The sequence below is a fragment of the Hypanus sabinus genome, chromosome 15, assembly GCF_030144855.1.
Source record: "Hypanus sabinus isolate sHypSab1 chromosome 15, sHypSab1.hap1, whole genome shotgun sequence".
In the NCBI taxonomy this organism is placed as follows: Eukaryota; Metazoa; Chordata; class Chondrichthyes; order Myliobatiformes; family Dasyatidae; genus Hypanus; species Hypanus sabinus.
This window is the reverse complement of record NC_082720.1, coordinates 10151975-10296153: the sequence shown is the minus strand read 5'-3', so window position 1 is coordinate 10296153 and position 144179 is coordinate 10151975. Positions and strand designations below refer to the sequence as shown.

Sequence of the window (144179 nt, the reverse complement as noted above, 5' to 3'; positions counted from 1 at the left end):
ACTACCCATGGTTTTGCATCCTCATGCTATTTAGAGTACATTATCACAGGCTTGAGGTATTGAGTTAATATCCCAAGTTCCGGATCGTTGATCCAGAGAAATGAGTTCTGGTCCCAGTGTAGCAGCTGGGGAATGGAAATTCAAGTAATTAAATAAATCATGAATTAAAACTAGCCTTGATTACAGAAACCAGGAAACTAGGCTAAAGTCCTTTAGAGATGGAAACATACCATTCCTACCCAATTTGATACACACTCAGTGGCAACTTAATTAGGTACAGGAATAGAACCCGAAATGGTCTTCTGTTGCTGTAGCCCTTCCACTTCATGGTTCGACTGGCTTTGTTTTCAGAGATGCTCTTCGGCACACCACTGTTATAATGTATGGTTATTTGAATCTCCCATCAGCTTGAACCAGTCTGACCATTCTCCTCTGACATCTGTCATTAAGAAGGTGTTTTTGCCCACAGGATTAATGATCACTGAATGTTTTTTGTTTCTTGCACCATTTTCAGTAAATTCTGGAGATCTGTGTGAACATCTCAGGAGATCAGCAGTTTCTGAGATACACAAGCTGCCTGGTCTGGCACCAACAAACATATCACTTAGATTAGTCAAAGTCACTTAGATCACATTTCTTCCCCATTCTGATGTTTGGTTTGAACAATAACTGAACCTCTTGACCATGTCTGCATAATTTTATGTATTGGGTTGCTGGCACAATAGAGCTGATTAGATATTTGCATTAATGAGCAGGTGTATGGCTATACCAAATAAAGTGGCCTCAGAGTGTGTTTGCCTCCCTTGCAGAACGGTTACCATTTAAAATGTAGGATAGGAAAATGGGTGGAATATGATCAACTGGCCACTGACAATCTGGGAGATCAGCAGGACAAAGAAGTGTTCCTGTTACTGATTGGAAGACAAATTGCAGATGTTGTTGCAAATCTAACCAATTCCTACTGAATGCAAACACTCACAAAGAGAAAGCAAAGCAAGAGAATACATTTCTGGTCAAGGAGTTCTCTGTTTTCTTTCTTTTGTATCTGTAGCATTTTTGTGTGCAATGTTTCCAGATTTATATTGGTTCAAGAGCTTGGTTTTCCTGAGTTTCTGTGAATGCACAGAGGAGGATTTACTGAACAGGAACTAACACTTGTCATCTGTCACAGCTTTTTTACAGTAGTGTTGGTTCAGTTCTCATCAGTGTCCCCCTGTTCAATGGTTCTCAGCCCATGGGAAACATTAGTCTCTACAAACCTTAAGGGAGGTGCTCATGACTTCCCTTGTATCTTACACCTCACATGCCACCATTTGAATGGTATGGTTATGGGGAGAAAGCAGGAGAATGGAGATGGAAAAAAGTCATGATTGAATGGCAGAGTCAATCTAATAGTCCAATTGGCCTAATTGTGCTTCTATGTTTTATGGTCATACGGTTTAACTCAAGATGTGAAAGGAGACTCAAAAAGCAGACTGAGGTTGGTTAAACAGACCATTAAACTAAGAGTGCTTCCAAGGAACTTTGCATACACTAACAATCACCCCTTTCTTTCTCCCCCTCTTTTAAAGACCTGCAACATAGAAATAGAGGGAAATAACATTAGAATTAGGTCAATGAGTCCTTTAAGTCCATTCTATCATTCAGTAGAATCATGGTTGTTCATCCAACTTAGTGCCATATTCCTTCTCTTACCTCAAACTCCTTTTGTTTCTAGAAGCTCTAAATAAATTCTTCTGAAATATACTCAGCAGTTTGTCTCCATTATCCTCTGTAATAGCAAAGTTCATAGATCAACCATCCTCTGTGTTGAGAAACTGCTCTTCATCTTTGTCCTAAATGTCTTATTTTGTATCCTAAAACTGTGACCTTTGATTTTCACTCTCCTGCTAAAGGAAACTTTCCACCTGCATCTGACCTGTAAACCCCTGACAGAATCTTGTATAGTTCAATGAAATTCCCTTCTCAGTCTTCTAAACACTAGTGAATACAGACTTGATAGACCTAATCACTGCTCATGCAGCTATCCAGCCAACCTTGCAATCAATGTAGTGAATCGAGGTTAGGAAGCCAAAACTGCACACGCTTTTCCAGATGGTACCTGACCAAAGCCCTGAGTAATAATGGAAATACATTCTTGTTCAGAGTTACTTAAGTGACACGCCAAACCAGCCAAATACTACATCTCATCATTATTTCCCAGTGTATTGAAATAAGAGTCTGTTGTTCTGTTTTTTTCTACCTTTCATCATTCATCAGATCAACTCCACTGTGCTCCAACACTCAGTCTGGCATTTCAGTACAGTTTGTTTTATTTATTCACTTACATGATGTGGCTTATTTTGCATCTCTAATTGCTCTGGAATTAGGAAACAGGAAACTACATTGGTAGCTCTGGACCAACATATACACTCAGAGGCTTCTTTATTAGGTACACGCTCATTAATGCAAATATCTAGTCAGCAAGTCATATGGCCGTTTCGCAATGCATAGAAACATGTTGACATGGTCAAGAGGTTCAGTTGCTCAGACCAAACATCAAAATGGGGAAGAAATGTGATCTAAGTGACTTTGACTATGGAATGATTGTTGAGTGGGAAACTCAGATGGGTAGTTTGAGTCTCTCAGAAACAGCTTAACAGGAGATACCTAACAATGTGGCCATAGTATAGATAGGCTGTTTTGTATGTGTTATTACTTTAAAACACAGCACAAATAGAACTTTTCTTTCTCACACACAACACTGCTGGCTCCCTTTGAGAAACCATGTAGGCAGTAAGTTCCAGGACCGATACAGATTTGATATTTTCAAACTAACACAAAACCAATTCTGACCTTGAGCAAAAGCCTAAAAAGGTAAGGTACATTGCTGTGGTGGCACATGATTAATTTGAAACAAAAGAAAAAATTTCAATAACCTACATGTATTCATCAGGGACAAACCATTGCAAGACACTGAACACTGACATTATGTAAGTCAGAGACAAATGAAGATAACTGTTCTGCATCCAGCTATAAGGAACAACTGTCTCTTTGCTGCATTAGAAGGTCATACAACCATTTCATATTCAAATTACTAATGCTGGGTGGAGGCTATACTTGCAGTTATAAGGAGGTGATAACATCTTGGAGATGGGTTGCTTCTGGAAGTGGATTGTATGTAGTGATATGGGTCCCTCTTGGGGAATGAATTCTTTGATCCCCCCCAAAAGTGGATCCATTCTCTCATCGGGAAGAGTCCTACTCAGGTATAGGTCCCTCGTACAGGTCTAGTTTTTCAGCTCATACTTTCAACAAGAGTCCAAGTAATCTTCTCCAGTACATGCACAAGGTCATTTGAAAGAGAAGAAGATAAGTATTCTCTGCATATCTTATCCAGTATATGCCCTCCAGAAATCCGACTACAGCAAACTATCTGAGTATGAACTCTTGAGTTTAGAAGAATGGTGAATGACATTATTGAAATGTAATATTACAAATCAGAGATGTTGAAATGTTTCTACAAGTGGGAGAATCTTAAATGAGGCAACCAAGTTACTATAATAGGAAATGGTCAGGTAAAATTAAAGTGCATATGAATTTTTGGATTCCTTTCCCCCAGCAGAATGCTAAGGCTAGATCTATGGTTCCCAAATGTTTTTGGGTTACCACCCACTTGGCTTGCAGACCACATCACCCATTCCCCTACTTACTTTTCAGATCATTACATAAAAACAATAAATAATTTTGATTTATTATGCACAGTGAAAGAAAATAGGAACTACAAAGTCAAAACAGGGACAAATAATTACAAAAATTATTCAAATCTATTTAAAGCTACCCATAAAATTATTTCAAGCAGCATGCACATAATGCGGGAGGAAATCAGCAGAGCAGGCAGCATCTATGGAAAAGAGCAAACAGTTGACACTTCAGGCTGAGACACTTCATCAGAATGAGAAAAATAGAGAAATCAGAGTAAGAAGGTGGGGGAGGGCAAGAAGAAATACAAGATAGTAGGTGATAGGTGAAACCAGGTTGGCGGGGGTGAAGTAAAGAGCTGAAAGTTGATTGGTGAAAGAGATAAAGAGCTGGAGAAGGGAGAATCTGAAAGGAGAGGACAGAAAGCCATGAAAGAAGAGGAAGGGGGTGGAGCACCAAAGGGAGGTGATAGGTATTACTGGAAGTTTGAGAAATCGATGTTCATGCCATCAGGTTGTAAGCTACCCAGATGTAATATAAGGTGTTGCTCCTCCAACCTGAGTGTGGCCTCACCATGGCAGTAGAGGAGTCCATGGACTGACACAATAATTTAGTAGTCTAACTCTTCACTACTTCACTGCATTTTCACCTTTCAATGAAATGGATGGGCCAGGTGAAGTGTTACCAGCTTCTCAACATCAGGCTGAATGTCACCCAGAAGGAGTCTCAGATCCCCACATTCAGTAATTTGCAGTCTGTTTTGTTGCTTTGAACGAAGTTGGACAACTGCACTGAAACTACGCTCCACTAAATACGATGTTGGAAAGGCAATAAAGAACATCTTGACCTTTTTTCACAGTGCAGATAGCATACAGAGATTACTTACTGCAATCAAAGAACTTGATATCATTTTTTGAGCCTTGGGTTCGGCTCAAAGTCACTTTGTAGTGAGATCAGTTCTTCCTCCAACCTCCCTGTTAATTCCTCAATACAAGTGTTCAGGAATGGATTTATTACCCAGTCTGGACTTTGAATTGATAGAGGATCCTGAAATCTCTCTAGCATGTCTTTACGCAACTCACACAGATGATCACAGTATACTTGCAGATTATCATATAGTGTACTTTCTTCCTTTTCCAATTCAGAGAGGCTCGGAAATCGAAAAAGGTTGTGATGGCCAATATTTGACTTTATTTATTTATTGATTGGCATACAGTGCAGATGCAATAGTCCGTCTGGCCCCTTGAGCCACACTGTCCGCAATCCCACTGCATAATCCTTACCTAATCGTGGTACAATTTACAATGAGTAACTAACCTACTAACTGATACATCTTTGGACTGTGGAGGATACTGGAGCACCTGGAGGAAACTGACGTGGACATGGGGAGGCCGTACAAACTCCTTACCTTGAACCTGGGACATCTGTACTGTAAAGTGTTGTGCTAACCACTACACTACCATACCGCCCCAACCTCAAATAGGGTTAACTTTGACAGAAACATGGAAATGACTGCTTTGACTTTGAATGATTCACATCATTCCCTTTCAATTGAAGATTGATTTCATTAAACTTTGTGAATAATTCTGACAAATAATGTCATGGCTAATATTCCTGAGTTGATTACAGAATGAAGCATTTGAGTCTTTAAAGAATTTTATCACAGTTTCAAAAAGCACATAAAAGCATCTCAGGCAATTTCCTTTTGAGAGCCATCTAACTTCTATTTGCAACAACAAGTGTTCAAACTGCTCATAATTCTCAATACAAAGCTCTCGAAATAGTTGCAGATTGAGAGCACAAGACTTGACTTTATTTATCACTGTAACAATACTTAATGATTTGTGCAGGCAAACAGTTAGGATTTTAGTGATAAGATGTTGTTTGTGAATTATGCAGTGAATGGTAAGTATGTTAGGGACAGGTTTTTTTCAAGGAAGTAATAACCCCATGCTAGCATGCTCTCTTTGAATGTGCCACATCTGTTCCATAAGCAAAAATGATCCTTCTTTTTGAAAAATTGCTCAACAACATGACTCTGCCTTTGTATCTGTTTCTAGTTCCCTTAGAAATAACAACTCTTGAACCATACTTCGATCTTTTATGAATCAAACATAACCAAGAAGCAAAGATTTGTTGCCTGGCAAAGTTGACCTATTTAATTGCAGAGCAAATTCTGTTGTCCTAAATATGTTGTGTAAGTCTTCCATGTTCTCAGGCATTTCATCTATTTATCTTTGAACAGAGTTGTCACTGAGCAGAATCATTTTAATTATTTAGTCTGGTGACTTATGCAAATCCGTACTCAAAACCTCCCTTATTGCAGGCAGAATCAGTTCTTCTCCAATTGAATTTTTTTTCAGATTTACAATTAAATATATGACCAACGCAAAGCATTACTGTTTTGTTGTAAAGTGCTGGCAAAAATGTTTTGAACTATTTTCTGTTTCTGAAAGTTTTCACTAAGTGACTGAAAATAAGCCAAGGTCTTGTTTGCTTTGAACAGTTTCTTTATCTCACTTGAAAAGAAACAACTTTTCTGCACAACATTCCTGCTGTTGGTTGCTTGGTTCTGGTATTAACCTTATTTCAGTCACAGCACACTATACTGTCCAGACTTCTTTTTCATTTGGTCTACTTCTGCCATTTTCCTTATGGATTAACAACATGGTTAATCATCTATTGCTTAAGTCTAACCTCAAGCGCTACATCAATAAAGGGGAAAGTCATGAAGTCATCATTGCTCAGGGAAAACCTTGCTATGCCTGAAGGTACATACATTTTAGCAGTGTTACTTTGTCTGGCTACAGGTTAGAGAAATGTGGGCAACACCATTCAAAAGGTCAGATTCTGAATTTTACCCCACTGAATGTCATTACCTAATTAACAAGAATTGTTAATTACTGGGAATCACTGGGTATCTGGGAATTACTGGGAATTACTGGGAATTACTGGGAATTACTGGGTATCACTGGGAATTATACTACTGTAGTGGTGTGCTACACGCAGCGCTGCAATAACGACATGGAGTCAGTGAGCTGCAGTTACAAAAGAGGTTTATTCAAACTTCTCGGCCTCGCTTTAAAGCTTTCCTGATCCCGCCCTCCCCGGGCGTATTCACAGTCCCGTCCCGTGCGCGGGCTTTTCCCCTTGCTGGTGAAGCAGGCTCGGTGCCCTCTTTGGGACCGGCCTCAATGCTGGCTTGCGTCACTTCGTGAGCCGGTTTGAGTGCGCTGGGAAGTGGGACGCCACATAACATCCGCCCCCCAGAACTGGCGATACACGCCCCAATGTCCACAGTCTGGGTCGGACTCTGTTTGGGAGGTCTGCCTCTGCCCCGCGGTGCCTGAATCTCGACCGGCTGTGCCAAGTCCACATGGGCTGGTTTGAGTCGGTCCACCATGAAAACCTCCTCTTTCCCCCCCAATGTCCAGAACGTACATGGACCCATTGTTTCTGATCACCGTAAATGGCCCCTCGTAGGACCGCTGTAGCGGTGCCTGATCTCTGCCCCGTCATACAAAAATGAACTTACAGTTTTGCAGGTTTTTGGGTACGCAGGTCGGGTTCTGCCCGTGCTGTGAAGTGGGTATGGGCCAGGTTACCGAGCCTCTCGTGTAGTTTGCCCAGGACTGCTGCGGGTTCTTCCTCTTGCCCCCTTGGGGCTGGTATGAACTCTTCTGGGATGACTAGGGGTGCGCCGTACACCAACTCAGCCGACGAGGTGTGCAGATCCTCTTTGGGCGCCGTGTGGATTCCGAGCAGGACCCAGGGAAGCTCGTTCACCCAGTTAGGCCCTGTGAGGCGGGCCATGAGAGCTGACTTCAGGTGACAGTGGAAATGTTCCACTAGTCCATTCGACTGTGGGTGGTAAGCAGTTGTGTGGTGCAGCTGTGTCCCCAAAAGGCTGGCCATAGCTGACCACAGGCTGGAGGTGAACTGGGCGCCTCTGTCAGAGGTAATGTGGGCCGGTACACCAAAGCGAGATACCCAGGTGGCAATCAGTGCCCGGGCGCAAGATTCAGAGGTGGTGTCAGTGAGTGGGATCGCCTCTGGCTGTCTTGTGAACCGGTCTACGATAATTAGGAGGTGCCGCGCTCCTCGTGACACTGGCAGGGGGCCCATGATATCCACGTGAATGTGGTCAAAACGCCGGTGGGTGGGGTGGAACTGCTACGGCAGAGCTTTGGTGTGCCGCTGCACATTAGCTATTTGGCAGTGCATGCACGTTTTGGCCCATTCACTGACCTGCTTGCGGAGTCCGTGTCAAACGAACCTGTTGGAGACCATCCAGACGGTTGTCCTGATGGAGGGGTGCGCTAAGTTGTGAATGGAGTCGAAAACATGCCGCCGCCAGGGGGCCGGAACGACGGGACGGGGTTGGCCAGTGGGTACGTCACAGAGTAGGGTCCTCTCACCTGGGCCTAAGGGGAGGTCCTGGAGCTGCAGACCGGAGACTGCAGTCCTGTAACTAGGGATCTCCTCGTCTGCCTGCTGCGCCTCTGCCAGTGCTTCATAGTTTACCCCCTGGGACAGGGCTTGGATGTTAGGGCGGGAGAGGGCGTCCGCCACGACATTGTCCTTTCCCGAGACATGCCAGACATCCATCGTGCATTCGGAGATGTAGGACAGATGTCGCTGCTGGCAGGACGACCAGGGGTCGGATGCTTTCGTAAACACAAAGTTAAGTGGTTTGTGGTCCATGAACGCGGTGAAGGGCCTACCTTCTAGGAAGTACCTGAAATGTCGGATCGCCAGGTATAGTGCCAACAGTTCCCGGTCGAAAGCACTGTATTTGAGTTCAGGTGGTCATAGGTGTTTGCTGAAAAACGCCAGGGGTTGCCAGCGACCCTCGATGAGTTGTTCCAGCACTCCACCGACTGCCGTGTTGGATGTGTCCACTGTGAGGGCGGTAGGGAAGTCCGTTCTGGGGTGCACTAGCATCGTGGCGTCTCAGGGTGAACAGGGGGTGCATGATTCGGGCAGCTGAAGGGAGGAGGCGGTGGTAGAAATTCACCATACCCACGAATTCCTGAAGGCCTTGATTGTGTTGGGTCGGGGGAAATGGCGGACCGTGTCTACCTTGGCGGGCAGAGGGGTTGTCCCGTCTTTAGTAATCCTGTGGCCCAGGTGTCGAGCCCGAACTGGCATTTAGCCAGGTTGATTGTCAGGCCGTATTCACTCAGTCCGGTGTAGAGTTGACAGAGGTGGGACAGATGCTCCTGTCGACTGCTGCTGGCTATGAGGATGTCGTTCAAATAGATGAAAGCAAAGTCCAGGTCGCGTCCCACCGTGTCCATTAACTGCTGAAATGTTTGTGCGGCATTTGCAAAAAATCTGCTCCCAGGAGCGGTTGGGCTATGGCGGCCAGTGTGAAGTCCCACGTGAACCGGCTGGAGCTGAACTGTAGCCGCACCGTACAGGTGCCGTAGGTCCTTACTGTGCTGCCGTTCGTGGCCCTCAGGGTGGGACCTGGTTCTCTGTGGCGGGTGTCGTAACGCGTCGGAGGTAAGATGCTGATCTCGGCGCCGGTGTCGACTAAAATGCGGCGTCCTGACTGTTTGTCCCAGACATACAGGAGGCTATCCCGACGGCCAGCTGCCATAGCCATCAGCAGCGGCTGGCCCTGGCGTTTCCCGGGAACTTGCAGGGCGGGCTACAGCGGCGGGCTTCTGCGTCCCACTGCTGGTGGTAGAAGCACCATTGTTCGTTGGTCTCCTCACCCCTGCCTCTGGGGTTAGCGGGCTCTGCGGCCAGGCCTTGTCTGGTTTGCTGCTGGGAGCATGGCCTGGTGATCTGTGTGACGGACGCCCCACTCTCCTTCTTGGCTTTCCACAGCACGTCCGCCCGGGCCGTCATCTTCCAGGGGTTGCTGAAATCCGCATCGGACAGCAGCAGGCGTATGTCCTCGGGCAGCTGCTCCAAGAATGCCTGCTTAAACATGAGGCAGGGCTTGTGACCTCCAGCCAGGGAGAGCATCTCGTTCATCAAAGCCGACGGTGGCCTGTCCCCCAAACCATCCAGGTGCAGTAAGTGGGCAGCTCTCTCGCTCCATGAGAGTCTGAACTTCCTATGAGCAAGACTTTGAATTCTGTGTATTTGTCGTCCGCTGGGGGCGATTGTATGAACTCCTCAACCTGAGCGGCTGTCTCCTGGTCGAGGGAGCTCACCACGTAGTAGTAACGTGTGGCATCCGAGGTTATCTGCCGAATGTGGAATTGGGCTTCTGCTTGCTGGAACCATAGGTGAGGTCGCAGCATCCAGAAGCTTGGCAGTTTTAATGAAACTGTATGAACAGATGCGGCGTCGTTCATCTCCAGTCCAAATATCGTTCGGGCCGTCGGGGTCACCAACTGTAGCGGTGAGCTACACGCAGCGCTGCAATAACGACACGGAGTTGGTGAGCTGCAGTTACAAAAGATGTTTATTCAAACTTCGCGGCCTCGCTTTAAAGCCTTCCTGATCCCGCCCTCCCTGGGTGGAAATGCTGTATTCACAGTCCCGTCCCGCACGCGGGCTTTTCCCCTTGCTGGTGAAGCAGGCTTGGCGCCCTCTTTGGGACCGGCCTCAATGCCGGCGCGCGCCGCTTTGTGAGCCGGTTTGAGTGCACTGGGAAGTGGGTCGCCACACTAGCTAACACCGTACTACAGTAGTGAATAACAATAATGGGCCCAGATGTAACACAATTTCTTCAGCCCAGATTTCTCATGAAATGCCAAATACAGAAGTCACACTATTCTACAGCTGTAATGCAAAGTCTAAAAGAAAGGTGGGTTAGCAAGAGATGAGGTGATTTCATGCTCTTTGCATTCATTTAGAAGGCCCTGAGGATCAAATGTTTATAATAAACAATTACTTTCTTAAATTATGCTTGTAAACCCTCAGCTGCTCCTTTGCTATCGAGCACCCTGTCCCCCCACCACCTCTTTATCTTAGAAACCCCCCACCCCTAGAGGGGTGATATCAACCACTTTGGCTAGATCGATGATATTGAATGAGAAAGGGGATATTAAATCATTCAATGATATTGAAATTGAGGGCGGTGGAGAAAAGGCACAGAAGACATTTGAGATGGATCTGTCATGTGAGTGGCAGGCAAGCCCGAGGGGCTGAGTAGTCTGCTCTGTTCTCATTTTACTTTATTCTGGTCTCTTTCCAGTTTGTGACAATCCAGCATGTGATCAGGGATCAAAGGAGATGCACTTATTTAGCACTTTATTAGGTACTTCCTGCACCTAACAAAGTGGCCACTGAGTGTATGTTCACGGCCTTCTGCTACTGTAACCCTCCCACTTCAAGGTTTGACAGTGTTGTGCATTCAATCATGCTCTGCTGCACACAGCCGTTGTAACACGTGATTGTTTGAGTTACTGTCACAACTCTCTCTCATTAACAAGGTATTTTTGACCACAGAATTGCCACTTACTGTATTTTACATTTTTGTTCTCTACATCATTCTCTGTAAACTCTAGAGATAGTTGTGCATAAAAAACCCAGGAGATTAACAGGTTCTGAGATATTCAAACCATCCTCTCTGGTGCCAACATGGTCAAAGTCACATTTCTTCTCCATTCTGATATTTGATCTGACCAACAACTGAAACTCTTGACCGTGGTTGCATGCTTTTTGACATTGAGTTGCTGTCAATGACTATCTGATTCGATATTTGCATAAATAAGCAAGTGTACAAAGTGTCCACTGAGTATTTGCTTGTAACTCAAATCACATCACTTAATGTTGGAGGGATTCTCTTCATTAAACCTATAAATGCTACACATACAGCTGACCCAAGCAGCATGGAAGAAAAGCAGATACAACATTTCAGACCAGTAACGTTTTGTCCTCACAAGTCTATCTATTTCTATTTGTAAACAAGGGTACTATCTACACAATGTTGCAGAGTGCTGAAGTAGTCAGAGTTACTGCCCCAAAGCTCTGGCAATCTAGGTTCGATCCTGACTGTAGCATGTTTTCTATCTGCTTTGTATTCTGTGTGCGCTTTTATTGTTTATTATAGTAACTAGTCACGTGAGTGGGGACAGGGTGAAAGCAAAGTGAATTCTTGCTTATTACATGGCAGTTTATAGCTTGGGACCGGCACAGGTCATACCTTTCGTCAACTGCTGAGATAATGCTGAATAATGCTCAATTGTGTGTTTGCTAATTGCTAATAAAGGGTTCGACTTTTGATGCAATCACTGGAGCTGTAGGCATGTCACACAAGTATAATAGTCTGTACAGTTGCAGGCAAGTGGCAAGTGATTTGTTTTGATTTTGGATGAGTTATTGGTGCTGCACTAACCTTGGGAACTCTCTGTGTGAATTTGCACCTCCTCCCTGTAATGGTTTGGGTCCCCCCCCCCCCCACCCGCCCCAGGTGCTTTTACTTCTTTCTACATTGCAAAGACATGTAGGTTCATTCGTTCAGTGGCCAATTGAAATTGCCCCTGGTGAGTATGTAGATAACTGGTAGGACCTAGTGTTTGTTGATCAGAATGTTGGGAGAATTAAATGGGAGCGGCTTGGAAGAAGGGCACCTTAGGGGTGTGGCCTAGTGTAGCTCTGTAGAGCCGATTTCTTGCCAGTGTCATGAAATGAAGTGTCGCGGTGACACAGAACATTAAGACAGCGAGGCATTAAGAGGCTGTCAGAGGCCTCTATACTTGGGTGATCACTATGTCTCTCGCGAGTTTGCTGCCAATTCTCGAGTCAGGGGAATTCTAAGTAAAAGCACTGCTACAGGCAGACTGTAACATTGAAACAGAGATGTTACGAATGTGGAGCAACTCTGAGGGGCCGAAGGGTGCAAAGTCACCCCCTCCTTTTTGAGAATCGCAAGATCGCTATTATTTCGGGTCTGAGACCCAGGAAATGAGAGAGATACACATCATGTCAGTAATGAGAGAGAGAGAGAGAGAGAGAGAGAGAGAGAGAGGGAGAGGGAGAGAGACGCAGGATCACAGCAAAGGCAGTTGTTATAGACAACGCAGAATATACAAGGTCATGGAATGCCTCCTAACAAAAGCGGAATGGAACCACTGATTACTGCTATTATCACTTGGAGAAGGAATTGTGCATTGAGTACTGTACTATTCATTGAAACCCCGCAGGGGAACAACCAGAGTGGTCTGGTTGAGGGATTGCATCATCCCAACCTGATTGACATCTGAGACCCTGTGAGTAAGGATAAGAGTCGGGTCTGGGGAACACCCCTCAGACACATCAGGAGAGATGTACGAGACCGGTGGGTTGTGTGTGCATCCATCCTTCCCTGGGTGGCGAGTCCTCCACGGAACGGTCTAGCTAAAGGATGGATATGGATCAAGACCGTACCAAGGAAAGTCAGCAAGTTATTCTTCTATTTCTCTCTCTCTCTCTCCAACAATTGCAACACAGCGGCAAACAAACAACGGCTGCAGCCTGTATGAACTTGAACTTTAGATGTTTGAGACGCACGCTAGTCTTGTGTTTAGAACATAGAACAGTACAGCACAGTACAGGCCCTTCGGCCCACAATGTTGTGCTGACCCTTAAACCCTCCCTCCCATATAACCCCACACCTTAAATTCCTCCATATACCTGTCTAGTAGTCTCTTAAATTTCACTAGTGTATCTGCTTCCACCATTCCACTCTCTGAGTAAAAAACTTCCTCTAATATCCCCTTTGAACTTCCCACCCCTTACCTTAAAGCCATGTCCTCTTGTACTGAGCAGTGGTACCCTGGGAGAGAGGTGCTGGCTGTCCACTCTATCTATTCCTTTTAATATTTTGTATACCTCTATCATGTCTCCTCTCATCCTCCTTCTCTCCAAAGAGTAAAGCCCTAGCTCCCTTAATCTCTGACCATAATGCATATTCTCTAAACCAGGCAGAATCCTGGTAAATCTCCTCTGTACCCTTTCCAATGCTTCCACATCCTTCCTATAGTGAGGCAACCAGAACTGGACACAGTGCTCCAAGTGTGGCCTAACAAGAGATTTATAGAGCTGCACCATCACCCCGCGACTCTTAAACTCTATCCCTCGACTTATGAAAGCTAACACTCCATAAGCTTTCTTAATTACCCTATCTACCTGTGAGGCAATTTTCAGGGATCTGTGGACATGCACCCCCAGATCCCTCTGCTCCTCCACACTCCCAAGTATCCTGCCAGTTACTTTGTACTCTGCCTTGGAGTTTGTCCTTCCAAAGTGTACCACCTCACACTTCTCCGGGTTGAACTCCATCTGCCACTTCTCAGCCCACTTCTGTATCCTATCAATGTCTCCCTGCAATCTTCGACAATCCTCAACACTATCCACAACACCACTAACCTTTGTGTCGTCTGCAAACTTGCCAACCCACCCTTCTACCCCCACATCCAGATCGTTAATAAAAATCACGAAAAGTAGAGGTCCCAGAACAGATCCCTGTGGGACACTAGTCACAACCCTCCAATCTGAATTTACTCCCTCCACCACGACCCTCTGCTTTCTGCAGGCAAGCCAATTCTGAATCCACCTGGCCAAACTTCCCTGGATCCCATGCCTTCTGACTTTCTGAATAAGCCTATTGTACAGTACCTTGTCATATGCCTTACTAAAATCCATGTAGATCACATCCACTGCACTACCCTCATCTATTTGCCTGGTCACCTCCTCTTCAAATGCATCAGTGGCCATTTCATTCTGTTTCATCAATGCACTTCAAGAAAGATTGATGAACAGATCAAATAAGTACATGAAGATCATATTTTGATCATACCTAGTTAATGGTTTTGTACGGTTATACATTAGATAAATATAACTAATATATCTAATATATAGTTAAGTATTATTTAAATCTAATAGAAGGGCTAGTGCCTGTATTGCTGACAGGATTTTAGGTAGAATCCTCAACAGTAAACGATGCAAAAACCCACACACAGGAATCAAGATGCATTTCTATCAGGAAAACAAACACCAGATTAGCAAATGTTGGCATATATATTAATGACCTGAGCTACCTCGAGGAAAATCCCAAGGGTACTCAAAGTGAGAAAGAGTTAAAGGTGAAGAGATGCTATGCTGTGTTGTGGTTGTGAGGGATGTAGTACTGATGAGGTGGGGGGTGAGAGTAAACCCACCCAGAAGAATAAAGCAAAGACGTGAGATTGGACACGTTTCAGGATTTTCTATGAACATCTGCACTGTTGGGGTATTTTAATTTAATTTTATTGAGATACGGCATGGTACAGGCCCTTCCTGCCCTTCGAGTCGTGCTGCACAGCAACCCCCAATTTAACTTCAGCCTAATCATGGGACAATTTCCAATGACTAATTAACCTATCAACCAGTATGTCTTTGAACTGTGGAAGGTAACCAGAAGAAACCCATGCAGTCACAGGGAGAATGTGCTGACCACTATACTGCCATTGGTAAGTGAGGGTCACAGTGATACAGGAGAAGGGGTATTAAGGAAGTACCTATCAATCTTTCTTGCCTCCTTTTTAGCATACTTCCCAATATGACCAACGTTTTAATCTGCTATCATATGTTCAATAATCATGACTAGTCATTTGTTTTGGTGAGGCAGAGCAAGGTTTGAAAAGAGTTCCGGACCTTTCAGAACTTTTCATCAGTCTTCAATCTTTGTGAGCATTTTTTTGTTTTGGTGAGGTGGCGCAAGATTTAAAAAGAGTTCAGGGCCTTTCGGGACTTTTCAGCAGCCTTCATAAATAGTGAAGTGAGATTGGGACTAGGGTCGGTGATGAGTTCTTCACGTGAGATGTGAGAACTCTGGGAATCCCCCAGACTACCTGCTAACTACACCTGCACAAAGTGTGTATTGCTGCAGCTTCTTTCAAACTATGTTAGCGAACTGAAGTTGCAGGAGGATGAACTTCGACTCGTGGGATACGGAGGAGGTGATAGATAAGAGCTACAGGGAGGTAGTCATACCTAAATTGCAGGAGGTAGGTACTGGTGATGGTCAGGAGAAGGTTAGTGAATAGGCAGCCAGTGCAGAGTAACCCTGTGATTGTTCCTCAATCTGGATATTGTGATGGAGGGGGAGACACCTATCAAGGAAAAGCTGCAGCAATCAAGACTCTGGCTCTGCGGCTTCAGAAGGGAAGGGAAGGGAAGGGAGCAGAAGAGGGAATGTAGTATGATAGGGGATTCCTTAGTTAGAGGGGTAGATAGGAGAGTCTGTGGATGTGAAAGAAACACCCAGATGGTATGTTGCCTCCCATGTGCCAGGGTCAAGGTGTCTCAGATTGGGTCCACAGCATTCTAAAAGAGGAGGATGAACAGCTAGAATTAAGTACATATTGGTACCAATACCAGAGGTAGGAAAAGAGAATACAGGGAGTAGGTAGAAAGCTAAAAAGCAGGACCTCAAGGTTAGAAATCTCTGGATTGCTGCCTGTGCTATGTGCCGTTGAGGGTATGGCAGATGAATGTGTGGTTGAGTAATTCATGCAAGGGACAGGGTTTCAGATTTCTGCATATTGGGATCTCTTCTGGGGAAGGTATGAGCTGTACAAAAAGTATGGATTACAACTAAATTTGAAAGGGACCAATTTCCTGTAGGCAGGTTTGCTAGAGTTGTTGGGGAGTGCTTAAACTAAATTGGCAGGGGGATGGGAATCAGGTTAATAGGGATGAAATGGGGAGGTTGGCATATGAATAGATGCAGTATGTATGAGACTGTGAAGAAGGGTGGGCCACTGACAGGACAAAATTGCAGTCGGTGCGATGGTTTGAAGAGTGTCTTTAAATGACAGTTGATCCAACAGTAGGAATACAGTAAAAGAGAAGGAGGGTGAAAAAGAGATTAAGAATAAACAAAACCACAAAAAATTTAGAAAGGGATGAAAGTTTGACTTCCACTGACTTAGGGGAAAATTGAAAAGGGTGAAAATACACTGAAGGTGTTATATTTGAATGCACACAGTATACGGAATAAGGTAAATGATCTTGTAGCACAGTTAGAAATAGTCAATTATGACACAATGAGCATCATTGAGTCGAGGCTGAAAGAAGATCATAGTTGGGAGGATGCACATTGTATCAAAAGGACAACCAGGTAGGCAGAGGGGATGGGGTAGCTCTAATGGTTGTCAATGAAATCAGATCCTAAGAAAGAGGTGACATAGGATGGGAGAATACAGAATCCTTGAGGATACAGTTGAACTGGAAGGTTAGAAAGACCTGTGGCTGATAAGGGAAGTCAAAAACAGCATAAACACAAAAGCGATAGCATAAAGTATTCAAAAATGTTACTGGGAAGCTTTTAAAAAACACCTGATGGAAACTAAAAAAATAATGAGAGAAAAGATGAGATATGAAGTTAAGCTAGTAAGTAATATAAATGAGAATAGCAAAAGGTTTTTCAGATATACAAAGAGTAAACAAGAGGTGAGAGTAGATATTGAACTACTGAAAATTGTCACTGAAGAGATTGTAATGGAGTTAGTAATTTGTATGCAGTTCCGATGGGAAACATCCAATACTCCCATTTAGGACTACTGCAGCTGAGTCCACAGTCATAGCCATGAGTATTTCAGTAAGCAGCATTGTTTTAAGATGTTTAAAAATATCTATCAATACTCAAAATTGACAAATCTCCGATGCCATACTTGGGTTACAAGAGCAGTTCCCCTTTAAGAAAATGGAAGCAGGAATGCCATGCCATCTCCAGGTACAACTGAAATGCAGAGGCCTTAGACTTCCACTCCTGACTACACTGCTAGCAAATGTCCGGTCTGGAAAATAAAATTGAAGACCTCGGGACCTGATTGCTATACCAGTGGGACATCAGGGACTGCTGTGTACTCTGCTTTACTGAAACGTGGCTCACATCAGCAATTTCAGATGCAGTGCTGCAGCAAGAGGGCTTCACCATTCTCCACAAAAACAGGACAGCTCAGTCTCTTAAAGGCAGAGGAGTCGGAATATGTTTTCTGATGAATTCATCGTGGTGCACAAATGCACTGTTTCTGTTTCAGATGTAGAACATCTAATGGTCAAACGTTGCTCATTTATCTGCCATGGTAGTTTTCTACCATCATCATTGTAGCAGCGCACATTGCACCTCAGGCCACATCAGACAGGCATAGGAGGAACTGAGCAATGTAATCAACAGGCAAGAAACTGTGCACTCCAATGCTTCCTCTATCATTGTAGAGATTTCAACCAGGTCATCGCAAAGAAGTCTCTCAATAACTAGCACCAACAGAACGTACAATATGTAAAAGCACAGGAGCAAATACACTTGAGAGAACCATCCCACATCCATACTTTGGAAGTCTGTTCTTCTACTCCCAGTATATAGGCAGAGACTAACAATTGCAGCAATAGCAGTGAGGACCAAGAAGTGATCATCAAGGGAGGTGGAGATGGCTTTGAGTCAGTGAACTGGACAGTATTCTGGGATGACAGGTGTATGGAGGGATATGAGCCAGGTGCAGGTCAGTGGGACTAGTCAGAAAAATGGTTTGGCACAACTAAAAAGGGCCAAAAGGCCTGTTCCTGTGCTGTAATGTTTTATGGTTCTATGGTTTTATTCATCTTTGAGTATGAATGAATATGCCACTGTTGTCATCAAGACTTGTGTGGATGAGTGAGCATCTTTGAAAGCATAATGGACATATCCAAGCTAAAAGCCATGGCTAAACCAGGAGATTCATAGTCTTCTGAGGGCTAGATCTGAGGCATTCAAGACCAGTGATCCAGAACTGTACAAGATGTCAATTTACAACCCATGGAAGGCTATCTTAAGAGCAACAAACAATTCAGATTCATGCAGAGAAGGAATCAGATGCACATCAGTTCTGGCAAGATTTGTAGGCCATCACCTCCTACAAAGCAGAATCTAACAACATGAAAGGCAGTGATGTTTCACTACCAGCTGAGCTCAAAGCCTTTTATTCATGCTTTAAGAGGGAGAATAAAACTGAACCTGGGTGAATGCCTGCAGCATCTGATGACCCTGTGATCTCTGTCTCAGAGGCCAGCATCAGAATATCTTTCAACCTGTGCAAGCTGTTAGGCTCTGATGTGTGCCTGGCAGGGCTCTGAAAACCCATGCCACCAACTGTAGGGAACCTTCAAGGGCATCTTCAATCTCTCACTGCTGCTGATGGAGATTCCCACTTGCTTCAACAGAATGACAATCATATCAGTGCCCAAGAAGAGCAGGGTGAGCTGCCCCAAAGACTACCATGCACTACTGTGATCACATCTACTGTGATGATGTGCTTTGAGAGATTGGTCATGGTTAGCATCAACACTTGTCTAAGTAAGGACCTGGACCCAATATGCCTATATCCACAATAGGTCTACAGTGGATGCAACCTCACTAGTTCTCCACTTATCCTTGGATCACCTGGACAAAGGAATACCTACATCAGGCTGCTATTTATTGAATACAGCTCAGCATTCAACACCATTATGCCCTCATTTCTAATCAACAAGCACCAAAACCTGGGCCTCTGTTCCTCCCTCTGCAACTACATCCTTGACATCTTTGCCAGGAGACTAAAATTTGTGTGGATTGGATGTAACATCTCCTTCTCTCTCACAATCAACACTGGCACATTTCAAGGATGTGTGCTTAGCCCATTGCTCTACTGTCTTTACAACCTATGATTGTATGGCTAGACATAGCTCAAACACCATCTAGAAATTTGACAACAACACAGCTACTGTTGGCAGCATTTCAGATGACAACGAGGAGGCGTACTCAAGCGAAATAGACCAACTAGTTGAGAGGTGTTGCAACAACAACTTTGCATAGAACATCAGTGAGACCCAGGAATTGATTGTGGATATCAAGAATGGAAAGTTGGGGGAACACATACCAGTTCACATTGAGGGAACAGTAGTGGAAAGTGTGAGTAGTTTCAAATTCTTGGGTGTCAATATTTCTGAAGATCTATCCTCAGCCCTATATGTTGATGCAATTACAAAGAAGGTACAACAGCGGCTATGTTTAATTAAGTGTTTCAGGAGACTTGGTATGTCAGCAAAGACACCTGCAAATTTCTGTAGTTGTATTGTGGAGAGCTCTGTAGCTGGTTGCATCATCGTTGGTGGTGATTGCCCATCATGTCTAATGATGAATGGAAACCTGGGTGGGAGAGGTTTTAAAAGTGGAAAAGCCGTCCCACTCTCTTGACTTCAGAAGTCCAGGTCCAGTGATACAAACATGTGTCACAAACTAGGGTCTTCCTTGGTTGCAGTGGATTACTATGACGTCTTCTATGCCTTGTTATGCCCTTCACTCTCTATGGAGTGTTGCAGTACCACCTTCTCAGCCCTTGGATCTCACTGTAGATCACATTCACCCAGTCCCCTGGAGCTGACTTTGCATGCTAGGACAGGCTCACTATGTCACTGGAGTATAAGGCCACCAGCTACCCTTACCTCGTTTAGCCAAAGTGGTTTACCATGGTGTGACCGCTGCCACACGCAAACATCAACTTGGAGCCACAGGTGAGTGCTGAGTGGGGAACAAAAGTGAATGAACTGCCCCGGAGAAGTCATGATAAGCCTCTTCACCAGAGGAGCTACCTCTCCCTGAACTTCCCATACAGCCCTATATTGTCTGTGTGGTGGAAAAAAACTGCACACAATCAGAAAAGTTGCAGAAAGTTACAAATTCAACTATTCCACCACGGGCATAGCCTCCCCAGCATCCAGGATACCTTCGAAAGGCAGTACCTCAAAAAGAAGGCATCAATAATTCAGAACCCTCATCAGCCAGGACATTCCCTCTTCTCATTGCTACCATCAAGTAGGAGGTACAGGAACAGCTTTGTCACCTCCGTCATATCTGAATGTCCGAATATCTGAATGGACAATGAGTCCATGAACACTTCATATATATAATTTTGAGTGGATGAAAATATAATCAGAATCAGTTTTAATATCACTGGCACAGTGATAAACGTCAGCTTAGGTAGACTGGAAAGGCAGGGTGCCAGAACTGGAGGCAAGGGTCAGGTCAATTTTGCTTGCTCTGCTGTAGCGCTGAGTCTGTGAGTCTGCTCCCACTGCGGGCAAAACATTGGGCTCCCTGCAACCCAGAAGATTCAAGAGGGGACACAAGAAACTCCAGCTGCTGAAATCCTGAGCAACGGACGGAACAGTGGAGGAACTCAGAAGGTTAAGTAGCATCTATGGAGGGAAATAGAGGTCAATATTTCAAATCAGAAGATCAAATCATTGAGTGTACTTGATGTGAGTGAGAATGCGACCTTTTAAAATTAAATATCCTTTGATACTTTAATATCCAATGCACCTTTATGTTCTTCAGCAAATCAAACTTGCTTTAAAATACACTTCACAGACTTCTGAAACTGAGTGAGCACTATAAGAGCACAAAAGATGGCTTTGAGCAGACCACAGGCCTTCTGGAGGAATCTTCCTCAGTTGAATAAAATTAATAGTGACAATAATATATTATACTCTATCTTGGTAATATTTTATTCATTGGATATTCAGCCAAGTATTTTTGGTGAATTGATTTCCCCCTCATACTTTACATTCACTTTTGAAACTTTGACAGAGAATTTGACACAATTAATTCAGACAAGTGAGTAGGTTACAAGCAGAGCTAATATCACAGTCTGAAATCTTCGTTACAGAAATGTTTCATTGCTGAATTATAATTATATCAGCATAAATAAAACTTTAATGACAGTATGTTTGAATTCAATTTTCAGTTTTATTCTCTTTTCTTATTCCTCAAAAGTCACAGTGAGTGGATAATTTTCAAGCTCATATATAATTGTATTTCTGTAGAAGATAAGATTGAAAATTAATAATAAAAATGTAACATTTTGGGCTAAGATTTGATTACTGAATGCCTGGAGGCTTTTTACCTTGCAGAGGAATACAAGGCATCAGTTGCTTTCTCTACATGCATTGTATATGGTCATCTTTGAATAATGTTATGTCTTAATTCTTGTATTGAGTCTCTCTGTAAAGTCAACAGATACTGATCAACATTAACTTGTAGAATGTGAATTCTAAATTATGATAATGCTGAAGTGTTTAGCCCTTCAAATGGTGTAGATCACCTCATTCATTTTGCCATTTCTCAGCTCAGGATATTGTTTTCTTCCACACCATTCGTTTCTATCTAGTTTAGAAATTGCTAAGCATCCAGTCTTTAAAGCTGTTAGCATCAAAAATTAATTAAACAGAACATTTAAAAGGCAGGTCTAACAGCTCCAATGAAACTGCACGGAACAGTGGAGGCAGCGCAGCACATCTTGGAAATTAATGTCCCCTCCATGAACTCTCTCTGTATATTTCTCACTGCCCTAGTAGAGCAGGAGCACGAACAAAGACTCCACTGTCACAGTGAGTGCTGACAGCGACTGAACCCAGGTGTGCTGGATCGGCAGACACTATCACAGTAAGTGCTGGCAATAACTGAACCCACGTGCAGAGGAATGATAGACTCTGTCATGGTGGATGCTGGCAATGACTGAATTCAGGTGTCGAGAATTGGTAGACTCTGTCACAGTGAATGCTGGCCACGACAGAACGCAGGTGTGGAAGAACACTAGACTCCCATATAGAGATGGAAACAAGAGGTTCTGCATAGGATCAGCAACAGAACATTGGTGGCAGGAGACAAATCATGCTCAACCAAAAGATGTTGCCATTAGTGCTAATCAGGAGTCCACTTTAATAATAACAGAATGCTGGAAACCTGTGCCAGAAACAACTGACAAGATTTAACTACTCTAGTTAAGACAACAATTAGTAAATATTGGTGCTCATGAAACCTAAAGCCCAATGACACCCCCTCCACCCATGACATTCTCTCTTCTCCCCTCTTCATCAGGCAGAAGATATGTAATCAGGATATGTTTGAATAATATGTTGATAATATGTTGAATAATATGTTTGAATAATATGTTGAATAACAATAATAAAATAATATGTTTGAAGGCATACACACCAGGCTCAAGAAAAGCTTCTACCCTTGAGGAAAAGTACAAGGCATCAGTTGCTTTCTCTACATGAATTGTATGTGGTCATCTTTGAATAATATTATACCTTAATTTTTGTATTGAGTCTCTTATTGTGTTGTATTGTATTGGATTCCACGGCAACTCTGGCAGGGTGTGCAAGACATTACTTCCTATAAAGTGAAACCCAACAGCATGAATGGCAGTGATGTTTCACTACCAGATGAACTCAACACCTTCTATGCGCACTTTGAAAGAGAGAGACACAACTACAGCTGTGAAGATCCCTGTTGCACCTGATGACCCTGTGATTTTTGTCTCAGAGGCCGATGTCTTTAAAGAGAAGTGAACCCTCACAAGGCAGAGGGTCCTGATGGAGAAACTGGTAAGGCTCAGAAAACTTGTGCCAACCATCTAGCAGGAGTATTCAAGGACATTTTCAACCTCTCACTGCTAAGGGTGGAAGTTCCCACTTGCTTCAAAAAGGCAACCATTATACCAGTGCCTAAGCACTCACATTGACAGTGATGAAATGCTTTCAGAGTTTGGTCATGACTAGACTGAACTCCTGCAAGGACCTGGACCTATTGTAATTTGCCTATCACCACAATAGGTCAATGGTAGATGCAATCTCAATGGCTCTCCATGCAACTTTAGACCACCTGGACAATACAAACACCTACGTCAGGATGCTGTTCATCGACTATAGCTGAGCATTTAACTCCATCATTTCCACAATCCTGATTGAGAAGTTGCAGAACCTGGGCCTCTGTACCTCCCTCAATTGGATCCTCGACTTCCTAAAAGGAAGACCACAATCTGTGCGGACTGGTGATAACATACCCTCTTCATTGACAATCAACACTGGAACACCTCAGGGGTGTGTGCTCAGAGCAGTGGGCTAAGCACACATGACTGTGTAGCTAGGCATAGCTCAAATACCATCTATAAATTTGCTGATGATACAACCATTGTTGGCAGAATATCAGGTGGTGACGAGAGGGCGTAAAGGAGTGAGATATGTCAACTAGTGGAGTGGTGCCACAGTATCAACCTGGCACTCAATGTCAGTAAGACGTAAGAGCTGATTGTGGACTTCAGGAAGGGTAGGACGAAGGAACACATACCAATCCTCATAGAGGGGTCAGAAGTGGAGAGAATGAGTAGCTTCAAGTTCCTGGGTGTCAAGATCTTTGAGGATCTAACCTGGTCCCAACATATCAATATAAAGAAGGCAAGACAGTAGCTATAGTTTATTAGGAGCTTGAAGAGATTTGGCATGTCAACAAATACACTCAAAAACTTTGATAGTTGTACTGTGGAGAGCATTCTGACAGGCTGCATCACTGTCTGGTATGGAGGGGCTACTGCACAGGACCAAAAGAAGCTACAGAGGGTTGTAAATTTAGTTAGCACCATCTTGGGTACTAGCTTACAAAGTACCCAGGACATCTTCAGGGAATGTGTCTCAGAAAGGCAGCGTCCATTATTAAGGACCTCTAGCACCCATGGCATGCCCTTTTCTCACTGTTACCATCAGGTAATAGGTACAGAAGCCTGAACATACACAGCAATTCAGGAACAGCCTCTTCCTCTCTGCCTATCTAATTCTTATACTGGCATTGAATCTTTGGATACTACCCTATTTTTTTAATATACAGAATGACTTGACTTCTGTGTTTTGCACTTTTTAAAATCTATTCAATATATGTTATTGATTTGTTTCTTTATTATTTTTGTTTTATTTATTATATTTTTTTCTCTTCTAGATTATGTATTGCATTGAACTGCTGCTGCTAAGTTAACAAATTTCACATCACATGCCGGTGATAATAAACCTGATTCTGATTCTGTAAAGTTTGCTCAATGCCTTTTATGTTCACTTTGACCACCAGAACAGGGAGGAACCATCACCCATCACAGTGTCTCCCAATGATCCTTTGGTCTTAGTATCTGAAGATGACATTTCCCATCATTTATAATATGATTATGAAAATACAGCCAGGAGTATCAGAAAAAAATTAAGAAGGAATGGGAAAAAGAACTTCTCTGTCTTATACCCACTGAGCAGTGGGAGAAAATTTTACAATTAGTCTATTCTTCTTCTATTTGTGCTAAACATGCCCTAATACAATTTAAGGTTTTACATAGGGCTCATATGTCCACGGATAAACTTGCTCGATTTTATTCTTTTGTTAATCCAACCTGTGACAAATGTCATTCTGAAGTTGCTTCATTAACCCACGTTTTGGTCTTGCCCTTGCTTGCAAAATTATTGGAAAGATATTTTCGGTACTATTTCAACAGTTCTGAATATTAAATTGCAACCACATCCTATTATTGCAATTTTCGGTTTACCAGTGGTGGATAATAGTTGTTTATCTCCCTCAGCCTGGCGGATGATTGCATTTGTTACATTAATGGCTAGAAGATCTATCCTATTGAACTGGAAAGAAATTAATCCTCCAACTATATTTCAGTGGTTTTCTCAAACTATTTCTTGTTTGAGTTCAGAAAAAGTTAGAAGTGTTGTCTTTGACCCTTCAGTTAAATTTGAAGAATCTTGGAGTCCATTTATTCAACATTTTCATATGAGCTAAACTGACTTTTTCTAAATCTTACTTTTATTACCCTTAATTATTTGGATGGAGGTGTGGAGTTATTGATGCTACTGTGTATACTTGACATAATGCCCATGTCAGTTAGGTTTTTTTTCTTATTTTTTGCATTTTTTTTTCTTATTTACACCATTTTTCATAATTACTATGAGTTTGGGAGGTTATTATATATGGATTATCATCTATTTGTATTTATACCTTAACCTATTAATTACGTACTCTCAGCTCCCTGTATTCATGTTTCATTTATGTTTGTTTAAAATTAATAAAAAGATTTAAAAAGAAAGAAAAGACATTTGGGCTGCCTTCAAGAGAGTAAATCCAAGGAAAGTATCTGGAGAGGAAAGAATACCTGGCCCAGTACTGAAGACCTGTGCTGACCAACTGGCTGGTGGTGTGTTCACGAATATCTTCAATCATACTGGTGCCCAACAAGAGCATGGTAATCTGCCTCAATATCTATCACCCAGTAGCATTTAGATCCACAGTGATGAAGTGTTTTGAAAACCTGGTGTTGAAACACATCAGCTGCTGTCTGAGTGGCAATTTGGATCTGCTCCAATTTGCCTATTGAAGCAACAGGTCTACAGCAGATACCATGTCATTGGCTCTTCACACAACAGTGGAACATCTGGACAGCAAAGATGCGTACATCAGGATTCTCTTTATCAATTATAGCTCAGCATTTAATACCATCATCCCCTCAAAGCTAATCAGTGAACTCCATGACCTTGGCTTCAATACCCTTTGTTCAATTAGATCCTCGATTTCCTCACTTGCAGCTCCCAGTTAGTTTGGATCAGCAAAAACATCTTTTCCTCAATCTCCATCAGCACAGGAGCATCATAGGAATGTGTGTTTAGCCCCTTGCTCTACTCACTTTACAACCATGACTGTGTTGCTAAGTACAGCTCCAACACCATATGCAAATTTGCTGTTTTGGGTCGTGTCAAAGGTGGTGATGAATCAGCATATAGGAGGGAGATTGAAAATTTGGTTGAGTAGTGTAATAATGACAACCTCTCATTCAATGTCAATAAGATCAAGGAGCTGATTATAGACTTCAGGAGAGGGAATCCAGAGGTCCAAGAGCCAGTACTCATTGGAGGATCAGAGGTGGTGAGGGTTAGTAACTTTAAATTCATGAGTATTACTAACTCAGAGGACCTGTTCTGGACCCATCATATAAATATAATTGCAAAGAAAGTAGGACAGCGCCTCTACTTCCTCAGGAGTCCGCGGAGATCCGTCAAGTCATCAAAAACCTTGGCAAAATTCTATGGATGTGTGGTGGAAATTGTGCTGACTGGCTACATTATGGCCTAGTGTGGGAACACCAATGCCTTTGAGTGGAAATTCCTACAAAAGGTAGGTATTTGTCCCAGTTCACAATGAGTAAAACACTTCCAACCACTGAGCACACCTACATGAAATGTTGCCATTGAAAAGCAACACCCATCATCAAAGATCCTTACCAGTTAGGCCATGCTCTTTTCTCGCTGCTGCCATCAGGTAAAAGGTACAAGAGTCTCAGGACTTGCACCATTAGGATCAAGAATAGTTAATACTCCTCAACCATCAGGCCTTTGAACAAAAGGGGATTCTTCTCATTCTACTTAAGGTGTTCCCACAACCAAAGTTCCCACTTTAAGGACTTATCTTGTTATTTCATGCTCTCATTATTTATTGTTAATTATTTATATGGCATTTGCATAGTTTGCTGTTCATTGATATTGTTAACAGTTACCATTCTATAGATTAGCTAAATATGCCCTCAGGGTTGTACACGGTGACATGTACATACTCTGATAATAAATTTTACTTTGAACTTTGATCTTTGAAATTTACCATGCTATTATAAGACTATTAAATGGTTCCCTAGTACAATAAGATTAAAAGTACAAATGTTTCTTGCAGGTATTTACAAGAAAAAGAGAAATACAATAGAATTTCTTGGTGACCTGTCAATGATGGATAATTTTTTTTAACAATTTGAATATTCCTAAACTGATTGGTGAAGATCGTAGCTTGTTTGATGCTCCTATCTCTATGGCTGAAATAGGTGAGGCTGTCTCATCAATGAATTCAGGGAAAGCTCCTGGCCCTGATGGTTATATTGTAGAATTTTTCAAAACTTTTTCTTCTTTGCTTTCCCCTTGGTTATGTGAAATCTTTAACGATGCATTTGCTAAGAAGAGATTACCTCAATCTTTTTATGAAGCTACTATTTCTCTAATTCTTAAATTCCTACTTTATGTACATCTTATTGCCCTATATCATTATTAAATGTAGATTCTAAGATTCTTACAAAAATTTTAGCCACTAGATTAGAAAAGGTACTACCACAGATTATTTCCGAAGATCAAACTGGTTTCATTAAGAATCGGTATTCTTTTTTTAATGTTAGAAAATTGATTAATATAATTCATACTTCATCACCCACAGTCCCAGAATGTGTTATCTCATTAGATGCTGAAAAAGCCTTTGATAGAGTTGAATGGACATATTTATTTAATGCATTGAGAAATTTTAATTTTAGTCCTAATTTTATATCATGGATTAAACTAATATACTATAAACCTGTTGCTTCTGTTCTTACAAATAATTATAGATCCTCCGTTTTTCAATTATCTCATGGTACGAGACAAGGTTGTCCTTTAAGTCCTTTATTATTTAATATTGCATTAGAACCTTTAGCCATTGCTATTCGTGAATCTCCTAGTATTTTTGGTATTACCCGTAATGAGAAATCATATAAATTATCATTTATGCTGATGATTTGCTGTTATATATTTCTGATCTTGATAGATCTATTCTCACTATTTTATCCTTGTTGGCTCAATTTGGTAGTCTTTCTGGTTATAAATTAAACTTAGATAAGAGTGAATTATTCCCTTTAAATGCGCAAACTTTATTGTATGACAGGATTCCATTTAAAGTTGTTACTGATAATTTTATCTATTTAGGTATAAAAATTACCAAGAAATATGAAGATTTATTTAGATTGAATTTTTTACCTATGCTTCTTCAAATACAACACCTTACTACAAGATGGTCTCCCTTATTCCTATCATTAGTTGGTTGGATTAATGCTATTAAAATGATGATTTTACCGAAATTTTTATATTTATTTCAAGCCTTACCAATTTTTATTCCTAAATCCTTTTTTGACAACATTGATTCAAAAATTTCCTCATTTGTGTGGCAAAATAAAAACCCCAGGTTAAGTAAAAGGCAATTACAAAAATCTAAAAAAGATGGTGGTTTAGCTTTACCTAACTTTAGATTTTATTATTGGGCGAATAATATCCGTAACCTAACGTATTGGAAATTAGATTTGGACTCATTATTGTGTCCGCAGTGGGTAAATTTGGAATGCAATGAGGTAAAGGGATATTCTTTATTCTCTGTTCTTGGTTCTTCTCTTCCTGCTGATTTAGTTAAATTCAATAAACAGATATCTAATCCTGTTATTAAACACACATTATGAATTTGGTTTCAATTTCGGAAATTTTTTACTTTGAAAAACTTTGTTCTTGATAGCCCTATTTAATTTAATTTTTTCTTTAAACCTTCCTTGACAGATCAAGCCTTTAGCATATGGAAAAGGAAAGGTATAAAATGTTTTCGTGACCTTTTTTTTGAAGGTACTTTGATGTCTTTTGACCAACTTTCCAATAAATTTAAATTACCTAAATCTAATTTCTTCAGATATTTACAAATCAGAAATTTTTTACATAAAGTTTTACCATCTTTTCCCAACTCAACTTCAACGGATTTCTCAGATTTGATTTTTACCTTAAATCCTTGTCAGAAGGGATTAGTTGCTTTTATTTACAACATGATTATGAAGATACAACCAGAGATGTCTGATAGAATTAAACAACAATGGGAAAAAGAACTTCGATACAATATACCAACAGATAAATGGGAAAAAATTTTACAAATGGTTAATTCTTCTTCTATATGTGCTAAACATGCTTTAATACAATTTAAAATTGTACATAGAGCTTATATGTCTAAAGATAAACTTGCTCGATTTTATTCTCATATTAACCCTCAATGTGACAGATGTCATTCAGAAGTGGCTTCACTGATCCACATGTTTTGGTCATGTCCCACTTTACATAACTATTGGAAGGACATATTCGTTACCATTTCCTCAATTTGGAACATCGATTTACAACCTCACTTTATTACTGCAATTTTTGGTATACCAAATGAGGATGGTAATCAGTTTTCTCCTTCAATCAGACGAATGATTGCTTTTGTAACATTAATGGCCAGAAGGTCTATATTACAAAATTGGAAAGAAGTAAATCCTCCTACCACGTCTCAGTGGCTTTTTCAAACTATTTCTTATCTGAGTTTGGAAAAAATTAGAAGCACTATTTTTGACTCGTCAATTAAATTTGAAGAAACTTGGGGACTGTTCATTTGACATTTTCATATGAATTAATTTGGCCTTTCCCAGACCTTCTCTCTGTTTATTCTTGTTCAGGTATGGAGTTCCGGAGTTCTTTGACACTATCATATACTTATAAACTGTTATTATTGCCCATGTTAGTTTTAGTTTAGTGTTTGTTTCATATATATATATTTTCTTTCACACATTTTTAATTTTTTTTTCTTTTTCTTTTGATGATTATTTTTGTTTTTTTTTCATATATAATTATATAGACTCGATTGATTAATGTACTTTTTTTTGTTGATGTTTAATAGGATATTATTATCCTATTATCAATGTAATCTCAAGTCTATTGTATTCATAACCTATACATTATTATGTTATGTTTTTTTATATTTATATGAAACTCAATAAAAAGATTGAAAAAGAAAAGAAAAAAGAATTTCTTGAAAAAATCTATACATAAACAGACAAGTTTGGCAAACAACCATTGTGCAAAAGAGGAGACAAACTTTAATTAAAAATAGTAATACTGAATATAAGAGTTGTAAAGAGTACTTGACAGTGAGTCTGTAGGTCGTAGAATCAGTTCAGTCTGGTGGTGATCGAAGTAATTCAAGCTGAATCAGGAGCTTGATAGTTGTAGAGTAATAACTGTTCCTCAACCTGATGGTGTGGGAGCTAAAACGTCTGTACCTCCTGCTCAATGGTAATAGTGAGAAGAGAGCATTGCCTGGATGGTGGAGTTCTTCGATGCATGCTGATTTTTTGTGGGAGTGCTCCATGTAAATGTACTCAATGGCAGGGAGGGCTTCATAATTGAGGGATAATAATTGCTCCTGAACCAGGTGGTGTGAATTCTGAGGCTTCCTGATGGTTGCAATGAGAAGGGAGCATGTCCTGGGTGGTGGGGTTCCCTGATGACGTTGCTTGTTTCCTACAACAGTGCTTCATGTAGATGTGTTCAGTTGTGGGGAGGACTTTACTCATGCTGGATTGGGGCATTATCCATTACTTCTTGTAGGATTTTCCATTCAAAGTCACTGGATTTCGATACCAGTCTGTGATGCAGCCAGTCAATATACTCTCCACTACACATCTTTCGAAGGAAGGAAGATGAGAGGAGACATGATAGAGGTATACAAGAAATGAAGAGCAATAGATAGAGTGGACAGCCAGTGCCTCTTCCCCAGGGCACCACTTCTCAATACAAGAGCACATGGTAAGGGGTGGAAAGTTCAAGGGGGATATTGGAGGAATGTTTTTACTCAGACGGTGGTTGGTGCATGGAATGCACTACCTGAGTCAGTGGTGGAGGCAGATACACTAGTGAAATTTAAGAGACTACCAGACAGGTATATAGAGGAATTTAAGGTGGAGGGTTATATGGGAGGCAGGGTTTAAGGATCGGCACAACATTGTGGGCCAAAGGGTCTGTACTGTGCTGTATTGTTCTATGTTCCATGTTCTGTGAAGTGTGTCAAAGTTTTAGCTGCCATGCTGAATCTTTGCCATGCCGTGCATTGCCATGCTTTCTCTGCAATTGCCCTTATGTGCTGAGTCCAGGACAGGTCTCTGAAATAATAACACCAAGGAATTTTCAACTTGTTGACCCTTTCCACCTCTGATCCTCCAATGAGGATTGGCTCATAGACCTCTGATTTCCTCCTCCTGAAGTCAACGATCAGCTTCTTGGTCTTGCTGACATTGAGTAAGAAGTTATGACACCACTCAGCCAGATTTTCAATCTCTATCCTAAATGCTGACTCATCAACACCTTTGTTTCAGCCTATGACAGTGGCATCATCAGCGAACTTGAATATGGCATTGGAGCTCTGCTTAGCAGCACAGTCTTAAATGTAAAGCAAATAGAGCAGGGGGCTAAGCACACAGCCTTGTGGTAATCCTGTACTGATCGATACTGTGGAGGAGATGTTGTTAGCAATCTGAACTGACTGGTGTCTGCAAGTGAGGAAATCAAGGATTCAATTGCAGAAGGAGGTGTTGAGTCCAAGGTCTTGGAGCTTATTGATTAGTTCTGAAGAGATGATGGTATTGAATGCTGAGTTATTGGTGATAAAGAGCATCTTGATGTATGCATCTTTGCTGTCCAGATGTTCCTGAGTGAAGAGCAAATGAAATGGCATCTACTGTGGATGTGGACCTATTGTTATGGTAGGCAAATTGGAGCAAATCCACTTCGCTTCTCAGGCAGGAGTTCGCATGTTCATCATCAACCTCTCTGAACACTTCATCACTTTGGCCATAAGAGCTATTGGATAATAGTCATTGAGGCAGGTCAATGAGGCATTGCAGCATTTTTTTTAGGCACCGGTATAATTGAAGCCTGCTTGAAGCAGATGTGTGTTTCAGATTGCTGAAGTGAGACATTAACAGTCTCAGTGAACACTCCACTCTATCGATCAGTACAGGTCTTTAGTGAAGGGGAAGTTTATCTGGTGAGGGCACTAAGGTTGGGCTTGGGGCTTTTGTTTGAGAGAAGATGAAGAGAGAAGATGCTGGAGAAAACTGGCCATAGCCTATGATCCAGTGGGAGATCAGTTTGTTCAAGATGGATTGCATGCGACGTTCGGAAGGTGCTGCGTACTTTCACATTGACCGAGGGCCCAACACATATTTGACTGCTTAATTAGAATGGGCCCTTTTCTTTACATTATTGTTTACTCAGCCTTTAGTCAAGATTCATAAATATAATTCCTTTAATTGTATGCAGTGTACTGTGTTATTTCATGGCATTAATTTGTTACAGGGTAGCAAATTACCCAGCATCCACACAAACTGGGGTTTGGGGTGGGATCGAGCGTGCCTCAATTTCACGAGTTTGGCAGGGCTGGAGGCTCTTCCCTTGACTTACGCAGCCGAGGAAACCTGGGTATTTCATTGTGGGGGGTATCATCCAGAATCGATTCCGTTTGATGATGTGTAATCGCCCTGAGCATTGATCTAGTGCGTTGTGTGTTTAAGTTGGTGTTAAACTATTGTTTGGTAAAGTGATGACGATACATGGTTATAGAAGCTGCAGGGGTGGAGCGGAGGTTTGATAAAATGGCGGGTGGGCTAAGAATTTGTTCTAGTTCAGCACTGATGTAATGACAGTAGAAATGCCTGATACCACTGGGGCCCTGGTGAGGGGAAAGGCTGTGGCTGTCCATACCGGGAGGAGGGAAGTGTAGGCGAGTGGGCCAAATCTCCCATAGATGGGGGTGGAGACTTCGAAGAAAGGTTGCTCTCATTTCTGCAGAATGAGAGGAGGAATGTTTGAAATGTCTAATGAGTTCCCCAGTGAGGAGTGAGAATTCTGAGTTAATATCAACCCTTACCTCCCTGGTGAATAAGTGGCAAGATGTCCAGGTTCAAAGTAGCAGCTATCATAGGCTCAGCCTGTTCTCAGGAAGAAAGCCCTCCCCTAAAGGGGGAAAGGAGTATGAGACCTGGGCAGAACAGACCTCTCAGTGGCTGGATGCAGGGCAGTGCTCTGATGACAAAGAAGAGAGAGATTGATTGAAACTTTGAAGGGGCCGGCTGTTGACGTAGTGTGGTCTATTAAGACACAGAACCCCTTTGCTCCCTCGACAGCCTACATGCAAGCACTAGAAAAGGAGCTTGGGACTACCTGGGAAGTCTGTGTTGGCTGACCCCTGAGCAGCTACGCCCTATGTAGTGGAGAGTCAGATGGCAAATGTACCAGTTTTCCGGGTGAAACCAGAGAATGGGAAGGTACGGATGTGTGTGGACTATTGGACTCTGAACAGATGTACAGTCCCCGACCAGTATACAGTACCAAGCATCGAGGACGTGGTGGCCTGCCTTAAGGGTATGTGTTGACCCAGAGCCTGACCAGGACCCTACACCTAGTAAGAGGACTCTGCGGCAACGTGGAGAGACTGAAGAACCATTAGATTAGACTGGCCCTTTCCCCTGAATGGCATACAGACTTGGAGGATGAGGAAATGGTGGTGGGGTATATGCTGCCTTTTGCTAACTCCCCACTGATTGAGGAAAAGATTGCCAACCCTTCTCATGCTGAGTCAGGTGAAATTGGGGGGACTATCTGTGGACAGGCAGGTTTGCAGCTGGACCAGGAAGGGAGGGCTGGGCTCTAAAGTAACAGGGGAATGAAACTGAGCTCAGCCAAGTTCAGAGGGGCCTGAGTTGCTGGAAGGCATGAGTGACATTCAGGGGGAGGCATTGCCATGTAGACCAGGAGTGTCTGAACTGAAGGCGTAGATGATGGGGTAAGGAGGTCTCAAAGCTTCAGGAGACCCCCAGATAGGCTGACTTATGTTGCTCCGGGGGAGCAGACTGCTACAACTATCCCCTAGTGAGATATGTCACTACCGTTTACAAATGGATTGGAGGTGCTAACATTACAAAATTCCTTTCAAAGTGGTGGTATTAAGATGAGGTGACAAATTATTTCAAGGTCATGAGGACATGACTATTTTGGTGGGGGGGGGGTGGAGGAGTATAGTGCCCTGGTTCATATTTTTACTGGTATGCTGTTTTGTATTTCATTTTGTGCTGTTCTGTGAGAGCTCCTTGCTTTCAGCTTAAGTTTGGGTTATTGTTGAAGATAAGAGATGAGGAGAAGTATCTGCCATCCAATTAGGATGGTCAAATTGAAGGGGAGATTTCTCTGATGAGTGACACTAAGGTTGAGCTTGGGCTTTTGTTCGAGAAGAGAGAAGACGCTGGGGAGAACTGGTCATAGCATACGATCCAGTGGGAGATCAGTTTGTTCAAGATAGATTGCAAGTGATGTTCGGAAGGTGGTGTGTGCCTTCACGTTGACAGAGAAGTTCAAGATGAGCTCCAACTTGTGCACAATTGACTGTTTAATTAGAATGGGCTATTTTCTTTCTGTTATTCTTTACTAACCCTTTAGTTAAGATTCATAAATATAATTCCTTTAATTGTATGCAGTGTACTGTCTGTTATTTCATGGCATTAATTTGTAACAGGGTAGCAAATGACACAGCATCCACACAAACCAAGGTTTGGGGTGGGATCGAGCACTCCTCAATCTCATGGGTTTGGTGGGGTCGGAGGTCGTCTTCCCTAGACTTTTGCAGCCAAGAAAACCAGAGTGTTTCAAAAGGGAAAGGTTTAAAGGTGATGTGCGGGGCATGGTAAGTGCTGTAATGTGCTGCTATGGGTGGTAGTGGAGGCGGATACAATAAAAACATTTAAGAGGCTTCTGTACGGGTGCATAGTTGTGCGTGGATTGGAGGGATATGGACCATGTACAGACAGAGGAATTAGGTGTCATCAGTTTAACTAGTTCAGCACACTCAGCATAATCAAATACCCCTCCAACCCTATTTATTATCTCTCTTCCCTCCATCCATTGGCAGATGTTGCAAAATCTTAAAACATGTACTTCCAGATTCAAAGACAGCTTTTTCTTCACAAACATCCATGAAAACAGAAAAGTGCCCCCAGAGAATAAACGACAGTTAAATGTGAGAAACCCAATGTACCCCCTAACTCCCCCATCCTATGCATAAGCGGCAGTGAGAAACAATCCTCCCTCCCCCCACCAGAAAAAAAACATGCATCGGTACTAACACCAAAACCAAGCGTGTGCTAAGCAATAGCAAAGTCACAGACCAAAGTTACCCCAAAGGCTTCGCATTTCATCCGACATTTGATATACCCTGGCAAAGGAGAGGGAGGTGTCCCCCATTTTCACAGTGAGCGGGAGACAACAACCCGCTAGTTTACAAGTCCATTTTGCCACTTTTTCAAACTCTATTTCTGAAGATCACAAAGACCTCGGGTCCACAGCGAAAGATTTTCTGGCCACCCCAACAACACACGAGTCTCCTGCCATGAGACTGACCCTCGATTGGCCCATCCCCAGAGCCTCGAAATCCTAGACTTCCGAACACGGTCAAGACTCTCAGGTCAAACTCTTGGCATGTCGAATAATGGCCAGTCGTGGAATCTCGAGAACAGGTCCCATTCCCGCAAAGAACCGAAGGCTGCGTGTAAGTCCAGGTCAGGGTCTTCAAAAAAACCCTGAAAGGGAAAAATAAAGATATTAAAGGTAGAAATAGAGCTGTTTCCGAAGATGAAAGCAAAGGAGTCACCATTGGGTGCCATTATCCTAGCTCACGTAGGAGCATGGAGAACTGGATCAAAGGGATTGTTTTTATGCTGTATTATGCAATGATTCCTTGATCCCATAGATATCAGACCAGGAATTATGAAAATTGTACAGATATTACAGTGTCAGCATGGCTCAGCACTGAATAGTTGTGTGTCTATGGTCTAACTCAATTGTAAAATTAAACCATTGAGGACCAGTACAGAGTTGTCAGGTGAGTGTTTTGCTGGTAATTGCTGAGGAGTGTAGTGAATTCATCATTGTAGGACATGTCAGTTCAATGTCCACAAAAGTGAACATTGCAATGCTTTCATGGAAATAGAAATGGAACTGCTTGGGGTTCCTCCTATAGTGATGGTTGGTAACGGATCACCATTCAGCTGTACCTAGGATCACCATCCACCTAGGAATCATGGCTCACAAGAGCACTTCCCTATTGAGAAATGGTGGGGAAAAGGGGAGAGTATCATGAATACTGGTATGTTTAAACTAGGAGGTTGACAGGTTCTTGATTAGTCAGAGCATCAAATGCCATGGGGAGAATAGGATTGAGAGGGATAAAAAAATCAACTATGATAGAAAGGCAGAGTAAACTCAATGGGGCAAATCACCTACTTTTGCTCTCAAATCTTATAGATTTATGGTCTAAAGGAAGCCAAGCGTATTACTCATGACAAAGGAGAATTTTAGACAAAAGATTTTTAACTGGTTTTAACAAAACTGCAGACCAAGGCAGTACTGAACAATCACACCAGTTTTGGCCCAGATGTGTTTTCTAACTCACATGGACAGCCCTTGAGACAAATGACTAACAACTGTGCGAGTGTCACAAAGTTAAGAAGCAGCATGAAAGTGAATGTGGAGAAGCACGTGATATTCAGATCCACAGCACTTCAGCCTGGAAGAACAGTCCTTTTGAAACTTGAAAACTGCCAAAGCAAGCAAGAATCTCCAAACCACCTGCAGCTATTTGAGGTGACTGCCATGACCAATATACCATTTGTTTGGCAAAAAATCAGATAAGACACGTCACTCTTCAAGATGCTCGGAACACCATATACTGCTGGAATTTCGAAATGAATGAACTTGATTGGAGTTGAAACTGAGTCACCTCAGTTGATGCAGCAGCTAATGTCCTGATATCTATAGTGTGAATAGAGGACTTGTTTATAAAGCCCTACAAGATTCAAAGAAAAATATGAGTGCATAAGAAGTTTAATATCCTTGTTTTAATTAACACAGACACATTGTAGTGTTGTTGTCATTGTTCATACATTCTCTTTAAGTGCAGTTCCTTTATAGCATTGTGGGTACTAAATATACTAATTATCCGATGGCAATGAAGATGGAGTGTCTGTTTTATAAATGATTATATAACATGCAACCAGTGAGATGTAAAAGTTAATTAATAGATACTTTCAAAACTAAGAGATTTTAATTGAGAAAATTTATGTCTGCCTGCAAAGGATAAATAACCAAAGGTCCAAAATGTTAAAAATTCATTGGGAAATGATCTAGTCAGGAAAGAAAGAGACAAAGAGACACAAGAGGATGGAAACAGGTACTTTGAACAACTGAATCTGAGCTGGCCATCACCACCCATGTATTGATAGAGTGTCTTACATTTCGAGAGTTCACAGCTGTAACTTTTGACCCGAAAAGCAAATGGAAACAGTTTGTTTGTCTAATTTTGAAAGGTGCTTGAGAATGAGGAATGAGGAACATACAGGGTTATAAGTCGTGGTTTAAGATGGACTACTCTGAGTATAAGGCAGCACAGGCACCCAAAATCAGGGGAGGAGGCAGGAGACTGGGGGGGGGGGGGGAGAGGAAAATTCAATCAGCCATGATGAAATGGCAGATTCGATGGGCTAAAAGGCCTGATTCTGCTCATATATCTTATGTTCTTATGGAAATGAAACTGATGCACCATCAATAACTCACACTGAGACGTAGGCGAGATATCGGCTTTTATTGACTGGAAGAAGGAACCAGGAGTGAGTGTCTATCATACAAGGTCTTGGAGACTGAGGCCGAGCTTCAGGCCGCAGGTCTCCTTTATACAGGGGCCTGTGGGAGGAGCCACAGGAGCAGTCAGCAGGGGCGTGTCCCGACAGGCACATAGTTCACCACATTCACCCCCCCTTCGTTTGAAAAAGTCCTCATGTAGCGAAGGTTCTTACAAGTCAAGCCGATCAGGCGGTCGAATCTGTCGCTGCGATCTACGTAGCACCGGCTGTGACCGCATAGGTGCCGGCAACATTGGCGATTGCACAGGGGACGGGGGTTGCGCGTGTTCTTGCCCACTAGGCGCCGGTGATCCCTCATGCATGTGCGAGGCGCCTGGTATAAATGCGTACGAAACGCCCGGTATACAAGTGTCGTGAGGAGTCTGTGTAGGGCCTGGTGAGTACGGTGTCACCTCTGGTGCAGGGTTCACAGTTACCGGAGAGCCTTCAGGGTAGTGGTCTGCTGCACCTGCGGGTGCCAGGTCGCGGATGGAGACCGTGTCCTCCCGCCCATCAGGTAAGACCACGTAAGCATACTGGGGGTTCGCATGGAGAAGGTGAACCCTCTCCACCAGCGGGGAGTATTTATTGCTCCTCACATGTTTCCGGAGCAGCACTGGCCCCGGGGACGTCAGCCAAACTGGTAGGGTGGTCCCAGTGACAGACTTCCTGGGAAAAGAGAATAGGCGTTCGTGAGGGGTGGCATTGGTGGACGTACATAACAGAGAGCGGATAGAGTGCAGTGCCTCAGGGAGGACCTCCTGCCATCGAGAGACCGGCAACCCTTTGGACTTAAGGGCTAAAAGTGTGGCCTTCCACACTGTGGCATTCTCCCGCTCCACCTGGCCATTACCCCGGGGATTATAACTCGTGGTCCGACTGGTAGCAATGCCCCTAGCTAGCAAGTACTGGCGCAGCTCCTCACTCATAAAGGAGGACCCTCTATCACTGTGGATATAGCAGGGATACCCGAACAGAGTGAAGAGCTGGCGCAGGGCTTTTATGACGGACGTGGCAGTGGTGTCGGGGCAGGGGATGGCAAAGGGGAACCGTGAGAACTCCTCAATAACACTGAGAAAATAGACATTGCGGTCAGTGGAGGGAAGGGGGCCCTTAAAGTCAACACTCAGGCGTTCAAAAGGGCGGGTGGCCTTGACAAGTTGTGCCGTGTCAGGACAGTAGAAGTGCGGTTTGCACTCGGCACAAATTTGGCAGTCCCTGGTCATCGTCCTGATGTCCTCCAGGGAGTACGGCAGGTTCCGAGCTTTCACAAAATGGTAAAATCGGGTGACCCCCGGATGGCAAAGTTGTGCATGAAGGGCGTACAGCTGGTCGAGCTGTGTGCTAGCACATGTTCCCCGGGATAGGGCATCAGGGGGCTCATTGAGTCTGCCAGGCCGGTACAGGATATCATAGGTGTAGGTGGAGAGTTCTATCCTCCACCGCAAAATCTTATCATTTTTGATCTTGCCCCGCTGTTGGTTGCTGAACAGGAACGCAACCGAGCGCTGGTCGGTCAGCACGGTGAATCTTTTGCCAGCAAGATAGTGCCTCCAGTGCCTAACAGCCTCCACTATGGCCTGGGCTTCTTTCTCCACCGCGGAGTGCCGAATTTCAGAGCCTTGGAGGGTGCGAGAAAAGAATGCTACTGGTCTGCCTTCCTGATTAAGGGTAGCAGCCAGAGCGAAATCGGAGGCATCACACTCCACTTGGAAGGGAGCGGTCTCGTCCACTGCATGCATCGTAGCTTTGGCAATGTCCGCTTTAATGCAGTTGAAGGCCGCGCAGGCCTCAGCAGAGAGGGGAAACGAGGTAGACTTGACCAGGGGGCGAGCCTTGTCTGCGTAATGGGGGACCCATTGGGCGTAATAGAAAAAAAACCCCAGGCACCGTCTGAGGGCCTTGAGAGTGGTGGGAAGAGGGAGCTCTAACAGGGGGCGCATACGTTCGGGATCAGGCCCAATAACCCCGTTTTCCACGACATACCCAAGTATAGCAAGGCGGGTGGTACCAAAAACACACTTGTCCCTGTTATAAGTAAGGTTCAGAGCTGCGGCCACTTGGAGAAACCGTTGGAGGTTGGCGTCGTGATCTGGCCTGTCATGACCACAGATGGTGATGTTATCCAGATAGGGAAATGTGGCCTGCAGTTGGTACTGGTCCACCATCCGGTCCATTTCCCTCTGGAAGACAGAGACACCATTCGTGACACCGAAAGGGACGCGCAGGAAGTGATAGAGCCGGCCGCCCGCCTCGAAGGCGGTATAGGGGCGGTCCTCTGGGCAGATGGGGAGCTGGTGATAAGCGGATTTCAGATCTATTGTCGAATACACCTTATACTGAGCAATCTGGTTGACCATATCCGCGATGCGGGGTAGGGGGTATGCGTCAAGCTGCGTAAACCTATTGATGGTTTGACTATAGTCCACCACCATCCTATTTTTCTGCCCAGTCCGAACAACAACCACCTGGGCCCTCCAAGGGCTTGTGCTCGGCTCAATGATCCCCTCCCTGAGCAGCCGCTGTACCTCCTGCTTTTGGTTGCCACAGGTTTACAGTCGGGGGTCAGGTTGGCGAACAGCGGTGGGGGAGGGATCTTGAGAGTGGAGAGGCTGCAAGTGTCGGTAGCGCAGCTGTTGGCCTGGTTCTGGATGGGATGTGTGTGTCCGTGTGTGTGTGTGGTCAGTAGCGGGGTATGTGAAGAAGTCCCACAAAACTGAGGATTCTTGACAGTGAGTGGTGGGAGGGGCCCGTCGTATACCATAGTCACACTTTCGAGATGGCTCTGGAAGTCCAGCCCCAATAGCACAGGTGCACACAGATTAGGCATGACCAGCAGTTCAAAGTCCCGATATTCTGTTCCCTGCACCACCAATGTTGCTACACAACCTGCCCGGATGTCTGTGGACTGCGACCCAGAGGCCAAATGGAACCTCCGACTGACCGGCCGCGTTGCAAGTCCGCAGCGTTGCACTGTGTCCGGGTGAATAAAACTCCCAGTGCTGCCCGTGTCAAACAGGCATCCAGTCCAGTGCCCCTCCACCTGGATGTCCATCATGGACCTTGCAAGCTGGTGTGGGGCGCTTTGGTCGAGGGTCACAGTGGCCACAGTTGGATCGCCGTCGGGGTACCCGGTCAGCATCGGAGGGTCGGGGGTGGGGCATGCTGACGTCGACAAAGATGGCCGCTCACATCCGGGGTACCCGGTCAGCATCGGAGGATCGGGGGCGGGGCGTACTGACGTCGACAAAGATGGCCGCCCACATCCCGGCATGCAAGATGGCGGCCCCCACGTTTCACCCGCAGCGCTGCACTCCGCTCGAGGTTGAGACTTACAGACCTTGGCGAAGTGGCCCCGCTTTCCGCAGCTGGAGCAGGTCGCTTCTCGCGCTGGACAGCGTCGTCGAGGATGTTTCTTTTGGCCACAGAAATAACAAAGCACGAGTTTCTTACAGGCCACAGCCGTGGTCTGGGTCGGGGAGCTCGTGGAATGGCGACTGGCGGCGGCGTTGGCGAATTCGCTCCCGGGAGCCGGCGGTGGCGGGGTCTGAGGCGTCCACGAAACCGGCGGGGAATCGCGCGACTGGACAGCGTCGGCGTTATGCCGCGCAGCTTCCAGAGCGTTGGCCTTCTCTATCGCCGAGCTTAAGGTAAGATCCGAGTTCTCCAGCAGCCGCTGGCGCATGTACACTGACCTCAGTCCCGTCACAAAGGCGTCTCGCACCAGCAGCTCCGCATGCTGTTCTGCCGTGAGCGTCTTGCAGTCACAAGCTCGGACGAGTGTAGTGCTCGGAGAAACTCAGAGCAAGATTCGCCAGGCCGCTGTTGCCGGGTAGCTAAGCGATGTCTTGCGTAGACGGTGTTCACCGGCCGCAGGTACTGTCGTTTGAGGGCGTCCAGTGCCCCTTCGTAGGTCGGCAGGTCCCGGATAAAGGAGTAAACTTTGGAGGAGACCCTCGAGAGTAGGATTCTGTGCATAACGGCGGGTTCAGTCGCACGAAGCTCCGCCAAGTACGATTGGAAGCATGCAAGCCAGTGTTCAAAAGTGAGAGCTGCGTCAGGGTCTTGAGGGTCCAAATCCAACCGGTCCGGACGCAAAACGGGTTCCATGTTTTAAAACTTCCAGTCAATAAAATTGATGCACCATCAATAACTCACACTGAGACGTAGGCGAGATATCGGCTTTTATTGACTGGAAGAAGGAACCAGGAGTGAGTGTCTATCATACAAGGTCTTGGAGACTGAGGCCGAGCTTCAGGCCGCAGGTCTCCTTTATACAGGGGCCTGTGGGAGGAGCCACAGGAGCAGTCAGCAGGGGCGTGTCCCGACAGGCACATAGTTCACCACAGAAACCATTGCCATTTTTGCTCTAAATTTAAATTTAAATGATGCTGTGTTTTGCAAAGGCCACTCTTCGGGCAGTCCAGCTTTCAATCAATTATTTAATTTTTGAGCTGAAATCAGTGAGAGCTTAAACCCTGTTCTGTTGTCTTAAAGATATGAGTGCCAACAGCCAAGTTAAACTGCCAGATGTGCAGTTGGTCTTGATGCATGGTTTAAAATTTCTACAATCATTTTATTTGGGGCTCTTCACATTGGAGAGAAAATACTTTTGTTTCAAGGCTTGATTTAAATATAGGGCTCAAAACAAAGGCTACAACAATATATGATAACTAAAGTGAAAGAAACAAATCCCACACAGGTGCACATATCTTAAGTGGCCTAAATCAGTTACAGTATCTTATCTGCATGATTTAGTTCAAAGTAAACATTGGTTTGACATATTAGGTACTGAATGGATAGTTTACACCTGTTTTCACTGTTGAAGGTGATGCTAAATTGTTAGTAATGACAGATAGCAGTGCTTCCAAAATTGAAATCTGGAAATATAACACAGAAGATAGGGTGGGATAACAGTTCTTAAAGTAGATCCAGCTGTTAAACATGAAAGCAATCACCCTAAGTGTCAAAAGAAATGGGAAAGGGTGATGTGTATTTGTGGGCCCCTGGTTCATGTATTTCACAGCTTGTCAAACATAACACCATTCCCTTCAACTAGAGGATTGTCCATGTGATGCTACCATCTAAAAATAGTAATAGTAATAGATGATGGAAATTACAATTATACTGCATGATGGATGAGAATGTGCTTGTACATCTCAGCATTGAGGACTCAGTTAATTCTGACCAGATCACCAACTCCAGTTGTAGAAACCTGCAGGGAACTTCTGCTGAGCTTCACTGTTGGCTCTGCTACAGACAAACTGCCTCCTGTCTGACCCAATCATTTCTACATCAGAAGTGGTCTTCATGGAAGATTTGCTGCCAAAAAACCATTCCTCCGGAGAGGAACAAAAGCCAAGAGACTTACCTACACATAAAAACACAAGGACCGGTGTGCTGAATGATGTACTCTGGCCTGATGAGTCAACATTTTACATTTTAGCTCAAACAGGAGGCAGTTTGTCTGTACATCATTATTTTCATGACTACAGACATTAAGGTAACTGGCCTTTAATTTTCTGCATTATGCCTATATTCTTTTAAAAACAGATGTGACATTTGTTGTGTTCCAGCACTTCAGGACCACCCGCAATCTAAATAATTTGTGTATATTATCACATTTGGCTCTACTATAACCTTCACCATTTCTTTCAGTATCCTGAGATGTCTACCATCAGGACCAGGGGACTTATCAACCTTCAGGCCTACTATTTTACTCAACATTACCTCCTCCATGACTGATTGTATCAATGTCCTCATCTCCCATTATATCCATGACTTCTTTCTTAGGCATGTTAGATGTGGCCTCCAGTCTGAAGACTGACACAAAATAAATGTTCAAACCCTTTGAACAGATTTTCTAATCTGATTAGGAAACTAGTTCACACTCTTTCCCAGTTCTAATGAAGAGTCATCTACATGAAATTTTTAAGATGGCGCTACTGGATGGATCCGACAGCTCACTGGTAGTTTAAAAGACAAGAATTTCAACTAAAAACATTACTAATAATACCTTTTCTGAAGTAAACTGTGGTAACTTATCACAGCAAACAATGAAGAGGCAAACGAAGACAAAGTAAATTTGAGGAATGAATTGTGCTGGTATGTTGCAGAATCAACGCAGATGGAGTGAGCCATTCTGAGAGGAGAAGTCGAAGCAGAGGAGTTTTGCTGCCTGTACAAAAGGCCCAGGTGTGAGGTTCGATTGTTCTGGATACCAAGTTGATTTGGAGAAAATCCAAGAGCTGCTTTGGGCTGGGCAGCAGAATCTGGGCAGGGAGCAACTCACTGTACAGCATGGTTTAGCCTTTCACTGCAGTGGTGCTTGGTCCTAGTTGATCCAGTGCTTGGACAATTTAAATGCCAGGCCAGATAAGACTGGTAAGACAGGGTGTCGGGATCGGAGGTGAGAACCTATTTTGCTTGCTTTCCTGTGATGTTCACTCCTCTCTCCATGGGGTTGAGGCTATGAAGACTGTCCCAGCTTCTGTTCTCTGTTCCCGCCAATATGATGAACTGATACCGAGCCTTGGGGCCTACACCACGCTGTTCCCGGATTCAGATCTCAGGACTTACTTTGGTTCAAAATATTGTTGCTTGCTTCTTTGGTTGATTTGTGTTTTTCCTTTCCTTTTTTCTGCGCATTGGGTGTTGGTCTTTATTTCTTTTTTAATTGGGTTCTTTTAGGTTTCTTGCTTTGTGGCCATCTGTAAGCATACTAATCTCAAGGTTTTATAATTTATACATTCTTTGATAATAAATGTAATTTGAAACTTTGAAATGTTTACTTCGTTCTGTTTCCACAGATGCTGCCTGACTGGTTAACTATCTCCAGCATTTTCTGGTTTTGATATAAAAAGAGAGATGATGGTGCTTGAAGCATCGTCAGAGATGGTCACTGCATTGAAATTGCATTTCATCTTCTTTCAAAATGAAGATGAAGTTGGGTTTCATTTTAATTTTACTCAATACTACTTTATTATGTTATGGGGGATTTCAACATGCAGGTGAACTGGGAGAACCAGGTTGGTGCTGGACCCCAGGATAGGGAGTTTGTAGAGTGCCTAAGGGATACATTCTTGGAACAGCTTGTACGAGAGCCGACCAGGGACAAGGCTATTCTGGATTTAGTGTTATGTAATGAACAGGATTTGATAAGCGATCTTGAAGTAAAGGAGCCATTAGGAGGTAGTGATCATAATATGTCAAGTTTTTATCTGCAATTTGAGAAGGATAAGGGCAGCTCGGAGGTGTCAGTGTTGCAGTTGAATAAAGAAGACTATGGAGCCATGAGGGAGGAGCTGGCCAAAGTTAACTGGATGGATATCCTAGCAGAAAAGACAGTTGTACAGCAATGGCAGGTATTCTTGGGAATAATGCCCAAGGTGCAAAATCAGTTCATTCCCCGGAGAAGGAAGGATTCAAAGGGGGGAAAGGGGCCACAGTGGTTGACAAAGGAAGTCAGAGATTGCATAGCATTAAAAAAAAAAGGAAGTATGACAGAGCTAAGGTGAGTGGGAGGACAGATGATTGGGAAATTTTTAAGGAACAACAGAACTTAACTAAAAAGGCAATACAGGGAGAAAAAATGAGGTGCGAACGGAAGCTAGCCAGGAATATGAAGGAGGATAGCAAAAGCTTTTTTAGATATGTGAAGAGAAAGAAGATAGTTAAGAACAATGTTGAGCCCTTGAAGAATGAATTGGGTGAAATTGTTCTGGGAAACAGAGAAATGGCAGAAGAATTTAATAAGTACTTTAGATCTGTCTTCACTAGGGAAGACACAAGCAATCTCCCAGATGTATGGATGGGCCAAGGACATAGGGTAACAGAGGAAATGAAACAGATTGACATTAGGAAGGAAACGGTGATGAGTAGACTGATGGGACTGAAGGCTGACAAATCCCCAGGTCCAGATGGTCTACATCCTAGGGTACTAAAGGAGCTGGCCCTGGAAATTGCGGATGCATTGGTAATCATTTTCCAATGTTCCTTAGATTCAGGATCAGTTCCTGAGGATTGGAGAATGGCTAATGTTATCCCACTTTTTAAGAAAGGAGGGAGGGAGAAAGCAGAGAACTATCGACCTGTCAGCCTAACATCAGTAGTGGGGAAGATGCTAGAGTCCATTATTAAAGATGAAATAGTGGCATATCTAGATAGCAGTGATAGGATTGGGCCGAGCCAGTATGGATTTACCAAGGGTAAATCATGCTTGACTAATCTATTGGAGTTTTTCGAGGATGTAACCAGGAAGTTAGACAAGGGAGATCCAGTGGATGTAGCGAACCTCGATTTTCAGAAGGCATTTGATAAGGTCCCACATTGGAGATTGGTGGGTAAAATCAAAGCTCATGGCATTGGGGGGAAGACATTGACATGGATAGAAAACTGGTTGGCAGATAGAAAGCAAAGGTAGCGGTGCATGGGTGTTTCTCGGAATGGCAGGTGGTGCCACAGGGCTCGGTATTGGGACCACAGCTGTTTACGATTTACATCAACGATTTAGATGAAGGCATTGAGAATAACATCAGCAAGTTTGCTGATGATACTAAGCTGGGTGGCAGTGTAACATGTGATGAGGATGTTAGAAGAATTCAGGGTGACTTGGATAGGATGGGTGAGTGGGCAGATACTTGGCAGATGAAGCTTAATGTGAATAAGTGACTCACTTGGGGAGTAAGAACAGGAAGGCAGATTATTATCTGAACGGTGTAAAGTTAGGTAAGGGAGAAATACAAAGAGATCTAGGAGTCTTTGTTCATCAGTCATTGAAGGTGAATGAGCAAGTGCAGCAGGCAGTGAAGAAGGCTAATGTAATGTTGGCATTTATTACAAAGGGAATTGAGTACAAGAGCAAGAAAATCCTCATGCATTTGTACAGGGCCCTGGTGAGACTACACCTGGAGTATTGTGTACAGTTTTGGTCTCCAGGGTTAAGGAAGGACATCCTGGCTATAGAGGAAGTGCAGCATAGATTCATGAGGTTATTTCCTGGGATGTCTGGACTGTCTTACGCAGAGAGGTTAAGAGAGACTGAGCTTGTACACGCTGTAATTAAGGAGATTGAGAGGGGATCTGATTGAAACATATAAGATTATTAAGGGATTGGACAAGATAGAGGCAGGAAATATGTTCCAGATGCTGGGAGAGTCCAGTACCAGAGGGCATGGTTTGAGAATAAGGGGTAGGTCATTTAGGACAGAGTTAAGGAAAAACTTCTTCTCCCAGAGAGTTGTGGGGGTCTGGAATGCACTGCCTCAGAAGGCAGTGGAGGCCAATTCTCTGGATGCTTTCAAGAAGGAGTTAGATAGGTATCTTATGGATAGGGGAATCAGGGGATATGGGGACAAGGCAGGAACCGAGTATTGATAGTAGATGATCAGCCATGATCTCAAAATGGTGGTGCAGGCTCGAAGGGCCGAATGGTCTACTTCTGCACCTATTGTATATAAAATGTCCTCACAAAGAGTGACAATGGAAACAGCGTTTTGATTTCCACGCAGAATCAGGACTTCCTGAGGGATGCAGGATTAATTCTGATAACTTGCAGCACACCAGTTTGAGAAGAACATGACACCTTAATGACACACTCCTCACAGCAGGTAGATAGCAACCTGGCAGAAGAGGGAACCTATTATAGTGAAGTAATATGCCTTTCGATTCAGAGAAAGGAACCCCAACATTCTCATCAGTGAGATAACAACCAGGAGGGATCAATCAACCTGTGCTGGCTATGGTATCATTCTCAGTTTATCCTAGCAGCCTGGGTATGCCCTGAATTCCTTCATCCCCTGCCCCTTCATGTGCTTGTCTAAATGCCTCTTAAATGTTGAAATTGTACCTGCATTCTTCTGGCAGAACATTGTACATCTCAGTGAGAACACCTGGAATACCTAAACTCATGAACATAGAGTTCCAGATAAGGTGTGATGTCTCTGAAGATATTCTGAGAGCAGGGTGTTTGCTGATGATAATTCCTGTTCTAAGTGGTGAGCCATGGCCATATCAACCAGCCCAGTAACAGAGAACTGATTGCAGAGACTCCACTGAGGCATCCTTACTATGTATACTACAACAGCGACATGCAGAAAAAATCATCCCTGTCGGTTGTAGCTCACTTTGTGGACAATGGAAGATTTTGCAGCTGCATTTGAGTTTTGAAACCATCTACTCATTTTTCAATAGAATGGCCCTTTGACCAATGAAAAAAAATGGAACATTGCCAATGTGCCCCTATTTGTACTCTGATCTACCAATGAAGATGTAAATCGCTAGTTCACATTGGTAGTGGAGGAAATGTCTGTAATGGGTAACATCTTTAGGTCAGTGCATTAATGGAACTGGCTGGTCAAGTTCCTCATTACCCAGAAATAAAGTATTTTGAAGTGAGATCCAACCCAGGTTAAATCACTTTTATATGGAATTTGCATGAAAGGTGTCAAACAATCCTGTTTCTCTGCTTCTCCTCCCAGTTTCAACCCAAGACAATTGCAATGGGGCTTCAATAATAAAACTGATAAAATTAGTAAACTTAAAGAATACTTGCCTCATCACTAAAGTTCAATTGTTAGAATTTTAGGTGGAACATAGAAAGGTGTAATTAACTGTCTCCCTGGGCCACATTGACTGAATTAACTGAGTGACAAACTTCGCGAGAGGACTTGTTTCATCTTATAACAGGCGGCCATTTGTTCAAATATGGTAGAGTCTGAATAGACACGAATCCTGATGCAGGATTTCAACATGAGATAGCAAGCATTCCTTTTCCCCCCACAGAAACTACTTGGCTCACTATGCTTCTGTTGTTGATTATTTGTTGTCCCAGATTCCAGCATCTGGAATTGGAATTGGATCCTGGCAAGGACAGGGTTTCAGGATCAGATATAAGAGATCCTGACATGCTGAGAGGGGTCAGGGATTCTGTGTTCTCATAGCCTTCCATAGTACCGAGCAGACAAAGGTTTGTACACCCAGTGTTGCGCAGATTACACCAATGTCTCCAGAACCTTGCCAAAAGCAAGACTTAGATTCTGAAACAAGGTTGTCTTCTGATGTTCCTGAACCTGGGAATCAGCAATTAACTTCAAGGTTAGCAGATACTGGAAGATTGAGACTGTTGCTCAATCGAAACAGGAACCCTCAGCCACTAGATTTCCCCAGTAATATCCTTGTCGGTACAGGTGGGAATGAATTATTCCAAAGTGGATGTATAGTTCTCCTAACTGCGACATGGTAAATATGGCACAGGATTCCTCTACACCCCTTGGTTAATTTATTGGATCAGTCTGACAGGGCACATCCAAGGCATCATCTAATGAGATCATCTGGGTAGAACTGAAAAATAGAGGCCCCTCAATAGTCAGTGGAATCACGAGGAGTCAAGAAACTTCATGAAGTTATGAGAAGAGTATAACAGGGAATGTAGAGGAGGCTTGACCCAAAAGCAGAGCAGCAGAGATGATTTAGCAATAAATGATAACTCTATGTATAGACTACAAAAACTACAAGCCATGAGGGGTCACTAAACAAGAGAGAACAGAAACTAAGCACAGCGGGCAACAAGGTAAACTTTAGGCAGGGAGAGTGAAGACTAGGACCAACTGTTTGAGACCATTAATAAGTGAACAAGAAATCTGAATGAGACCTGGGTTTAAATAGTCTGCAGGTGATGAGTGGAATGAGTGGCAGGTAAGTACTGTTAGCTGGGAGGAGACTGGGAGGTGCCTGCATGTACAGGCCTGACAGGACTCCCACACCCAATGGACCCAGATGATCCAGACATGACCGGTGGAACTCACTGATGAATGATGGATCCAGGATGTAACTGGATGGTACCCAAGACTTCTCTTGGTCAAGGCCTTTCTAGTCGACCAACACTCCTCACTCACAATGAACCGAGTACATTGCACCATGTTCCACCATCTTATTTTACAGAGGTGCAGTCTCAGGTGGGCAGAGTGGCTGATAGACAATAGGCTTCAGGCAGGACACAGAGAAGGTAGGTGTGATCCTGAGGGACTAAGGTATGTGATTGGATTGATGCAATGGTGAACCAGAAGGGACAATGAATGGAGTCAAGAGCTTGTAGGAGTCGGTGAGCAGGGGCAAGTGTCAGGTGGATAAGCAGACACATTCACCAGGCCGATTAGCCTGACTGGGTAGCAAGAGAAGGTGGCCTGATGTCAGTAGGCACGTTAGCTAGTGGTTAGAATGGTCCTCTGTACCCTCCTCCAAGCATTCCGGCAGTGGCAAACCAGGGCCTGGTGATCTGGACATCCACTGTGGACACCTCCGTGGGGAACAATGGGGGTTGGTAGCCATGAAGCACTTCAAAGGGTGACATACCCGTGCTAGAGGAGATGTGTAGATTGTAAGACCGTTCGGCCCAGAGCAGGTACTTCTTCCATATGAAAGGATCAGAGAGTGCAAAGCATTGCAGAAACATCTCCACTTGCTGATTATCTCTTTCTGAATGACCATTGGTCTGCAGATGATAGCCAGAAAACAAGCTCACTGAGGTGCGGAAGAGGGAGCAGAAGTGGGAGATGAACATAAGAACGTAAGAAATAAGAGCAGGGGTAGACCATCTGGCCCATCAAGCCTGCTCTGCCATTCAATAAGATCATGGCTGATCTGGTCATCTCATCTCCACCTACCTTCCTATTCCCCATAACCCTTAATTCCTCTACTATACAAAAATCTATTGAATCTTCTCTTAAATATTATTTACTGAGGTATCCTCCACTGCTTCATTAGTCAGAGAATTCCACAGATTCACCACTCTTTGGGGAAAGCAGTTCTGCCTCATCTCCGTCCTAAATTTACTCCTCCAAAATTTGAGGCTATGCCCCTAGTTCTAGTCTCACCTACCAGTGGAGACAACTTTCCTACCTCTGTCTTATTTATTCTTTTCATAATTTTATATGTTTCTCTAAGAACTTCTCTCATTTTTTTGAATTCCAGCGAGTACAGTCCCAGGCAAATTAATCTCTCCTCATAGTCTAACCCCTCTTCCCGGGAATCAACCTGGTGAACCTGCTCTGCACTGTCTCCAAAGCCAGTGTATCCTTCCTCAAGTAAGTTGACCAGAACTGCACACAATGCTCCAGATGCGGCCTCACCAGTACCCTGTACAGTTGTAGCATAACCTCCCTGCTCTTAAATTCATTCCCTCTAGCAATGAAGGCCATCATTCCATTTGCCTCGTGACTGCCTGCTGCACCTGCAAACCAACCTTTTGTGATTCATGCACAAGCACTCCCAAGTGCCTTCCCTTCCAAAGAGAATGACCTCGCATTTACCAAGATTGTACTCCATTTGTCAGACCCTTGCCCACTTACTTAACCTATTTACGTCTCTCTGCAGACTCACCATATCCTATGCACAATTTGCTTTTCCACTCAATTTAGTGTCATCAGCATACTTAGATACACTACACTTGGTCCCCTCTTCCATATTAATAATGTATATCATAAACAGTTGTGGGCACACTGCTCACCACTGATTGCCAACCAGAATATCCCAACTCTCTGCTTCCTATTGGTTAACCAATCCTCTATTCATGCTAATATATCACTCCCAACTCTATGCATCCTAATCTTATGGATTTTTATGTGGCACCTTATCAAAAGTCTTCTGGAAATACAAGTAAACCATGTCTACCTGTTTCCTGGTGGTTCTGGTTCTCAAGATCCCAGCTATTCAGGGAAAGGATCTGAGAGGACTGAGGGTTTGCCTCTGTTTGAGCTGGATTGAACTGTTGTGATGGAGCATTTGCCTTAGTGTCCTTCAAACTGGCTTGGCAGGAGATGGTGAAGTTGAATTGTTCGAGGAAGGGAGTCCAGCAAGTTTGACATGGGTTGTGCTGGCGGGTCTGTTGTAAGGATATGAGGCTCTGGCATTCAGTCAAGATCAGGAATGGCTTGATGTTCCTCATTAGCTGATGTCTCCATTCCTCAAAGACCCATTTTATGGCAAGAATCTCACCTTAACTGCCTGAGATTTAAAGGTGTTGATGATGAGGTCCTGCAACCTGAAATATTTCTGGGAACGGATCTGGGGGTCTAGCTGATGATCTAGTGAATAAACCATAAGACACTTGTCAACATGGACAGCCAAGGTGATGAAGCTTTCAAGATAATTGAGCATCTTCCAGGTAGACAGCTCATCTTTCAAGTGCTTCAAAAGGCTGTGATGGTATTGGGCCAGCAGCAGTTCCAAATTCCAGGGCACTCTCCCACAAGGGTCCTGTATTCCATGGTGTATTGCAGCACAGAGCACGAGTCTTTGATGCAGGCAAAGTATTAGATCCACTGCCTTCCTTCCACTTCCTGGATGGTTGAAAACCAGGTACAACTCAGAAGTGAAATTCTCATATCTGTTTCAAATAGTGGCTTTATTAACCAGTTAGTGGTGGACCAGGTTTGAAGACAGAGATACAGAAGAGAAGTTGGCCCAGTCTGTAGAATACAGAGGTGGCTGGAGTTCAAAGTGAAAGATGCACTGGGACAGGAAGATGCAACATTGGGTTGGAGACCCATCAGAGCTTTCAGGCACAGGAATTTGTGGCTCTGAGCTGGGGAGTTGGTTAATGGTTTCCTGTTGCTTCTGGACTGTGTGTCCATGTCGGTGGATGACTTCCTTTAAGTCTGCCGGGTTAATCAATGGTTCACTCATCCCTTCAGGGAATATAGAGGAGGTTTGACCCAAATCCCCCACTGAACTCCCATTCTTCTATTTCATTGACAGAACACATTTTCCCAACTCTATACCTTTCCTACCTCTCTTCCACACTGCACCATCCCGGCATATAACAATTTGGAAATATTTGAGCTAATTTTTAAGAAAATATCATTAACCATAATTGTAAAAAGGTGTGGGCTGCACATACTCCCCTGTGGAGTCCCATTATCTCATAGTCCTTAGAGAATGTTGTTCCCATCCTAACTTGTATCTTTCAAACACAAAAGTTCTGAATCAAATTGAACATTCTACCAGCTATTCCCATCTTTTCCCATTTAATCAGCAATCCTTGTGTCCATAACATATCATAAGCTTTCTCTACATTAAAGAAAAATGCTACCACTGATTCTTTATTAACTTGGGCCTTATGAATATCAGATTCCAAATTTAACACCGAGTCCGTGCTCAATCTCACTTTACAAAATCCAGATTAGTATACAGCTAAGTTTCCACAACTTTGCACAAAATAAGAAAGACTTGCCATAGCCATTCATTCCATTATCTTACATACATGTGAAGTTAGCAAGATAGGTCTATAACTGTAAGAATATGTTGTGTATTTAATATTTCAGTAATATTTGAATAATCTTGTATATATATATAAAATTTGATTAAGCATTCTTGTTCACTTAAATAATTACAGATTATATGTACGTAACCTTCAGGTTCAGCCAGCATGTGTTTGTCTAAGGGAGGACAGCTTCCGGACCAGCCAAACTGAGAAATCTCATTTGTGTGGATGCTGCGTGATGTGTTGCCCGGTTACAACTTCGTACTGCAAAATATCAGACAATGCACCATATGCAATTAAACAATTGAGCTTTATAATTCTTAATCTGACTATAGGGTTTGTAAAGAAAATTAAAAGGGCCAATTTTAATGTGCACATGTGAGTTCATGGTTGTCCATCCATTCGTTCCCATCGACCTCCTCCGAATGTCCTCGACTCATGGACTCTCACTCTAAGTCCACTCCATCCTGCGTCTACTGACTCTCTCCACTCACGTCTTCTCTCTTCAGCTCTTGCTGACAAAAGACTGTGAATCCCTTCTCTCAGACACACAAGGAAGAAACAACACACCTCTTATTTGATGGTACACATTCTTAAGCCCTCATTATCTCTAATCATAACCAAAACAATGCTGCTACAGAGAAACCATTACATTAGCCATGAATCCTTACAGAGTGTTACATGTAAAAATGTTAATTGCATACGTCATCATGCTACCACGTGATACATATGCGCTCTGCTTAAAAGTAAACTTGAAGCTGAACCTACATTCTAGACTTACTTTGAATTAGCTTAATGTTTTGAAGTTACAAAATATAACAATCTTAATTGATCTGATTCAATATTGGGTTAACAACGAAGTATTTTTAAAATGAACCCAAGATGACTACAAATCCATTCAAGAGCAGTGAGATGTTCAAACAGATCAGCACGGGGAGGAATAACAATCGAATAAAAAAATGCAGCCCAGCACGTGCAGATTAACCCGTTGAAAAAGGCAGTAAACGGAGGAATGCCGGATGATAATAATCATAACAAGACAGAAATGGCTACCTACGGCAGAAAGATTGACGAACTTGATTACACTTCGGGTAACTGGCTCGTGTACGCTGAGCTATTGTAATAGTATTTTGAAGGAAAGGAAATAGCAAAAGAGAAGCGAGTGCCAATTTTGCTGAGTGTATTAGGTCTAAAGGCATACAGCTTGCTTCAAAGTTTAACTGTTCCAACTAGACCAACAAAAATTACTTTTTTTACTATAGTCAAAATAATGCTGGAACACTTAGAAACAGAATTAATTGCAGAATGCTTTAGGTTTCAGTGGAATCAAAAAGAAGTGGAGTCCATTTCAGCATACATGGCTGAATTGAAGAGATTGCCTGATCATTGTCAGGTCGGTAATTGGCTTAATCATACACTGAGAGATCATTTAGTTTGTGGAATCTTTAAGCAAAGATTTCAAAGAAGGCTCCAAACTGAAGCACAATTTACATTAAAAAGAGTAATTAAATTGCTGTTTCAACGGATATCATAGGTAGAGGTGCAATTGAGTTGCAGTCAGGAATGAAAGTGAGCATCAACAAAGTTTCAACATCGAAATAGGAATCAGCCTGGCCAAACAGGTTGTTTTACCATTGTGGTAGGGTCTTGCATACACCAAAAAAAATGCAGGTTTAAAGGCAAAATTTGCAGGAAACGCAACAAAGTAGGTCACGTACAAAGAGCACGTTGGGCAGGCAAAAATAAATGGACTGCTCAGGGAAGAGAAGAAAAACAATAAGTTAAGTTGCAGTTTCAAAAAGAGCACTAATCTGCAGGCTATTGATGAAAAATATGATAATGATAGTGACACAGGACTGTGTAGCCATGAAATTGACAAGCAACATGGCCTATGCCAGAAGTGAATAGCAAATTAGTTAAAAGAGAGTTAAACACTGGCTTGACTATATCAGTTTTTCCAAATAAAAAGTTTTAACAGCACTTCAAAGATACCAAACTGAAGCCTGCAGTACTCAACTAAGTACTTATACTGGAGAAGATACAACTCCTGTGGGGATGACGCCAAGACTGCGAAATACAACAATCAATTGAGCTTATGTGTGGTAAAAACAGAAGGACCAGTATTTGGGGCCATGATTGGCTGAGACAACTACAACTTGATTGGAGATGCAGCTATCATTTGCATGCCACATCCCCTGTAATGAAGCCAAATGAAAGTGAATTCAGAATGTTACTGGATCATGCCACAACTGTCTTCATGCCCAACACCATGAAGCATTGTCCAACGAAGGACAAATGGGTGTTGATGCCAATTTCTGTACCTCTGGTTGGAAAGGGACAAAAGCAGTGGCTCAACTACAAGAGTTTGTGTGGGCAACATTTCTGAGAAAGCTTCTGATATGGTAATCAGGCAGTTACCTGAGAAATGTGGCTTGGCTTTAATCTGATCGAGAGTTCAAGCAGCTTTAGGAAAGTTGCAAGCATTCAGCTTTTATGAGTATAAAAAAACCACAATTTACTCTGCATGCATTAAGGTTATTGCATGAACTTGAAGTGGGAGACAAAAAGCTGCTTGTAAAAGTAAATGCAAAGACCAAAACCCAACTGGATGAATGGAAGGCAAAAATAAAGGAATCAATTGAGATAAAAAACAAAGGATTTGTCAAGCAATGTTCGGATGAGAAAACCAAGAGAAAAGATCAGATTGTAAAGGGAGCAACACAAAAATTAATAAAAGAATACTCCGGTGAGCTAAATGTATGGTTTCAGGATCAAGATTCACAAACTAGAAGAAGAAAAAAGGTGGCTATCGCTGTCAGAACCACTTCCTGCTGTCTCAGAGTCAACTCCTACAACCACCATGGAACCTGAGATTGTTTTCACAGCCTCAAGTGTCACCTTGAGTGATCCCTCTTGTCAAGAAAGATGTTAAGAGTAAGGAATCCTCCACAGCGATTAAACCTTTAGGCTAAAATGGGAAAATATAAAATTGACTATACTGTGGATATCTGTATACAGTAGTTGTATTATCTGTATATACTGTAGTTGAGATGCATTCTCTATTGAGTTGTGGTTTATAGCTAAGCAGGGAGGAGCGTTGTGTGTTTAATATTTCAGTAATATTTGAATAATCTTGTGTATATATTGTTTAAGCATTCTTGTTACTTTAAATAATTAATTATGGATTTCATGTAAAATACATTAATTACATACATCATCACACTTCCACATGATATGTGCATGCCTCACTTAAAAGTAAAACTCAAGGTTAGGCCTGCATTTCAACTCCCGTGTCTTCCTTTAAATTAGTTTAATGCTTTGAAATTATAATACCGTACATAACCATCCCATTGATCCTTACCAGACTTCAAAATAGGGATAAAAACTGCTCATTTCCAGGAAGAAAGTCACCCTTCAACCAGTATTGTATTAAAGAATTTCAAAACCAACACAAGTTTCGAATCTAATAACCATGTAAACATATTAAAACAAATATCATCTTTCCCAAGCGATGTCTGACCAGCACTATTAAAAAGCTTTTTTAAGTTCAAACAATGTAAGTTCGACATCCAAGCAGGAACTGGAACATTCATTTTCTCGGCAATCTGAGGATTGTTTGCCAAAACTATTTCTCTATAAGACCTCTCTTCTTTACATAAATTGGCTGAACTAAGTACACTGACATATGTTTTTGCTAGTAATCCTGCTTTTTCAGTCAGTAACTGCAACCCTCTCCCTACCATACAAAACCGGTAATGCATCAAGTTTTCTAACTCCCCCATTTTCTGTATCAAACCCCAAACTTCCCCGACCTTGATCTTTTTCTAAATAGTATCACAGTATGTTCTACAATATATTTTCTTTGCCATTCTCACTGCATTTCTAACTTTAGCTTGAAAGATGAATAGAAGTAACACTGTCTAACTTTCCGAAGTGCTTCATTCCACTCCTTCACAGCTCTGTTACATTCATCCATCCATCAGGAAACAGCTTTCTTCTTATTATCTCCCAAAGATCTGGGAATTGATTCCTTAGCTATTGAGCTGAGTACAGAGCACAAGGTATTATTACTCAGCTCAATATCCTCCAAAGCCAAATGATCAGGAAATCTACTTTCACATAACTCAAACACATCCTAATTTGCCTTTTTAAAATTCCATTTGTGAATATGAACCTTTCCTCTGATACACAACTATTCCTATTGTACAGATGATGAGGAAGTGATCACTCCCACGGTTGTAACATCATACACTCCCAAGTTCAAGTTCAATTGTCATTCACCATGCGTGAATACAGCTAAGTAAAACAGTGTTACTCCAGGGCCAGGGTGCAAAACACATTACCAACAGTCATATGCAGCACAATGCACATATAACACATATAAAATAGCAATCACATGTATCAGTAAAATAGTCACACAAAGTAAGATATGCCAAGACCTTGAGTCCATGCAAGTTGCAGCAGTGTGCAGTTGAACACAATACAGCTTGCCTTACGCCAAACAATGGGGCGGGGTGGGGGGCAGCACTGTCTCCAGCTTGGATGCCATCCACATGGCTTCTAGCACTCCGCTGGGGGTCCACAACTCCAATGCCTTCTCCTGGGTAGCACTGTGGCTGGAGGCTTAGTCCTCACTCTGAGCCAGGCCACACATCTTCTCCGCTGTCTGCCAACATATCGTTGAATCTGACTTGCAGCATTCCACATGAACCATGTCCAACAGGCTCTTGCAATCACAAGAAAAGCGACTAAGATGATCACTCGGTGTTAGACTGTACACTGCCTTTGCGCATCAACTCCTTTGATGCCTCTCTACAATCCACACCAAATCCATTTCCTCCACGAAAAACCAACTTGCTGATGGGGTTTACCTGTAGTTCTTCAAGTTCTTAACCTTCAGCAGGGTCTTGCAGTCATAAAGTATATGTTTAAAAAAGACAACAATACCTATGATTGACTCCATAGAAACCACAGCAACTGAGCGCACCACCCTCTTACCAGATCCCTTACTATAGCCTCAGGTACCAGATCAAGATCTATAGCAGAAACTGTGCTGTTAAATGGATTTATCATAGTTATTTATCATAGTAATCCTGCCATCTGTCAATATAACCAGACGTTTCTCTTCTAAAACACCACCGCTCCACTCACATTTGTGCCGCTATAACCCCTCAAATGAGCATTCAAATCCCCACACCTTATTTTTCCCATTTCGATTTACACATTCCAATATATGAGGTGTTAAGGTTATAAAAAATTAACTATAATTTACTATTCTTTCCTCAAATTTTAACCACAATTGACTCAAACAAACACAATCTCCAACAATTTATGTGCTATCCCATTTTTGACCTCTCCTCCATTATCCATTTTCTGACATAACCTTGTATCTTAAAATTTGGACAAGATTTCAACCAGGTTTTATGTACACATATCAGGTTTATTTGGTAATTCTTCATCCAATTTCTTTAAACACTTGAGCATTAGCTAGAAGGCTTCTACCTAGTTGGCTGACTACACATTACATAGTGGAGAGTCAGATGGCAAATGTGCCAGTTTTTTGGGTGAAGCCAGAAGACAGGAATGAGCCTGTCAAAATTCTCTATCGGAACCACCTTCTGAAGTTCTGACCCACCTAGGACAAGAGGTACATGTTGACCCAGAGCTGACATGCGGTGTCGTGGGAGAACAGAAAGGCAATCAGTGGAGATACCTGAAGGGAGCTTAATGACTGATTGCTGCACAAACTCAGAGGATGAGGAAATGGTGTTGTGGCACATGTTACCTTATGCAAGTTCCCCAATAACTGAAGATGTTCCCAAACCTCCCCATGCTGATGTGGATGTAGCAGGGAGGACTAGCTGTGGACAGGCAGGCCTGCAGCTGGACAATGAAGGGAAACTGGGCTCCAAAGTATCTGGGGATGAAGCTGAACTCAGTCAAATGATGGGGACGTGAATTGCCGAAAGGCACTAGTAATGGACAGGGAAGGTCTCTCCAAGTAGATCTCAAGGAGTGTCTGAGATTGGAGTGGATGATGGGATAAGGAGGTATCAAAGAGGCAGGAAGCCTCCAGATAGGCTGGCCTATGATGCAATGGGGGAACAGAGTGTTGCATCTATCCCCCAGTGAGATATGTTACTACCAGTTAGAATGGATTCGAGGTCCTGTCGTCACAGAATTCCTTTGAAAACTATATTATTAATCATGGGTTGATAAATTTCAGCCATGCGGACATGGCTATTTTTGGTGGGGGGAGAATGTCATGACCTGGTTAAGATTTTACTGCTAATGTTATGCATTTCATGCAATGGTTTTCTGTAGCAGCAATGTGTTTTGCTGGTAGTGTTTGGGTTACCATTAAAGATAAGAGATGCTTGGGAATGTTGTGTCATCCAAACAGGACAGTTGAACTGGGAGAAGGAGATAGAGAATGCTGGGGGAAGATGTTTTGTGGTGGACACTGAGGTGGATTGAAGTCTTTTTTGTCTGGAGATGGAGAGAGAAGAAGTTCGAGAGAACCAGCCCTAGGATTTGCTCCAGCAGAAATGCACAATCCAATGGAGCCCAAAAGGAGGAATTCTACTGGAGATTGGTGAATACAAGTTGGTGCCATGAGTACATCTGATGCAATGGCTTTTGGAAGATTACAGCTCCAACCTGCGCACATTTGACTATTTAATTATAATGGGCCCTTTTGTTCTTTTCTTTCTTTAATAACAGTTTGGCTAAGTTAACTTTATTTCTAGCTGTTAGGCGATTGCATGGGAGCAATAAGTTACACAGTATTCACACAAATCCGGATTTACCTAGGCGAGACATCCCAATCTCATGGGTTTGGCGGGACCCAAGTCAAATTGACCCTAGACACACAGAACCTCTAACCACTGAGGCCAGTGGCTGTTAGTGAGGGGCTGATGGGGTGCCCAGTATAAAAGAATTCACAACTTCAGACATTGAGTAGGGGTGCACTTCAAGTGGCGGGTCTGACCTGATGAGATAGTCTCGTAATGGACTTTTAGTGTACTTTGTGTTCTGGTTTTGGTGTTCAATGAGCTACTATTGCTTTTCTTAAGCACAAAATGCCTCTGCCATTTTACTTGTGAAAACCTACAATATCAGTCAACCAGGACAGCATGTTTGCATTAGGGTGAAGGGTGACAGACCAAGATCTGGGAACTCTAGCTGATGAGAGATATTGAGACTCTGGTAAGGAAAGAGAAGGAAATGCACATCATGTTTAGGCAGCTGGGTATGAATGAATCCCTCAACATATCCAAAATGTTTAAAAGCAGGCATGATAGGGAAATCAGTAAAAAAGGAGGGAATGTGATGGATTTTATAGAGGGGATTAAAGATAAACCCAAGAGATTCTTATCAGTAAAAGGGTAACTAGGGACTAGTCTGGCCCTCTTAAAATCATGGGCTTAAAATCAGGGCCGTCAATACTTGGAGCTGCAGGAGATGGCTGAGATTTTTAATATCTTTGTCAAGGAGAATATCATAAATGCCAAAGAAATGAACTAATAAAAAGTGAAGTCTTGGAACATACTCACATACAAACAAGGAAGTACAGTATTTGCATCCATGAAATGCATTAAGGAAGGCAAATCTCCAGGACCTGACCAAGTCAGCCCTATAACTTATGGGAGGCCCTTTGTATAGATAATTGCATTGATCTTGCATTCTTGAGTTGACGAAGTTCAAGAAGATTGCAGGGTGGCTAATGTTATTACATTGTTCAAGAAGGGTAGCAAGGACAGGCCATGTAACAATAGGCTGGAATTCAGTTGTAAGGGAGTTTCTAGAGGGAAGATCTACCATCACTCGCAGAATCTAGGCCTGATTAGGAATAGTCAGAATGAGAAGTCATGTCTAAACATTCTGCTAGAGTTTTTTTGAGGAGATAATTAAGGGACTAGATGAAGACAAGACAGTGGACTTTAGCAAGACTTTTGACAAAGTCCCACATGGCAAGTTGAACTGCATGATTAGGATGCATGAGCTTCAGGGTGATCTAGTGAGGTGGATTCAGGACTGGCTCAATGGTAGGCAACAGAAGGTGATGGTTGAAGTTCGATTCTCTCACTGCGGCTAGTGAGGTGCTCCAGTGGTCAGTGGATCTTTGTTGTTCAATATTTATGTAAATTATTTAGTACAATTAGCAAGTTTGCTGATGATACTTACATAGGGGTCTTGTTGATAGTGTAGCACGTTACAATGAACTATGAGGAGATCTTGATAGCTTGGGGGCTGGGCTGAGGAATAACAATGGATTTCAACTTATATATATTGCAAGGCTATGCATTTGGGGCAATCATACAAGGATAGGACATATACAGTGGATAGCACAGCACTGGCAAATGTTGTTGAATAAGCATAAAGTTTGCTGAAAGCGGTAGACAAGGTAGTGAAGGTGTTTAGCATGCTCCCTTCATTAGGCAGGGTATGGAATTTAGTAATAGGACATTATGTTGCAGTTATACAAGTTGTTGGTGAGACTGTATTTGGATTATTGTGTACAGTTTAGGCCACCCTATTACAAGAAAACGTTATTAAACTGGGGAGGACACAGAAGAGATTTGCAAGAATGTGACCTGGACTAAAATTACAGGAAGAGGCTGGCCTCACTGGATCTTTATTCCCAGGAGTGCAGGAGAATGAGGGGCAACCTCAGAGGTTGATAAAATCATGAAGGGTATGAATGAAATGGATAATCATAGTCTTTGCTCCACAGCTGGGGAGTCCAAACTAGCGGGCATAGAGGGTAAGAGGGGAGAGGTTTAAAAGAGACCTGAGAGGTAGCTTTTCATTTTAAAAATATACAATATTGAATAGCTGGAGTATGCCAGCTCAGTAAGTGGTCAAGGTGGGTGCAATTCCAACAAGTAAGAGGGATTTGGATAGTTTGATGGAGACTTATGAGCCAAACACAGTAACTGGGACCATCAAGGAGAATGTTGAGGTCAGCATGGACCAAAGACCCTGTTTCTTTGCTGTATTGCTCTATGACTGCTCCATATTTTGCCCAAGAACCTTCTCTTCATGCTTTCCTATTGTTGCACTTACCCAACCTCTCCCTGTCAGCACACAAGCTCCGTAGGTGCCCTTCTACCTCAGCTCAGGAATGCCATGTTCTGCCTGTCATTAATGTGCCCCCCCCCCCCAAATACATTCTTCTCATTGAGCTCTGTGAGCAAAGGCATGTTGAAATGCTGGAGCTGTCATGAAGCTTCATTGGCAGGAGGGCCCCAGACCTCAATAGACAATAGGTGCAGAAGTAGACCATTCGCCCCTTCGAGGCTGCACTGCCATTTTGAGATCATGGCTGATCATCTACTATCAATACCCGGTTCCTGCCTTGTCCCCATATCCCTTGGTTCCCCTATCCATAAGATACCTATCTAGCTCCTTCTTGAAAGCATCCAGAGAATTGGCCTCCACTGCCTTCCAAGGCAGTGCATTCCAGACCCCCACAACTCTCTGGGGGAAGAAGTTTTTCCTTAACTCTGTCCTAAATGACCTACCCCTTATTCTCAAACCATGCCCTCTGGTACTCCCAGCATCTGAAACATATTTCCTGCCTCTATCTTGTCCAATCCCTTAATAATCTTATATGTTGCAATCAGATCCCCTCTCAATCTCCTCAGACCTCAGCACTCTACTTCACCAGAATGTAGTTAATTTACCCAATTGTGGCTTGTTTTTACCTGTTAATTGGTCCCCGTGGTTTTTGTGTTGTGTTATTGGTAACTGAGGGTTTCTTGTTTGACCTTGTACTATTTCAGTTACATGCACCGACCACGTCACTGTCTTGAACTAGCCTTTCCACAGTGATATTTGGAAGAGGTTGGAATGGGCTGCCGGCAACGGTGGTGGAGGCAGATACGATAGGGTCTTTTAAGAGACTTTTAGATAGGTACATGGAGCTTAGGAAAATAGAGGGCTATGGGTATCCCTAGTAATTTCTAAGGTAGGGACATGTTCGGCACAACTTTGTGGGCCGAAGGGCCTGTATTGTGCTGAGGGTTTTCTATGTTTCTATGTGTATCTTTGGGGATTCTTCTGTGAATAAACTCTCATCTGTTTTCTATACTTGAGCCATAGCCTCTCTGTATATGGGTTCTCCTGCCTGAATTCATCATTACAGCAAGACGGGGTGCCACATTGGATGCAACTGTTCACACTCCATTGCATACAGCATTGGCTTGTCAAGGAGAAGCTTTGGGAGACAAGCTCGTGCTCCAGGAGATACTAACCTCGCTGCAAAAATTCTGAGTCTGTTGTGTGAGATTTATGTTCTTCTGAGATTGGTTCTAGTTCTGAGTACTTGATTGTGTGCTGCCACAGGTTTCCTTAACTCCTGTGAAAGATCATTAAACCTATCAGCTCTTGAGCAGTTTGATGGTAATGGTAACTCCAAGTTTTGCCTGGAGCTTTTGATACACTTCTTATCATTCCTTACCATATTCCTTACCATTTGAGTTACACCATCCAATACAAAATGCTGGAGGAACTCAGTAGTCTGTATTCTGCTGAAGTGTCTTGGCCTAAAGTGTCAGCTGTACTTTTTCTCCCCTCCAGAGATGCTGCCTGGCCTGTTAAGTTCCTCCAGCATTTTGTGTGTGTTGTTTGGATTTCCAGCAACTGCAGACTTTCTCTTGTTTACAACCTTCCAAATTCCCTTCAGATCAAAATAAGGTGATATACATCACCTCAGCCCTTTCAGGTAAGGCCCTCTTATGAGTAATGGCACTATGGGAGAAAGATTCATCCATCTCTTTACTAGAACAATGAGGTTGTTCAATGACCTCACCAGTGGTCAAGAGACAGCCAACAGACTCCTCTGTCTATGTCATGGCACCAGATCTGTGGTGGACTACTCTATAGAATTCCACACTTTGGTTGCAAAGAGTGGTTGGAACATAGAGGCACCATAGAGCATAGAGGCTGCCACATTTCAACAGGGTCTTAATAATGATCTTAAGGATATTTTAGTGGCTTGAGACCCATTTGAAGATCTGGAGAACCTCAGACTGGCAATCCAGATTGATAACTCTCCATCTGAGAGGAGGTGAGAAACACATGGTGAATTTTCCCAAATAACTTTCCTTCACACCTGTTTGATATTTTTGACCCCACATTCAAAGACTTCACCCAGAATGCCATCAACTCCTCCTCTTGAAGAGCCAATGCAAATAGATAGAACTAGACTCTTTGCATCTGAGTGGGAGAGACGAAGAGAGAAGTGCTGTGTTTCTTGCAGAGAGGCTGGCCACCCACTATCGCTCTTCTTGCCCAAAATTATTGGAAAACTCCCAAGGGGAGGACTGTGATGACCTCTAATTTTTCTCCTGGCCCTACTACTTCTGAAGTGGTGTCACTTTCTCTTTTAAGAACATTAGCATGCTCTTGGAGCCTTCGTTGACTCCGGTGCAGTGGATATTTTTCTAGGTCTTTGGCTGGCCAGACAACTTAACTGCCCTTTTCCCATCTAGTCCAGCATTTTCATCACTGCTCTGGATGGGAGACAACTGGTTCCCAGGGCAAATTGGTTTCCTTACCCCTCCTCTCAAACTTAAGGAATGATATTAAGTTAAGATAATAATGAGTAATGGCTGCTACTACCAGAAATGCTTATGGAAGAGTTTACTGTGAAGTCAGAAATCACCATCGACTACTCAAGCTTAGGAAATGTGTTATACTGCAGACCAGATATCTATATTGGAGGTATAGTAAAGGATTTCCCAACATGTGGTCATGAAACCAGAGTCCTGTGTGGTGATCATAAGCTCTCCTGGCAATTGCTTCTTTATGATTCTTGTATGGGAATAGTTTGAGTACTTGGGCAGTGGTGGTGATGTATAAAGTATGCTTTTTGTTAGACTGAATGACTGTAGCTGTCATAAGACTTGGGAGTACTCTTGACTTGATGTGCTGGATTTGGAAGAGCGTGAATGTTGGAGTGTCAGAGGCTGAAAGGAAGACCTGACAAGTTTATAAAATCATGTGAGGTACTGATAGGGTAGACAGTCAGAATCTTTCTCCTGGGGTAGAAATGTCAAAAAAAAAACTAGAGGACATGAATTTACAGTGAGGGAAAAAGTTTAAAGGAAATGTACTGTATCTGGCAAGTTTTTTTTATATTTACAGAGTGGCGGATGCCTGGAATGGGTTGCCAGGGGAAGTGATGGAAGCAGATGACAATGGTGGTATTTCAGAGGCTTTTAGATAGGCACATGAATATGCAGGGAATGGAAGGAGATGGATTATGTGGAGGCAGAGAGATATAGTTGAAATGGGCAGAGACCTTGTGGGATGAAGGGCCTGAGCTGTATTCTTCCATGTTATATGTGCTAACAAATTGATTTTAAAGTGCTCCACCCTACAACCATTTGGATCTCTGTTTGGCCAATTGCATGTTTCCAGCATGCCTGTAAGGCTTCAGCAGTGTGACTGAGAATAGATCAGCAGCTGAGCAAAGTACAACTATACATTGTCACAAATGCTTGCTGAGAAAAAAACACGCATGGATTTTAATGAGGAAGTCCAACAATGTTTCAATAAAATGGGACTGTGGAATAACATAATTGTTTTACAGCATTTAAAATAGCTTTAAGGAGCTCTCAAATTGAATTTGAACACTGGATAAACAACATATGCTCATTTGTAGTCCAGTTCTCAGTTGAGGCTTTTATCTCTTGGAAAGTACAAGTTCAAACACCAAGATTTTTTTTGTTGGTTTACATGTTTCCTGTAGAAGCCAACAGATGGAACATGTTTACTGGAAGCTTTTTTCTTTCCCCTGGATACTTAAATTCATCTTCCCTAATTTCAAACCAGAGAAATCACTTGTATTTCTGAGCTTTCCAGATTTGTCGGTGTATGCATTCACTTCATCCTGTCTGGCTTCCAGCTATGGGTACTGATTCATCCACTTGCCTCTGGCTGGCTCTCAGATTCAGACACAATCCCACCAACACAGCTCTAATACTTCAGTCAGATGTGTCATTGGCAGATCATGATCCAAACTTGGTGGTTAGACATCTATAGAAGTTTGTCAAAGTTGTAGATGACATGCTGAATCTTTGTAAACTGTTAAGAAATTAGAGGCACTGCTATGTTTTTTTTCTAATGTCACTTGTGTGCTTGACCAACAAGAGATCCTCTGAAAATATAATGCCAAGGAATTTAAAGTTACTGACCCGGGCCATCTCTGATCCTCTGATGCAGACTGGTTGAGGGCCTTTGGTTTCCATCTCCTGTAGTCAATAATCAGTTCTTTGAGTTTGCTAAAACTGTGTGAGAAGTTGTTGTTTGGTATCACTCAGCTAGATTTTCAATCTCCATCCTCTTTGCTGATTCATCACCACCTGAGATTCAGCCAACTCTGGTGTCATCAGCAAACCTAAATACGGCATTGGAGCAGTACTTAGCCTCACAGACATAAGTATAAAGAGAGTAGAGCAGGAGGCTAGGGACACAGTCTTGTGGTGCACCTGCGCTGATGGAGATTGTGAAAATATTGTTGCCAATCTTGACTGACTGGGGTTTGCAAGTAATTAAATCAATTACTTAATTGTACAATTGTACAAGGCAGGATTGAGGTGAAGATCTTGCAGCTTATTGATTAGTTTTGAGGGGTGATAATGTTGAATACAGAGCTGTACTCAATGAAGAGCATCCTGAAGTACAGATCTTCACTGTCTAGATATACCTGGGTTGAGCGAAGAGCCAATAAAATGGGATCTACTTTTGACGTATTGTAACAGTTGGCAATTTAGAGCAGATCCTCCTTTCTCCTCAAGCATGAATTTGATACGTTTCATCAACAAATGCACAAAGCACTTCATCACAGTGGATGCAAGTGCTACTGAGCGATAGTCATTGAGGCAGGTTACCACTTTATTCTTAGTATGATTGGTATGACTGAAGCAGGGGGTACCTTACACTACCAAGTGAGAGGATAAAGATATCAATTAGCACTCCAGCCAATTGATCAGAATATGTTTTTAGTCCTCGACAAGGTTCTCCATCTGTGTCGGATGATGCTTTCCGTGGGTTAACCCTCCTGCAGGACACTTTCACGTGGGCCTCAGAGACTGAGATCACTGGGTCATTGGGGGCTGGAGAAATTCCTGAAGGTGCCTCTACATTTTGCTAGTCAAAATGAGTGCAAAAGGCATTGAATCTGGGAATGAAAACGTCTCATCACATATGTCACTTGGTTCCACTTTGTAGAATTTAGCATTCAGCACAGCTATTGAGCATCCTTCAGTGATTCAAGTTTGGTTTTGATTTGCCACTTCAATATGAGATGGCTTTCCTGAAGGTCGTACTGTTGTGTATTTAATATTTCAGCAGTGTTAGAGTAATATTATAACTATATTGCTTAATTACATATTCCTTGTTTTTATCAAAGTCATTATGGTTGTATGCAAAAATACAAATTGTATACTTCATGATTCTACCACATGACATGTGCGTGCCTCATTTAAAATAAAAAATGAAGTACACTGCTTACCTCCTAACTCTCATGTTTTCCTTTCATTTAGTTTTTATGTCTTGGGGTTCCAAAACATAAGTGATGATGAGGTATTGTCAAAGCAAAGCCAAGATGACTAAACGGTGAATATGGGGAGCCTTTACTGGTCAGCTGCCATTGGGGTTCTGCAGGTGTTGGTGTTGGGGCCGTTTCTTTTCATGTTATATGTCAATGATTTGGATGACAGAATTGGTAGCTCTGTGGCCAAGTTTGCAGACAAAGCAAAGATAATTGGAGGGGCAAGCAGAATTGAGGAAGCACAATGATGAGAATGGGCAAAGAAGTGGCAGATAGAATAGTCAAACACGAGGAAATCTTCAGATGATGGAAATTCAAGCAACACGCACAACATGCTGGTGGAATGCAGCAGGACAGGCAGCATTTTGTGTGTGTTGCAGATAGAATAGTGTAGGGAAGTGTATGGTCATGCACTTTAGTAGAAGGAATAAAGGCAAACTACTTTTTGAATAGGGAGAAAATTCAGAAATCAAGGGTGCAAAGGGACCTGGGAGTGCTCATTCAGAATTCCCTGGAGGTTAATTTGCAGGTTGAGTCAGTGGTAAGGAATGCAAATACAATGTTAGCATTTATTTTGAGGGGACTAGAATAGAAAAGCAAAGATATAATGCTGAGGTTTTATAAATCATTGCCCAGAGCATACTTTGAGTACTGGAAGCAGGTTTGGGTCCCTTATCTAAGAAAGGATATGCTGGCATTGGAGAGGGTCTAGAGGAGGTACACGAGAATGATCCCAGGAATGATAAATTTAATATATGAGGAGAAATTGATGGCTCCAGGCCTGTATGTGCTGGTTTAGAAGAATGGTGGGGGGAGGGGGTCATCTCATTGAGACCTATTAAATATTGAAAGGGCTCGACAGTGTGGGTGTGGAGAGGATGTTTCCTATAGTGGGAGAATCTAAGACTAGATGGCACAGCCTAAGAATAGAAGGACATTACTTTGAAACAGATGAAGAGGAATTTCTTTAGGCAGAGGGTGGACCTGTGGAATTCATTAACACAGATGACACAGGAGGCTAAGTCATTGGGTATACTTAAAGCAGACGTTGATATGTTCTTAACTAGTCATGGTATGAAAGTTTAAAAGGGGTGGAGGGAGATAATAAATCTCCTTTGATGAAATGGTAGAGCAGACCCAAAGGACTGAATTGTTTAATTCTGCTCCTGTGTCTTGTGGTAAATTACCTTTCATGAAGACAATTGACAAAAAAAAAGAATCAGAGGACTTGAAAGAGAGTATGTTGCAATGTTGGAGGGAAATAGATGGTTTTGCTCTGCCAGGAATGTGTGGGCCTGTGGACACAATGGCCTCATTTTACACTATGAGTGATTACGTTTCTGCCCTCATCATTTTGAGGATACCTGTCAAACACCTTTTCACAGCCTCAGATCATCGCATCATTCCCTTCTCCTCTCACCAGATTTCTGCATAAAGGACATAGTTTATCGTTAGGCAAGTGCAGTTGGAGCTCCAGCATTGATTAACATGGACTAGAAAGTCAGGCCCATGATTGTATGAGATTCGCAGCCCATTCCACGCATTCACCACTTACTGTGTATTAATATAAAAAAATACTTACCTCTGACACCTCATCCGCACTGACTTCCAAGCACCTTAAAACTGTGCCCTCTCATTTTAGCCATTTCAGCCCTGGAAATAGCCTTTGACTATCCACACGATCAATGCCTCTCATCATCTTGTACACCTCTATCAGGTCACCTCTCATCCACCCTCACTCCAAAGAGTGAAGCCCGAGTTCACTCAACCTATTCTCATAAGGCATACTCCCCAATCCAACATCCTTGTAATTTCCTCTGCACACTTTCTATAGTTTTCACAATCTTCCTGTAGTGAAGTGACCAGAATTGAGCACAGTTCTCCAAGTTGGGTCTGGCCAGGATCCTACATAGAAACATTGAAAACCTACAGCACAATACAGGCCCTTCGGTCCTCAAAGTTGTGCCGAACATGTCCCTACATTAGAAATTACTAAGCTTACCTATAGCCCTCTATTTTTCTAAGCTCCATGTAGCTATCCAAAAGTCTCTTAAAAGACCCTATCGTATCCACCTCCATCGCCGTTGCCGGCAGCCCATTCCACATACTCACCACTCTGAGTAAAAAACTTAGCCCTGACATCTCCTCTGTGCCTACTCCACAGCACCTTCAACCGTGTCCTCTTCTGGCAGCCTTGGGAAAAAGCCTCTGACTACCCACACAATCAATGCCTCTCATCATCTTATACACCTCTATCAGGTCACCTCTCATCCTCCGTCGTTCCAAGGAGAAAAGGCCTAGTTCACTCCTTGTAAATCTCCTCTGCACCTTTTCTCTGGTTTCCATATCCTTTCTATAGTGAGGCGACCAGAACTGAGCACAGTACTCCAAATGGGGTCTGACCAGGGTCCTATATAGCTGCAACATACCTCTTAGCTCCTAAATTCAATTCCATGATTGATGAAAGCCAATACACCGTATGCCTTCATAACCACAGAGTCAACCTGTGCAGCTGCTTTCAGTGTCCTATGGACTCAGACCCCAAGATCCCTTTAATCCTCCACACTGCCAAGAGACTTACTACATACTGCCATCATATTTGACCTACCAAAATGAACCACCTCACACTTATCTGGGTTGAACTCCATCTGACACTTCTCAGTCCAGTTTTGCAATTTTATCAGTGTCCCGCTGTAACCCCTGACTGCCCTCCACACTATCCACAACAACTCCAACCTTTGTGTCATCGGCAAACTTACTAACCCATCCCTCCAGTTCCTCATCCAGGTCAGAGACTCCTGGATAGGTAAATGGAGCTTAGAAAAATAGAGGGATATGGGTGACCAGAGGTAACTTCTAAAGTAAATAGATGTTTGGCACAGCATCATGGGCTGAAGGGCCTGTATTTTGCTGTAGGTTTTCTGTTTCTATTCCTGTCAGCAATTCCAAAATTCATTGTATTTATTTTTTGTTCCTTGATGTTGACTTCAGCCTGTTAACACCCTGCTAACACAAATATTTCTAAGTTGAATTTGAAAAGAGCAAAGTAAGAATTTCTAAGTCTGATAATATAACTGGATTGTGCTGGTTAGGCAGCCTAATGCTTACTCCAGTGGACTGAGAAGTACGAGTTCCAATTGCATTATAAGGTTTGAGAATATTATATTGGTTTGAGAATATTATATTACTTCAAATCAGCTGACAGATTACCCAATTTCTTTCAGGAGAGTAGAAAACTACTCTCCCTTTCTGTGTGACTCCAGTACCAAGTTGATACCTTCTGAGAATCTCAGAAGTTAGTCCCATTTCCTAGAGTGAAGTTGTGTTAATCATTGCTGTCTTCATCACCCTTGAGCACAAATGCGTAGGATGCACAGTGCTTTACAGTATCAACTCTGTTAAACAAGCAGCTGGATGGGCACTTCAGAATTACAGGGGACATCATTCATGTTAACGTGCAGGTTATGTTACCTAAATCCCACCAACATGTCACCACGGCCTTTAGGGAACAGACAGACTGCACCATGTTTTCACAAAAAGACGTGGTACTTACAAAGCTCTCTCAAACCATCATCTTGGCCTCTTTGACCATATTTGCATATTGTTAATACCAGCATACTAATCGCTGCTGAAAATGGAAAAAGCGGTCAAGAAGACTATCACATCATGAGGTAATCTCCATGCTTCAGGACAGTTTTGAACAGACTAGCAGGCAGATGTTCAGAGACCACCACAAATGGAGAAAACACAGATTGAGTAATGCACTTCGTTTGCACTGGCAACATCTGCTAGTGTGTAGACAACATCGCTACCTCAAGGATGATTATCTCACTGCCCAACCAGAGGCCCAGAGGTGCACTCCCTACTAAAAGCCTGAAAAATTGTCTTCAAGTCTAGTGACAGAACAGCTTTCAAAGCAGTCAGGAGAAATATCATCTTGGGTATCAAGAGGACAAAGATCACCTACACACAAAAAAAAATTCAAGAACCTTTCCAATAACAATCCCTTGCATGTCTGGCTGGGCATCAAGGACATTACTGACTATGCAAGGAAGAACTGTATCAATTGTACCAGTGATGTCTCTCTCCCCAACACTAAACTTTTTTTAATACATGCTTTGAGGCATACAACACAATGCCAGCCACAAACACTTTCCCTTCCAGGACAGAAGCCACTGTCCGTAACAGCAACAGATGGAAGAAGAAATCTGACCCTTGTAAACCCCATAAAGCTGCTAGGCCAGACACCATCCCAGGCAGAGTACTCAGGAATTACATCTCAGAGTACATCTCCAACACTTCAAGGAAAAAGAAGTTTACACCTTCAGAACTAAATGACTACCGCCTGGTGGCACTGACACTAATCATCATGAAGTGTTTTGCTGGTTATGGCACACATCCACACACACACACACACACACACACACACACACACACACACACACACACACACACACACACACACACACACACACACACACACACACACACACACACACACACACACACACACCAGAACTGGTCAAGAAGGTGCCACAGTAATGTAGTGGGTTAGTGCAACACTGTTATAGCTTGAGGTTGGAATTTGATTCTGTATGTGTCTGTATGTCCTCCCATAGAATGTGTGGGTTCTCTCCGGAGCTCTGGTTTCCTCCCCAGGTACAGCGTTAGTTGGTCATTGTAAATTGTCCCATGATTAGGTGAGAGTTAAATCGGGGCTTACTGGGCAGTGTGGCTTGCAGAGCTGAAAGGGCCCATTCTGCGCTGTATCTCAATAAATAAACTTTAAAAATTCTATGACAAATGCCATAGGATCTGGCCCTGACACCTAGAAAACAAGGACACATGTCAGAACAATACACACAAAATGCTGGAGGAATTCAGCAGGGCAGGAGAATCTATGGAAATTAATAAATAGTTAATGGTTTGAGCCGAGACTCATCTCAAAACACCAAATGATCATTCATTCCCATAGATGCTGACTGGCCTGCAAAATTCCTCCAGTGTTTTGTATGTTTTTCTCTGGATTTCCAGCATCTTCAGAATGTCTTGCAAATGTCACAATGTCATTTCAGTTAAGCATTCAAACCTGTTGTTCCTCAGAACTTGGTGAACAAACTTCTAATCCTTGGTCTAAATATACTGCTGTGCAACCAGGTCTGGGGCTTTCTAACAAATGGACCTCAGAAAGTCAAGATGCTCAAGCACTTCTCCCTCCTCATCATCCTCTAAATAGTGTCCCCCCCCCCCCCCCCACCACCACCACCACTAGGGCTGGCTGCTGAGTCCACTGCGCTATGCTCTGCTCTTGCTTGACTGCACGGCCAAACACATTGCGATTACATTGTCAAGTTCACCAATTTCATGATAGTGGTGGGCTCTTCACCAACAACAATGAGATGGCCTGTAGAGGAGGTAGAAGAACTTGAGGCCTGCAGCCAGATAAATAACCTCTTCAAATAAAGTTATTATTAAAGCACATACGTCAGCATATACAACCCTGAGATGCATTTTCTTGCAGGCAAATTTAGTAAATCCAATAACCATAATAGAATCAGAAACAAGAGAAAATCTGCAAATATTGGAAATCCAAGCAACACACAAAATGCTGGAGGGACTCAGCAGGCTATGTGGCATCTATGGAAAAGAATACAGTTGACATCTTGGGCCAAGACCCTTCAGCAGGACTGGAGAAAATAAAACGGTGAAACTGAATTGCTCGAAGAAGAGGGGCCAGTGAACCTGATGTTGGTTGAATTAGTGGGAATTTTGAAAGGATGAGATTCTGGTGGTCAGTCCAGTTCAGGAAAGGTTTTGTCTTTTCCAGTCAGCCAATGTCTCCATTCCTCCAAGGTCCATTTGATAATGAGTAGCTCCCTGTCACCTACTCTATAACGGTGCTGTGTAGAGTTGAACTTGTGCAAGAAGATGGCACAAGTGTGTTTCTTCCTGTCTGGTCCCTGCTGGGAGAAGATGGCCCCAGCACTAGCATCAGATGCGTCACCTCTATCACAAAAGGCCTGGAGGGGTTTGGATGGTATAGAATGGGAGCGGTGTTGAATCGTCCCTTGAGCTCCTTGAAAGTCTGGTCCACACCAGCAGACCAGGTTATTCGTGAGATAGGCAACTTGGCGAGGGAGGTGCTAAGATCAGTGATTTGGCTGATGTTTCTGATGTACCAGCATTAGAAATTGGAAGTCCAAGAAGTGCTGCAGTTGCTTGCGTGAGCCTATGCAAACACTGTGTACTTTTTTCTGGGTCCATGGAAATGCCTTGGGGGTGAAAGGATATATCCCAGGAAGGAAATGACTGGGGTGTGAAACTAGCATTATTCTGTTTTGAGGAGATGCTGGTGGATTGATTGATGTGACAGATGTGCACTTGGTGACTCTTCGAGATGATGTGGATGTCATCGAGGTAGATGAACACATACCTGTGTATTAAGTCTCAGAGGAGCTCAATGATGGAGGCTTAGAAAATGACTGGACTGTTGGAAATTCCAAAAGGCATCTCAAAATAATTGTACTGACCAGTGGGTATTATGAATGCAGTTCCCCACTCATCCGCCAGTGGATGCAGTTCAGGTTAATGTGTTCTGTACACCCAGTTTGGTGAAGATCTGGGCCCCACAGGCTATTTTGAATTTGTTATCCATCAAGGGGAGAGGGTAGCTGTTTTTAAAGTTGATTTAGTTGAGTCCACAGATAGAGGATGAAGACCTCTATCCTCCTTGACAAAGAAGAACCCTGAACTGGCTGGGGGCTAACATAGTTGAATGAAGCTATGCTGTAGTGCAACGGCAAAGTAGTCATTCATAGCTTGAGTTTATGGATGAGAGAGGGAGAGCAGACAACCTTGTGAGGGGTGGTACATGGGAGGAGATTAATCATGCAGTTGTGTGGCGTGAGAGACAGCAGGGTGCTCACCTCCCTTTTATTCAAAGTGATGGCTAAGTCATGGTACTCCTGTGGGATTTTGGAGGGAGCAAGTTTTTCCTCTGTATCTATGGATTTATGAAGTGACTTCAACTGAGATTGCAGACAGATGGTCCAGCAGGTGGGCACCCAGTTCCGCAGTTGAAGTGAGGGTCATAAGCAGAGAGCCAGGGATAACCCAAGATGAGAAGAGTTTGGGTAAGGCAATCAAAAGGAATTGGATATTCTCCGATGTTTGTGTGCACAGGCTATGTGTGTGCTCTGATCATCCCAGAACTCGAGACGCCTGAAGTCTATGTACGGAGGCCAAGCTGCCCACACAGAGTTCATTTCAGAAAGTTTCCTGTTGCATCAGAATAAATCAGAGCCCCCTGTGTGCAGAGAGACATTGGGGTGTGGAGGAGGACGGAAAGCGAGTCAGGCTATGATGCTGGACTGTGGGGTCAGATAGAATACCTCATCACCCCTGGTTGTGCTGTTGCCCCAGTGCAGTGGGCATTTGATGTGTGGGTGATCGGCTGCTCTACAATAAGTGCACAAGTTGTTACTCTACCAATGCTCACACTCTTCTGGGGTTAAGAGAGCTTTCTCAAACTACATGGGTTCTGGAGGTGTTGCTGATGAAGGTTCTGCAGCCTAAAATGGTTTTGGGAACGGAATTGGGATTCTGACTGGTGATGTGGGATGTTGTTCCATGAGTCAATAGAGAAGGACAGAGGAATGAAGCTTTCAAGATCAGTGGGCATCTCCTGGGTAGCCAGCTCATCTTTTTAGCACTTCAAGTGGCTGTGATGGTAATGGGCCAGCAGCACTTCTTCATTCCAGCTGCACTCTGCCATGAGGGTCTTGAATTCCATGATGGAATGGAGCACAGAGTGAGAGTCTTGACACAGGTGAAGTATCCGATCTGGTGCCTCCCTTCCACTTCCCAGGTGGTCAAAAATCCAGTACATCTCACTGGTGAATTCCTCATGTTTATTGCAAATGGTGGTTAGTGTCTCATATAGCAGTGGCCCAGATCAGAGCTCACCCAGTCAATAGAGATGACAAAGGCAATTTTGGCTCTGTTTGCAGAATACAGAGATGGCTGGAATGCAATGTGTATGACACACTGGGACAGGAAGTTGCAGCATCAGGCTGAAAATCAGGAGATCAAAGGGAAATGGTTGACTGTCACAGGTTACTGTATCAAGACAGAGAGATGGAAGAGAGTGGCAAGCAGATGGTGAATGGTTTCTTGCTCTTTCTGGATTGTGTGCTCATGTTGACAGACGACTTCCTTGAAATGAGCAGATTCTGTTGGGTCAATCACTAGTTTCCTCATCCTGTCCGGAAATGTAGAGAAGACTTGACCCAAAAACAAAGTAGCAGAGATGATTTAGTGGTGAGCACCAACTTGAATAATCAAGTCCCAAAGTGTGGGACAAAACAAGAGAAATGATACTCACAGGCAACAAGGTACATGATGGCTGGGAGCAACTGTTATGAGGCTGGCTAGTTTGATGAGTGAAAAAGGACGTTTGCTGAGAGCTAGGTTTAAATGGACTGCAGGTGATGAACTGAAAACAAGTGGCAAGAGACAAGGAGGAGGCTACATGTGCAGGCCTGACACCCTTGCAGGGAACCATATGGAATTGCTGATCCACAGCCCTTCCCGAAGACCATGTCTAATTTTTAGCCAACATCTCCTTCTTCCCCTCCACAGTGATCACCCATTTTACCATTCTTACAATTGACCCTAAATGTTTAGTGTCTTTTATTACAGCTTTGCATAATTTCTCATCTACTTCTCTCTGCTCTTTTACCCAACCCCCATTCTCCTTTCCAAATAATCTAGCTGGCTAATGTTGACTTTCTTTGTTGCACTAAGATAACAAAATGAATTGGAGAATCTGCTTGGCAGCAATTCAGCCTTTCAGGGAAAAAGTTGTGGCTTTGTCTTTTCCAGAAGAAAATCTAGACAGGTCCTTTGTCTACAACATTCATTTAAACTAATGAACAGCTTTCTTAATTGCCATTCATGGACTGCTGCATGTACAATTATCCAAGTGTGCACCTACACAACTATCTTCATTGCTTGTTCCATAAAGATTTGACAGAGATGTGGAAATATTTTCACTCGCAGGAAATGCCAAAACTCTTCATAAATGTAACTAAAGCAACTTGTATTTACTCTATAGCCCCCTAAACTAACTCCAGGTGGGAGTTTCACTCAAACTTTCCAGTCCAGGTGTAACAAGGGAGACTGAATGGTCTGTTTATGTTTTTCTGAAGCACAGGAGGCTGAGGGGTTCCCATATAGAGATGCATAAAATCAGGAAAGGCATAGATAGGGTGGATGGTCAGACTTTTTCCACAAGGCAAGGGAGTTTATAACTAGAGGGCATCAAATTTGAGTCAGAAGATAAAAAATTGAAGATAATCTGTGGGGCAACTTTTTCCAGAGAGAGCATAATAAATATATGGAATGTGCTCCCAATGAAAGCAGTAGTTTCAGTGCCTAAAAGACAGGTGGACAGGAACAGTTTAGGGGGATGTAGGCCAAATGCAGGCCAGCAACTTGGATGGCAAAGACAAGTTGAGCCAAAGTGCCTGTTTGCATACTCTGTCACACCTCACTATCCAGTGTGGGTAAGAATGCCTGGCAAGGGTCACCAGTTTAAAAAAACAGATAGTAAACCACTACAGCATGTTAGTGCAAAGCTGTTTTATTTAATGCCCTGTGAAAAAAAATGCAAAAGCTACCCAAAGTTGTGAAGAAAAAATATTTACATATAGACAAATGAAAATAAACATGTATGCACAAAAATTTACAAATATTAAGAGGCTTTCTCCACAACACACTTTATCTTTAAGTTTTCAGTATAAACCACCCACTACTCACCAACACTCAAATCCAACTTTACTCCACACCTCTCTAGCAAAGCCAGACTGGGGGTTTAAATTTGCTTCTGCCTGTCCTAGAAGGACCAGGAAATTCTACTTTTGGTCTGAGGGGAGGGGGGATAATCATATTTCCAGATCATACTAATTCAGATGCAAAATAGGAACATTTTAAACAGGCATTCTAACATGCTATAGTTTTATTCCACAACAAATGCCTTAGTTAAACTCATAGATCAGTGCCCACATGCTCAGATGAATATAAAATAATAAAGCCTCCCCACGAGTGGTGTTGCCTGTGAAGGGTGTGGTGAGCCTGTTCCCACTAACCCAGGCATTCTTTTAGAATGCCCCAAACAGCCCTTGGGTCCTTCTGGGCTGTCTACAAACCGATGTAACAGTGTGAGTGAAAACAAATGAAGCTATTTGCAATACCTGTGTCTAGAATCCTTATTTTTTATGAGTAGAGAACATTAACTGAAGGGATTGTTTTGGTTAGCAAAGCTAGCAATTTTTTTTACTGTTGGGGTGTGTAAATGGTGAACTGCAGAATGGGTGGGTAATCGGGAAAGCTAGTCTGCCACGGCATTGTGCTGTCCTGCCTTATGGTGAAATGGAATGGTTGTGGAGCCAGATATCACCTCATGGTCTTTCCTGCAGTGGGTTCAGGTGCTTTGTGTTCGGTCTCCAGAACAAGTTCTCTGTCCAGCAGGAAATACTGGGGGCTCTGTCACATACTCTAATACTCCATAAAATAAGAAATTGAAACAGCAGTTGACCATTTGGCTCCTAGTGCCTGCCTCACCATTCAATAAGGTTATGACTGCTCCTTCAACACCAGCTTTCTGCATTAAATCAAATCTCACGTTCAAAAAGATATGTTGAAATTGGATCAGAATGACAGGGTAGAGATTGGAGAGTATCTGTCTTCTAAAGTGAATGGAAATGTAGAACAATAGATAGTTTAGAGAGGGGTGTAGATGCTGGACAGCTGGAGACACAGCCACAAGGATCAAATAATTACAATCGTGTGTACGATAGCAGTTTGTAAGGCTGATGGACATCAAAATAGAGATGAGCATAGCACAGAAAATTCTCCTTCACCTCAGAATGCCAAACTAAATAATTGCTTCTGCCTGCACATAATCCATACCCCTCCATTCCCTTTATGCTCACGTTTTACCAAAACACCACTATTGGATTGTCGTCCATTACATGCCTCTTAAACTCCACTATTGGATATTCGTCCACTGCATGCCTCTTAAACACTATTGCATATTCGTCCACTACATGCCTCTTAAACACTATTGGATATTCGTCCACTACATGCCTCTTAAACACTATTGGATATTCGTCCACTACATGCCTCTTAAACACTATTGGATATTCATCCACTGCATGCCTCTTAAACACTATTGGATATTTGTCTACTATATGCCTCTTAAACACCACTATTAGATCATTGTCCACTGCCACCCCGGCAGCATCTTCCAGACAGTCAGCATTGCTTGTGTAAAAAAATACTTATCACGTACATCTCCTATGAACTTTCCCCTTCTCACCTTAAAACTATGGCCCCTAGTAATTGACATTCTAACTTTACTATGAGACTATACACTTTGTCCCTCCTTATTTTATAAATTTCTATCACATTTCCCTTCAGTCTCTGAGGCTCCTGGGTAAACAACAAAACCAAATCTGTCCAATCCTGTCTTTTAGCTAATACCATTAATCCAGGCAACATGCTGGTAAACCGCTCCTGCACCCTCTCCAAAGCTTGCCCATCCTTCCTGTGACTGAATGAATTTCACCAAATGATGCAAGCTAAAGCTTTAAGCTGTTGCAAAGGTCATGAGGGATTTCTAATCGTGATGTTGCTGGACAGGGAGTGAGTTACGTTCCAGGAAGAAAATTTGCTCGTGTTTGGAATGGTGGATTTTGGCAGGAGTGGATTGGAATGGCTGAGTTTCAGACATAATAAAGGAATGGAAGAAGGCTTTAGAAGCAGATAAACAGAGGCAGAGCTGTGTCATGTAACGTTCTTGGCATATAAGTAGATGGTCTTTATGATGGAGTGGAATTGGGCTCAGTAACTCATCCTGATGGTACATAGGATGACAAGGCTGTGAGTTCAACTTTATTTATCAGGGACAGGGATTGAACAGATTGCCACAAAATGATCATAAATAAATATGACAGGAATTTATGAGCAACTCTTCTTGGACTGATTAGAGTGTTGTACCATGTTGAGTAATTGAGCCAAATATAAGGAACAGATTTACGGGAAAACTATATAATTACATGGATCAGAGAGAATTAATATTTACATTGATGAGCTTGGGTGAGTTGGGTGATGGGAAGTTCATGTGGAAAAAAACTGGTCCAAACCAGTTGAGGTGAATTTCTGAACACAATTACTTGATATTTTCCTTCCTGATCGGGGCATTTATTAGTGTATGTCAGCTTTGAAATATTTTATCTCAGTTTCAGAATCACTTCTGCTTGTTGTAACCTTGAAATTTACTGAAGAATCTCTGGCCAAACCACAGATTCATTTGTCCCATCTGAGGCTATTTGCTGAAATCCTGATTTACACCCATTATCTCCAGAACAAGTACCCCTAGCTGACCTTTCACCCTTCTTCTGAGCTGATTGATAGTTCCTCCAAAAGTTCAGCAATCTGGCCTCACTGTCCTGCATGCTCCCCCAGTGCCTCAGAGTTTGAATGCTCCTACTCCATACCTTGATACTTTCCATCTCTGAACATTCTCCATCATCATCTGAACTGTGCATTCCTTTGATTCAGCCTCCTCACAACTATTGCTAGATGAACCTTCAGCAAGTAAATCACCTATTTAAAGAATACTCAGTCAACATACTCTACCTTTCCATCTCCCTGGTTAAGTTTGGTTAAGATATCCCGTAAATCTGTTCCTTATATTTGGCTGGTTCAATGTAGCTTGCGGCCAATATCTCTCCTGCAAAATATCTCCTGTGTTAGCACAACATGCATTTTTTATGCTTGATATCTTTTGTGTTATGTATAAATCTCAATTGTTGATGGTAACTGGAATTTACTTAATTTGGAACAGTTTTGTTTAATCTACTGTTCTTCTCACCTACACCACAAATGCTAGTTAACCCCATACCTGGATTAATGAGACCAGCTCTGCTTCTTGAAAATTTATTGAATCATAGGGTACTTTTCATCTCTTGTATCTAGTTAATGCTGTAGGGTTATTGAGATTGAAGTCATACTAATGAGTATGAAACTTATCAATGTTGAAAGGATGCTTCTGAACCAGTCTATTGTTAATTAGGATAATTATTGTGTCTCTTGTATAATTAAAGGTAATCTAACATGCAACTGTAACACCATTACGAGTTATTGTTCTAATTAAGTTTATAAAGCTCCAGAGAAATAGTTATTACTCTTGCAAGTTATATCTTCAGCAAAATTTGCAAAAGTAAAGCCTTTGATAACAAAATGAGGACTCTTATTTATACCTCTCTGTATCCTATTATGTATTAAATGTGCACAGGGCTACTTAAGAAAGAATTGCATAAATTTTACAAATGATTTGCCTTGGTAATAACCTAATTAACTGCTGTAAGTTTTACAAAGCTCTAAACTCTAATAAAACATGCAGGCACAAAGCAGGTAAAACTTTATAATTGCAAAACAGCACACAAATTAAACTGCTCCTTCCAACTTCAAAAGAACTAAGTTCTGACAAGTTGCCTGGGCTTTGGGGACCCAGCTTAATTAATGTCTCAGAATTTTATGAGTGTTGTTTTAATTGCCATGCTTAGTTGATGAGTCCACTGTCTTGTGAATGTCTAACCCGCTTAAGTGTGATTTGAGACTAATGCTTTGATTGCTAATTTTGCTCGTGTGCAGTGTGGTAGCTCTGTGTGTGATATTTTTTCTATATTTGATAAAAGATTAATCAAAAAATTCTCCACTTTTGTTATCAAATCAATTCTGAATTAACCAGGAAAAAGTAAATAATCCTGGTACACTATTCACAACTTCTAATGCGTAGAGTGTTGGAATGATCAATAGAGGGCAAGAAAATTCCATTTTACGCAGAGTTGTATGTAAACAAATATTAATCAAGTTATCAAGTAGTTGCTATGTTGGCATAAAATTTTGACCTTGAAAATTAATGATACCAACATGTAACTTTGTATTATCAAGTAAAAATAGAATGCAAAATTAAATTCTAATCTCCCTGACTTCAGCTCACTTTTTGCTAGGGAGTTCCAGATGATGGCCGTATTGCATGCTAGATGATAAACAACCAGTTGAGGATCCAATTTATCTCTGCATTAGAAGAGCCTTCTTGTCTTTACACATCGGCTGAAATGGAGATCTCTGAGGCCTCCATTGATAAGGGTTGACCATTGATGCTGTGTTCTAGCTGTTTAGATATGCAAAACCAAGGAGTGTGATATGGAGAGCAAGATTTTACCCATGCAGTAAGCTCCCTCTCTCCATGAACCCAATTGAACACCAGGGACAAATGCAGTTTGGCACCAGCAGCATTGCAGGAGATTCCAGTCAGCATTGAAGTCAATGTAGGAATACTTTAGGGATTCCAGTTCCGGAATTTTCCCTTGGGCTTTACTCAAACCTTCTCCATGAATGGATATAGCTGCAATCAGCAGATGTTTGAGATTAGAGTTTTCCTACTCCTAGAGGAGCTGCTAACCAAGGCTGACAAGCCCCATCTGCTCAAAGTGACTAGTTTTAAGGTGCCAGTAACCTGCTTTTGCCCCCTTCTCCTGCCAGTAGAAACAATTAGTAGCTAAGCCACATGTGAAGGCCAGAAGCTGAACTTGGATGTCAGAGGCTATTTGAGCCACATACTTCTGGGACATTTAATAGGTAGTAGGAGCTTATCTCCATTACTGCCACCTGTTATAAAAACCTTAAGAAACTGAGTTATGATGCAGATATAAACATGTACTTTGCTTGATCTGTAAATCCAAACAAAGCTGTAGATGCTGGAAATCTGAAATAAAAATGCTCAGCAAGTCAGGCAGCAAATGTGGAAAGAGAAACCAATAGGCCGAAGTGCCATGTCAAAGATCTTTTGAAGTCTGATGAAGTTTCTTTGACCCGAAAAGTTATCTCTTTCCTATGTTTGTAAGTTGCCATCCAAACACATCCATCTAATATTACAATTCATATTGTGTGCAAAAAGGACTTCTCCAAAAAAAAAATTAATAGCGGGATCTAGGTATCAAGAATAAGAATAGTTCCTATCACCTTTGAGAAAGAGACAGCAAGTACATCATGATCTGAAGTGGTTCTTCTACTTGCTGTGTGTTGAAGGTATTCCCACAGTGCTGTTATGGATGAGGTCTAAGTGACAATGAATTATCAGTGATCTACTCCCAGGTCAGTATGGTGTGGAAGGGAACTTGGAGGTTCTCCTCTGTACTTGTTTCATCTGTTCTTCTAGAAGGAGAAGGACACAAAATTGTGCTAATGATGCTGATGAAGCCTTAGCAGCAATTAATATTACAACTTTCTTTGTGTCAGAGCTGAAGGGAAGGAATGTTTTAGGAGCTGGATGATAATGTGTAAAACTGGTATGAGTTCCATGTATAGACCTTCTTCCATGTTTTTCTATGTATTATCCAAATTCTAGTACAATTATTCCCTCAGTGGGTGAGAACAGAATTAGGAGTTCTAAATAAAATTAGATAATCCCTGCCATTAGGGAGGAGGTACATAATCCTGAAGTCACACACTCAGTCTGCAGAAGAATATGATAAGAGGGTTCAATGAAGTAGTGTGGAGATGGTCTGAACCGAATATTGACATCAGTATACCTGCACTTGTTGAAAACTCTCTCACGTGTATGTGTTAGGATGACCTGCGGACTGGGCAGGCGAGAGAGGAATGTTACAAGGCCACAAGGAAGATAAACAATGGGAGAAAGAGACTGATGGAATTGGGAGCAGATATAGACCAGATGAACTGTATGAATTCCTTCTGTGTTATAATAAGAAAACTAATATTCCAAATACTTATAGATAAATGTTCGTCCATAATCTCCCTGAAAATAGCTGCATAAATTGATAGGGTGGTAAAGAAAGCAAATAGCATGCTTACCTTAATTAGACAAGACACTGAATTAAAAGATCAGGAATTCTCTGGTCAGGGCCAATCGGGAATATTGAATTCATTTTGAGAAGATGTGGAGACAGTGCAGAAGTTGATGCCATCTGGTTTCTCCACTCCCAGTCCTGACGAAGGGTTTTGGCCTGAAACATTGACAATTTCTTTGTTTGCACAGATGTTCCATGTTTCCATGACCCACTGAGTTCCTCCAGCACATTGTTTGTTCAGGGTGCTGTCTGGATTAGAGTGCACATGTTGTAAGGAGAATTTGGATAAGCTAAAGTTGCTCTCTCTGAAATGCTAGAGGCTGAGGAGAAACCTGATAGAAGCTTATCAAATTTTGAGAGGTGTAGATGGATTCCATTACTGGTACCTTTCTCTCTGAGTTGAAATGTCTAATACCAGAGGGCATGGAACACCAGATAATAAGATCAAATGGAAAGTAATTATTGACACCTAAGAGGATGGGAAAAGACCTTCCATTGCAATATTGCATGCAGTGTAAAGTTATATAAATGAATGATGTGAAAAAGTAACATATTTGATGCTGATTTCCCATTATATCTCCAATAGGCATTTGAACATTATATTTCACTGGTGGAGCATTTATTTTTCCCATTGGTCACTAGCTTTGATCTGAAATGTTAAATCTGTTTTTCTTTCCACAGATGCTGCATGACACATTAGGTGATTCCTGTACTTTTACTTTTTAATTTCAGATTTCCAGCATGTGCAGGTTTTGTTTTATTTTTCACTTTAGAAAAACATGCCAAGGGTTGCAAGGCTCCGGGTCACAGTTCCAGGATCATTGGTTGAGGCAGGAGTTATGATAACATGCACTATTATATTTGATAGACAGACAAATGGCTGGATGTATGAATGAGTAAGAAATTGGAATTGTAACAATTAACAGGAGTTCAAAGCTTATTTCCGTCGATAAGTCTGTTTCCATGACACAACCTCCCCATATCCCCACTGCACTTAAGAAATTAACAAAAGTAGAAGTAATCAAGAGTGTAAAGCGTTCATTTGTCGTTACATCAAAAGTATAAAAAATTGCAAAAGAGCTTGGCACATTTCAATAAAGTAAGTTATTATACAAATACAAATGTAGAAAGTGCCAGTGGATGACTGGCAGGTATTTAGTTTTGTTTTGATATAATTTTCCTTGATTTTTAATCCTGGCATCTGTCCAAACATCATCAATATGTATCAGCTAGAAAGCTAGGACTGTGCAAGGTTGTCCACTTGCCAACCTTTTCTGAGAAGAGACCGTGATTTTCAATTATTTGTTCTCTCTCTCTCTTTCTCTCTCTCTCTCACTCTCCCCCTCCCTCCCTCCTCTCTCTCTCTCTCTCTCTCTCTCCCTCTCCCTCTCCCTCTCCCCCTCCCCCTCCCCCTCCCCCTCCCTCTCCCTCTCCCTCTCCCTCTCCCTCTCCCTCTCCCTCTCCCTCTCTCTCCCTCTCTCTCTCTCTCTCTCTCTCTCTCTCTCTCTCTCTCTCTCTCTTTTCTAGCAAGTGACCAACAGGAGAGCTGGATGCTCCCCCAGTGAAATGTAATGACTGGCCAAGTATTGGAGTTGTAATGGGAAGTCAGGATAGAACATATTAATGCTTTATAGATCCTCAAATTGAAAAACGATATTTGCACGCACAAACCTTGTAAAATGATAGCAATGATTAGTTATTCCCTGTTACTTGTTGAGTACATTGTGCTTGAATTGAGTCTACTTATTTACTGTTCCATAATCTGGTTTGAATTCTGAGAACCACATCACCAAAGTGAAATGTGATCTGTGTGACTTTGACCGTGGAATCAGGCAGGGTGGTTTGAATAATATCCTGGGATTTTTACACAGAACAGTCTCCAGAATGTGAGAACCAAACAGCATCCAGTGAGTGGCAGTTCTGAGGGTGAAAACTCCTTGTGAGCGACGGAGATCAGAAGAGAATGACCAGATTAATTCAAGCTGGCACGAAGCTGACAGTAGCTCAAGCAACCACACTTTACAATAGTAATGTGCAAAAGACCATCTCCGAAAGTACATGTAGGTGGCCGACAGCAGCACAGACCACATGAGGTTCCACTCCTGTACCTAATAAAGTGGCCACTGAGTGTAGCTTTTATTTCAGGACAAAGGCCCTGCATCAGAACTAGAACAGTGAGTAAACACACATATTTAATTTACAGAGAAGGGTGAGCAGTGATGAGGTCAAATGGACAGAGTGCAGACTGAGATTGTCCTGGTGACACAATGCTCTCAAATGTCACTTTAAGAAGGGAGGGAGCCAAAAGAAAGGAAATTATAGGCTGGTTAGCCTGACTTCAGTGGTATTGGGAAGATGTTGGAGTCGATTGTTAAGGATGAGGTCTCAGGGTACTTGCAGACAAATGTTAAAATAGGTCAAATTCATGTGGTTTTCTTAAGGAAATTCTGGCTAGACAAATCTGTTGGAATTCTTTGTGGCAATGAGAAGCAGGGTAGGCAACGGAGAATTGGTGGATGTTGCGCACCTGAATTTTCAGAAGGCCTTTGATAAGGTGCCATGCATGTGGCTACTTAACAAAATAAGAGCCCAGGGTACTGCAGGAATGATACTAGCATGGATAAAGCATCGGCTGATTGGCAGATGGCAAAGGATGGGAGCCTTTTCTGGCTGGCTGCCAGTGAATAGTGGTGTTCCAAAGGGGTCTGTGTTGGGACTGCTTCATTTTACATTATATCTTGGATGACAGAATTGATGTCTTTTTAGTCAAGTTTGCAAATGATACAAAGATAGATGAAGGGCAAGTAGTGCTGAGGAAACAAGAAGTCTGTTTAGACAGATTAGACAGATTCTGACTTAGACAGATTAGGTGAATGGGCAAAGGAGAATAGTGTAGGGAAGTGTACAGTCATGCACTTTGGTGGAAGGAGCAAAAGTGTAGACTATTTTCTAAATGGCAGAAAAAATTAAAAATTGTAGGTTTAAGGGTTCTCTAAAGGTTAATTTGCAAATTGAAAATATGGTAATGAATGCAAATACAAAGTCAGCATTCAGTTTGAGTGGACCAGTACTTAAGTGCAAGGACCTATTGCTAAGGATTTCTAAGACTTTTGCTCTTTTGAAGCAGGTGAAGACTTCTGACTGGAGCAGTGAGAGGTTAAACACTCCTGCCAGTTGTTTGGCGCAGGTTTTCAGAGTCTTACCAGGTACTGCATCCAGGCCTGTCACCTTGTGTGGGTTCACCCTCACCTCATGAAAGCCTGATGTCTGCCTCTGAAACAGAGATCAGAGGGTCACTAGGTGCAGCAGAGATCTTCATAGCTGTAGTTTTATTTGCCCTTTCAAAGCAAGCATAAAAGACATCGAGCTCCTCTGGATGTAAAGCATTACTGTTATTCATGATGTTTGGTTTTGCTTTGTTGGAAGTAATGGCCTACAAAACCCTGCCAGAGTTGGTGTAGATCTGATGTTGCCTCCAACCTTGCTTGAAATTGTTCCTTATTTCTTGAAATAGTCTTCCACAAGTCATTCCTGGCTTCCTTGTACAGACCTGAGTCACCAGACTTGAATGCCACAGATCTAGCCCTTAGCAGACCCCAATCCTCCTGGTTCATCCATAGCTTTTGATTTGGGTACGTGCAGTAAGCTCTCATAGGCACACACTCATCCGTTTTAATGAAGTCAGTGACAGTGGTGATGTACTTACTCAGATTTGAAGATGAATCCCTGAATACAGGCCAGTCCATTGATTCACAGCTGTCCTGTACCTCCTAATCTATCCAAACTCTCGTTATAATTACAAACCTCCATTCCAGGCAATACCCTGCTTAATGTCTTCTGCACTTCACCTGTTCCTACCACATCCTTCCTGCTACAGTTTCCAGATCTGTACACAATTCTCTAACTGCACTCTAATTATTTTATTTAGCAATACAGCACAGAACAGGTGCTTCAAGCCAGACTGCACCAACAACCCTTCAACCCCAATTAATCCTAGACTAATCACAGCACAATTTACAATGACCAAATAAGCTAGCTGGTATGTCTTTGGACTGTGGGAGGAAACTGGAGCCCACGTATTCCATGGGGAGGACATACAGAGACTCTTTACAGAACAGTGCTAGAATTGAACTCTGGGCTCCAAAACCCTGAGTTGTAGTAGCATTGCACTAGCCATTACATTAACATGGCACCCTTTTAAATTTAATGTTTTGTATAGCTACAATGTGACACACCAGCTCTTATACTCAGTGCTTCAGCCTATAAGGGGAAGAATAGAAAATACCTTTTACACTACCCTATCCACTGTGTCGCCATTTTTAGGAAGCTATGGATTTGCACCTTTAATGTCCCTCTATTCATCAGCACTGCTGGTTCCCTACCATTTACTATCAACGTCCTAACAGAATTTGATCTCTCAAAGAATATAAAAGAAGTCAAAGTTGCTGGGACTGAGAAATGTTGAAGGAAATCATAAACAAAAAAAGCAATACTCACTTGTGGAGATAGAAACAGAGTAAAGGTAGATGGCCGTATACCTCATCTACCCAGTCTGACATGAACAGAAAAGGACAGTTAAATTGTTGAATTTAATACTGAGTTCTGACAGCTGAAAGATGGAAAGTGGCGTTCTATGTCTTGAGCTTCCTCCCCTTCCACTCCACCACAGGATAATACTCTGTAACTTCCACCATCTTTGATAAGTTCCCAATACTAGATTTAATTTCCTCTCTCCTCCCAGTTCGGTTTTCTGAAGGGATACCTTCCCCAACTTGCTCTTGCAGCTCTACTGACACCCAAACCCTTTCCCACAACATCTTCCTATCATCCTTGGAAACGAAACAAACAGTAGATGTTTCTCAGGACTGGAAAGGAAGGGGGAAGATGCCAGTATAAAGTTGGGGGGAGAAGGAGTAGGGGAAAGAGGATAGCCAGAAAGTGATAGATGAAGTTAGTGGATGGGAAAGGTAAAGGGCTGGAGATGAAGGAATCCGATAGGAGAGGAGAATGGACCATAGGAGAAGGAGGAGGAGCAATAGGGGGAGGTGATAGGCAAGTGAGAAAAATAGGTAAGAGGCCAGAGTGGGAAATAGAAAAAGAGAAAACAGGTGGAAAAAATTACCAGAAAGAGTAATCCCCTTTCCTTTCTAGTCCTGAGGAAGGGTCTTGGCCTGAAACATTGATTGCTTGTTCATTTCTATGGATGCTGCCTGACCTGCTGATTTCCTGTAGGATTGCGTGTGTGTTGCTCTGAATTTCTAGGATCTGCAGAATCACTTGTGTTTATTCCTATCATCCTGCATGCCTTTTGCTTCTATTTTTTCCCTCTCTCTCTAACTAGACAGCTCTAAAAGCTATATATTTCTAGGAGAACCAGAGTCATTCACTTTGTTCTCTCAAACCCTTGCATCTTTGCTGCTTTAAAAAAAAACTTCTTTACTCATTTACTGATTCTGATAAAAGGTATTTGATCAGTTTCTGTCCCCACGGATATTGCCTGACCTGCTGAGTATCTGTGGCACTTTAGGTTCCCATATTAGGTTTCCAGCATCTTTGTTAATTTTTCACTTCACTTTGTTAATTTTTACCACATTGGAAGCCCTTCTAAATCTTCAAGATGGTATCTGAATATAAAATACCATTCACACATGTATTGAAATGTTTTGACTTGAAATTAATTATGTGTTTTCTTGGCGAAAGGAAACTTAAAATAAAATCAATGCCTTGCCTTTGTCTTGGGAAGCAGGCACTTGGAGAATTGTAAGTCCCTACTTCAGCTCACTTATATTGTTTCGCAGGAAAATATGAGGTTTCAGTTAGCTTTTTCTTGCCAACTTTCTCCTCTCAAATCCTGCAGGTGAAAGTTAAATTCTTAACCAGATGGAAGATGATTAACTGAGTCAGAGAGGGCTAAACAGTTGGTTTAATTCTGTTGAAATCATGAATATATGCTTGGAATGATATAGAAACCCGGCATGTAATATTCTTAGTTTTGTTTCATTCAAGAAGGAATTGAAAAGCATTATCTTTATGGGAGTTTTATTTACGTCCTGACTGGTTATATCGTGGCCTGGTAGGACTACTTCAGCACTCAAGGACATTGCACGGTCCTTCACACTACTGAGAGCAACCACAGGAGGACCTGCCTGAAGAAGGTTGATCTATCATCAAGGATTCCCACCATCAGAGTCTTGACCCCCTTCTTGCTACTACCTACAGAGAAAGGTGCAGAAGCTTGAAGTACCACACCACCAGGTTCAGGAATGGCTACATCCCTACTACCATCAGATTCTTGAATCAACTTGCATATCACTTACCCTACCTCAGCAGAGGAACCCTATGGACCACCCTTACATTACTATGGACTTGTTTCTAATTGTGTTTTACAGTCTTTTTCTTCACTGTCTTGCATTATTTATGCCTAATGAGTCTTTTGCATCTTGTCTGAATCTATGCGCCTGTGATGCTACTGCAGCCAAGGACCAGGACTGACCAGAAACAAGTTTGATGCACTGACTCATGTTTTCTTAAGTGAAATTTACTTTTCATATTAAACATTGAAGCAGAATCAGGCCATTCAGTCCATCAGAACCAGGCCCTGCTCTCAGAGGCCACTTATTCTCTCCCTTATCTCCCTGGAAGTTGTTCTCTCCCACATACCATCAGCTTCCTCTGAGTCTTCTGCCACCCAGCTGCATTAGTGGTAATTTACAAGAAACAGTTCATTGGCTGTTGCTTGTTTAGGAAGTGAGAGGAAAGCAGAGCACGCAAGAATATGAAGCCAGGAAGCTGGGTTGCTGGGTTGCTGAAGGTAGCAGGTAGCATCACTGCTGCCTGACCCAGTCTGTATTGCCTTAATCTTTGTCCCTCTTCACCATGAACAGTTTTTTCAACAACTGGCTGAACTTCTCATCTTGATTCCTTCCCCATTCCAGTTTTCACATCTCTTCTCCGCATAACTCAGTGCTCCCTCCAGCCAGTATCCTAAATTTATTTCTGCATGGGATGTGGATGTCAGTGACAATATCAACATTTATTGTCCGTCCCTAATTACCCCGAGCCAAGGAAGCAATTTAGAGTCAATGACATTTGTGGGCTTGGACTCAAATGAAGGTGAAGCCAGGCATAGACAGCAGATTCCTTCCCTGAAGGCCACTAGTGAGCCAGATGGATTTTTAAAACAATCCCGTTGTTTCATGCTGAGATTAGCTTTTTGTTAAAAATTCCATATTTATTTTATTACTTGAATTTAAATTCCCCAGCTGCCTTGGTGGGATTCCAACTCATGTTTTTGAATCAATGGCCCAGAACTCCAGCTGTTAATCCACAAACTTAACCACTCCATCACCGTACCTGTCACCTGACTAATTCTGCTTCCCCACTGCCATCAGTGCCTATTCTGTCTTAAACTCTTCAAGATTGCAGATCTTTGCTAGGGCAGACAAATGTGGGATTAGGATCCAAAAGCCCCCAGACTGAGCAGCCTCGGCACTCACTGCTCGGGCAGAGGATTACAGGATTGTTGCACTTTCAGGAAATCCGTGGAGGAAAGCTGCAGGAAATAAAAGCAAGAAAATTAATTTGGCCTTTGTTTATACGTCGACTGTCAATTGAGGTCTCGCATCATTGGCAAAGCAAAAGTCTATTGCCCCTGACTGAATGGCCTTCACTGTATTGGGATAAAACATTGAAACATGTACCTATCCAGGAGTCTCTTAAAAGACTGTATTGTATTCACCTCCACCACCATTGCTTGCAGCCCATTCCATGCACTCACCACTCTCTGAGTAAAAAACTTACCCCTGACATCTCCTCTATACCTACTTCCAAGCACCTTCCAACTATGCCCTCTCATGCTAGCCATTTCAGCACTGGGGAGAAGCCTTTGACTATCCACACGATCAATGCCTCTCATCATCTTATTCCCTTCTATCAGGTCACTGCTCATCCTCTGTCACTCCTAGGAGAAAAAGCCGAGTTCACTCAACCTATTCTCATAAGGCATGCTCCTCAATCTAGGAAACATCCTTGTAAATCTCCTCTGCACCCTTTCTATGGCTTCCATGTCCTTCCTGTAGTGAGGTGACCAGAACTGAGCACAGTACTCCAAGTGCGGTCTGACCAGGGTCCTATATAGCTGCAACATTACCTCTCGGCTCCTAAACTCAATTGCATGATTGATGAAGGCCAATGCACCATATACCTTCTTTACCACATAGTCAACCTGTGTAGCAGCTTTGAGTGTCATATGGACTCGGACCCCAAGGTCCCTCTGATCCTCCACACTGCCAAGAGTCTTACCATTAATACTATATTCTGCCATCATACTTGACCTGCCAAAATGAACCACTTCACACTTACCTGGGTTGAACTCCATCTGCCATTTCTCAGCCTAGTTTTGCATCCTATCAATGTCCCGCTGTAATTTCCAACAGCCCTCCACACTATCCACAACACCTCCAACCTTTTTGTCATCAGCAAATTGACTAACCCATCCCTCCACTTAACTCCTCTAGGTCATTTATAAAATCACAAAGAGTAGGGATCCCTGAAACAGAACATTGGGCACCGGCCTGCATGCAGAATATGACCCGTCTACAACCACTCTTTGCCTTCTGTGGGCAAGCTAGTTCTGGATCCACAAAGCAATGTCCCCTTGGATCCCGTGCCTTCTTACTTTTTCAAAAAGCCTTGCATAGGGTACCTTATCAAATGCCTTGCTGAAATGCATATACACTACATCTACTGCTCTACCTTCATCAATGTGTTTAGTCACAAAATTCAATCAGCCTCATAATGCACGACCTGCCTTTCACAAAGCCATGCTGATTATTCCTAATCATATTATGCCTCTCCAAATGTTCATAAGTCCTGCCTCTCAGGATTTCTCCATCAACTTACCAACCACTGAAGTAAGACTCACTGGTCTATAATTTCCTGGGCTATCTCTACTCCCTTTCTTGAATAAGGGAACAACCTCCGCAACCCTCCTATCCTCGGGAACCTCTCCTGTCCCCATTGATGATGCAAAGATCATTGCCAGAGGCTCAGCAATCTCCTTCACCTCCCACAGTAGGCTGGGGTACATCTCGTCTGGTCCTGGTGACATCCAATTTGATGCTTTCCAACAGCTCCAGCACATCCTCTTTCTTAATATCTACATGCTCAAGCTTTTCAGTCCATTATAAGTCATTTATAATCTTCAAGATCCTTTTCCGTAGTGAATACTGAAGCGAAGTATTCACTAAGTACCTCTGCTGTCTCGCCTGGTTCCATACACTTTTCCAGTGTCACACTTGATTGGTCCTATTCTCTCACATCTTATCCTCTTGCTCTTCACATACTTGTTGAATGTCTTGGGGTTTTCCATAATCCTGTCTGCTAAGGCCTTCTCATGGCCCCTTCTTTCTCTCCTAATTTCTTTCTTAAACTCCTTCCTGCTAGTCTTATAAACTTCTAGATCTCTATCATTACCTAGTTTTTTGAACCTTTTGTAAGCTTTTCTTCTTGACTAGATTTTCAACAGCCTTTGTACACCACTGTTCCTGTGCCCTACCATCCTTTCCCTGTCTCATTGGAACATATCTATGCAGAACCCCACACAAATATCCCCTGAACATTTGCCACATTTCTTCTGTAAATTTCCCTGAGAACATCTGTTCCCAACTTATGCTTCCAAGTTCCTGCCTGATAGCTTCATATTTCCCCTTACTTCAATTAAGCACTTTCTAACTTGTCTGTTCCTATCCCTCTCAAATGCTATGTTAAGGAGATAGAATTGTGATCGCTATCTCCAAAATGCTCTCCCACTGAGAGATCTGACAACTGACTCAGTTCACTTCCCAATATCAGATTAAGTACAGCTCTCCTCTTGTAGGCTTATCTACATGTTGTGTCAGGAAATCCTGAAGACACCTAACAAATTCCACCCCATCTAAATCACTCGGTCTAGGGACATGCCAATTGATATTTGGGAAATTAAAATCTCCCACCAAGACAACCCTGTTGTTATTACATATTCCCAGAATCTGTCTCCCACTCTGCTCCTTGATGTCCCTGTTACTATTAGGCGGCCTATAAAAAAACACCCAGTAAAGTTATTGACCCCTTGCTGTTCCTAACCTCCACCCACAGAGACTCCATAGACAATCCCTTCATGACTTCTTCCTTCTCTGCAGCTGTGACACTATCTCTGATCAACAGTGCCACACCCCCACCTCTTTTGTCTCCCTCCCTGTCCTTTCTGAAACATCTAGAGCCTGGCACTTGAAGTAACCATTCCTGTCCCTGCACCATCCAAGTCTCTGTAAATGGCCGCAGCACTGTAGCTCTAAGTACGGATTCACACTCTAACTCATTCGCTTTGTTCATAATACTCCTTGCATTAAAATAGACACATCTCAAACCATCAATCTGAGCACGTCCCTTCTCTGTCACCTGTCTATCCTCCCTCTCGCACTCTCTCCAAGTTTTCTCTATTTGTGAGCCAACCACCTCTTCCTCCGACTCTTCAGTTTGGTTCCCACCCCCAGCAAATCTAGTTTAAACTCTGCCCAATAGCCTTAGCAAACCTCCCTACCAGGATATTGGTCCCTCTGGGATTCAAGTGCAACCCGTCCTTTTTGTACAGGTCACTTTCCATCTGGGAACTTGTCAGAAAGCAGGCAACCCCAAGCATCTTGTGGAGTTCAGCTGCAGATTGGAACATCAGAGCATTAGACCTCTACATCTAACATCTAACCTCATAAACAGTGGGGTTTCATACACAAAGATCTGCTGTGCTTTTTTGGCTATGCAATTTGCTTAATTTTATGAGATTATGGGGCCTAACTCATGTAATCTCCCAGGACTTTTGCAGTTCCAACATTAAAATAATAGCTGTACTATAAAAATCTGTAGGCAGCCGCAGCTAAAGCCAATTACTGTACCTGGCAGAACATAAAATTGTCCCAGAGGGAAGGGTACAGTTTATGGCTGGGCAAGACAGATATATTGATGCTGCTGCTGGAAGTGAAACCAGCTGCTCCAGACTTACGGCATGTACATATTACCAATGCAACTCCTGTCATCACCTTCAGTAGGAGAGCATCTGTTTTCCATTCTAAATTCCATCGTAATTCACGTATACTCACGCGCATGCACGCACCTACACACACACACACACACACACACACACACACACACACGCACGCATGCACCTACACACATGCGTATGCAGTCACCTGCACACGCACGTTCTCTCTCACACACACACACACACACACAATCTCTCTCTCTCTCTCTCTTTCTCTATTTCAACCATGAAAAATAGCTTTACAGATGTGTTGATGTTACTTTGAAGCAATGTAATTCTTTTTATGTATTTACAATACCTTTAAATGCATTGCTAATGTAAGAAATGTAAGAAATGTAAGAAATTAAGAAATGTAATTTAAAGTTTAACCCCCCCCCCCATGTAGTGACAAGCACCAGAGGGTTATGTACAGCACAGAATTGTTATTTTGTAGAAAATCATTTCTTTGACAATGCACCTAAATGCATTGACCTACAAGAATTCATTGTACCATTGTGATAGTCTACTTGGCCTAAATAGAACAGATCATTCAGATCTCTGCTGCTTGTACCCAGTCCCATCCAAACATCACCACTGAGTTCACAGAATGATATTGAACTCTGGTTAAACAAAGCCTTGATTTGAAATTCTCATCTTTACTGGCTCCAAGGTTAATGAAAGGAAGATCGAGGGCTGCCCAGATAGAGCCAACTTGTTTTTAACAGGCTCAGCATGGGACCTCCTGCTGTCTCCCCACCTCCCCCACTTGCCCAAATCATACACCCTCCCTGCCCCCAAAGTCTTCTCTCTCCACCTTCTCCCCCCTCCCCCCGTGAGTGCTTGTGTTCCAAACACCCCACTATTGGAGTATCCTGCCTCCATGGGGATGATCACCCTCTCCCACCTGACTGTGACAGCAGGTCAGATTACATTAAAGCAAGGCTGCTGACCCAGGTGGTATCATCCTCAGGGTACTGAAAGCCTGTGCTCTGCTATTCTGTAGCACCTCTACAATCTGAGTCTGAGTCAGGAAAAGTTGCCAGTGCTATGGAAGACTTCCTGCTTGGTTCCTGTACTCAAGAAGGCGACTCCATCTGAACTTAATGACTACAGACCAATTGCCCTCACGTCTCTGTGATGAAGATGCTGGACAGGATGGTTCTGACTTAACTTGGACTGCAGGAGAGATCTTCATTGGTCCCTCTACAGTTCACTACCAACCTCGTGGGAGTGGACGATGCCATCATCTACTTGTTGCAGAGAGCTCACTCCCACCTGGATGATGCAAGTGTCATTGTGAGAATCACTGATTTTGATTTCTCTAGTGCCTTCGATACAATCCAGCCACTTCTTCTGAGTGAGAAGCTGTGAAGGATGGACATAGTCACTCCACTATCCGCTGGATTACTGACTACCTGACAGATAGGCTCCAGTTTGTACAGCTGGGTAGTTGTCTGTCTGAGATGGAGGTGAGTGGTACTGGACCACCACAAGGGACTGTCCTGTCTCTGTTTCTGTTCACACTGTACGCCTCAGACTTTCAGTACACTCTGAGTCTTGTCACTTGTCACTTGTACACTCTGATTTCTCTATGGTGGTAGGGTGTATCAGAGATGGGCGGGAGTCAGAGCATAGAGGATGGTGGACAAGTGTGTGGAGTGGTGCAAGAAGAATCACCTGCTCCTGAATGTGGCCAAAACCAGAGAGATTGTGATTGATTTTAGGAGGAAGAGAACTGTGAAGAGTCCTGAAAACATTCTGGGAGAAGGGGTTGGAGTGGTGGAATACAAAAACTTGGGTGATCACCTTGACAGCAAACTTGACTGGAAAGCCATCACCAAGGCTGTTTACAAGAAGGGGATGAGCAGACTCTATTTTCTAAGGAAGCTGACATCCTCCGACGTGTGCAGCAGGATGCTGGAGCAAGTACAGTCTTTTTTGCTGCTTTATGTTGGGGGAGCAGCATCAGTGCCGATGACACAAAAAGACTAAATAAACTCATCAAAAAGGCTGGCTCTGTCCTTGGCTACAATCCGGACCCTTTTGAGTTAGTGGTGGAGAGGAAGTCACTAAACAATCTGACACATCCTCTCCATTACCTACTGAATAAGCAGCAGATCACCCTTTCAAACAGGCTCATTCAGCTCCACTGTCACAAGGATCGTTACAGAAAATTTTTCCTACCAAATGCAAAAAGCATACACACCATTTCATCTCTGCTCGACAGGAGAACACACATCATAGTACAATAGTCTCTGTTTTATTATTTTGTACATTATTATTGCACATTGGTAGGTTATTATTCTGTATATTACTATTCTGTATTTTATTATTGTTAAGTCTGCACACTGCTAAGAGTGTTTTTAAATGTTGCTGCTGTAACCAGAGAATTTCCCATTCAGGAAATATTAGTCTTACTATTAAGTACCTCCTTGGTTTTATCTCACCAACCCTGAGATTTCCTTTTTGGTTCAGCATTTCTTATATTTTATGATGTAGAAAACTATTCAGCCCATCAAGTCTTGTGATTGTATTAGTTTGCTGTCCAAGAAGTTTTGAAGAAAAGGGAAGGGGGAGTGAAAAATTTACTGGAAGGAGGAATCAATCTTAATGCCATCAGGTTGATGACTACCATTTTTACATTTTACATCCCATTTTCCTTGGGATTGAAGTTCACTTTGAAAAACCTGGCAGTACCTAAACAAAATGAATCACTTTTGGTATTGGTACTGGCAATGTCCACATGTTATCCATTGCTGTGGTTGGAATGTTGTCCATTTGCCTTAGTCCCATGTCATTGTGTGAAAGTAATTGGAGAGAAGGGAAACATCATTGTAAAATCTTGCTCCTATCCCCAGTTCCTCTCTCATGCATTTTTCCTACAACTTTCTGCAAATACCCTGAGCTTTAACTGAACCGTCATGATTCAAAATTCCAAGATAGCTTGCTTCTAACAAGCTGTCACTATTTAAGAACTCACTAAATCCTTTGCAGGGTCAGTTGTACCTACAATAATCCCATCCTCTTGCAATTGGCCAAATTAACAAGACCAGACAAGATCATTAATGTTTTACTGCTTGTTTCTTGGCTCAAAAATCAGAGCAACTAGGAACAAATGAGCTGTTTTTTTGTGGAAATATTGTATTTACTAATTCGGAACAAAATAAGTGCAAGGTAGGACCTTGTCATATGAGATAGTAAAATAACTTGGAGCTCTTCCCATGTTCAATCAGACAGTTATCTGGAATCCAAATGATTCCTTCCTAACTATTACTTGGATTGCACTACTTGTATGTATAATCTATATTTTCATTTATATTTATCATCTGTTATGAGCAGAGAGACAACATCTGCCGGAAGTAAATTCCTTGTATGTGTACAGGTACTTGGCGATTAAAGTCTGATTCTGATTTTGTCTGTGGTCAGGAGCTGAGAATGCTGTTGATATATTCACTCCATCCAGTTGAATGTAGTTGAAGTGGGCAAATGCAATCACCCAACAGATCAATGACATCCAGTACTGTATTTTGAAACTGGGATGAGCATGGTTGCCTCAAAATGTAATGGTCAAATCAGGCCATAAATTAAGTTATTGAATAATGACTGGTTCTTGAACACTGCTAAGTTGATTTTTGTTCAATTGACTGTTAGATACTGTATCGGCATATGTTGTTCACCAATATTGATACTAGTTCAAATTTTCTGCGTTTACCTATGAATCCCTTATTGCCTTCTGCATAAGAGATTTTTTTTATCTATTACAATTTTGGTTTAGTCCTGGAGGTCTGGGTTGCTGCCTTTGACAATCATTCCTAATAACCCGGTTTCTATTTGAAAAAAATCAGAGATATGATTGAGCTGAGCTTTTTGGGTTGATTCATATGGCCAAATCAAATATATTCCTGGAATACAGGATATAATTGAATAACATTTAATTTGATGCTGGAAACCTCTATAGGAAGAGTAAAAAGATGCTTGAGCATGTTGGTGTGACACTGTGTCATAGTGCCAAGTTTGAAATGAATAATGGAGCAGAACTAGGGGGATTTCTCTCTAAGAATTTTCAATTTAATGAAATTTCCTTCTTCAAATGGCATATTATTACAACTACCACTTGATGACTTGGTTTAAATTTGAGACCAGATTTCCAAAGGAAAGTGCATTGAAGAAAATCGAGGTAGGTACATTCGTGATTTTTCAGTTCTTCAGTTTGCTGACTGGTTCTATGATCATGCTATTGTGCAAAGAAGACTGACAGCAGCGTAACGTCCATCCATGAGACACTGTATTTCAGACTATAACCTCTATAACATTAGAAGTATTTGGCCAAACATGCCTTTGTGTAAAGTCCGAGGACATTTTATAGCATTGAGGGTACAGCAATGAATCACTTGACTTGTTCCATGGCTGTCAAGTTTATGTGGAGAGATTGAGTAGAATGGACTTGTGTTCTTTAGGTTTGAAATCGCATAACAATCTAGAAAATTCTCACAAGGTTCAACATATTGGACTCAGGAAGGATGTTTCCAGATGCTCATGTGACTACAACTAAAAGTCACATATTCAGAATAAGGGGTAGGTCAATTAGGACTGAGATGAGTGCTCTGGAAACTCTGATTTTTAGTAAATTCAAAACATCAGTCAAGAGATTTATTGGCATTAAGTGTATCAAAGGATATGGAGATAATGAAGAAAACCAGCCTTGAAGTAGGAGATCAGCTACAATCTTGGTGAATGTTGGAATAGACTCAGAGCTAAAAGCCGACTCCTGCTCCAACTTCTTAGGTTTATAGCAGTTATTATATTGGCACATCTTGATGGCAGTAATAGGATTAGGCCGAGCCAGCATGGATTTACCAAGGGCAAATCATGCTTGACTAATCTGTTGGAGTTTTTTGAGGGTTTAACAAGGATGTTAGACGAGGGTAAGCCAGTGGATGTTGTGTACCTAGATTTTCAGAAGGCATTTGATAAGGTGCCACATAGGAGACTGGTGAGTAAAATCAGAGCTCATGGCATTGGGGGCAGGGTTTCAACATGGATAGAAAACTGGTTGGCAGATAGAAAGCAAAGGGTAGCAGTGAATGGGTGTTTCTCGGACTGGCTGGAGGTGACTAGTGGGGTACCACAGGGCTCTGTATTGGGACCACAGCTCTTTACGATTTATGTCAACAATTTAGATGAGGGCATTGAAAACTATATCAAAAAGTTTGCTGACGATACTAAACTGGGTGGCAGTGTGACATGCGAAGAGGACGTTAGGAGAATACAGGGAGACTTGGATAGGCTGGGTGAGTGGGCAGATACTTGGCAGATGTCATTCAATGTGAAAAAATGTGAAGTTATCCACTTTGGAAGCAGGAACAAGAGGGCAGAGTATTGTCTGAACGGTGTAGAGTTAGGTAAGGGAGAAATGCAAAGAGACCTAGGAGTCCTAGCTCATCAGTCAATGAAGGTGAATGAGCAAGTGCAACAGACAGTGAAGAGGGCAAATGGAATGTTGGCCTTTATTACAAGGGGAATTGAGTACAAGAGCAAGGATGTCCTTTTGCATTTGTACAGGGCCCTGGTGAGACCACACCTGGAATATTGTGTACAGTTTTGGTCTCCAGGTTTAAGGAAGGACATTCTGGCAATTGAGGAAGTGCAGCGTAGATTCACTAGGTTGATTCCTGGGATGGCAGGGCTGTCTTACGCAGAGAGATTGGAGAGATTGGGCTTGTACACACTGGAATTGAGGAGATTGAGAGGGGATCTGATTGAAACGTTTAAGATAATTAAAGGATTTGATAGGATTGAGGCAGGAAATATGTTCCAGATGTTGAGAGAGTCCAGTACCAGAGGGCATGGATTGAGAATAAGAGGTCAGTTATTTAAAACAGAGTTGAGGAAGAGCTTCTTCTCTCAGAGAGTTGTGGAGGTGTGGAATGCACTGCCTCGGAAGACGGTGGAGGCCAATTCTCTGGATGCTTTCAAGAAGGAGCTAGATAGATATCTGATGGATAGGGGAATCAAGGGATATGGGGACAAGGCAGGGACTGGGTATTGATAGTGAATGATCAGCCATGATCTCAGAATGGCAGTGCAGACTTGAGGGGCCGAATGGTCTACTTCTGCACCTATTGTCTATTGTCTATTGACAAGTGATATCTACATAATCCTTATTGCCTTTCAATAGTTAAATACAAGTGTAAACTTTAACAGCAAAGTCTTGAGTTATGAATATATAGAGCAGTTTTATATCAAATTCCCCTCATTGATTCTTCAAAGTAAATGGCAGTGTGCTTCTCAAAGACTTCAAAAGTTGCAGCCTTTAGTTAGATGCTAAACTAGCAGCACCAAACTTTTATTTGGTGTTATGCTGCTGGTTGTGTATTTAATATATCAGGAATATTTGAGTAATATTGTCAATATGTTGTTTGATTATACACTTGGCTTATATAATTCATTATAGTTATATGTAAAAATATGTGAATTGCATACATCCTGACGCTACCATGTGATATATGCATGTCTTGCTTAAAGTAAAAGTAAGGTAGACTCACATTTTGGGCTCAATCAGTTTAATGTTTTGGAGTTACAATATATAACAATGGCGTCCTTGCTCTGGTCCTGATGGAGGTCTGTTTCATTCATTACCTAACAATCATTTGAAGATCAAGGCAGCTGGTGTGGAAGAAACAGAGACTGACTCAAGAGAAAATGAGATCAAATTAAAAAACATACACGTGAAATGTACAAAAATCAATCGCAATTACACAGTCTTACCTATGTTAGTCTATTGGCTAACTTCTAAACTCAGTTGTGATCATATTTTAAAATGAAAATCTAAAATCTTCAGATGCTGGAAATCTGAAATAAAAACAAATTGTTAGAAATACTCAGCAAGCCAGGAAGGATCTGTGGAAAGAAAAACGGAGTAAACAGTTCAGGTCAACGACCCATTCATTATCAAGCTACTGCAAAATTCCAACAAGCAATGTTAACTTAATTTCTCTTTCCACAAATGCTTCCTGACTGATTTTCTGCTTTTTTGATATAATTTAGATGATCAAGATTGAGTATTTCAGAAGTGCATATAATTACTAATTCATAAATAAATAATTATTTTAATTTCTTCCTTTAAGTTTCTTTAAGCAAGTTGAGGGTTGGAGGTAAGATGGACATCTATAATTTGTGAAACCATTTCCAATGATCTGCTTTGAACCTCGCATGTATGCTGAGGCTGTCACAACCACAGACTCTGCTGCAGGCGGGACATGCAATAGGTTTGACAATCTTGCTCATGAGTATTCACATTCAAGTTAATTAATGTTCCATTCTAGTGATATTTAACTCCCTTTTTTATGTTCTAGTCTTGTCAAGACTTGGCCAAAAGCACAGCAATGGTTATGCTCCCTGCTTACCCTTATCCTTGCCCGGGAAACAAGGTTACCATTTCTCCTGATGCTGTCAAGGAGCAGTATTCATTAGTATTAGTTATAGTTTCCAGCTGCAGTGTTGGCGTTAGCTTCCAGTTTCAGAGTTTTAGTTAACAGCCCCAATGGCTTAATGTTTATTGTGTTCTTTTTCTTTACATTCTGCAACAGTTCTCGTTGTTAGTGAACTGTTGACCCATTTCAGTCTCTCTCTCTCTCTCTCTCTCTCTCTCTCACACACACACCTACTTGGGCCATATCCAAATGTTTTGACTGAGGCGTCCAATCAGAAAAACTCCACAGTTATTGTCCAGGATAACTGAGGACAAGTGGGCACAATTTCATTGCCCAGTCCTGTGTAGAGCCTTGATGACTTAGAAAATAATTTGAAGGATATTGTCCTGAGCAAATCCTTGGGAGTGCTTAATCATGTTTTTCATTGAAGTACTAGGAAAATAAATGAATGTTGGGCTGATACTGCTTCAGATTGGCATCACCTTATTTTCTATTGCCAGAAGGTTTCTTCTTTTTGGGCTTTAAATTTTGACAAAGTCACCATTCTTCTGGTGAGCATACTGGGAATAGAGTCAACAATTTTACTGGAAACTACCAGTGATGCAGAGGCAGAGTGTTCTACCAAAAGTGCACAAACTTTTAATTTGTACATCCAAGGAATTTGCTTGTCATTTAATTACCATTTCCCTTTCTGCTCTTATTTTGTTTACACTGGCACGGTTACATTCCACTTTCCTTTGGGACTCTTTCACCCTTGCCCCCTTTCTAGTGTCTTTCGAACAATTTACTGCTGTCCTTGGCATCCAGCTGAACTTTAACATTTTTTGGTGCATTTTAAGCAAGCGTTTAACTTCTCTAATAACCCATTCCACCAGTGACTGCTGGCTTTATCCCTGCACTTTTTCCAACATGAGGTGATGTTAAGTATGTTGTACATTCACTTAGTAAATTGCTTTGCCTGAACAATTAAAAAAAAACTCAGTTCTTTGAGGCCTGTGTATGCTCAATTAAATGTTTTTCGGCATCTAATACCTGAACTTCAAGGCAACAGGAAAAGAGATCCTTTACATTAACAAGAATATTTCCAGTTAGAAAGCTATAAGCTGCTAAATGTAGCACAGAGGGGCACCGGGTAGAGCCGCTGATCTACAACGACAGAGAGCCGGGTTCAATCCTGATCTCGAATGATATCTGTACGGAAGTTACACATTCTCCCTGTGTCTTTGGAAGCTCCAGCAAGGAGATTAATTGGCTGCTGAAAAGAGCTCTTCGTGTGTAAATGAATCTGAAGATTTGGGCTGAATAAGATGGGTTAGGGTATGGTTAAAGTAAAAGTAAGTGGTTGACGATCAGCATACGTACCTTGATGGTTTGAATGGCCTGTTTCTGTTCTGTATCTCTCTGTGTGGAATATGGGGTAAATGGGATTAGTTTTGAAGGGTGTCTTGATCAGTATGGACCAAGGGGCCTGTTTCCATGCTGTGTGACTCTATGACTCCAACACTAAATGTTTAAGAGCTTATATTTCATTGTAAATTAAGATTTGCATATACACTATGTAACTTCTTTCACAACCTTATGTAGATGTTTTCTGTGAAAGTTACTTTGTGAAATAGCAGAGAAAACTATATATAATAGCTTCACAGAAAATGTCTAAGCAGCATTGGATTCTGTAGTTTGTAAAGTCCTTGGTGTTGTGTTTTGTTTAGAACTGCTTTGTGTTAAATCGTTCTAGCAGATAATGTAATAATAGGTATATACATAGGGGACACATAGATATCCATTTAGTTTCTGCTGAAGTAGCTTGACACATGGGGACCCTTACCCTAGTGAATTATATGGCACTAATTAGGTGACCTGTGTTGAATTTTATTAAGTTGTTGCCATCATTGCTAATCAACCAAGAAACAGTGATCATTCACGTGAATTTTCAGTGAAGTTGTTTCTGTCACCGAAAATCAGGTGAACTTTGCAGATATTTTTATGGAAGAAACCCAATTTTAGCAATTGAGGTATGAATTAAGCAGAACACCTCATGAAGCACAGCCAAAGGAAGGCCAATCGAAGGAGGATAAATTAGGTTCCGGTAAGCAGATGCCTGAGTTCTAGGTATCAGCAGGAGAAGGGTTCCTCTCTTGAACCGAAGTGCTGTCAACCTGGGGGCTTAGGCTTAGTGTTAACTGATCAGGGGGCAGACCTGTTGCAAGTCTAACCAACAATATTATCCAGTGATCCTCAAGCAAGAGAGAATCTGACCTATTTAAATGATATGGGACTAGTAATGGATATCTGTTCTGGACATGGTGAATTGATAGACCTGTTTCAGCACTGAATGACTCTATGGCTCTGTAATTCTATAGCAGACTCACCCTGTGAATATTCAGTGTATTCAGTGGTTAATATTGCTGTAAACAGAGCCAGTGATGGGGCTGAGTTCATAGCAAATTAATTTAAAAATGACATATTCATTCCTCATGCCATTCTTTCAGCTCCTTAATAAGTGATTGTTAGCTTTGCGCCAAGAGTGGGTTTGCTTGTATAAAGAATTGAACTAACACAGTCCAACCTCATCCTACTTGTAAGCCTCCAACAGCTGCTGAAGAGAACAGTTACTTCTGGCTCAACTTAATTCTGACTGAGTTCCCAGAATTGAAAACTGTCAGTAGGTGAATGTGACACAGCTAATGGCCTTCTAAATAATTTGAGCAGAAAGTCAATACTTAACAAGTTCATTATTTCTTTTTAATAAAACTTGTACTTTACAGAAGTGTCTATCCAGAAAATAAACTGTTTTATATTAGGATGGTTTATCTCTGAAAGTAAATCACATTGGCCATGGGTGTTAGTCACCACAGCCCATACAGCTGAAACCAAATGAGTTTGTTGACATTCTAGAGCAGAACTTGGAATAAGCAGTATTTAAGATGATTAAAGGAGATCTTACAAATAAAGAGAAGCAACAAGAAGAAGCCAGTTACAATTTCCATAGAGATTGTGACTTAACACATGTGTGCCTGAGTTCTGAACAAACTTCGTTGAAAGCTTATATTGTATGGGGGTTAAAAGAATGAGGAGTGATCTTATTGAACTAGACTAAATTCACAGCAGATGCAAGATCCTGCTTCCTCAGGCTTGGGTCTTTGGAACCAGGGATCAAGTCTTCAAGTAAAGAATTGGCAATTCAGGATTGGAATCAGGTTTAGTATCACCAGCCTATGTCGTGAAATATGTTTTTGCAGCAGCAATACAATACAATACATAATAATAAAAAAAAACATGAATTACACTAAGTATGTTGCTGTTGCATCTTCGTAAATCTCTATCTGAGAGACTTGTGCACCCTCAGGCATTAAGTTTATCAACAGAGATCAATATATTCTGGATCTGAGGCAAGGCAATAGTGTGATGTTATTGAATGGGAGATTAAGCACTGAGGGCTGAAATGACTACTTTTGTTTCTTTTGTATCTACTATATGATTACCCTAAGTCTTTCCCCTGTTATGAAGTAACGTTTTGCCAGGAGAAGTGGTAGAAACAGATGCAATAACAATATTTAAGAGGCCATTAGACTAACTCAAGAATAGGCAGGAACAGAGGGATAGAGTCGACTTGCAGGCAACTGGGATGAGTTAATTTGGCATCATAGTTAGTATAGACTTGGTGGGTTGAGGGGCCTTTTCCTGTGCTATGTTCTATGAACTTGCTGGCAATTTTTTTACTTCAGTAATTGGCATCATTTTGATAAAAATTCATGCTGTGTCACTATGCCTGAATAAATAGTTTGGGCAATTAATTGCCATCTTCCTAACTACAACAATCAAATATTATTTATATCCATAAAGTTGCTACTTAATATGAGTCCCATGTGTTTGTGGAGCCAGGAAGCTGCTGGCATTACAAAACTAAAACAGGGACTGAAGAGTATACTTTATCCCAAAATCATTAGATTTCCCTATTGTGCTTAAATAGTGTTATATTACCTGCTGTATAGAAACTCAGCTTTATTGTTCTTTTATGATTTGCAATAGAAATACAAATTAAATTGTTGCCAAAAAGTTATAACGTGTTATTGGTGATTTTAGAGAGCAAGCTTTTACTATGGATTATGTTTGTTGCCTTCCCTTCCTATGAGGTACTTGGGGTACAGGATAACACGGCAGTTCTGAGAGTTGTGAGGTGGCCAATGAGCCCAGCATGGGCCCCATAGACTTTGCCGCCGATGTGGCAGGAGGTGTATGATAGGATAGGTGGTAAGGTAGTTTCAGAAATGGCACATTGCTCCCATTGCATGTGCACGCACGCACACACACACACACACACACACACACACCTCACCACCACCACCAACACCCCATCCCCCCCGAGGGATAGGTACCCTTGCCACTATTTTTCCATCTTGCATCACCATTTCATCATGCTCTGGCTTTGGATCTGACCAGAATCAGCCATTGAATGCTAAAGGTTGCTCCTCGAAGAGACCTTCACATGTATCCCAAGTCTTAGAATTTCGTGGCACTATTTTCCCTGTCATGTTTTTGTAATTTACATTAATGTATTTAATAGGTTCTCATTGCATTGAAAGCAACAATTTGGTGTTAGAAGCTGTAATGCTTTGATAGAATTTATTCATTATTTACAAATTTAACGCGCACTTATTCATAAGTATTCAGAAATGTTACTTCCTCTCCAGAGTATTTATATTGCCTGTACATTTCAAATCAAGCTCAGCCTGTACGTACAGCTAGCTTATTGTTCAATTAATTTAAGAATGATGTCTGCCTGATTGAATGTTTGAGTGTATCTAGATCCAACTTTGGATTTCAGGGGATGGAGAATATTGTTTGAAGGTTTATGTTGTGACCTTTCAAAAAATCTTAACAAAAATGCAATGTGAGTATACATGAGCCAAAGAAAAATATCACATTTCCCCTACCTAATCTTCTTCAATAAGGGGAGTGGGTTCAGAAACCTGAAGACCCACATTCAACGAATCAGAAACAGTTTCATGAACAGTCCTGGAATCTATGAACATTACCTTAGGATTCCTTGGTTTTACACTATTTACTTATTTTTTATAATTTTATAGTGATTTTCATGTTTTTGCATCTTATTGTGGCCACTGCATAATATATTTCCCATCACTTGAGGCAGTGATAATAACACTGATTTTTGTTTCCTTCAGGTTTCTTTAATCTTAAAGATTTGAGGAAGACTTTTATATAATCCCAAGGACACAATGAGCAAAAGTTAACTCAGATTTCAATTTTCTTTTAAACAGTAGGGTTCAGAAGTCATCTGATTTCAAGATTTGCAGTTAGGAACTATATTCCAACAAGTATTCAATTCAGTAATTCTTTGCATTCAGAACTCCATATTCCATTCAGTAATTCTGCTTGTAGTCCTTGAGCCTGTCCTTAACCTGATATTCACCTGCCTCTTCTGCTCAAATGTGCTAATTGACATGATGTTAACTGAATTGTTTGAGTGTCTCTCCTACACATCCTGTTTTCTGGATGTAATTAAAGTGGAGCATTAAATAAATGGATGGTTGAGAAAATCTGTGCAACCAAAAATGTGTTTTATTCTTTAACCTGTTTAATGGCATCATCCCTTAAGGGTTATCATGTTATGTTCCCTACAGTGAAGCTACTACACTCAGGGACTTTAAGCTAATGTTGGTATTAAACATTGCTAGTTGATGAACTTCACTTTGATTTTATTTCTGCTGTTCAAGTGCAGCATGTATAGCTGTCCTTGAATTATCTGTCAACATCAACAATTTTAGCCTTTACACAGATTTACTGCTCAGAATTCTTGAAATATAGCCACACATATTCTTACTGCCACACCCAGAATATTTTGCACTTTGTCTATAAGATCAATTTTTTAAGTGGAAATTACATTTAATGTTGCATCAGCTAGTTACCCCACCCCGCCCCCAAGTCTAAGGTTCATGCATTTAAATTTGCTAATAGGACCATAAGACATAAGAGCAGAATTAGGCCATTCGGCCCATCACATCTGCTCCGCCATTCCATCATGGTTGATTTATTATCCCTCTCAACCCCATTCTCCTGCCTTCTCCCTGTAACCTTTGATGCCCCGCTTAATCAAGAACCTGTCAGCCTCCACTTTAAACATACTCAATGACATGGCCTTCACAGCCATCTGTGGTAATGAATTCCACTAATTCATCTTCCTCAAAGAATTCCAACAGATTTTTCAAGCAAGAATTTCCTTAAAAAGCCATGCTGACTTTGACCTATTTTAACATTTGTCTACAAGTACCCTAAGACCTCATCCTTAACAACTCCAACACCTTCCCGAACACTAGGGTCAGGCTAATTGGCCTAAAATTTCCTTTCTTCTGCCTCCCTCCTTTGTTAAAGAGTGGAGTGATATTTGTAATTTTCTAGTCCTTCGGAAACATTCCATAATCTAGTGATTCTTGAATAATTACTAATACCTCCAGAATCTCTTCAGCTACCTCTTTCTGCCCCTTGTGTGTGCTCCATCTGGTACAGGTGACTTATCTATCTTCAGACTTTCAGCTTTCCAAGCAACTATGCTCCTTTCTGCCCCATAACACTCGTGAATTTTTGCCAACACTTTTGACTGATGCAAAATACTTATTAAGTACATTTGCCATTTCTTTGACCACATTATGACCTCTCCAGTGTCATTTTTCAGCGGTCTGATATTCACTCTTGCCTCTCTTTGACTCTTAATATTTATGAAAAAATTTGTATCCACTTTTATATTTTTGGCTAGCTCACTTTCATATTTCAACTTTTCTCTCCTTATGGCTTTTTTAGTTGCCTTCTGTTGGATTTTAAAAGCTTCCCAGTCCCCTAATTTCCCGCTTATTATATCCTTTTTTTCTTTTATGTTGTATTTTACTTCTGATGCACCATCAATAACTCTCGGAGACTGGGAGTGAACGATAGGCTTTTATTAACCGCAAAAGGGAGCACAACATCTCGGAGACTGAGGGAGGAGCAGTGCTCCAATTGCCTTTATACAGGGGTCTGTGGGAGGAGCCACAGGAGCAGTCAGCAGAGGGGCATGTCCAGACAGGTATACATAGTTTACCACAACTGCCCCTATTATTCTCCCTTTAGAATACCACTTCATCTCTGGGATGTATCTATCCTGGGCTGTACAAATTGCTCCCAGAGTCTCCAGCCACTCCTGTTCTCCCATCTTTCCTGCTAGTGTCCCTTTTCAATCATTTTTGGTCAGCTCCTCTGTCAAATTCCGCTGCGATGCAAGCCTGGAGATTGTCCATGTCCTGATGCATTTGGGTATGAACTGCTTTACTATCTGAGGAGTCCTGAATGGTGCAGTCATCTGCAGATATCCCCACTTCTGACCTTATGACAGAAGGAAGGTCATTGATGAAGATGGTTGGTCCTAGGAAACTTCCCCGAGAAACTCTTGCAATGACGTCCTGAGGATGAGATGATTGACCTCCAACCACCACAACCATCTTCCTTTGTGTCAGGTATGATTCCAACCAGCGGAGGGTTTTCACCCCAATTCCCATTGACTCCATTTTAGCCAGGACACCTTGATGCCATACTCGGTCAAATGCTGCCTTGATGTCGAGGACTGTCACTCTCACCTCATCTCTGGCATTTAGCTCTTTGGTCCATTTTTGAACCAGGAAGTGATGAGGTCAGGAGCTGATTGGTCTTGATGGAACCTAAACTGGGCATCCGTAAGCAGACTATTGCTGAGTAGGTGCTGCATGATAGCACTGTAGATGACCACTTCCATTACTTTGCTAATGATTGAGAGTAGTCTGATAGGGTGGTAGTTGGCCGGGTTAGACTTGGCCTGTTTCTTTTGTACAGGACATACTTTATTGGGTCTTTAATTCCTTTATCTGCTTTAGATGTTTTAATGAAGAAAGATGGTATCAAAATAAAAACACTAAAATGAATTTGAAAAATGCAGTTCCTGCTGTTACAATCTCAGTTTAATTTCTGTCCACACACTCATGTATCAACTAGCTATGTATGCTATATGAAAATAGATAAAATAAAATATACAGAACCAATACGATAGTGGCATTTTTTTGGATTTGCATGCTTAACGTCCAAACACATATAGGCTAGACCCTGAAATGAATTCTCCTTGCTCAGGCTACTAGGCCGATGAGGATCTTTGCACAACCCCACTGTCCAGTGCGGATACCTTCCCCATGAAAATCTAAAGGATCCACATGTAAGACATGTCAAACTATCAATATTCTAGTTTTACAAACAAGTATAAATGAATTTACATGGATATTGCTAAATATTATTCACCTTTCCTCAACATAGACCAGTACTCCTAGGGAAAAAAGCAGCTCGCGGTACTTGATGTTCTTTCAAGAAGATTATAACTTTTCTTTCTACTCAGCATGTGCATAATGACATCGCCGCAGCTATTTTAGTATTGCCAGAGTTCACTGGTACCACAAGTGCACTTTAACAATTTAAAATTATTCAGTAGTCACCTGGTTACATTTGGAATTGCAGGGTATTGACCCATTTATGCTGTGGCACTAGTTCTGAGAAGCCTGTAACTGTAAGTTTGTTGAACACTTACAGTCTGACTTTTGCCATACATGGCAGTGGCTGACCAATAGTTAAGGACCACAACTTGTTATAAGCAGCAAAATGGTGTTTTAAGCTGGTTTTTCCACAAAAGTATTCTTATCTCCATTGGAACTGCAGGGTTCATGTCCAAAACCTTGCCCTTCACCTTTCTTTTTTAATTCAAGGCCTGTCGAATCCTTTCCCTATATGTTCCATAGAAAGTTCTCTGCCATATCCAAACTGCATTCATATCTCAGAGTACTGTCATTTTGTTCAACTGAATCAACTGTGTGATTAATCTGGAAAGAGTGCAGAAGTGGCTTCACTGGATATTGCCTGAACTGCATAGCTTAAATTATCTTGGATAGGCTGGGAGTTTTTTTCCTGGAGAGTGGTGGATGCTAGAATGCACTGCCTGGGGTGGTGGTAGAGGCAAATATACTAGAGGGTTTTAAAAGACGTTTAGATAGGCACATGAACATGGAGGGATATGGACATTGTGTAGTTTTTGCTTTTTTAAATTTACTTTTTACCCGGTCCAGCACAACATTGTGAGCCAAATGGCCTTTTTTTGTGCTGTACTGTCCTACGTTCTATGTCCGAGATTTGAGATGATAGAATTATATGTAAGTTGTAAGGGGCATAGATCGAGTAGATAGCCAGTCTGTTTCCCTTGGTAGGGTGTCTAAAAATGGAGGCTGCAGGTTTAAGTGAGAAGGGAAGAGGTTTAAAGCAGAATAAAGTGATAAATTTTTCACACAGAGAGTAACTGGTAACTGGAATGAGTGGTGGTGGAGGCCGGAACAGAAATAAAATTTAAGGGGCATCTTAACAGTCACTTGAATGGACAGGACATAGAGGGCTTTGGAATGAATGTAGGCAAATTGGATTAGTATGGATGTGTGTGGTGCTATGCATGGAGGTGGCGGGCTGAAGGGACTGCTTATATACTCACAATTCCATGACTCTATAATGGGCTGAATGGAATTTAAGCAACTCTTTGCATGCAGAAACTTCTTTTGCCATTGGAGTGGACCTCAGTCTTTTCTTCAACTCCCATCCACAGCAGAGCCAATTCATTCCAACAGTAATCTTTCAGGCCGGAACCTTGAGGAGATAATCACTGCCATAATGATATCTGTTCTACAGCTGCAACATCTGACTTCTCTTTTACTCTTGGATTCCAGCCAATTAGCTGAAATACTGAAAATCCCAGAAGTAGGAAAGAAAGGCATCACTTGTTCTAACAAAAAGGCAGTGGAGCTGAAACATGTGAATGCAATTGCATTAGCATATTGGTGCATCAGTATCATTTTTCCATCAAGCATTGACACTCATTGTACAATTCAATCAAATTAAAACCTTGAGTTTTGCAAGTAATCACTGTTCAAATTAGCAAGAGCTATGAAGCATAGAATGCAAAATTTAACATCCAAATCTCCATTTTTCACAACTGAGGAGATGGATTTAGAAATTCAAGCAATCTGTTCGGTCGAGTATTGTCCTTGGACTTACTGAGAACCTCATCTGATTTTTTGACAAGTATCTGTGCAATTTTAAGTGTGTTACATTCCCAAACTAACCATTTAACAAAACACAAAATGAGAAGTACTTAGGTAGCAAATCACTTCATTCTGACTACGATTGTTGGCTCATGATTGAACATACTAGAACAGTAGTGCAACTAGTGAAGTCTGTCAGGTCTGCATAGGCAGACACAGTCTCCACCTAGCTAACAGGAGTCACCAACCACTCATATACAATGCATTACCTGCAGTTTATTTAAACCCAGCTCCCATCCACAATCCTTCTTCAGTCATCGAATCAGCCACTCCTAGCCTTTAGATAATTGGAGGAGATAGGTTCCAGAAGTCTGTAAGGTAGAGATGTCAGGAAGGGATGAAGATGAATGAAGCGAACAGGATATGGTATTTGCTGATAGGAATTATGTGGAAGAAGTCGAATGGCAGGTTTCTGGGGAATGGAAAAATAAGCGATGAATTAAGGATTATAGAGTCTCATTGTCCAGTGATGAAGGCAATAGACAGGATTTAAATAAAAAGTAGAAAGAATTTAAGTTATTGCTAATTTTTGAGTGAGGACCTGTTTAGGATATCAATCCAATTAGATTAATAAGGGTTTGTGATGGGGGGGAAAGTGTTAGGCGATATTGTGGGTGCAAGATCTTTAAGAGGTGCAACTGTCTTAGTGTTTTGTAGAGGTAGGAAGCAACATGAGAAAGCTTTAGGATTAAAAGCTGTGTGAGGAAGTAAAGTAATACTAAAAATTTTTATTGAATAGTGGTGGCTTTGGGGAGAGATCACAGGTACCCATGGACCAAGTTAAAAATAGTAAGTTGTTGATGCTAAACATTTAACAGTGGTTCATAGTGGAGTAAGAAGAGATAGCTTATTGGTGTTGATTAAATTTGATGGAAAAAAGTTGCCAGATAGGGTTAACTTGAGTTATATGAATTATATGGTTTGAGTCTATGCGCCGCCCCCCCCCACCCCCCGAGATGTTTTCAGTGCCAGAAGGTTGGTCTTGTAGCTGCTCTGTGCAGGGGGTAAAAAGTGGTGCGGTAGGTGTGGAGAATATAATTATGGTAATTGGGGAGAAGGCATTGGGCCAAAATATAGTGATTGTGGAGGAAACGTACAGTGCCCCTCCTATGCAGGGTGTCCTGTGTATAAGAAAGCTGTGGAAGTGCAGTGTGTTGGGGTGGAAATGGGCAGATTCAGAGACTCTGCAGAAAGTATAGAAGACAGTGTCAATAAGACCTATTAATACCCAGAATACAGATAGAGTAAAGAAAATGTGTAAAATGCATGATCGCAGAACAAAGGATTTGTTGACTGTTGACACACTAAAGTTTGTCGCTTTCATGACGGGTGTGGTAAATTGTACAACACAAACTAAAAGTAGGACATAACAAAATAAAATTATTTTAAAAGCTGCAGAGAAACATCTGGAGTTAAAAGATTTAAATCTAGACTATTGTGTCTGCACAACTATATATCAATTAAATAAAAGCACAGATGCAGGAAATGGCTTTAAATGGTGCATTCACATTGCAGCGAGAGACAGAGAACAATGCACGTGTGCAGACAACAGATCAATACGTAGTGCTAAAGGGGGGAGCTGTCTGTCATTGCTCTAAAAATAGATCCATAGATTACAGTTCCTCCCCCTTTAGATAAATGCAATTTAAAACTGTATATGTACAAAATAGACAATTTCCATTTTATAAACCCATATTCCAAATAAACATGCTTTCACAATAACAGTCCATAACTAACTTCATGTTCTAAAGGTTCAGTCCTTTGGGTGGCACTCTGTTTCTTTCAGGAAAGTGGCTCTGGACCTGTGGAGCGGTATCAGGTTTGGTAGGTGCCTTGCTAAGACAACGTTCTCAGTTTCTGGTGTCATGTTACCACTAAGAGGTAAGTCCGGTGACTATAATGTGTCCATCTTGTTGGATGTAGTTAACTCAGGTGTGTTCTTCGGTTCAGCATCCAGTATCTGGTTCACATGCATCTCCATGTCTGATCTCTAACATCCACTTTGTAAATCGATAGTCCAGATTTGTAGCCATCCTACCTGGTGTCCACTTGTCTTCTCAGTAATCACGCGCTAGGACCTCCTGTCCAATCTCAATTCTCCTTGCAGACTCACTTCGTAACTGGCTGAACTGTTTATTTTGCATTTTCCTCCATAGATCTGGTTTCAGGAGGTCTATGCCAGATTCCAGATTACTGTACATGAACAGCATTGCAGGTGTGTGATTTGTCATCGCATGAACAGAGTTCTGATACATAACAGGGAAGTTGTCTACCTTGTGCTGCAGAGAAATGTCCTCTTTGTCCATCGCTTTGATGGGCTTCTTGAAGGTTTGCATAAACCTTTCAGCTAACCCATTTGTTACTGAGTAGTGAGGAGCTGACTTGAAATGTCTGATACCATTTTTCTTCATGAGCAGTTGAAATTCTTCTGATGTGTATTCTGGTCCACTATCATTCACAATTTGTTCTGGTAAGCCGTTTCTGGTGAAGATAGTTCTCAGGGTGGAGACAGTCTTTGCTGAAGTGATTGACTTCATCAGTATATGAAGAGCATCCACAGCAATCAGAAACATACAGTACATGAATAATCCAGCAAAGTCAGTATGTACTCTTCCTGTGGTGAGGAAGGTCACTCCCTCAGGTGGAATGGTGCATGTAGGGGTGCATTTTGAACTTCTTAGCTTCCAAACAGCTTTTGGGTAAGTCTTCAATCTGTTTATCTATTCCTGGCCACCACACATAGCTCCGGGTGAGACTCTTCATCTTGACTGTACCCAGGTGTCCTTCATGCAGATTTTCTAACACTTTGGTGCACAATTTAGAGGGAGCCATAAAACAAGATCCCCACCTCATCATTCTTTGACATACTGACAGCTGGTCTTGTCTCGCTGAGAATGTCCGGTTACCATGAGCTGGCCATCCTTGCATGGTGACGTCATAGACTTTTGACAATGTCGGGTCATTCCTTGTTTCCCTTTGTATTTCAGAATTTGTTACCAGCAACTGGTCCACCGATGCAGTGTGGAACTCTCCTGTTGGGTCACAATATGAAGGCTTCTTCTTCACTTGCCAATAGTGGTAGATGTGAATAGCCATCAGTATTGCTGTGTTGTTTGGTACCCTTGAACTCTATGTCATAAGACTGGGCTCCTAGGAATAGTGCCCAACATTGTGACCAAGTAGCAGTCATCATTGGAATTCCCTTCCCGTGATTGAAAATAGACTCAAGGGGCTGGTGATCTGTCACTAGCATAAGCTTCTGTCTGTAGAGGCTCTGGTGAGACTTCTTTATTCCCTATACGAGATAAGAGCCTCTTGGCTGATCTGTGCGCAATTGTGTTCTGCACTCATCAGTGATCTTGAAGCAAATGCAATCAGTCGCTCACATCCATCTTTAATAAGGTGTAACGAAATGACACAAATCCTATAAGGAAACACGTCACACACCAGTCTGATGGGCAGTGATGGGTCATAATGGGTAAGCAGTTCATCAAATGTTATTGGACTCTTTGTTTCCTTGAATGCTCCTTCTCATCTTTCTGACCATTCCCACTTTGCTCCAGTCTGCAACAGTGCGTTCAATGGGTGCAGCACTGCAGCAATGTTTGGGAGAAATTGGTGGTAGTAGTTTACAAGGCCCAAGTACGAACTGAGTTGTGACAGATTTTCCAGTTTAGGTGCCTGTAGCACTACTTTAATCTTCACTCGTGGCTTACGTAAGCCATGCTTGTCAATGGCATATCCACAATATGAGATTTCATTCTTGAAAAACTCACATTCCTCTCTCTTTGCAAGCAGACTATACTCACTCAGCCTACTAAGCACTTCACCAGCATTCTGGAGGTGCTCTTCATCATCTTTGCCAGTTATGATAATGTCATCAAGGTAACATTGTGTTCCCGGGATGTCTTGGAGCACTTGGTCCTTTGCTGTTTGCCAAATTGCTGGAGCTGATGTGATGCCAAAGATGAGACGATTATACTGGAACAGTCCCTTGTGAGTGTTGATGTGAGGAACTACCTGCTTGACTCCTCAATCTCCATTTGCAGATAGGCTTGTGACAAGTCAATCTTTGTAATCCTCTCCCCACCTGCCAAAGATGCAAAAATGTCTTCTATTCATAGCAGTGGATACTGTGCAATATGAAGCATAGGGTTGATGTCACTTTGAAATCCCCACATATGTGAATGGCTCCAGCATTCCCTTTCTTGATCACCAGGACAATGGGCATGGTCCAATCGCTCCACTCAACCTTGGAGAGAACGCCACATACCACCAAGCTCTGCAGTTCAGCATCCACTTTAGGACATAATGAGTAAGGCACTGGACATGCTTTATGGAATCTTGGTGTTACTGTTTCAACAAATTCAATTCTGGCCTTCAAAGAGTTTACCAAACCATTTCTCAAACACCTTCTCATTAGTATTAAGCAGCTGTGCCTGTCTCTGGTCAGTGCTACCATTTGGGCTGCTTTGATTGAGTGCCAGTCTAGTTGGATTTTTCTCAACCAATCACATCTGAAAAGTGCTTGCACTGCACTTCTCAATACATAAAGTTCTAAATGTTGTGTTTGGCCTTCATATGTCACACTTACTTTCAGTTTCCCTCTGGGAGACACTTTTTCCCCGTGTAATCTTTAGCATCATTGAGATCTTCTCAAATGGTATCTTAGGAAGCAGTCTATTGTAGTGAGCCTCTGGAATCATGGACAAAACTGACCCTGTATCCAGCTCCATTTCAGTTTTACACCAGACGCATCTATTGTGATCCAGAGAGTGAAGGGCAAGAGTCAGATACAGCCCTTATGGGTGTCCCCCTTAACAATAAGCACGCCTGTTTGAGTACTGTTGGGGGGGGGGGGTGACCTACCTGGGGGAAGCATCAGTGGCTGCGCCTCTGGCACAGAATCTGGCCCTGTGGCTCAGAAGGGAAGGGAAAGGAAGAAGGCAGCAGCAATAGGGGACTCTGTAGTTAGGAGGTCTGACAGATGATTCTGTGGACACAGGAAAGAAACGTGGCTGGTAGTTTGCCTCCCAAGTGCCAGGGTCCAGGATGTTTCAGATTGCATCCACGATATCCTGAAGTGGGAAGATGAACATCTAGAGGTTGTGGTACATATAGGTACCAATGACGTAGGTAGGAAAAGACGGCGGTCCTGAAAATAGACCACAAGGAGTTAGGAAGGTTGAGAAGCAGGACTTCAAAAGTAGTAATCTCGGGATTACTGCCTGTGCTACATGACAGTGCATATAGGAATAGAGCAAGGCTGAGGGATCGGAGCAGGGGGCATGGATTCAGATTTTTGGATCATTGGGACCTCTTTTGGGACTGGTGTGACCTTTAGAAAAAGGACAGGTTGCACTTGAATCCAAGGGGTCCAATATCCTAGCAGGGAGGTTTGCTAAGGCTATTAGGGAGAGTTTAAACTAGGTTTGCTGGGGGGTGGGAACCAAACTGAAGAGATGGAGGAAGGGGCAGTTGGCTCACAAATAGAGAAAGCTAGGAGACAATGTGAGAGGGAAGATAGGCAAGTGATAGGAAAGGGATACGCTCAGACCGATGGTTTGAGATGTGTCTATTTTAATGCAAGAAGCATCATGAACAAAGCAGATGAGCTTAGAGCATGGATCAGTAATTGGAACTATGATGTTGTGGCTGTTACAGAGACTTGGATGGTGCAGGAGCAGGAATGGCTACTTCAAGTGCCAGGTTTCAGATGTTTCAGAAAGGACAGGGAGGGAGGCAAAAGCAGTGGGGGGGAAGGGAACACTGCTGATCAGAGATAGTGTCACGGCTGCAGAAAAGGAGGAAGTCATGAAGGGATTGTCTACTGAGTCTCTGTGGGTGGAAGTTAGAAACAGGAAGGGGTCAATAACTCTACTGGGTGTTTTTTACAGACCACCCAATAGTAACAGGGACGTTGAGGAGCAGATAGGGAGACAGATTCTGCAAAGGTGTAATAATAACAGGGTTATTGTGCTGGGAGATTTTAATTTCCCAAATGTTGATTGGCATCTTCCTAGATCAAGAGATTTAGATTGGGTGAAGTTTGTTAGGTGTGTTCAGGAAGGATTCCTGACATGATATGTAGATAAGCCTACAAGAGGAGAGGCTGTACTTGATTTGGTATTGGGAAATGAACCTGGTCAGGTGTCAGATCTCTCAGTGGGAGAGCATTTTGGAGATAGTGATCACAGTTCTATCTCCTTTACCAGAGCATTGGAGAGGGATATGAACAGACATGTTAGAAAGTGTTTAATTGGAGTAAGGGGAAATATGAATCTACCAGGCAAGAACTTGGATGCATAAATTGGGAACAGATGTTCTCAGGGAAATGTTCAGGAGATATTTACGTGGAGTTCTGCATAGGTATGTTCCAATGAGACAGGGTAAGGATGGTGTACAAAGGCTGTTGAAAATCTAAGCCAAGAAGAAAAGAAAAGCTTACGAAAGGTTCAAAAAACTAGGTAATGATAGAGATCTGGAAGATTACAAGGCTAGCAGGAAGGAGGTTAAGAATGAAACTAGGAGAGCCAGCAGGGGCCATGAGAAGGCCTTGATGGACAGGATTAAGGAAAACCCCAAGGCATTCTACAAGCAAGAGGATAAGACGTGAGAGAATAGAACCAAGTGTGACAGTGGAAAGGTGTGTATGGAACCAGAGGAGATAGCAGAGGTACTTAATGAATACTTTGCTTCAGTATTCACTACAGAAAAGGATCTTGGCAATTGTTGTGATGAATTAAAACAGATTGAAAAGCTTGAGCATATACACATTAAGAAAGAGGATATGCTGGAGCTTTAGGAAAACATCAAGTTGGATAAGTCACCGGGACTGGATGGGATGTACCCCAGGCTACTGTGGGAGGTGGGGGAGGAGATTACTGAGCATCTGGAGATGATCTTTGTATCATCGATGGGGATGGGAGAGGTTCTGGAGGATTAATGAGGCATGGAATCCAAGGGGATCTTGCTTTGTGGATCCAGAATTGGCTTGCTCAAAGAAGAAAAAGAGTGGTTATAGATGGGTTATATTCTGCATGGAGGTTGGTGGCCAGTGGTGTGCTTCAGGGATCTGTTCTGGGACCCCTACTCTTTGTGATTTTTATGAATGACCTGGATGAGGAAGTGAAGGGATGGGTTAGTAAATTTGCTGAAGACACAAAGGTTGGGGGTGTTGTGGACAGTGTGGAAGGCTGTAAGAGGTTTAAGCGGGACATGAATAGGATGCAAAACTGGGCTGAGAAGTGGCAGATGGAATTCAAATGCAGATAAGTGTGAGGTGGTTCATTTTAGTAGGTTAAATATGATGGCAGAATATAGTATTAATGGTACGACTCTTTGCAGTGTGGAGGATTAGAGGTATTTTGGGCTCCGAGTCCATAGGACGTTCAAAACTGCTGTGCAAGTTGACTCTGTGGTTAAGAAGGGATATGGTGCATTGGCCTTCATCAACCGTGAGATGAGTTTAAGAGTGAAGAAGTAATGTTACAGCTACATAGGACCCTAGTCAGACCCTATTTGGAGTTCTGTGCTTAGTTCTGGTCACCTCACTACAGGATGGATGTGTGCAGAGGAGATTTACAAGGATGTTGCCTGAATTGGGAAGCATGCCTTATGAGAACAGGTTGAGTAAACTCGGCCTTTTTTCCTTGGAGCAGCAGAGGATGAGAGATGACCTGATAATGAGAGGCATTGATCGTGTGGATATTCAGAGGCCTTTTCCCAAGGCTGAAATTGCTAGCATGAGAGCGCATATTTTTAAAGTGCTTGGGAGCAGGTACAGAGGAGATGCCAGGGTAGGCTCTTTACGCAGAGAATGGTGAGTGCATGGAATGGGCTGCTGGTGATGGTGGATACGATAGGGTCTTTTAAGAGACTCCTGGATGGGTGCATGTGACTTAGAAAAACAGAGGGCTAAGGGTAACCCAAGGTAATTTCTAAAGTAAGTAAATATTTGGTACAGCATTGTGGGCCTGTATTGTGCTGCAGGTTTTCTGTGTTTCTATTCTGTGGTCTTCAGTTATACCATGCAGTTTTAGGCATGGCAGTTCACCTTTGTCAGACTTTCTGTTATCTGATTCTGTTTTACATTTGGTAACTGTATGCATTTGCTTAGTTATGTGTTTGAGACTTTATATTCGGTTGTGCTTTTGGTTTGCTTTGCACACACTCTTTACGTGACCTTGTCTGTGACTCTTTCTACAGACTTTTTCTTTGAACCAACAGTCATTTGCATCATGAAAAGATTTGTCATTAACATTTTTGGCTTTTTGCACCAATCAGGGACATTTTATGCATTTAACATTCTAACCTTCTTTTCTGTAGTTCTGGTGCATCCTTTGCTGCAGTCTCCAATGATATTGCAATGGTCAATGCCCATTCCAAGGTTAGGTCTCTTTCTGACAGTAGCCTCGTCTGAGTGCTTTGACTATGCATGTCACATACAAGCCTGTCCCTTGATGCATCAGAAAGTCCATCTCTAAAGTCACAGCACTGGGAAAGTTAGTGCAGTTCTGCAATGTGTTCAGAAAGGCTTCCATCTATAGATTGGTTCCTTTTGTAAAATCTAAAGTCGGCTATTACCAGTGGTTTAGGACTTAAGAGATTTTGTAAAATTGTAACAATTTCGTCAAATGTCTTGCTTACTCGCTATTCGTGGGTTACTAAATTGCGTAAGAGACTGCATGTACCAGGACCCATTAAACTAAGAAGCATGGGGGTTTTCTTTTCATCCTCCATATTGTTTACAGTTCAACCCTCTAGATATACGACTCCCAGCCTTCATTAGCGCTATCAAATTCATCAACTTTCCCAACTGAAGCCATCGCCATGTTATTTTCACATTAAATTCAGCATCTCTTTTACTCTTACTATGCATTGTACTGATGCCTTTTTTAGAGTCTGTGATGACCTTCTTGCACTTTATATCTCTCTCTGTTTGGTCCTGTAATTGTGCCGTAACTGTTGGTGTAGTTCATGATATTTTCTGATGTTCAGGTTCGAACTCATTGCCAATTTTTTGTGTCTGTGCACAACTACATATCAATTAAATAAAAGCACGAGCATGGGAGATGCCTTTAACTGGTGTATTCACATTGCAGAGAGAACAATGCACATGCATAGATAGCCAATCAATGCATAGTGCTAAGGGGGGGGGGGGGTGGAGTCATTGCTCTAAAAGTAATATATTACATTGATGTTATTAATGGTACTTTACGGGGGAGGTAAGTAATATTCAGACTTCAAAGAAGGGTTGTTAATTGTTTTTTTTCTTTTTTCTTTTACTTTTATCTTTAATGTCTTTACAATGGAATGCCAGAAGTTTGTTAGCTAATGGTCAGAGAAGGGTGCTAACATTTTTTTCTTTTTCAAGTCTCATAATGGAATGCTAGAAGTTTGTTAGTTACCAGTCAGGAGAGTTTCATTCTCATATTATTATGTGGGGTTGGTGATGGAGGGCTTTCTGCAAGAAAAGTATTTGATGTGCTTGAATGCTGCTCAGTAGGTGGCAATAATGCACCTTACGTTGGTCTGCCAACCGCCATTAAACATTACCAGAAGAAGAAGAATTAGTTGCCTGGTTGCCTGTTGGTACCTGTTCTCTTTTGTTTTGTGGACCCTTGTGCCCTACTATTTTGCAGTTTATTATTAAAGTTATCACCCACTGTTTAATTGTCTCCACTGCTCTGTGTTTGGTCCAAGCCTCCTCTACATGTCCTGACAGAGCTGCTACCTTACAACTCCAGAGGTTCAGGTTCGATCCTATGTTTTTCTGTGACTGCATGGGTTTTCCTGGGTGCATTAGCTTCCTCCCACATCCCATCGATGGTGGGCTGGTGGTGTAATTGACAGTTACAGAATGCTCTTTTGTTTGTGGGAGAGTGGTAGAATCTGGGGGGAGTTCTTAGGATTGAGTCAGAGGTTTGATGCTGTGTCTGGATCTGTGAGTCTGCAGTTGTACTATTATAACATTGTACCAAGGCAACAATTATACCAATGCCCAAGAAGAGCAGCTTGAACTGCCTTAACGACTATCGTCCAGTAGCACTCACATCTACGGTGATGAAATGCTTTGAGAGGTTAGTCTCAGGAAGGACCTGGACCCACTGCGGTTTGCCTATTGCCACAATAGGTCTACAGCACGCACAATCGCAGTGGCTCTTCATGTGGCCTTGGGTCACCTGGACAATGCAAATACCTACTGCATGGCATGATCATGTTTATTGACTACAGCTCAGCATTTAACACCATCATTCCTACAGTCCTGATTGAAAAGTTACAGAACCTAGGCCTCTGTACCTCCCTCTGCAAATGGATCTTTGAATTCCTTACCAGAAGACCACAACCAGTACAGATTGGAAATGACATCTCCACCTTGCTGACAATCAACACTGGCACACCACAGGAATGTGTGCTTAGCCCACTCTCTGAGCCCACGACTGTGTGGCTAGGAATAGCTCAAATGCCATCTATAAATTTGGTGACAATATAACCATTGTTGGTAGAATCTCAGATGGTGACTAAAATATTTGAATACGCGCAGCATAAGGAATAAAATGGACGATCTTGAGATTCAGCTACAGATTGACAAGTATGACGTTGTGGCCATCTCTGAAACTTGACAAAAGGATGACTGCAATTGGGAGCTGAGGATATACGGTGTATTAGAAAGATAGCTTAGTAGGCAGTGGGGGTGGTGTGTCTCTGTGTATAAGAAATAATATTAAATCATTAGAAGGGGATGGCATAGGATTGGAAGGTGTAGGGTCTCTATGGGTTGAGTTAAGAAATGACAAGGGTAAAAGGACCCTAATGGTAGTTGTATACAGGCCTTCAAAGAGCAGTTGGGATGTGGATTACAAATTACAGCAGGAGATAGAAAAGGCATGTCAGAAGGTCAATATCAGGATAATCGTTGGGGATTTTAACATGAAAGTGGATTGGGAAAACCAGGTCAGTACTGGACCTCAAGAGAGAGAATATGTAGTGTGTCTAAACGATAGCTTTTTAGAACAACTTGTTGTTGAGCCCACTAGGGGATCGACTGTGCTGGATTGGGTGTTGTGCAATGATAAGAGATAAGAGCTTAAGGTGATAAGAGAGCTTAAGGTTAAGGAATCCTTAGGGAACAGTAATCACAATATGATTGAATTCACATTGAAATCTGAGAGGGAATAAATAAAATCCAATGTGTCGATATTTCAGTGAAATAAGAGGAATTAAAATGGCATGAGAGGGGAACTGGCCAAAGTAACTGGAAGGGAACATTTGCAGGACGGACAGCAGAGCAGCAATGGCTGGAGTTTCTGCAAAAAATGACGGAAGTGCAAAACAGATATATTCCAAATAAGAAGAAGTTTTCAAAGGGAAAAAGGATACTGCCATGGCTGACAATTGAAGTCAGAGCCAAAGTAAAGCAAAAGAGAGGGCATACAAGGAAGCCAAAGCTAGTGGGAAGATAGAGGATTGGGAAGCTTTTAAAAGTTTGCAGAAGGAATTATGAAAGGAAGATGGCGACTAATATCAAAGAAGGTACTAAAACCTTTTTTAAGTATATAAAGTGTAAAAGAGAGTCGAGGGTAGATATAGGACCAAGACAAAATGATGCTGGAGATATTATAATGAAAAGTGCAGAGATGGCAGAGGAACTGAATGCGTAGTTTGGATCAGTCTTCACAGTGGAAGACATCTGCAGTATACAGGACATTCAGGAGTATCAGGGAAGTGAAGTTTGTGCAGTGAAAATTACGACTGAGAAGGTGTTCAGGAAGCTTAATAGTCTGAGGGTGGATAAATCTCCTGGACCTGATGGAATGCACCCTTGGGTTCTTAAGGAAGTAGCTGGAGAGATTGCAGAGGAATTAACGATAATCTTTCAAGATTCGATAGACTCTGGCATTGTACCGAATGACTAGAAAATTGCAAATGTTACCTGGCTATTTAAGAAGGGTGGGAGGAAGCAGAAAGGAAACTACAGAGCTGTTAGCCTGACATAGTGGTTGGGAAGTTGTTGAAATCGATTGTTAGGGATGAGATTACGGAGTACGTGGTGGCACATGATAAGATAAGCCAAAGCCAGCATGGTTTCCTAAAAGGAAAATCCTGCCTGACTAACCTACTGCAATGCTTTGATATTACAAGAAAATTACAAGCAGGGTAGACAAAGGAGATACAGTAGACATGGTGTACTTGGATTTTCAGAAAGCTTTTGACAAGGGGCTGCACATGAATCTGTTTAGCAAAATAAGAACCCATGGAATTACAGGGGAGTTACGAGCCTCGGTGGAGCATTGGCTGACTGGCAGAAAACAGAGAGCGGGAATAAAGGGATCCTATTTTGCCTGTTCTCAGTGGAGTTCCACAAGGGTCAGTGTTGGGACCACTGCTTTTTACGATGTATGTCAATGATTTGAACTACAGTATTAATGGATTTATGGCTAAGTTTGCTTATGATACAAGGATAGGTGGAGGAGCGGGTAGTGCTGAGGAAATAGGCAGCCTGCAGAGAGACTGAAATTGTTTAGGGGAATGGGCAAAGAAATGGCAAATGAAATACAATGTTGGAAATTGTATGGTCGTGCACTTTGGTGGAAGAAATAAATAGGCAGACTATTACTTAGATGGGGAGAGAATTCAAAAAGCAGAGATGCAAAGGGACTTGGGAGTACTTGTGCAAGATACCCTAAAGGTTAACCTCCAGATTGAGTCAGTTGTGAAGAAGGCACATGCAATGTTGGCCTTCATTTCTAGAGGTATAGAATATAAGAGCAGGGATGTAATGTTGAGGCTCTGCAAGGTACTCGTGAGACCACACTTGGAGTATTGTGTGCAGATTTGGGCTCCTTATTTTAGAAAGGATATACTGACATTGGAGATGGTTCAGAGGAGAAGATTCATAAGAATGATTCCAGGAATGAAAGGGTTACCGTATGAGGAACATCTGGCTGCTCTTGGGCTGAATTCCCTGCAGTTCAGGAGAATGAGGGGGATCTCATAGAAATACTCCGAATGTTGAAAGGCCTGAAAAGATTAGATATGGCAAAGTTATTTCCTATGGTAGGAGGTTCTAGGACAAAAGGGCATGACTTCAGGCTTGAAGGACGTCAATTTAGAACTGAGATATGGAAAAATTAAAGGGTGGTAAATTTGTGGAATTTGTTGCCCCAAATGGCTGTGGAAGCCGAGTCATTTGGTGTATTTAAGACAGAGATAAATGAGATCTTCATTAGCCGGGGCATCAAAGTGTATGGGATAAAGACAGGGGAGTGGGGATGACTGAAAGAATTCGATCAGCCCATGATTGACTGTTGGAGGAGACTCAATGGGCCATATGGCCTACTTCTGCTCCTATATCTTATGGTCTAAAAGGCATATACAAGTGAAATATACCAGCTAGTTGAGTGGTGTCACAGCAACGACCTTGCACTCAATGTCAGCAAAATCAAAAAGCTGATTGTGGACCAAAATGAGTAAGATGAGGGAACACAATCCAATCCTCACAGAGGGATGAGAGTGGAGAAAGTGAGCAATTTCAAGTTCCTGGGGGTCAATATCTCTGAGAACCTAACCAGGATGCAGCATATTGATGGAGATACAAAGAAGGCAAGACAGCAACTGTATTTCATTCGGAGTTTGAGGAGATTCAGTTTGTCAACTAAAACACTCAACTTGTCTGAATCGCAATCTGATATAGGAGGGGTGGTGGCTACTGGAGAAGCTCAAAGTAAGTTGCAGAAACTTGTAAAATTAGCCAGCTTCATCATGGCTATCAGCTGTTATAGGAGCGGTGCCTTAGGAACCTGGCATCCATCACCCAGGACATGCCCTCTTTTCATTGTTACTGTCAGGAAGGAGGTGCAGGAGTCTAAAGGCACACAATCACTGATTCAGAAACAGCTTCTTCCCCTCTGCCATCTGACTTCTAAATGGACATTGAACCCATGAACACTATCTCACTACTTTATTATTTCTGTTTTTTGCACTACTTAGTTTAACTTAACTACTTAATAGTCATTAAATAGGTCTATATATACATAATGTAATTCAGGTTTTTCTCTATATTTATCATGTATTTCATTGTACTACTGCCATAAAGTGAACAAATTTCATGACATATCCTGATTATATTAATTATATATGAAAATATATCCTGATTCTGATCCTGCTAGTCCAGGCCAGAAACTGTAGGTTGTGGGCCTGGAGATCTGTGTATGTGAATGAGCCATGGGTGGTTGAGTGGCAGAGAGGAAACACATTTCACTGCATGTTTCAAAGTACATGTGATCAGAATGGGATTATAGTCAGATTATTGTGAATGAGGGTTTGATGGTTGGCATAAATACAGTGGGATTTTGCAAGTTTTGAATTACTTAGAAGTTTTATCAGAAATAAAGTATACTCTACCATTTTAATAGTTATCTATCTCCATTAGCATTTATCTTCATGGAGCCACAGGAGGTAACAGTTACTGACATCGGAAGCAGAAAGCAAACAAGCTGCTGGAGGAACTCAGTAGGTCACACAAAACAAAATAGATGGTCAGATGTTTCCTTTGCCTCCACAGATGCTGGCTGACTTGCAGAGTTCCTCTAACAGTTTGTTTCTTGCAGCTGTTAACTTAATCCTAGATCTTGCCTCCATATCACTTTCATCCCCACTTCTTAATTTAGCGTCATGTTTGATTTATTAATCGCTACAATAGTGCAAACTGCAATCTGAAAGCCCTGTTTTCTTTTAGAAAGATCTTTCACCTCTTAAAGTTGATGTTCTATCTACAAACTCTAAACCTAGAAGCCAGACCAGTAGAAATGTCCTCTGCTCTATCCTACTGAATATTTTAAAAACCTTTTCACATCAATATACTTATTCTAATCCTGTACCCTCCAGTATTGTGTTAAACCTGGCAGCATTGCAGCAGTTGGTTTGCAAAAGGTAGGAAGCTGCTGTGACCAGTAAGGGTGGATGCAGTGAGCTATGAAACATAGCTTAAATGGCACCTAAGAGTCTGGGAGAATGAAACCATCTAATTTGGATTCAAGGAAGGCAAATAAGAGAATATTCAAAGTTCTGGAAGAATTTCAGGATGTATATTGTATACATTTCTCTGACATTAAATCTACCCATTGAAGCCTATTGAATGTCCCATCCAAGGCTGTGAGAAGCTGTAACTTTGACCTGAATGGTTTTTGGGAGCTGTGAGGAACACTTGTGTCTTGTAAAATCATTATTAAAATAGGTTGGTAGATCTTAGTACAGAGTTGGGCTATCTTTGCTCTAGCTAACACTTGGGTGTTCATCATACAAATCACACCATTTCATTTGTAACAGATGGGGTTCAATGCTTGAGAAAGTCAGGCAGTTCTCTGCACTAGAGACAAGATCTAATCAGGATATACATGCCAGTAAATAGCATGAGAAAGGCAAATATATTGTAAATCAATTCATATTATGTTGAGAGTATAGAAAAAGCTGACTGTAGTTCAGAGTGACAGCATCAGCTTTAATATAGTGCTTCGCTGGAGTCATGGAATTATATAGTACAGAAACAAGACTTCCAGCCCACCAAGCCCATGTCTACTGTATTGTATATTTGCACAAAGCTAACTAAGTGAAGTTTGTTAAGTGCATTCAGAAAGTTTCTTTGGGCAATATACAGAGGGTTCCATTAGGGAGCGGACATAGCTTCTCCTACTTTTTGATAATAGGGTAGGGCATGTGACTGTGGTGATAATGAGGGACCACAAAGGACCAGTGATCATAAAGTATTGGTTTTAAAGTAGCTATGGAAAGGGAAAAGAGTTGTCCTTATGTTGAAGTTTTAAATTAGGCAAAGTGAATTTTGATGTAATAAGACAGAAGGTCTGATTAGAGTAGGTTGTTTATGGGCAGAGAGCTCCAGACATGTGGGAGGCTTTTAAAAGTTTAATGAAAGTTTAGCTCTGCATGTTCCCGTTAGAGTGAAGGGCAAGGCTGGGAGAAATAGGAAACCATCAATGACGAGGGATATTCAGGGCACATCCAGGAAAATGGAGGAGACATGGAACAGGTACAGGCTGTTAATATCAAGCAAGTCCCTCCAGGAAATCAGGAGGGCAAAAAGGGCCATGAAATAGCGTTAGCAGAGAAGTTTCAGGAAAATCTAGAGAAATTTGGATTTGGACTAGAGAAAATCATGCTCTTTAATATTAATGGCCATTTTGTTTGTTTGTCATATACATTAATGATCTGGATGATGGGGAGGTAAATTGGATTAATAAGTATGCAGATGATACTAAGGTAGGTGGTGTTGTGGATAATGAAGTAGGTGTTCAAAGCTTGCAGAGAGATTTAGGCCAGTTAGAAGACTGGGCTGAGCGATGGCCGATGGAGTTTAATGCTGATAAGTGTGAGGTGCTACCTTTTGGTAGGAATAATCCAAATAGGACATACATTGTAAATGGTAGGGCATGAAAGAATGCAGTCGAACAGAGTGATCTAGGAATATTGGTGCATAGTCCTCTGAAGGTGGAATCTCATGTGGATAGGGTGGTGAAGAAAGTTTTTGGTATGCTGGCCTTTATAAATCAGAGCATTGAGTATAGGAGTTGGGAAGTAATGTTAAAATTGTACAAGGCATTGGTAAGGCCGAATTTAGAATATTGTTCTGGTCACCGAATTATAGGAAAGATATCAACAAAATAGAGAGAGTACAGAGAAGATTTACCAGAATGTTACCTCGGTTTCAGCACCCAAGTTACAGGGAAAGGCTGAGCAAGTTAGATCTTTATTCTTTGGAGCGTAGAAGGTTGAGGGGGGACTTGATAGAGGTATTTAAAATAATGAGGGGGGTAGATCGAATTGATAGGATAGGCTTTTTCCATTGAGAGTAGGGGAGATTCAAACAAGAGGACATGATTTGAGAGTTAGGGGGCTAAAGTTTAAGGGTAGCACGAGGGGGAATTTCTTTACTCAGAGAGTGATAGCTGTGTGGAATGAGCTTCCAGTAGAAGTGGTAGAGGCAGGTTTGGGATCAAGTCAAGTCAAATCACTTTTATTGTCATTTCGACCATAACTGCTGGTACAGTACATAGTAAAAATGAGACAACGTTTTTCAGGACTATGGTGTTACATTGCACAGTACAAAAACTAGACTGAACTACGTAATAAAAAAACAACACAGAGAAAGCTATACTAGACTACAGACCTACACAGGACTGCATAAAATGCACAAAAACAGTGCAGGTATTACAATAAATAATAAACAGGACAATAGGGCAAGGTGTCAGTCCAGGCTTCGGGTACTGAGGAGTCTGATAGCTTGGGGGAAGAAACTGTTACATAGTTCGGTCGTGAGAGCCTGAATGCTTTGGAGCCTTTTTCCAGACGGCAGGAGGGAGAAGAGATTGTATGAGGGGTGCATGGGGTCCTTCATAATGCTGTTTCCTTTGCGGATGCAGCGTATAGTGTAAATGTCAGTGATGGCTGGAAGAGAGACCCGGATGATCTTTTCAGCTGACCTCACTATCTGCTGCAGGGTTTTGCGATCCGAGATGGTGCAATTTCCAAACCAGGCAGTGATGCAGCTGCTCAGTATGCTCTCAATACAACCCCTGTAGAATGTGATGAGGATGGGGGGGGACTTTCCTCAGCCTCCGCAGAAAGTAGAGACACTGCTGGGCTTTGTTATGGAGCTGGTGTTGAGGGACCAGGTGAGATTCTCCGTCAGGTGAACACCAAGAAATTTGGTGCTCTTTACGATCTCTACCGAGGAGCCGTTGATGTTCGGCAGGGAGTGGTTGCTCCGTGCCCTCCTGAAGTCAACCATCTCTTTTGTTTTGTTTACATTAAGAGACAGGTTGTTGGCTCTGCACCAGTCTGTTAACTGCTGCACCTCCTCTCTGTAAGCTGACTCGTCGTTCTTGCTGATGAGACCCACCATGGTCGTGTCATTGGTGAACTTGATGATATGGTTCGAGCTGTGTGTTGCAGCACAGTCGTGGGTCAGCAGAGTGAACAGCAGTGGACTGAGCACACAACCCTGGGGAGCCCCCATGCTCAGTGTGATGGTGTTGGAGATGCTGCCTCCAATCTAGACTGACTGAGGTCTCCCAGTCAGGAAGTCTAGGATCCAGTTGTAGAGGGAGGTGTTCAGGCCCAGTAGGCTCAGCTTTCCAATCAGTTTCTGAGGGATGATTGTGTTGTATGCTGAACTGAAGTCTATGAACAGCATCTGAACATATGTGTCTTTTTTGTCCCGGTGGGTTAGGGCCAGGTGGAGAATGGTGGCAATGGCGTCATCTGTTAAGTGGTTGGGACGGTACGCAAACTGCAGGGGGTCCAGTAAGGGGGGCAGCAGGGTCTTGATATGCCTCATGACAAGCCTCTCGAAACACTTCATGATGATGGATGTAAGTGCAATGGGATGGCAGGACACTGAAGACTTCTTTGGCACGGGGACGATGATGGCGGCCTTGAAGCACATTGGAATGGTGGCGCTGCTCAGGGAGATGTTGAAGATGTCAGTGAGAACATCTGCTAGCTGGTTTGCACATCCTCTGAGCACTCTACCAGGGATGTTATCTGGTCCAGCAACCTTCCATGGGTTGACCCTTCACAGGGTTCTTCTCACGTCGGCCACAGTGAGACACAGCACCAGGTCATTTGTAGGAGGGGTGGACTTCCTCGCTGCCACATCATTTTCCACCTCAAACTTGGCATAGAAGTTATTCAACGCATCTGGGAGGGAGGCATCACCCGCACAGTCAGGTGATGTTGTCCTGTAATTGGTGATGTCCTGGATGTCCTTCCACATGCGCCGTGTGTCGCCGCTGTCCTGGAAGTGGCTGTGGATTAGCTGGACATGTGCACGCTTTGCCCCTCTGATGGCTCAGGACAGTTTGGCCCTTGCTGCTGCTAGAGCTACCTTGTTGCCTACTCTGAAGGTGGAGTCGCGGGACCTCAGCAGCGCACGTGCCTCTATGGTCATCCATGGCTTCTGTTTGGCACGTATAGTGATGGTCTTGGACAGAGTAACATCATCAATGCACTTGTTGATGTCGCTGGTCACTGATGCTGTGTACTGCTCTAAGTTGGTAGAGTCGCCATCGGTTGCAGCCTCCCTGAACATGTGCCAGTCAGTGTGCTGAAAGCAGTCTTGAAGAGCAGAGATGGCTCCTGCTGGCCAGGTATCACCTGCCTCTGAATTGGTCTGAAAAGCCTGATGAGCGGTCTGTATGTTGGGATTAGCATAACAGAGATGTGGTCTGAGTATCCGAGGTGGGGGCAGGGCTCTGCCCAGTACGTGTCGGGGATGTTTGTGTAAACCAGGTCCAACGCGTTCTCCCCCTTGTTGCAAAATGCACACTCTGATGGAATTTGGGTAACACTGACTTAAGGTTCACGTGGTTAAAATCACCGGCGACAATAAACACTATCAGGGTGTGCATTCTGCAGTTCGCTAATAGCCCCGTACAGTTCACAGAGCGCCTCCTTAGCATTAGCGCTGGGGGGATGTAGACACCGAATATAAGGACAGAGGTGAATTCCCGTGGCAAATAAAATGGTCTGCATCGCACTGCCACAAACTCCACTAGTGATGAGCAGTGTCTGGAAACCAGCACAGAGTTCTTACACCATTCCGTGTCGATGTAAACACAGACACCGCCACCGCGGCCCTTACCGGAGACAGCTGCATCTCTGTCCGAACGAGCCCGTCTAGCTGGATGGCAGCGTCTGAAATCCCATCAGTGAGCCACGTCTCTGTGAAAACAAACTCTGTACTCCCGCCGAGTATTACATTGGAGTCGGATGTAGTCCATTTTATTGTCCAGGGAGCGGACATTGGAGCAGAATGGACGGGAGAGCCAGCTGGCTAGGGTTTGCTTTTAGCCTGGCACGGACCCCTGCCCGTTTGCCTCGCTTCTGCTTCCTCGCACATCGCTTTCATCATTTCCATCTCTGGCTACCAGCATCAGGCAAGTCTGAGGATTGTAGGCCCGCTCCCCTCAGCAAGCCGACGTCGCGTAATTCAGCCAGCGGATCTTTGTGGAGGTTTGTTTGTGGGCGATCTCTGTATTGTGGTAGTATCTGACGATTGTAGATACTGTTATCCATGTGCCCTAATCGAAAATTGTGTATCAAACTTAAAATAGAAAAGTAAATTAAAATAACACCAGGTCTGAAAGGCCGGGGCTGCCGTGCCGCGCTGCCTCATGGGTATTGTCATTGAAAGTAAAATTGTGTAGGTATATGGATAGGAAAGGAAAGGAGGGTTATGGGCTGAGTGCGGGTAGGTGGGATTAGGTGAGAGTAGAAGGGCCGAATTGGCTTGTTTCCGTGCTGTGATTGTTATATGGTTATATTTGTTTTACCATGAACAAAATCATGAATACTTCAGAACTAGGGGGTCTTGCGGATAGTTTGCATTAGAGCTGTATGTCTTAAAAGATATGAGAGTAGGCACATCTCTGGGGCAAGACCAAATGTATCCAAGAACACTGCTAGAAGCTATCCAAGAAGCTAGATAAGAAATTGTGGGAGTCCTAGCTTAGATATTTTAATCACTGTTAGCCACGGATGAGATGCCAGTCAACAGCAGGTTTGCAAATATTGTGGCTTTACAACATTTACAGTAAGGTGTGGCAAAGATAAAGCTGGAAACATTTAACATCTAACATTTGTAGTAGATAAGTTACTGGAAAGGATTCTGAGGATATACGTACACGTGGAAAGACAGGAATTGATTAGGGGAAGTCAGCAACACTTTGTGCATGTGAGATCATGCCTTAAAAACTTGGTTGAGTTTTTTTGATGATTTGACCAAGAAAGTTGATGAGATCAGTGCAGTCAACCTGGTTTAAATGACCGTTGATAAGCTTCCACATAGCAGGCTGCCCTAGAAGGTTATGCTTGAAGTACCAGTGCATGGTTCACCTGAAAGTAGAGTCACAGTAAAAAGAAATTTGGTACACTAGCCTTCATAAGTCAGGCCATTGACTATAAAAGTTGGGAGGTTATGGCTTGGTTGCAGAAGGTGCTGGAGGTATTGTTTTCACTTTTGTTTGCCCTGCTAAAAGAAAACTTTTAATGAACTGAAAAATACTCAAAGATTTACATGGATATTTCCAGGACTTGAGAGAGTTACAGGGGGGAGTTTGGGCAAACTGGGATTTTATTCCTTAAGCACAGGAAACAGAGAGGTAATCTTATAGAGGTATATGGATAGGGTGTTTTCCCTAGGTTGGGGAATCAAGAGCTAGAAGGCACAAGTTTACAGTAAGAAGCCAAAGATTTAATCAGAACTTTTAGCAACAACATTTTTTTTTTACTAAGTACGGCATCTATGTGGCTGACATTAGGACATCCTTCTTTACAGAGCAATGGTGTACCTGACAGGATGCTGACTAACTGGCTGGATTGTTCAAGGACATCTTCAACTTCTCACTGCTGCATTTGGAGTTTCCCACCTGCTTCAAATGGTCAGCAATCATACAGGCAAAGCTGCCTCAACAACTCTAACCTGAGAGCAATTTACTGTGATAAAAGTTGGTCATGGGTAGAATTAACTCCTGCCTGAGCAAGTACCTGAACCCCCTGCAGTTTCCCTACCTCCACAACAGGTCTACAGCAGACACACTCTCACTGGCTCTCCACTCGTCTTTGGATCATCTGGACAACATCGGGCTGCTGTTTGGGTTTCAACACCATCAACCTCACAACCCTAATCAACAAGCTTTGAATTATGTGTGTTTGTACCTCCCTCTGCAAATGGTTCTTGACTTTCTTATCGAGTGACAAGTCAGTACAGGTTACTGATACTGCCTCGCTGCCAATATAGGATGTGTGCTTTTCCCACTTCTCTATTCCTTCTACACTTATAACTGTGTGGCTATGCACAGCACAAATGCCATCCATCATTTACCAATGATGCTACTGTTGTTGGCAGAATCTCTTATGGCAATGAGGAGGGATACAGAAGCAAAATCCGTCAGATGTTTGAGTAGTGTCACAATAATAAACCTGCACTGAACATCAGCAAGACCAAGGAACTGATATTAACTTTCAGGAAGGAGAAGTTGGGAGAGTACCAGCCAATTGGTAATTATTCCGTTTAAGAGTTGAAGATTCTACCTGCTTCATTTTACAGGAGGAATGTGAGAGCTATATGGCCATCTTGATTCCCAAGCACCTACAGTGTGTTCTATAATTTTAAACTGTATTGCCGTAGTTGTAATAAGCTCATATGGCACCTCAGTGACACACGCCTCAGGCTGGCACTTCAGGAGGTAATTATGGGGTACTACAATGCTGAACATGTTTACCAGCTCTGTTGAATGAAACAGATGTTAAACTCTTTACCACTTACTGAAAAGGAGCAGAGAATTTTGCTGGTGTTCTGCACAATGTTCTTCAATTCAGTCAAATTTTTATGAAAACATAATTAACTAGGACTCTAGTGTGGTTCCCACTAAACGTTTGTACTTTCCTACCATGCCCCTGCAGTCACTTGGAAGCTATCTCAAAATCAGTCTCGTTGGTCTGAAAGCATAAAATGCTGGAAAACATCAACAGGTTAGGTAGCAACTATGCATGGAAGCTGCAAACCTGCTCAGTATTTCCAGCATTTTCGGTTTTTGTTTTGTATTTCCATCATCTGCTGTTTTTGACCATACCTTTCTGAGATTGGGAGTGAGAAAAGAGATGACACACAGGTTGGCAAGTGTCCATTAAAAAGCAGTGCTTCATGGGAGTTTTGGCATTTGAATAGCAGCCAGTGAGAGATAGGGAGGGGTAGAAGTTGAGATTCACAAACTTCGGCAAGTATACATTAAAAAGCAGAGATTTGCTGGAGTTTTGGCATTTGAATCCCTGTTAGAAATTGGAATTCAATAGCCAGGGCAAATAAAAACAAGGCAGGGGCAAACAGAGTGGCCTTTGTTGGAGTAAACCATTTTAGGAGTGGGAATTGAGACTTCAGCTCTTCAAGGGTTCATTGAGGAGAAACTAGAGTGGGGAAAGATAAAAAACTGATTTTTAAAAAATTTATTAATTGTTTCCTTCTTTACAATTAGAGCAGTAGAATCTATGCCATACCTTGTTTTTTGAGAGATATTGAGACCCTGTTAGAGAAAAACAAGGGGATGCATAGCATGTATGAGACAATAAGAACTAAATGAGATGTTTATGGAGTATAGGAAATGCAAGAGAACATTTAAGCAAGAAATCAGGAAAGCTAAAAAAAAATGAGGTTGCTGTAGCGACAAGTTGATTTTTAGGTTAGATTAGATTCAGCTTTATTATCATTGTGCCGAGTACAGATGAAATGCAATTAGCATTTAACTAGAAATGCAAAAGAATAGTGGTATCTACAAAATAACTGCAAATAAAAAGTAAGTGCTACAGTACACAAATATAAAAGTACTGAGACAGTACAATGTGGGTGCAATACTGCTTAGCGCTGTGATGTGAGGTTCAGCAGGGTCACAGCCTCAGGGAAGAAGCTCTTCCTGAGTCTGCTGGTGCAAGAGCGGAGGCCCCAGTGGCGCCTACCGGATGGGAGGAGGGTAAAAAGTCCATGGTTGGGGTGAGATGCATCCTTGATAATTCTTTTCGCCCTGCCCGTGTTTATGGTAGATGTTCTCAATGGTGGGCAATTGGGTGCCGATAACCACTGGGTAGTTTTCACCACCCGCTGGACCATCTAAAGGATTCTACTGATATGTGAAGAGCAAAAGGATTCCAAGGGACAAAATTGGACCTCTAGAAGGTCAAAATGGTAATTCAAATGAAGTGCCAAAGCAAATGGGGGAGATCTTAAATACAACTTTTCCATCTGTATTTACATTGGAGATACAGTGTCTTTAGACGTGAGGCAAAGTGACATTAACTTCATGGACCCTGTACAGAATACAAAAGGAGGATGATTTGCTATCCTGAGGCAAATCAGGGTGGATAAATCCCCAGGCCCTGACAAAATGTTCCCTCAGACAAGTGAGCAATTTCCAGGTCCCTAGCAGTGATATTCAAATCATCCTTAGTGACAGGGAAGGTACAGGAGTATTGGAGGATAGCAAATATTGTTCTGCTATTTAAGAAAGGCTCTAAGAAAAAAAACAGGAAATTAGGGGGTGGTAAGCCTGACATTAGTAGTGGGAAAGTTATTGGAAAAGATTCTAAGGGACCAGATATTTGAATAGACAGGGATTGATTAAAGATAGTATGGTTTTTTGCATGGCAGATTGTGTCTATCCAATCTTATAGAGTTTTTTAAGGAAGTTATTAGGAAAGTTGGTGAGGGCAAGGCAGTGGATGTTGCCTTCATGGACTTCAGCAAAGCATGTGACAAGATCCTGCATGGGAGGTTGGTCAAGAATTTTCAGTTTAGTCGCTTGGCATTCAAGATGTAGTAGTAAATTGAATAGACATTGACTTTGTGGGAGAAGCCAGAACGTGGTAGTAGGGTAGGTGGTTGTCCCTCTGACTGGAGACCTGTGACTAGTGGAGTGATGCAAGGATTGATGCTGGGTCCATCAATGGTTGTCATTTATATCAATAATCTGGATGATGATATGGTTAACTAGATCAGCAATATTGCAGATGACACCAAGATTGGGGGTGTAGTGTACAGAGAGGAAGATTATCAGAGCTTATAGTGGGATCTGGGCTAGCTAGTGAAATTGGCTGAAAAATGGCAGATGGAATTTAATGCAGACAAGTGTGAGGTGTTGCATTTTGGGAGGACAAACCAGGGTAGGCCTCGCAAAGTGAGTGGTAGGGAACTGAGGAGTGTAGTTGAACAAAGGGATCTGATAATTCAGTTCCGTAATTCATTGAAAGTAGCGCCAAAGGTGTAGAGGGTTATAAAGAAAGCTTTTGGCTCATTAGCCTTCATAAAGCCAAGTATTGAGTACAGGAGTTGGAATGTTATGTTTAAGTTTTATAAGATGTTGGTGAAACCTAATTTGGTGTATTGTTTGCAGTTTTAGTCATTACCTACAGGAAAAATGTAAATTTGATTGAAAGAGTGCAGAGAAAATTTATAAGGATATTGCTGGGTCCGGAGAACTTGAGTTATAAGGAAAGATTAAACAGGTTAGTACTTCATTCCCTAAAACATGGAAAATTGAGGGCAGATTTTATAGTGGTATACAAAATTATGAGGGGGAGAGATAGTGCAAATGCAAACAGGATTTTTCCACTGAGGTTGGGAAGACTACATGGGTTAAGAGGAAAAGGTGAAATATTTAAGGGGAACATGAGAGGAAACTTCTTGACGGATGTTGGTGAAAATGTGGAATGAACTGTCAGTAGAATTGGTAGATGTGACTTTGGTTTTCACACTTAAGATGAGTTTGGATAGGAACATGGATGGCAGGGCTATGGAAGGGTTTGATCTGGGTACAGGTCAAAGGGACTAGGTTTGGCATGGATTAGATGGGCCAAAAGGTCTATTTGTGCTGTAGTTTTCTAAGACTATAACAACCTTGAAACCCATTGTCTTTAATCAACGGTTTTAATAACTCCCACAATACATCCCAATTTCTCATCATGAGTTATTTTAGACAGGATTCATTAAATTCAGTTTTTCACATCAAATGCTAAAAGTTCTCGTGACTCTCATCCGTGAGCTGGCATAGATATAATAGGCTGAATGACTTCCTTCTACAGGATGTTACATGGAAAGTTTGCAGATGCTGAATCAATTGGAATTTTGAACATCAGTGTAGGTTTTTGGTGGCGGGGAAATAAAAGAAGATAGAACTAAAGTAAGTAATGTCTAGGATAGCAGAACAAACTCCAAATGCTGAAGTGACAATAACTGTCTATATATACTGTTACATTTAACTCTGTTCAAAACACAAATCACATGTGATGCTTTAAGACATTAGGATATGAAAGCATATTTATTGCTTTGTGACAGTGAGGTAAGATACATTAGGGAAATGATCAGACCAAGAGCTGTGAACAACATTTGACATTCAAGGGGTGCCTTATGCAGAGAGCTGTGATAGCCCCACAGGAGAGATAGTGTATCTCCAAATAGACTGCCATAACAAGCAACTTTATGATCTCAAGTGACAGAGAGAGATGAATTAGTGGCTCCAATAGCTGTACAAACAATGTTCCTTCATTATGTTTAAGATTATAGGACAATCCCTTATTTAATGTGAAGCAGATGTTCACAATGAAATGCTGACAAATTTTGTTATTTGTTTTTAGTTGGTTGAACCAGACTGATGTTGGGTAGGTGTGCCATCACAGTTAACTATCATGATGCAGAACGTAACTGATACTTCTGTTTTTCAGTGCTGACCTTACAGTCACTCTCATGTTTATAGATGTGGATTTATATAGACAACCACTCAGCAGATAATTGAATCCAGCATCAAATCCTGGCATCTGTGTTTGACCACATGAATCAGCGATATGGGTGGACATTTCAAGCACAAACTATTATGAGGTATGGAAGGAATTCTTAGTTCTTGCGGCATGTTCTGATTAATTTGAAGATAGATAAGGGTCATCTGAAGTGGATCGTTCTGCATCATGCTGCTGTTTCTGGAGAGAGCCGTCATGTGCTTGTGTTTCAGGAAGTCTTTCCTCTTCTATCATATGTAAAAGTAAAGGAAAAATTAGCTCTGTGATGAAATAACTGAAAATATTTTTGGTGTTTTTTTATAGTATTTTAAGCATTGGACTAGTTATATTAATGATAATAATTTCCTCTGCCATTTTAAAAAGTTATTTCACTGTCCTTATTTTCCATAAGATTGCTTCATAGCCATATGATTCAGCACAAAGGGAAGGAAGGAGAGTCATTTGGATCCGGCCAGATCTGCCTTTGAGATGCAGGAATACCCAGAGCAAGGCAAGAAGGACAAGGAAAGAGTGCTGCACCCAGCTTCCACATCACAACTTCGTATTAGTCACAAGTTGGGGTGTGGGGGGTGGGGGGGAAATACAATGGCACAGTTGATAGAGTTGCCCAGGATCAATGCTGACCTCAGGAGGTGTCTGTGTGGAGTCTGCATGCTTTTTCTGTGACTGAGTGGGTTTCCTCCAAGTGCTCTGGTTTTCTCCTATATCACAAAGAGTTGTTTTGGAGGTTAATTGGTCACAGTGTGTGGGTGAGTGGTATCTAGGGGGAGTTAATGAGAATGTGAGGAAAATAAAAAATGGCACTAACGTAGAATTAATGTAAATGAGTGGCTAATGGAAACTTGATGGGCTGAAGGGCCTTTTTCTGTGCAGTATCTTACTTTGACTCTAATCAACGCTTTTAATTCATGAATGAGGAATCTTAAAGGCAACACACACTGTATCTGTCTTCAATGCATCAAGAACAGAAACATGCAATGCATCTAGAACAGAAACATGAGTACATCATTAGTCCATCAAGCTTTACTTTTGTATATAAATCAATGCAATCACTCAGTCCCAAACCTTCTTGCCATTACAACTCTATCTATGTCTGGCTGGAACCAACTCCTTCATAAATTCTTGCAGTATAATTCTCCACACAGGAATAGGGCTTCTTCTTACTTGTCATCTCACTTGCAACTTCCCAACTTCCTAATTCTTTTTCTGACTTGTATCAGGTGTCTACATATAAATGGACTGATGTAAGTACTAAATTGATATGCATAATGAACTTACAGTTGGAACCCTTAAGTTTGTGAAACTTTTATTCTAGAAGCACATGCATGCTGCAGAGACATGGTGTATTTCAGAGAGAATTAACTTTGTGAGTCATGGTGGTGCAACAAATTATGGAATAAACAACCATCAATACCCAGGAATGAATTGTTGGAGGAACAATGCAATTTGTGCTGCTCTCCGACAGAGAATGGGAAATGTTGGTAGAACAGTTGCTTAGAAAAATGAGCCTTGAGTCTCAAATAACCTAAATAAGATCAGAGAACTTTGGCAACCAATAAGCTTCCCAATACTGCTTCCTCATCATGACCTCGGGACTTGTGATTTGGTGCTTAGTCCTGGGGTTGAATAGAGAGGTAGATGCAGCTGTAGAATGGCTGGATCACAATGGAATCATGATGAATGTTATCTATGAAGTGCTGTTTAATTAAGACAATCAGTATTCAGGAGAATAGTTTCATCCATTTGCTGTCCACCATCTGTCAATATCCTTGAAAGAATTGTAATGCAAATTTTCCTGCTCCCTGTTCATGTGGAAGTCAATTCGGCAACTGGGAAACTGGAATATGTCAAACTCCAAGTCAATTATTGCCTAAACACAAGTACATGTATGTACAGGTGCAATGACATAGTATTAGATGGAAAACATTCACAAGGATATCATCAACTATACATAAATGAAACACATTATTTACAAGAAAGAACTCAACCCATTATAATGCAAAATGGTCATAGTTTTGCTGAAGTATTAATGAGGTTTGTGCAGGTGGGTTCAAGAGCCAAATAATTGAGGGGAAGATCTGGCATATGAGATTCTGTTTAAATAAAAGTTGTGTCACTACATCCTGATCATACTGGCTGGTGGTGTAGTGGCATCTGCATCGGACTTCGAGTTGAGTGGTCCTGGGTTTGAATCCGTCTGGCTCCTTGCACACTTTGCATTCGTGCTGGGTTGAGTGTCGAACTAGCAACTTGACCTCATAAAAAAAACAGGTGAATGTTAAACAAATGGCAAGCTTTCTGCCTGATGTGCCAAAAGCCGTGGAAAGAAACAACAATAGCAACATGTGATTACCTATTCACCTTGCACCCCTCTCTCCCACCTTCTGTAGATATAATATTGATGTGCTCAATATCTAATTCTGCTCTAGTAGACTATGGTCATATTGTCAATGATGCAAAATGAAATTTGGGAGTGGGGGTAAGACAGGAACCAGGAACAATATGTCCTCAGCTCTTTTTGTGTTATTAATGACTTATAAAGAAGTTGTAATGTTTTAGGATTTGCAAATATATTTTGGCAAAGCACCGGTTCTTGAAGGTAAATTGCAGAAGCTCTTCCAGTGGAAATGGTTAAAGCTGAACTGAGTGGTACAGTGTGTTAGATGCAGCCTCTGGGACCTCAGTTCAAATTACAGTCTGATGAGATGGAAGTCTCTTTTGTCTGCTGGCAATTATCATACTCCATGTATGATAATTCTGATCAGATTCTTTGCAATATCTTGTGGCATTGGCCTCAAGTATAAAAACACAACTGGTTCTAATTGAAATTGCTGCTCAGAGAAAAGGGAGAAAAAAATAAAGTCAAATTGCAATGTCTCGCTGCAATAGGGTGTTTTACTGGATATATGCACAGACACTTTCGTTGACATGTGGATTCCAAATTTCTGTGTGACAAGCTGCTTGCTCTGTTTACTCTGAGTAAGCAAAAGGATAATATCTATCCCACTTTTATAATCCTCTTGCACATCAAGATGAGCTCTTGACCTCACAATCTACCTTGTTATAGTGTTGCTCCATACTGCCTGTCAACGTTGTACTTTTGCTGGAACTGTAACATTTCATTCTGCATTATGTTATGCTTCCTTAATGTGATGAAATCATCTGTATGAACGGCATGCACAACAAAGTTTTTCACTGTTTCTTACTTCATGTTACAATAATAAACTGATGCACAAAATAACATTGGCATATAGCAGGCCGGTCCACATCTGTGGAGGAAAGTAAACAGGCAGTGTTTTGAGTACCTGCAAAAGACCTCCCTTCCACTTCATCCTCTGCCGATGAAGGGCCTCAACCTGAAATAATGACTGTCCATTTAATTCCTCAGATATTGCCTGACCACTTGTGATCTTCTAATGTGTGTATGACTCCAGACTCAAGCATCTTCTCTCTCTTATGTCTCCAGTTTATGCACATTAAAAGCACTCGATGCAATTTTTTTAATAATCATAATCCATTTTCTCATCTATTACTATCAACTATCAATAGTTTAGTGAAAATCTGTTTCAAACTTCTTCTCTCAAAATCATCCTAATGTTGTTCTGTTCATAACAGAATGTTGGTGCTTTCAAAAGATCAGCTTCTGGGAGGTGCTCACAAAATCCTCTTGTGGATGGTTGTGCATATCATGACACTTCACCTACCCCCACCCCTCATGCTCCTCCCATGCACACTCTCCATCAGAAAAAATGAACGTTGCTCCTGCTGAGTGAATAGAAACTGCGCAGCAAACGCACTGAGTACACATTGAGGGAGATTTGTCAGACCTATCAACTCTGTGCTGGAACTATGTCAAGGGAGATAAAGATGGGAGGAGGAATAATAACTGAACGGGAGTGAGACAGAGTACAAGCTGTTTGGAACAGACTGTACAAGTTCCACCCATAAACAACTCATTATTGGGGTTGTCAGCTCCCACTGATAGCATCTAAGTCACTGAAACCAGTATGTTAGTTGTAAAGATATGTCAAATGTGCCTTAGATTTTACCAGAGCAGTAATAATTTGCAAGCTGTTTGGTTTTTTTTCTCTCCCTTTACTGATACTCCCTTTCACTAACCTCATCAATAGGAGTCTAACAGGGCCAAGACAAGCAGTGGGTTAGTATTTCATCCAAACCATGCTGGTGTAACTCAGAGTGTGGAATCCTCTTCTTTCAACTTTTGGTAGCTGGGTTAGGTCCACATCAAACTAATGGGAAGAGAATTCTCCTGAGACAGATGCGTGAGCTTTTGGTTTGGAGAATAATTTATTTAATTTTTTGATAACATGAGGCTGTGGTGTACTCTTTCCTGAGATGTTTCAAGATTCCTTACAATGCTGAAATGTATGATGTTGTAAGAAAGGGAACATCAGGTTAATTCCCTGAAAAAGAATAACATAGCATTTAGAGCAGTCAGCAATGGCTCAATATGCAGTTGTCTTACCTCTGGTTCAGAAGCCCCACTGTACATCATTGGACTGACAGTACTGAGGAAAGGTTGCTCTTAGGGACATGCTATTCTGTGACAATAATGCTGAATTGAAACTTTATTAGCTCTTGCAGGTCAATGTATAAGATCTTAGGGCATTATTTTTAATAAAAGCAAATTAGTTGGCCAGTATTCATGTCTGTTAGTCATTCTAAAACATATTATTGTTTTTGCAATGCTCTTATTTGGAATCCTATTTTAGCCAAATGGGCTGCCTGGTTTATACATGACAATGGTGACAAACTATGGTCTTGTGAGAAGCACTTCATGGCTGTGAAGTATTTTGGGATATGCACTGGTAATGAAAGGTGTCATAAAATGCAACTCTCTCTTTAATGCTTCCAAGCTTCATCTAAAAGAACAGAGACATTCTCTTCTTAGGGTGCAGACTTCTACCAGCTGTTCCTTTGTTAAGTGTGGCTCACTTATGGGCATTCTCTCCGTGTAAAAGAACTTCCATAATACGTGCAGAAGGCTGAAATTCCAATGTCTATTCATTCCTATGGTTGGCAGAACTAGTGTTTCCCCCTTTCTCTGCTTGTATAATTGTTATTTCTTATCTGAATTATGTAGTTTTGATATCATCCATTACAATACTGCAGATGTGTGGTGACTATTGAGTTATGGACAAAATGGACTAATGAGTACTTGTGAAAACAGGACCTGTCATCACCTTGGGCTGATCTAATCTTTGCATTATCATGTCATAGTGTCACAGGGAAGTACAGCACAGAAACAGGCCCTTTGGTTCAAATGGTCCATGTTGAAAATACTTAAACTGCCTACTCCCATCGAACCTGCACCAGGACCAAAACCCTCCATACACCTACCATCCACGTACCTATCCAAACTAATCTTGAAGTCAAGCTTGCATGCTTCATTAGTGCTGGCAGCTCATTCCACATTCTCACTACCTTCTGAGTGAAGAAGTTTCCCCTCATATTCCCATTAAACTCTTTTCTTTTCACCCTTAAAACCATGACCTCTGGTTGTAATCCCACCCAATCTCCGTGAAAAAAGCTTGCTACCCATTCTAGTTACCCTATGTATACCCGTCATAATTTTGTATACTTCTATCAAGTCTCCTCTCAATCCTC

The 144179-nt window shown here is 42.2% G+C and overlaps 1 long non-coding RNA gene across 1 annotated transcript; it reads right to left on the bottom strand.

The window, feature by feature from the left end:
* Window positions 1-35173: 35173 nt before the first annotated feature.
* On the bottom strand, window positions 35174-77461 carry LOC132405122 (uncharacterized). The gene is made up of 3 exons (XR_009515768.1): window positions 77438-77461; window positions 68983-69045; window positions 35174-35699 (listed from the first exon to the last, which is right to left on the bottom strand). It is a non-coding gene; the product is annotated as an uncharacterized LOC132405122 (long non-coding RNA).
* Between the last annotated feature and the right edge of the window lie 66718 nt (window positions 77462-144179).